Source organism: Chiroxiphia lanceolata, chromosome 1, assembly GCF_009829145.1.
Source record: "Chiroxiphia lanceolata isolate bChiLan1 chromosome 1, bChiLan1.pri, whole genome shotgun sequence".
Taxonomy (NCBI): domain Eukaryota; kingdom Metazoa; phylum Chordata; class Aves; order Passeriformes; family Pipridae; genus Chiroxiphia; species Chiroxiphia lanceolata.
Genome location: NC_045637.1, coordinates 4268625 through 4412330, shown reverse-complemented (window position 1 = coordinate 4412330; position 143706 = coordinate 4268625). Strand labels below are relative to the sequence as shown.

At 47.3% G+C, this 143706-nt stretch overlaps 1 protein-coding gene across 2 annotated transcripts; it reads right to left on the bottom strand.

Annotated features, from left to right (window-relative positions):
• Window positions 1–39877: 39877 nt before the first annotated feature.
• On the bottom strand, window positions 39878–82560 carry PTP4A3 (protein tyrosine phosphatase 4A3). 2 transcript variants are annotated; one of them, XM_032696162.1, is made up of 6 exons: window positions 82415–82560; window positions 49833–50660; window positions 48387–48479; window positions 45381–45511; window positions 44997–45071; window positions 39878–44516 (listed from the first exon to the last, which is right to left on the bottom strand). In XM_032696162.1, the coding sequence occupies exons 2-6, from the start codon at window positions 49935–49937 to the stop codon at window positions 44399–44401; spliced, it is 522 nt and encodes a 173-aa protein (XP_032552053.1). In that variant the 5' UTR covers window positions 49938–50660; window positions 82415–82560; the 3' UTR covers window positions 39878–44398. The 2 variants fall into 2 exon arrangements, with proteins under 2 accessions (XP_032552053.1, XP_032552045.1); XM_032696154.1 differs by lacking the exon at window positions 82415–82560 and adding an exon at window positions 81427–81572.
• Window positions 82561–143706: the final 61146 nt, after the last annotated feature.

Genomic DNA, 143706 nt, shown 5'->3' with positions numbered 1-143706 from the left:
CCTGGCTAAACATCCCCTCTCCTTCCAGGAACATGACTGCGCAACCAGGGCCCTGGGGACTCCTGCAGCATCTTCTATCCCTCTGCAGTCCCTTGGAGAACTGGACAAGTTGGCTTTGTATGGAAAGGGAAGAAGGGTTATCCTACTGCAAAGCAGCTGCAATGAGCACAGGTCAAAGCTACCCTGAGATGTGGCACTGGAAAACACTGGAGGAGGAAATTGCAAAAAGCTCATTCTCCCCTTTGGATCAGGAACCAGCAGGATCCATTTTTCCTCTTACTCAGACCTTTGCAATGGACCTGGAGGGACTGTCACCATGGGTGTTGTGCCTGCCACCAGCTGGAAGGGAAGGAATGAGGGGCAACTGTTCAATGATCCCTCATCCTGCTGGGCCTGGGTACCCAGTTGCTGGATGCTCTTCTCCTGTCCAGCATGTTTGGAAAAGGCAGTATTTCCTTTTCCAGAATTTCTGACTAACTCATTCCTATGCTACACTTGTTTGTCCCTTCATGTTCCTTTGTTTTATTTTTATATTCTGGAGAATCGGGTGTTTGGAGTGCCTGAAGCACTGCATCCTCTTGTCTCCCTCCACAGGCTTTTCTGTCCCAGGAAAGTTTTTATTTCCATCCTTTTCTCACCAGCCAGAAGATTTTTTTCCGGAAATTACCCTCCTGAATCTGCCAATCCCTTTATGTCACATCTTCCGTATCACAGTTTCCCTGGCTGCAAAGGAGCATTTCAAGCTGGCTACCGTGGTTAGGGCTAACATACCCTTGTCTGGAAATCATTGGACAAGAAAGGGCTGCTGAGAAGGCAGATTTTCAGTACAGATCAAAGTCTTCCCAGCATGGACATAGGCAGTAAAAAATGTGTGGTTTAATGGCTCTGAGGGTTAACTACTATACTCCTGTCTGTGCTTTTATTTTGTTTTATTGCACTGTATTTTATTACATTTTATTTTATTATTTGGTTTTATTACATTTTCCCCCCTAAATAAATCCTCAACCTTTTTTTTTTTTTTTCCCAAACAAGGAGAGCCTCACTTCCCAACATAAAAGACAAAATTCTGATTTTGCTGCAATTAGACAGTAATGAACATCTTAGTCAGAATTAAACAGCCACAGGGGATGGCTGGTCCATAGGGGCAGAGTGGGAGAAAAGAAGGAAGATGGGGAGAGGCAAATTTTCTGACTCAAAACGGGGTGAGGTGAGAGTCAGGTTCCTTGGACACCACTCCCAAGGCAGGGTGTAGCTGAGAGAAGGATTTTTGGAAAGAGCAGGAATGGCATTCCTGAGGATGTGGCCCCTGTTGAAGACATGAGTTTCAGAGGGTTGAAGAACACTTTCAGGTTTTGTCCATCTTACCCTCTATATGACTGCTTGGTCCACCTCATGTTCAGGAGCACAAGGAAATTTGGGTATTTATGGTGCCGAGGAGAGACCAGAGAATCAAGCAGATGGCATTCACTGTAGGAAAGCATCTCCCAGGGAAATAGATGGAAATAAAATCTTATCCATGGAGTCAAGAGGCTAAACAGCTCCTGAAAAGGGAAGGATCACTGTTGGGAAGAGAGGGGTGATCCTGTGGTGTGCCCCTGACATGAAGGAGAAGGATGGTGGGGTCAAACACAATGTGCTTGGGGAGGAGCTGGAGGGGGCTAAAAATATTGTCTGTCGCAAATGCTTTCGTAGAAGTGGTCCCACCTCGGCACAAAGGGATGGCCTGGGCGGCTTCTCAAGGCTTGATCTTGCCTTATTTTTAGCTTGGTTTTGTAAGGAAATGGGCGCCTGTCCATCTTTCTCCCTGTGGTTTTCCCAGCTCTAAATTTTCAGGCTTTTGGCCACTTGGAACCAAACATGACAACAGGTTGGGGACCTCAAAGATAAAATGTGCTGCTGAGTTTTTCAGCTCTCAAGAGAGCTGCCCATGTTGAGAGAGGTTGCTGCACCACAGATACTTCCCAGGCCTTGGTCAGCAGGGGTGTGTTCCCTGGACAATCTGCTCTGCTACACGTGCACCATCATCTGGGGGCATGGCAATGGCCAGGGTTTGCTCCATGGGGAAGGGACACATTTTTGTAGATGTGAGTGGCATCTGTGATGACTCAGGGGTAGGGGATGGTGTGGAACAGGGGCACCCCAAAGAACTGTTGTGTGGGGAGCACCATGGGGCATGTTGGGTTTGTGCCCAACATGGGCAGGGGACCAGGGGAACAAATGGGGCTGGTGGCAGAATGTATAAAAAGGCACTTTTTGGTGTTGGTTTTCCTATTGCAGGAAATGTGGTGAAATTCAGAGTTCCCCTATGGCAAGAGAGGAGCCATGAATCTTGGCATTGCAGTGAGCTGGGGAAGGAATGCAGGGCACCCTTTATGGAGACATTGAGCTGGGAGGAGCCACAACCATCCTGGAGCAGCACGAGATGCCTTTGGCATCCTACAACCTTGGATAGGCCACAAAGAAAAGGGGACTGAGGGGATGGGAAGAGCGAAGTCCCTTGAACCCCCATAGGTGGGATCATAGGCCTGCCTTCTCCTGGGGAGAGATGAAGGAAGGCTGCTGTGCTGCGTCCATCTTCAGCAAACATGGACTTGTGCTGCCTCCTTTGTGAGTGCTTTGAACAGAGCCTGTGGGGGGACCTGACCCCAACCGAGCTGAGATGAGTGATGAATAGGTTGCAATGCCAAGGAGACAGGTTGTCCAGTCTCCATTGCAGGAGAAGAGTCTGGATTCAGAAGCTGAGATTTATGGGCTAGGTCCATCCCAGGCAGCATGCTGTGGTATGTCCATCACCATGGCATGGTATGTTCTGGGTTGCTGCTGGGCCAGGAGGAAGTTGCCATGTTGGACAGCATTAGTAATGGATACAACTTGTCTTCAAACCTCTTATTTCCACCCTCTCCTTTACACTTGCTTGACTTTGAGATTCCAGCTTGGCCAGCCCTGACCTTCAGTGGCCTGTGTTTACTGTAGGGTCCCCACAACCACCACTGTGGCAAACGACTGGTTTTCCTTCTGTGCTGGCCAGAGATTGCCTCTCTCCAAATCCATTTGGAACAGGATCTCCAGGGCAGTGATCACAGCATCAAGCCTGCCAGAGTTCAAGAAGTGTTTGGCTGACACTCTCAGGCACATGGTGGGATTGTTGGGGTTGTCCTGCGTAGGGTCAGGATCTGGGCTGGATGATCCTTGTGAGTTCCTTCCAACTCAGGATATTTGATGATTCTATGACTCTGTGGTTTGATGTGTCTCTTCCTATCAAGGCTAAAACCACACTGCAAATCTTCAGAGTCACTGGCAGACCTCTCCCTGACTTCAGCAGCCTTGGGATTTTGCATCATTCCTCAATAAATTGCCCAAAACAATTTTCTGAGGAAGTATTAAGAAAAAGGATTCTGTAGATGACCAGTAGTCAGCCATCACATGTGAATCTCTGGATGCTTTTATTCTCCATCTGAATTGACTCCAGATGTGCACAGATTGAACAATATGTTTGAAGAGCATCTACTGGCCTGACAAATTGAAGTAATTTCTCCCAAATTTCCTTTCTTGAATGATTTGTTCCTATCTTTCTGGACATAGGTCCTTTTTCACAGAACCTGTGGGATTGTAATTGGAGGGGAGGAGAGGGACATTGGGCAGCTTGGTGGACCAGTGTATATTGGCATTTTTTCTGTTCCAGTGTTCAGCTGACTGGGAAAATGACTCATCACTTGGAGGGGAGGAACTCATGAGAGAGCAGTGACTCCTGGCAGTCCCCACTGAGTGAAATGGAAGCTGTGACAGAGCTGTGCAATGGGGAAAAGGCATGGCAGGGTGAACCATGACCCACAGAGTGCCTAAACCCAGCTCTGAGTGTGAGACTGCCCCCCCAAACCCAGCCTTGGGACCGTGCAAGGTCTGTGCCACCATCAGCTCTGTGCAGAGCATGTTTGGAGCCCAGTGGTTTCATAGAATCATAAAATCATAAAGGTTGGGAATGACCTCTAAGATCATCAAGTCTGACATTAACCCAGCATTGCCAAGACCACCACTAAACCATGTCCCCAAGTGCCACCTGCACATGTTTTTTTTAAAGGCTCCAGGGATGGCTCAGCTGCTGGTTCAGGTTGGGACACAGCTTTGAAGGACAGGATGAATGCCTTTTTGGGAGTGTGGATTGTGTCTGGCCTTTGGATCTTACCTGGTCATGTCTGGTTTTCCTCTTAGCTGGTATTAGGATGGCTCCACACTGGCTGCAAACCCATCTTTCCTGCTTGGTGTGAACCCCAAATCTTCCATGGTTTGTAATGAAGGGTGTTTCAGAGAGCATCTCACTTGCTGTAAATGATGTTTGTCTAGAAAAGCCTTTCGTTTTGATTTGAGGGATCAAGAACTGGCAAATCCACCTCTTCCAATTACTGACTTGTTTTAGTGGTTTATCCCTCCTATTGTTAAAACATGTACTTAATTTTTCTTTTGGATTTGTTTGGTTTCCTAAATACGGGTTTGAGCCATGCTGTCAGACATTAAATCTCTGCTTCAGACACTCCAAAGGTCTGTGCTGACCTTATCTCACTCTCCCTTTGCCTGTAGACAGCCGACCACTGGGGCGGAACAGCTGATTTATCCTGATGTAAATCAAAGCACAAACACAGCCTAAACCTATTTTTATTTGGCCAAGGGAGATTATTCAGTACAACTGTGATTACGTGGATGCAAGGGGTGACCTGTGAAATCTGGGCTGCTAACAGGCACAGATAATCCTGTGTGATTCTGTTATGACTGTCACAATCACAGCATGGCCTGCAGGGTGGACACAAAGCCTGTGCAGGTACCAGTGTGCAAACACACACAAGCACAGAGAGCCCTGCTATTCCCAGCTTCCTGTGCTGAATCCAGAAAAGGTCTGGATGGGAAAATGTGGCCCCTGCCCACATTGCCATGTTTCTGCCTCTGCCTTTGGACTTGTATCCCTGTGCATTGCACTCTCCCTGGGTTCATGTGCTGAGTCTTGCTCTCCAACACGCTGCATTATGTTCCTCGGCCTCCTCCTTACCAACTGAGGAGCCAGGGAGCATCCTGAATAAAAGCTAAGAGCAGGACACCTGCCAGAGAACTGCAACTTTTGCCTCAAGTAGGTGGGTATGAGCCAGATTTGCCCTGTGTTAAAGCATGACCTTTCATCATACGTTCACCACCCTCAGCTAAACCCTTTTATTTTTATTTTTTTTTTAAATTTTATTTATTGATGTTTTGAAAACCTGAGAACACCCATGGCTCTGCTGTTGTTTTCTCCAGCAGCACCTGCCACAGAGGGAGCTGGCTGCCAAGAAGAACAAAAATACTAATCCCAAAGCCTCCAACTGTGCTGGCTTTCAATCCTTGCCCTGCTGCAGCAAATGTCTACCCCATGGCAGTGCAGGAGAGGTAGTTACAGATATCTCTGGCTCCTAGTTCCTGAGTAGCTCGTGTAGAAAGCTTACTCTGCACCCACTCTTATCTAAACACTCCTAAGCCCCAGCATGAGCCTTCAACTCCTCTGGCTTTACACTTCAAACTGTTTTGAAAGCGAATTTGTAAAGCCATTAACGTTATTTAAACAGTTTAGCCACAGAATTACCCGGTGGTGGAATCCAGCTGCCAGAAACGGAGACGTGGAGGCTCCTTTGCACTGCAGATCAAATGAAACTTGGCCAAAGCACGTGGGCCCTGGAGGATGCCAAACCCAGGGGTGATGGAAGGGAGGGAGAGCTTGCTGGCTTTCCGCTCGTCGGGAAATGTCATCGAGTGTTAGGTTGTAATTTTTTTTTTTTTTATGAGCTGGTTTGTGTCCAAATCAGGACAAAACCAGATTTTTCTCCCCCTGAGGTTTCTGGAGGATTGGAGGGCATCATGCCCCTGGTTCTTCTGATGCAGTTGGCTTCCCAGGGAGCCCGTTTCAGCTGGTGGGTCCAGGGCTCAGGTTCAGGACATGTGGGGAGATCTGAGTTTGCAGATAAAGCTTCCTATACCCTGGATCTCATGGCAGACCTCATTTCTTCTTAAGCAACATTCCCCCCAGCTCCTGGTTTCCCCCATGCTGAGGCCAAGTCTTTTTACAGTACTGGAAAGGGTCAGGGGAGAGGTTCCCAAGAATTTGGGGGAAGACTCTGGAAACTGAACTTTTCCAGGCAGTTGTAGATGAGTAATTCCTCCAACTGAACATGGGATGAGGATGATGGGAGTGGTGAGGCCCTGGCACAGGTTCCCCAGAGAAGCTGTGGATGCCTCATCCCTGAAAGTGCTCAATGCCAGGTTGGATGGGGCTTGGAGCAACCTGGTCTAGTGGAAGGTGTCCCTTCCCATGGCAGGGGGTTGGAATGAGATGATCTTTAAGCTCCTTTTCAACCCAAACCATTCTGTGATTCTGTGATTCTAGGACATGATCCTTGTCCTGATGCAACTATAATAAAGATAGACAGAGCATAAATGTGTGGAGAAACTGAGGCACAGATACCTCAGATGTCTCTTAGGATTAAAGGGGATTTCCAACAGAAGTTAAGCTTTCCTCCTGCAGATCCCAGTGGTACATTATATTCAAGGCAGGATCTCTCATATTGTAATACACATGAGAGCAACTGGCTAAAAATATGCCAAGGTCGAGTTGTCAACATTGTCGAGGAGTCTGAATCAGGATTCTTTTCTCTTGCTTCTCTCATTCTCTTGGCTGCTGTCTTAGGACAAGTCCTGAAATCTGCCTTTGTTCAGAATAAAACATTTTCTTATGTACCAGTATTCTTCCTTTGGAGTGCATTGCCTTACTTGGATATGTGATTTCATTCCTCTGAAGCTTTCAGCCGTGCAGCTGGGAGAAACAATGGGTATTGTTTTATATTTAGACTGAGCATTAAAAGCTGCAACATGCAGAGACATCAGCTACTGGAAGGGCTCAGACCATCAGCTCCCTCTGCTGACCTGCTCTGGTGAGAAGCAGTGCTGCCAGATTTTAGGACTTTGGGAAAAGTGAGGACTGCTGGGACTTATGACAATATTACTCCAGCAGCCCAAAGGTGGGGACCAGAGGATGACTTTTCCCAGCCCTTGTCAATGCAAGAACTAGAGGACACTAACACAAGTTACTGAGATCCAAGCTCAAGAAAAGAAGAAGTGGTTGTTCACACAGTGTGTTATAAAAACTGCAGAGTGCTTTGCCGCAGAAGGTTCTGGGTTTGGAAAGTTTGCATGTGCTCAGAAAGAGACTGGGAAAGTCTGGAAGGAAAGTTCACTGAAGACTATGAAACGCAGAGATCCTATTCTTACCTGGGAAATTCCCAACCCACAAGCTGCTGAATGCTGGGAAGTGTTTTAAGGAAATATTGTTATATATTTGTTCTAAGCCCATGTTCTTTCTCGGGCGTCCACTGTTGGAGGCAGGATGCTGACTCACACATCTTGTTCTCCCTTAGTCCCCGGGGATGGAGGAAAGGTCCAGGAGAGGTGATGTACGTACAGCTTGGTGCACTGGAGCCAGGGAATGAAAACAATTCGGATGAAGTCAAAGAAATCTTTATTTTAGTAGGAGAATGGATGCTTTTAGGTTTTATTGCTGCTTCAGCCTCCATGCTGAAGGAACTGACAGTGTGGAGACATCTACACCAAGTGGAGATGTTGCAATAGCACTGAGCAGATACTGACCTTGGGTTCAGACACAGAGAGGAAGACACAGTGCCTCTAGTGACTCAGTTTTTTTCTGAATTCTTATTTTTTGAGCTGGAGTGGTCATAGGCTGACATGACTGACATTCAAATGTAGCCTCCTAGGACGAAGAAACTCATATCAAACAGGATAATTTGGATGGTGGTTCCACCACCACTAGCGAACCCACTGCAGAAACTAGGTGGGAAATGGTGCAAAAATAGTGGGACACCCAATATATAATGAATGTTTCTGAAAATCAAGGGGTGGTGTTAATTCAGCATGACACTGAGCTGGAGAATGGGGATTCTTTTGAGATGTCTCCTCAGAGTGTTCAGGAGAAATGCTGGTCTGGCACTCTTGTGAGCTGAAGGTATGGGTTTCTGTGCTATCAGAAATGACAGCACAGTTGCCTAACACTATTTCCAAATTTTCTGGAATCATTTAGGCAAGCATAGTATTTAGGTTTCCTGAGGATGGATCTGGGTACCTGATTTGTCAATGTCATTGACCCACAAGAGGTCATTGTGGGTGGAATTTAATTGCTGAAACAGTCCTCATTTGAAATGGATCCCGTGTCTTATCTCAGCAGCCTCGTGTGGATGACTTAGATACCTTTGGACACCTCAGATGTTTCTAGGTGTTTCCTTTCAGGCAAATAAATCCACCTCAAGTTGGGTATCTAGTGTGGGTCAGGCTGGATTGAGCTGTACGGTTGCTGACTAACTCCAGTGCCTGTAGTGTAGGCACCAAATTCAGCACCTAAACTTGGGTGTCCTCATCTGGAGGGAGTCTCAACCTGTGCTGCCTCCGAGGTGCAAGTCATGTAAACCATTTCACTATATTTTAATTCTTTTCAGACAAATTTAGGAGGAGAGAACAAATGTTTGTTACTCAGAATAACACCCCCATCTTCCACATGTAAACCCTTGGCCACACCACAAAGATTTCTTTTGTACCCTGTGTTTTGCAAAGTGAGGGATGACAAGGAAGGACTGGCCTGGAGTACAATTTTCTTGGGGCTTTTCTGTCCCATTGAGGGAAATGGTGGCACTCCTGATAATATGGGTCAGCAATTAGGTCTCTGTGGCCTTTTCAGGCTCTGTTCCTTTCCAAAGACCCTTCTGGACAGCTGGGCAAGAACTTGCTTTGCTCTCAGAGCATCCAAGGTAACTGCTCAAGGAAGAATTTGACATTTTTGTCTTGGTTGACCCCAACATTCCTTTATTTATTTATGGTGACATCAACTGTGACGATGACTTAAAGAAAGTTGTCCAGCTCTGGAACTACATTTCTTTTTCCTTTGAAGAGCTCTCAAGAAAAAAAATGTTACATTCCCTGGGACATAAAGCCTTCACTTGATGGATAAGAGTTTTGTTTATACAGGAGCTGGAGATGAATGCCTGAGAATCCCATGCCCTAATCCTTCTCCTGACAGCCACAGCTCAGTGAGATGAGAGCTCATGTTGCACCTTCCTTATAAAATATTTCTTCCTCCTCCCCTGTAAAGGTTGTCAACACTTCTCTTTCTGGAAAAAAAAAAAGGGAAAGAAAAAGAAACTGGCATATGTCCAAGAGAATAGTTGTGTTTCCAAGTCTATCATGTTCTAATTTTCTCTGTGGGATTTTCATGAGTGAGGTTTTTTAAACAGATGACATGAGAAGCTATTTCTACCCCACCAGACTAACTGCCCAAGTGATGATCTGACAAATAAAGAATAATTACCCTCATGATGAGTAGTATAGTTCAGCCCCTTCCATTCCTTGAAATATTGCATGGCACTGACATGCCAACAGGCCCAGTTGGGTCCATAAAGCTCCAAACAAAATAGACTGTAGAGCACATCTGCCTGGTTCCTGCTATGTTTCTCTCCTGCTTCATGTGGAGACTGCTGGGCAGACTGGGCTTTCTCTGGACCTCCAGGATGTTTCACAGGTGAAATGCCCAGAGCTAGAGTTTTCGGGATCCTTCCCTGGCAAGCTGCCTTGGAGCCTGGGCTCTGTTCCTTTCCCTGGAAAATAAAGAACCCTGAAGAAAGCTGCATTTAGAAACAACACCCAGATGCCTCTTTCCTGGTACTATCACCTTCATCTGCATGGTGTCAGCAGCATGGGATGATGTCGACATACACGGCCTCTGAAATCCAGAGGGAATGAGCAACCGTTGAATCACAATGCTGTGTGGCAGTGCTGGGAAGCTCCCAGCCCCACGCCTGATTTCCCTCATCTGTCTCCTGGGTCTGGCATGACGGACTGGCAAGATTTGCTTGTCTCCTGAGCACTACCTAATATGGGAGATCTCAGCCCATGGGACCTCCCCTCAGAGCAGGTCAGAGAAGAGTTCTGATGCTCAGCAGCTCGTTGATCTACATCCACCTTGCTGTGAACCTGCCCTGACCATCCACAGGCAGGCTGAGGGCTGCTGGTGATGGACGAGGTCAGCTCACACAAGGCCTTTGCAGATAGAAAGCTGAAATCAGGCACATTTATGGCAACAATGAATTTGCTGCCTTTCTTTCACCTTTTTTTTCCCCAAGGCTGTTTTCTGCCACTGAAGTCACTGGGTGTTTTGCTGTTGACTGAGAGAGAAACATGATCTTCCTTTGAAGAGGAATAGCCTCCATTCATGGACGAGGTACAGACGCAGGAATCTACCAGGCACAGAGCAGTGCTAATTTCTTCTACCCTGGCTGTCTATGTTCTTCTCAGGGCTCAGATAAACAGGTATGAATTTTTCCCTTTTGGAATCTGTCACCTTGGGAAGGGCATGGCTTTGCATGGACTGGACAGATGTGGACAGGAAATACATGCCTTGGCTTGGGCAGACTGGGATAGCTTTCTCAGGACTGTGCTGAGAAATCTGTGCTGGTAGGAACTTTCTATGCCCAGATCCTTTGGAGAGGTACAGAGATCACAGCACTGTCATCTCCATCACTGACAGTAGGTCCAGTCCTCCCTTCTACCAGGAAGGACTCAGCAGCATCCAGATACAGGCCTTGGGTAGAGGGGCAGGGATGATGAGTATAACCACACCATGGCATGGAGGAGGTTCTCTTTGTTGCCTTGTCTTCAGGTGCATGATGTGGTTCTGTCCAAGATGGACACAGATCTATTTGTATCAAAAAGTGTAGAGAGAGCCAGGAATGCCATAGAATCACACACACAAAATCACAGAATGGTTTGGGCTGGAAGGGACCTGAAAGACCATCTGGTTCCAATGCTCCTGCCTGTTCCCAGGTCCTTACCATCTGTCAAGGTACCATGTCTAAATTTTCTTCATTCAACTTGGACATCTTCACCTTTGATCCTCTTGTTGCTCAGTGGCCTTTCTGGGCAGCCATCCCTCACCTCCACCATGAACAGTGGTCCTGTGAAAACTGGACAGGACTTGGCAAACGGAAACCAAGGAATGGATCAGAAGGTGAAAATCACCCAGTTGTACACCAAAAGACCCCTTTATATCTTGTTCTGAGGTGTCAAGGAGAGGTATTCTGATCTGAAGTTGGGCTCAATAGAAGTTTTCTTTATTGACTCATGGAGGATTGTTATGGAATAGATGTAGTAAGCTCTATCCAGTAAGTTCTGTCTATGTTGGCAAGAAAAGGCCTGGAAAAACTCTGTACCCACTTTTGCTGCAGGAATTACAATATACATGTGTACTGTTGAATTGTAGCTCTTGTAACTTGGAGGCTCTTGTCTTTGCCAGATGCCATTTTCCTTTTCCAGCATTTTTTCCACAGTTGTTTCCTGGGCATCTGACCCACTGGGTCACAGAGGGGAAGGAAACCAGCACACTGTGGTGTGACGACAAATTCTTGGAGCTGCCAGTCACAGGACACAGTAGGATGGCATTAACACTGCTGCTGATCTTGTCAGCAGTGCCAGCACATGGGGAAGAATTTTTGATGTGTTAGAAGGCCGCCTTCTGCCCCCGGATGTGCATGTGAAAAAGGTTGTTTTCTGTAAACATCATGTGGTTTTTAGCGTATTTAAAATTCCAATTTTTCCGTGTTTGAAAGCCGAGTGAAAATAATTTTCAAATTCTCAGTAACTCACTCTGGAACAGAGAGGTTGGACCAGATGACCCCACCAGCAATCTCTTCCAACATCAACCATTCTCTGTTCTGTGACTTAATTTCTAATCCATTAGATGTTGACTGAGATGTCTGTCCCAGGGCAATTTTGCTGGCTAAAATTATTACATGAAAAATGGAAACTTCTTGTGTGAACTCCCAGTTTGACAGAAAGTGGTGGATTTGATACAAATAAGTAGTTTCCCACCAAAAATTTTTGAACAGTTCTAAGAGGTTGTCAAATGTTTTCCCCATATTGGAAGGCACATATGAAAAAACTGAAATGAAGGTTGAGAACTTAATTCAGTTAAATAGCACATACCAGGAATTTAGCCTTCTTTTCTGTTTTTAATTTATCCCCTAGGGGATGAAGGTTTTCTTGATTGTACACATTATGGGATATTATTCTTCATCTAGTGGTAGTAAATATTTCTCAGTCAGTGACAGTTTCATGTCTGGTTAGCTTTTTGCAGGGTACACAGATTAAACAGCAATGTTTTTGATCTTTGGTGAGATTAATGACATTTAGGATGAGGCTGCGCCATGAAAATTAACCCTCCTGAAGTATTTTTGAATGTTGGTTTAATGTGTGCTTTATACACCAAATTTCACTGCCAGAAAACTCATCCGTTGGCATTCCCACTATAAACTCAGCAAAGGGGAGACACACAAGAGGCAGATTCATTTTTAACTTTGCACAAATATTTGCAAAATGAGGGTGTGGGGATTTTTTTTTTTTTTTGACATCTTTGCCCATCTCTTTAGCACTGGCACCCTTGATTTCACCAAGTCAGCCCACATTTCTTAGTCAGACAGCTGGGAAAAACATAGAAGTGAATGCAATCCACATATTGCTGGAAAAATCACATCGTTAAATGCCAAGAGGTTCTGACTGAAAGGACTGAGAAAGAGGCAAATGCCAGTAATTGGCCCCAACACAAACTTATTAATAGCAAAGCCTAAGTAGGGTGAAGTGTGGTCCTCTGGGTTCACCTCTCAGGATCAGGCCCTGGGTCTCCTGGGATTTAATTTCTCAGAGAACCACAGGGATGGCAGATGGGAAAGACTTGTTAGGTCATCCTGTCCACATGCCCCGGCAGGAGCAGGACGGGATTGTCTCTTTGTTTCGTTCTCAAGTGCCTCATCCAGATTTAAACAACTCCAGCAAGAAGGCTGTTATTGCAAGAAAATTCCACTGCCTACATGGACTTCTGCAAAACTGCTTTTTTTAAAGCTCTTGACGTCCATGTGTTAATTTTGTCTGAATTGCATCACAAGAGAGAAAAATGAAAGTATCAAACGTGACCTTGGGCATCTCGATCTATATGATGACTTAAAAACAGAATTAGAGCACATATCAGAGTGCAATGGGGTTTTGCATGAGCTTGCTACAGTTAGTATTTTTCACTATCTTAACTTTGCATTTCTTTACATTAAACTGGTTGGATTTCTTTAAATTTAAAGTGGTTTCCCAGCATTTCTAATGCTTTGTTTTGGCACCTGCATCCTCTAACTTGCTTACCTGAAAATTGCTGATAGGATTTCAACCTTGACTTCATCTGGGTTTAAGTTATTTTTAATCTGCGGTTTTATCTCCTGTTTCCAGGCTGTCTGAAATAACCACTTTTATTGGCTATGTGGTTATGTTATGTATGCTTGGGCAGGAGAGGTTGCACAGATGTCCGTGTAAAATCAAGGGCAGGCACATAAAAGACCTACTGTAGCAACTGGAATTATTGATTTTATTTTTTCGTTGCCGAAGAGTCATGGGAAAATACCAGTTCAGCAAACACAAAATTCTTCGTTTGAAAAAAACCCCTGGGTTTAAAGTGATTTTACTGAGTCCAAGGTTAGGCTTCAGTGGAACCTGGCCAGGATTGCAGGCCAGGAACTCTTGAACCTGCCAGTTTTGGAGCCCTGGGTGAGTCCACAGAGTGGCGAACCCCAGGAGCAGGGGAATGTGGGTGCTGCCTCTGGCACTGCAGCACAGTTGGTATCAATCTCTGCTTTGCTGGCTGTGGAACTGATAAAATGCCAATTCTGGTGGGTGTGCACTATGCTTGGAAAGCTTCCAGTTTCTAGGAAACGAAAAATGAGGCATCTACTGATTTGAATCCAATTTGGACAGGAAATTTTTTTTTCCTGTCAGCTTGGGAACTGTGCTCTCCTGCCAATTGTAGTCACAATTGTGTCATTTTGTCTGTGAAACTCTCAGTCTCATTAATGCAAATGAAAAACCTGTGCAGCTTTAGTATCTTTATTTAGTTTGTAATATAAATGAAATTCATATCCCTAGAGACAAGCTGCTGCATTATCCAGGTGTTTATGAGCTGCTGCACCACATTGCCTTCTATGCTTGTGAAGAAACCCTGAGAAATTATTTTTTCAGCATCATTTTCAAAAGAAAATTATTAGACTCTAAATCAAGTTTTTCTTTCCCTGCAAGGAGCTGAATTCTATGCCAAATCCAGCCCTCATTTACTGTAACCCTTGTTATATGGCAGATATGCAAACACTTAAAGGAGAATATTCCATCTTTATAGGAAGGTATTTTTATCAGAAATAATTAACATCTGAAAACATTCAGCTACAATACACATGGGACAGTCCATTCAGACACTAATAAGATAAAAAATTTAAATGATGAGCTCATATTTAATGTCTGACTGTTGGACACCTGCAGTAAAGTGAAATGAATTTTGCTTTCTCTCTCATTAGAGCAGCAGTACCTGCTTGTTTTTCAACACTGGCTTTCATTCTGCCAGACAATGGCAATCTACTGGAAGAGAAGGGCATGCAGCAACAGGACAAAAGGTAATCTGAAGGAAGGCAGGTTTAGATGAGATATTAGCAAGAAAATCTTTACTGTGAAGTTGGTGAGGCCCTGGCACAGGTTCCCCAGAGAAGTTGTGGCTGCCCCATCCCTGGAATTGTCCAAGGCCAGGTTGGATGGGGTTTTGAGCAACCTGGTCTGGTGGAAGGTGCCCCTGCCCATGGCAGGGGGTTGGAACAAGATGATTAAGTTCCTTTCCAACCCAAACCATCCTAGGATTCTATGGAACTTTGGGAAGCACTGCTCAAATGAATCCCCACTAACCCTTGTGTGCTGCCATGTGAAACACAGTCAACCCTTCCTTGGAAAGGAAAGGGAAAGAGAAAAAGCTAAAACTGCAGCCCAAAGGTTTCTGCTGTGGAGAAGAAAAATGACTGATTGTGCCCTCTCTTTTCTATCTGAGAACCAGCCAAGGAAGATCTGTTGTGCAAAGGTTAAATCTTTTGGAGAATACAAAGAGCAAGACAAACAGAAGTGGAGGCAGAGAAAGGCTCAGGATGGGAGGTGTTTTGGAGTTCCTAATACCAGGTCTGGGTGTTGGTGGGTGGGAAGCCAAGAGAACGGCTTTGGAGGAGGGCAAATAGGGAGATGGAGCTTTCCTGGAGACAGAGACCAGCAGAGAGCAGGTCTGCTGGTCACAGCAGCTGGGAACTGCTGTGAAGGATGAGTTACAGTCGCTGTTTTTGTAAGCAAGCATGAACACAAGCAAAATCCCTGGCTGTCACACTGATTCCTGGTCCCGTAAGGAGTAGTCCTACAAAGCTCTACAGCTTGAGTAATGTTCAGGCCAGAAGGGCAGCAGATGTGGTGCCAGCTCATCTTCATGGGCCACTGATGTCTGCAACAGTAAATTTGCCAGCATCAGGGAATTCTCTACTACCCTGAGCTCAGTGGGAATGACCTGGGCACATCTGCGAGGTGGCTGTATGCAAGTTACCTGGTGGGAAAGCCTGGCACTAACTCCTGATTTTTGTCTTGGGGAATCATTTAGAATAGTCATAACTGTGCCTGTGGTTTACCAGTATAGAAAACAACATTCCAGCATGATCCCAGAAGTGTTTCCCTGCAGAACTACAGTTGCTGACATAGAAATAATGATTGTTGGGCTTGGGATAAGAGAAATAGGATCAGCTCTACTTGGCTGAACTCTTGTGGGTTTTATGAAGACCCCTCTCTAGTTTTAGTTACTCTGAGGTGGCAGAAAAACAGCATTAACTGCTCCAAATCTGTAATTAGGGATTATTCTGATTTGTTAGCTGCAAAGCTGACAGGGTGCAGCAAGGATTGACTGAGACAAGGAGAACCAGCTGGCTTTCCTGGTCCTGGAGCTTTTCCCATTCCTAATGAAACACTGCTGGTATGGGGCTGTGAGACAAGATGCTGGGTCTGTGAATGGGTGAGTTTTCCTCTGGAATTAACTTCATGGCATGATGCTTTTACATCAGTCAGTATGGATTGCCTGGGAGAGGGGCGGGTGGGTCCCATGGTTGGGTGGGAGCAGGACAGAGCACAGCTCTGATGGGAACAGGGTCTCTATGGAAAATTACAGCAGCACCTGTGTGCTTCCAGCTCACCTGGGGTGGACAGTGAGAGGCTGTCTAATGAACACCTGGTCACTCTTTGGTCAGAAGAAGAAGACGACCTCAGAGAAGGTCAACATTTCAATTAAATAGTGAGTTATAATGCACCATGCACTTCACTCAGCATATTATTATTAACAACTGCTTCTCCTGACAGGATATTCAGTGTAATTTTACTCTTGTTCTCTGCAGGTTTCCCCTGGAGCAGAGACCAGCACAAGAAACCTGGCTATTCTTGTTATTTTTATCCAGGAGCAGCTGACAGTAAAAGTGACAAAAGAATTGATGGGGGAAGTGGTCCAGAGCGTGAAAAATCCGGTCATAAAAACCAGAGTGTTTGCAATAAAATATCTATATGTAAAGGGAGGGGAGGGAGGGGGAATTAGAAGCAGGGCTGAACAGAAAGCAGAGCAATGAGCTGTGAAAAGTGATGTCTGGACTAGAGGAACGAAGTGTAAATCCAGATGTCAGTGCTGTAATATCCACTGGCACCTTGGTCTCCTTTTCCTTGGAGGAGCTCACGTCCACATCAGTGTCTAACATGGGACAGTGGTTGGATCCAGAGAGAGGATAAGGTGCCATAGGATGAAAGGATGGACTTGAAGCCTCCCAGGATCACGGGCAGAGCCAAAAACCTCTCTGCTGCTGCACATCTGCTACAAAGGGACTTTCCTCTTTGATGAAGAACAAGATTACTGCAGGGATTTGGGTTTGGGAAGATGGTTTGGGCTGCAAGGGCAGGGCAGCAAACTGCATCCCAGGGTCAGCAAAAGTAGTCCAGGAAGAAAAAGCTGAGTCAGTTAAATGGATAAAACAGCATATGATTAAACTGCCCCAGGTTTTTGGGGTTACTCTGAGCCCTTTGCTGTGTGCAAGGTTCAGGAGAAACTACTTTTTCTTCTGGTTCTCTCTGGGGACAAGGAAGGGATCAAGAGCTGGGAACAGGAGACAGAGGATGCACCACCCCAAAGGGAGATGAAGTGCTTTTATATATACATCAAAGAACAAACTGTATGGTAATAGAGAACAACCTCCTGGGGAGGTTTCTTTTGATGCAAGGAAGGAAAGTGATGCTGAAAAGAAAACTGAGTGTCAGGACACTTGAGATTTCTCTCTAGTCTTGACTCAGTGCACTCTTCTATTTTAGAGATGTGTGAGGGCTCCAAAGTATGCCTAGGAAAGGAGGTGCTCTCAGAGGGTGCAGTGACATTGTCTTGATATCCATAATCACACAGCACTGGACATTAGAACTGGCACTGGGGAAAAAGGATAGTGATTCCTGGCATCAGGCATTGGGTTTTCAGAGTTCCAAAACCTTGTGTCCCTGGCCTGTGCCGGATCAGAGATGCATCCATCCAGTGAGGACAGGGGAGAGAAGACTAATGAACAGCAACAAGACCTTGAGGTGTATCCAGCTGTTAAATGCTGGAAAAATGTAAAGCAAGGAAGGAAACTAATTTTTTTTTTCCTTTGGCAGCCCCTTCTGAACTGCAGGATGTTTAACTCTGAAATATGTCTCTGTTGCACTCGATTTCATGGAACAGCCTTGTCTGGCTGCTGGGTGATGGGAGCATATGGGGGGCAGGAGTAGTCTGTGGCACTGCTGTCTGTATCTGGTGCAAGTGGTTGTGAGGGTCTCCCTAGTCTGGAGGCAGAAGGAAAGCTGAAATGCAGTACAGCATGGATCATGCCTCTGAGGCTGATGTTTGCTGCTTTTGCCTTGTGTGGCTGTGGTGCTTTAGGGCCTCTTCCTGTGGTGTGGATGGGCCATCTCTGGATTAGCCTCTCCCATGCACCCAGAGGGATGCCCAGCTTCATCTCCAGGGAGACAAGACACACAGAAAACCTCCCTAATTGTCAGGCCCCCGATAGAAGTGAGTGTGATGAACGCTGGGTGTGCACCGGGCCTTGGTCTATATTTGAGCCTGGTCACCCCTGTGCAGCAGAGACACAGGTCTGCCACCTGCATCTGCTTTAGGGTGAGGTGTCCATGCCGGAACCCCACTGAACCCCACGCTGGCAGAGCCACTGGTTCAGAGGTGGATGATGCCATTTTAGGACCCACATTTATTCAATCAAATAAATAAGTGGGAATGTAACATTTTAATTCTCTGTTTACTATCTTCCAGTAAGCTACTCATCACAGGTCTCTTAATGTTCTCTCAGCCTTTAGCAGAAATACCATATTTTGGTCTCAGAGGACAATAAATCCCAAGTCTATCATCCCAATGATAGATGGTAGATGATCTCAGTTCTGCAGGGGATCTGTGCTAATCAAACCATCAGGGAAAGGTCTGAAATCACCTGTTTTCCAGGGGCTGCCACCATCCCAGGCTGAGTCTGTGTCAACCAGCAGGAACCCCAAAACTTGCCAGCCAAATTATCCTTGTTTGGAGACAACATTTCTCCCTGGTTGCCTACAGAATCTGAGTCAGCTGGCATAAATCCTTCAGAGCAGGAGCAGATCCCCTCTCTACATATTATTTCTAGTTGCTGAGCTGCTGTCTGGGAATTGCTCCTGTGAAATAGGGTATCACAAGGGATGGGAAGCAGGGAAGGCAAAGCTCTGGAGTGTTATGTCAGTATCTGATACCACTCTGTGATGGAGCCATCTGCCTGTGGAGCAGCTGGGATCAGTTCACATTATGGATATTATAAAAGTTTATTCAGGGAATTACAGGGAAAGAAACCTTAAAATATTATGGGATGGTGGTAAATCCTGTAGGAACAGATAAAGGTGTCTTGTACTTAGTATGCACAGTATCCTTCTGCTGGCAAGAGAGGGTTTCTGCCTTTATTTTTGAGGATTGGCTTATCATGGTTAGTTTACCAGGCTTGATTTATACCTTTCTTCAGCCACTCAAAGCCCAAGTGACTGGTGGAGCCCAAGAGGTGTGTGTTGCTGTTCTTGGGGCACTTCTCCTAAGAAATTCCCCACCTCCCTGCTGAACACAGTTCTGAAAGGAGAGAAAAAGGCTCAAGGTCAGGGGAGAAGAGAGGAAAATGCACAGCTTCTGACCTTTTTGACCTTCATTGACCCTGCAACTGGATGGTGGAGTGTGTGAACATCTGCCTCACAAAATCTGCATGGCCTGTGTGAGCACAGAGCTGCAGTCAGGGTCTCAGGAAGGTCCAGAGAGTGAAGAGATGTGTGGAAACCTCCAGCAAATTTCAAGAGCTTTGCTGGGACCCTTTGCAATCCAAGGGGAGCTTCTGAGGGCATGCTGGAAATTGATGTCCTGGCAGCTTGGAAAAGACAAAGAGGGACAGGTCTTGGGAGGGGAAAATCTCCAGAGTTTCCTGGAAAACTGGGAACACAAACTGATTTACAGCAGTTGAAAATCTGTTCTCCAAATCCTGTTAAATACAGAATTATGTCCTTAATCCCCAATCTTTCCTTGCCACCCTGGTCAGTAAGTAACTGCTAAACTCTGTCAGCGCATCTCAGTCTGCTGCCCCTTCAGTGGGTTTAAAGAAAGAAATGCTGATGCCCAGAGCAAGACACTTGGCAGACTCTGCCTTTGCTTGTCAGTATTTTAGGGATTTCCTGATGCAGAAGTTGCCCCCAGGTCACTGTGCTACATTGTCCCAATGAAATCCTTCACAATTTTGAAGAAATCCTCCACAATTTTGAATAAATCTTTTGTGATCTCATGCATATTGTTGGCCTCCACGACATCCTGTGGCAAAGAGTCACACAAATTAATTATGTGTATTGTGTAGAAGGAAAGTCCTTTCCTTCTGTTGGTATCAAATCCTTTGCCTGACCATCTTTTTGCATATTTGTTGGGTTCTAGCAGGATCTTTTTTGCCATGATTTGTCCTAACTGCTCCCTAATTTAAGGAACTCCAGCTCAGAAAACACAAAGGGCACGGTGCTTTATTTCCAAAAAATCTGCAGCCTTTATTAGTGATAAAGACTGGCTTTGTCTGCCATCTGAGTTCATTTAGTCTGAACTGGAGAAACTGAGAAATAGTGTCCTAAGAATCAAGGAATTTATGTGGAGCGTTTGCAGGAGAAATGATGTTTTAATCACTGAAGTTTTTAAGTCTTTACCAGTAATTTCTGTTTATTTTAGACTATCTTTATCCAAGGAATAAATAACACTGGGAGGAAGGAAGTCTTTATTAAGGATTCAGCCTCCTTTCCCTGTTCAATTGAAGAATGTAGAGATTGCAATAATTATGCCTTTGAATCCAGAAAAGGTTTTTCAGCAAAACTAAGAAGGGCCAACACTAACACTCCTATTCAAGTAAAGACATATTAAAGTCATTGATCCAAAACCTTCCATGCCTTGTTTCTACATCAGAAAGAAGATTGCTGAGGCTGACCTGAAAGCCCAGAGCTTTCCCAAACACCCTGATAGTGAAAAAAAAATCTGCCATGAGAGTCTCTTTTGAGGTAGATATCACTAAACTTATCTAAAATTGACTGGAATGCTTTCTGATGATTTTTTTTATTCCAATGAAAAATGCTGATTTAATTGAAACTGAAAGTTTCCATGGGAACATACTCATTCCAATGAAACCTCGGTTGAGAAAAGTTTCTCAGGTCCCAGATTGAATTTGGGGTCAAAACCAGAGAGGAAGGAAGCCTGTGTGCTGTTTTATCTGAGCCTGGAGGATGTGAAAATCCCACAGCACAGGGATCACAGTGGTTCAAATCCCTGCTCCTGTGAATACCAGCTTTTAAAAAGTAGAGTAACAGAGATGTGACAGCAACATGTTTTTGCAGTGATGAAGACTGACCATGTACTGGGCTCTATTACTTTGACTGTAAAGGCTCTGAGCCCAGCTTTGGGAAGGGCTGGTAGCCTTCCAGCCTGTAGGATTCTGGAATAAAAGGGTAAATATGGATTCACTTGTGGCAGTGGTTGGAAGATGGGTAGTTGAGTTGGATGAGGATGGAACAGAGATGGGAACTATGGCAAGAGACCTGTCTGTGGACAGTCCAAGAAAAAGGAACTGCATCTGTCCCATTCTCTCTGATTTTCTGGGGAAAAAATTGACGATTTAACTTTTTTTTTCTCAGTTAGAAGTTCTGAGAGAAAGGAAATCATTGTATTACCCACCCCATTGAATAGAGGGGGAGAGACAACCCTGGGCAGGTACCCAACTCCAAGCTGCTGCATCCTGCCCTCTGTGCCTTCCCTGAGCTCTTCCCGTGGTCAGAAGGTGCTTATCCTGTTCATCCTGTCATACAGGGGGTCAACACCACCTGCAAACACATCTGCCTGACTGCCTGGAGCAATCAGCCTGGTCATTAGACACGCCATGGCTAAATTCCTTGAGGACTTCCAGAAGAGAAAGGTGGATGGATTCCCAGTGTATTCTGTAACCGATTTATGTAGCTTGGATCCATGACTGCTAAACAATGAGTGATCAGGGTTTGTTTGACAGCCTGGTCTAAACCTTTGCACATGTTAATGTTAGGACATATTTTCATTCTGATGCAGAATTCCCCTGGGATCAGGCTGTGCTTGCAGGGGAGAAATGGAGAATGGAAATTTTTGCTGGCTGTGACCAGGATTTTCAAACCACCACACCACAGAGAAGGTGGTTATTACTGCAGCAGGCAATGGTAAATACCATGTCCCAGTAAGGCCAGACTGGTTTCCTCAACCCAGCCACCTTCTCCCTGCCTCCTTCCAGAGCCACCCTGCATGTCTGCATAGGAGGGAGGCCAGGCTCCTCTCTGAACTGGTAAATCACATTCACAACCTTGTTCAGGTAGAAATAGTAACCAAAAATGCTGGACAGAGAAGAACCAGGCTGGGAAGTTTCATTTTTTAACCAACACTTTCAGTCTGTGCATCTGGCTGCATAGATAATGTGGCCAGCCCAGCCCACTGGCTGCTGCTTTTCAGACCAGCATGTCAGAGGCTCGTGCAGAAAAAGATTAGTTTTCTCACCTGATGTCTTGACAGGCCTGTTTTCTGTCCAGCTCTGCTCCTCACACTGCTTGTATCCACGCAGGAAGTGTTTCCATACACAGTCCACAGCCCTGCTCCTGCTGCATCCCAGTCCAAGCCAATGTATGGGCAGGAGATGAGTTATGAAGCTCATGACATGGGTTCTACCTCCCACCCACCACAGCAGGACAAGCTCTTTGGGTTGCAGAGCTGTGATCCCACCTGGCCAGAGGTAAAGCTGGAATGTGCAGGACCTGTCCTGTCCCCCTGCCAGCACTTCCTCTCCAGGAATAAGCTTTATAAATCCAATTCCTCTTTACTGAGCGGCTTCCTGACAGGTTCTGGGAGCACTGGGAACATACATCAGGGTGATGGAAATGCTTGTGGCCAGGCAGACTGAGGTGGCTGCAGCTTGTTTCCCTGAGCGGGGCCCCACTCAGGGAAACTGGTGGAGGGGAGCCCCAAAAAACTCAGAGACAACAAAACCTGTTTAACATCACTGTAAAATTGGTGTCACAGCATGTGGGGGCTGAGATCAGTGAGCAGGGACACGTACATTTACCAGGGTTCTGTGCAAGCTGCTTCTAACCCACTGAGGTGGGAATATCTACGTATCTATATGGGGTGAGGGTGGTCATGGCCCTAAGCCTGCCAGAGCTCAAGGAGCATTTGGACAATTCTCTCAGGCACATAGTGGAATTCTTGGAGTGTCCTGAGCAGAAGTTGGACTCAATGATCCTTGTGGGTCTCTTACAGCTCAGGATATCCTGTGACTCTATTGGGCCAAAGGGCAGAACTGTTTCTTCGTTGCTCTTGCTGCTCAGCCCTGACCTCGCTCTCGGCACCTTCCATCCCCACTCTGCTCTGAGCCCTTATATCCAAATACGATTCCATCTCTGTAAATGCTAACTGAACACAGTGCTGGCTGTTTGCTCTCCTGTCTCTCTGTTCCTCACAGGATATTGGCAGGATACAGCAGTGAGTCCTTAAGGGAGCACACCTTGACATGGACCATCGCAGTGGGACTCCTGCAGGTATCGGCCCTTAGCACACAAAATACCCCTAAACCCGAACAATTCGGGGATGTCTGAGAACTTGCCTTTCCTGTTTAAGAGATGAACCTGGAGATGGGCCGGTAACGCCATCTGGTGCAATTTTCCAGAATTAACCGGCTGTGAGCAGCTCCAGCGTGGAAATGCTTGCCTGGGATTGTGGAGCTGGTCAGAACAATCCTAGTTGGTCCCAGCCCGGCTCAAGAAGAGATGACCCTCATTCTCAGCATTTTCAGCCTGATTCTCCCCTCGGAAATATTTGGGGCATCAAACAGCAAGTTGATGAGTACAGGAATGGAGGAAAGCAAGCAAAGTACTGGGCAGAGGAAGCTGGACCCCTGTTCTTCACAGGGAGCATCTGAGTCCATGGGGTTGCTAAAATTTGGCTAACTTCTGTCTTTAAGACAGACGACCTTTTAATTTTTTATTATGCAAGATGGAGAGACGAGTGTCACCCTAAAAAAACAGGTTTGTTTCCTATCCAGAGGGTAAAACAACTATAGCAGTTCCTATGTAAGACTCAATAGACAAATTTTTATTTTCCTCAGTCTCAGTGCTTTCATCTGCTTCTTGTCTGGCTAAGGAAAAAGGGAAAATTGGTCACAGACATCACCTGAAAGAAGGAGTTTTCTGGGGCTCTGTATGTGTCATGGCACAAAGTTAAAAGCAAATGTCTGGCACCAACCTTATTCAAATGATGACATTTGACTTGAGTTTTCCGGGAAGAAAAACAAACAGAAAAATGGAATTACTTGAGCAAAACCACAGCTTTTTCTCACAGCGAGGCTTGATTTTGCAAGACTTGCCTTTCCAGCTGAGCAATTGTTCCAGCAGACAATTCCTGCAGCCTTTTCAGAAAGGCAGGGGATCTGCCCAGCTGGCATCTTCTGGGCTGTATGTAGTCAATTCATTAAAACCAATTAGGCAATTATTGGGTGTTACTAAACTGGAATTAATTTCAATAAGTTGGAAACAGCTGAGGCATTCGGTACCAAAAAGCAAATCCAAAGGATTTCCTAAACCAGGTACTTCTCTCTCTGCATTCCCTCTCAGAAAACTTACCTGTGATGTTGGCCTTGGCCTTGAGATGATGGAAGAACACCATCACCTTCCCAAGCAGTGGCACACAGGGGCACCTGACCTCATCACAAAATGAGGACAAAAAGCCTGTCCTAACACCTCTCTGGAAGAGTGAATCCAGTTGTCCAAATTGCTCCAGCAGAAATGAAAAAACAGCCAAATTTTTTGGCAAGTGAGCTGGGATCCCAATGATGGGCACCCATCTGAACATTGCTCTAAGAACATTTTCCCTCTAAAGTTCCCTCCCCTCATGTGACATCCTTTCCAAACAGGAGCTGGAGCAATAAAAGCTAGGAATGAGACTTGGAAATGGGACTCTCCCCAGCTTTGCTGTGCAAGGTACTAAATGGGACAAGTTTTTTTCAAGTTTTGGGGAACCTACAGAGAATGATGACGTTGCCCAAACAGCTGGTACTCTTCAAGATACCTCAGGATACCCAAGAGATTCATATGGAAGGCCACACAGACCCTTAGGACGTCCATATGCTGCAGCTGGAGATCAGTGGTAATACCCCATCTAACAGCAGTGTTAGGACAATAGATTGCACCCTTAGAATAAACTAAAGGACATGTAGACAGTTCCATAGCCAATCATAGAATATCCTGAGTGGGAAGGGACTCACAAGGATCAAGTCCAACTCCTGACCCTGCACAGGAAAATTCCAACAATCACACCACGATTCCCAGACTCAAATCCTCTTCTACTCTGCAGTCCTGGACATGTCATGTTGTACTGGACTAGGTCTGCACCCTGGCTCTGGGAAGATACAGAGCTGTTCTGCTGGGACTGGAGAAGAAAGCACCCAAAAAGAAGTTCTTCTGTGCTTGTGCCACTGCAAGGAGTAACCTGAAACGCAGAGAGGTTGAGCTGGCTGCCACCAACATGTTGAGTGTTTCCCATCACTGACTTTGTCCATGGTCTGAACATGAAGAACTGGTTGACAGAAAATGAGGTATTTCTGTGTCTGAGCTGGACTAGACCCTTAAATTTCCTCCAGCTGCTCTATGAACTTTGGGCTCAGCTCTTGAAGGGAAGGAGCCAGGTTTTACCTTGAGCCTTGCTCTCACCTGCCTTGCTTCTGTGCCTTGCCTTGGTTCCCAGAGTTCCACATTCCAGAGTCAGCAGAGCCAACCCCTTCTGTCCCTTCCACAAATCACCTATATTTTTTTTATTCAAATTGTAGGGTCTTCAACTGGCCATGTGAACAAATCCCACAAGATCCCAAACATCCTCATCTTCCTCCTGAACAGCTGAGCACTAATTGTTCAGATTTATTTGAACTGAAGTTCACAGTGGTAGAAGTTGGTGACCGTCTACACTGAATAACCTGTTTCAAGAAAGAAACCAACCTGGTTGACTTGAGCAAACCTAGTCTTGAACAGTGTCCTTTGCCATTCCCTAACATTCTGGGCAGCACAATGTCTTGTGGAATGCAATGGAAACGATTTGAACTCTTCTGAAGAGGGACTTTTGACGAGGGTTTGGAGTGCCAGGACAAGGGGGAACGAATGGCTTCAAACTGAAAGAAGGCAGACTTAGATCAGGTATTAGGAAGAAATTTTTTACAGGGAGGGTGGTGAGGCCCTGGCACAGGTTCCCCAGAGAAACTGTGGATGCCCCATCCCTGGAAGTGTTCAAGGCCAGGTTGGACAGTGCTTGGAGCAACCTGGACTAGTGAAAGGTGACCCTGACCATGGCAGGGGGAGTTGGAACGAGATGATCTTTAACATCTTTTCCAACCCAAAATACTCTGTGATTCTACAGATTTGAGCTGGTCAACATGTGACTGAAGGCAGGAACTTATGTCTGGTCCCAATGTATTAATTTTCAAGGGGGAGTCATCAGGGAAAAAGCCAGGAGGCTTTGGAGGATAACAGACCACTAAATATATTCCAGGAGAAAGCTGACAACAGCTAGAGCCACATATGATATGCCTCTGGAATCCTAGCAGGGTTGATTTATCTTGGTGTTAGGCCTAATATACTTAAAAGCCCTTTATAAATAACCCAGGACCTTTTGCACTTGCTGTTCTACAGGCTTGCTTTGTTTATTTGACTGGTTGAGCTGGGCCTGTCATTTTTAATGAAAATAAACTCCTTGTCAGGGACCTTTTTCTTTTGGGACTTTCAGAAGGACACATAGAGCAACTCTGTGCTTCTCCCCTGCTTCCCAGCAGCCCTCTTAGTTCTTATCTTTTTGGCTTAGGAAAGGCAAGACTGTCTGGGGAAAGGTTAACTGAGGGTTGTGTTTCTTCGGGCCTCCAAAGCTGAATCATAAAAATCATAGAATCACAGAACGGTTTGGGTCAGAAGGGACCTTAAAGATCATCTAGTCCAACTGCCCTGCCATGGGCAAGGACACCTTCCACTAGACTAGGTTGCTCAAGGCTACATCCAACCTGGCTTTGAACACTGTCAGGGTTGGGGCATCCACAGCTTCTCTGGACAATGAGTCTTCTAATTTTGAGTTTGTTTTTTTTTGAGGGGTAGCATGCTGGTAGAGCTAAAAATCACCCCAAAGGACCAAGAGGCATCCACAGAGGAGGGCGGGTGAGAGGCAGACAGGTGTCCTTGGTCATGGTTTGGAGAGGGTGAAGGAAGGCAAATTCCATCTGTACCCCTCATCCTGGGTATTTTGGGTTGCACAGAGTCACCTCTCTGTCACTGCAAGGCTGGGGGAGAAAAAGGGAGCAGTGGACAGCTTTGTTCTGTGAAGAGAGAGGTGGAGGAGTGGAAAACTGCCTCCTGCCCTGACCTTACAAACATGGTCACCTCATCTCACACTGGGGCACGATGCCAAGAAAAGGGTCATGGAATCATAGAATCATGGAATATCCTGAATTGGAAAGGGCCCACAAGGATCATCAAGTCCAACTCCTGGTCCTGCACAAGACAGTCCAAGAATCCCAGGTCCTATCACTGGTCACGAGACAAAATAAATCAGGGACTGTATTTGCCACATCTGCATTTATCACTGTGGCTGTTTCCCTTCAGCCCTCTGAATTTCAGGTCATCTTCATCTGGGATGAATTGGTTCATTTTCTTGCTGTACAGCTGTTTTCTCCCTGCACTTTGCTTGGCTCTGGCACCAGCATTTCTCGTCTAACAGATCATTGGGATCAGCAGAGGGAGTCCAAGAGCAAGGAAAAGAGAAATGCACACACAATATAAGGGAGTTTGATCTCCTGAGGTGCTCCGTGAGCCTCGTTTAGAGATGAATGAGAAGCAACCATTCTGGCCACCTGCTGAGTGAGTCCTTCTGCATTTTCATGCACAAAAGGGACATCAGACGTTCTCAGCAAACTTTCTTCTCCTGGTGGATACGAGAAAAATCTCCTGATTGTATTACAGCAGCACCAGCACCATAAAAAAGCAAATCAAAAAAGCACAAATTTAAAACCCAGGTTAAAAGATTTTCATACAGGCAATTTAGAAACCAACACATTGCCACAAAACAAAAAAAAAAAAAGGAGAGTAAAACCAAGTTAAAATCACCTAGTCAGCTACTATTTCACCATTTAAGGGGGAACAAAAGGGATGAAGGGCTTTGTGCTAGCCAGCAATGTGACTTGGTGACCTTTAGTTTGGCAATGACAAATGTTGTCTTTGTTATCCAAAAAATCCAAGGTCCTCACATCTAGCACGTTTCACAAGGTTGTATTTAAGCACCACTGAGGCCAAGGAGATTTAAGCACACAGCTGAGTCCTTAAATCACAGAGCCCCAGCCTCTAAATGTTTGTTAACTTAGTCCAAGAACAGAGGGAATGCAATTCTTATGGATCCACCAGTCAAGGCATTCAACCCTTTTTGTTGCTTAACTAAGAAAAAAAAAGGATTTAACTATTCAAATATCTGCCCTTCATTAACCTTTCCCCAGTAACTATTAGCCCAATAAGCAAGCACATCATATGGCCACCCATAAGCACAAGGCATCATTCCCTTTCCATTTGCAATGGAAAAAAGCATAGAAATCCCCTAAGAGCATTCAAATTTTGTAATTAAGATAAAGGCTCAAAAAATCTAAGGCCTTTACTCATATCTATCCGCCTCACCACATGGTGGGACCATTTTTTCTGTGTCAGGTCCCCAGATGGTGGCATAAGTAATGAATACAAATGACTTAGAGAAGAAGATCTGAGTCAGTATTTTCAAGGTATCTCGTGGGTTTCAGTTCCCATTGATGCAGGCACCCATGAACATCCAGCCCCACCAGCTGGCTGAAAGGATACTTAGATATTTTGCTCAACTTGGGGTGCACCCAGCCTGTGCTGTGTCTGATCCCAGGCAGGGGAAGACACCTTCTGTACATTGCTACTAATAAATGCCCATCAGGAGACAGCTCCTAACTCCCCAGCCTTTGCACCCTGCAAGGAATACTTTGACTGAGGCACACTGAAAGTCCAAGGTGAGGTGCGTGGCTTCAGTACAGTGTGATGTGGGGTTCCTCTTGGAAAACCTCTGGAAGAGCAGCCTCTCTGCTGCACCCTCCTAGGACCACTGCTCTGGGCTTCTTAAAAGCCAGGATACAGGAGTAAATGCTTGGGCTGGTCCTGGCAGACTTCATTCAAGAAGGGTTGGGTCCAGTTGCTCCAAAGGCAGCAGCAGTGAAGTTATTTCAAGAACAATCTCCTGTGACAGCATATCCCTGGCTATGTGCAGGGTCCATCCACCATCCCTGGTGAATCTCTTCCAGGATACAAGAGCCTGGGGAGCAGTAGACCTATGCCTGCAGCAGCTTCCTACCCTCATGCATGGCACTGTCTGGAACAATGACATCCTGGGGCTGTTTTTCTTACACCAGTAGGTTTTCTAGCACCAGTTTGCTGTAAGTGGCTGCAGTTCTTCCAGAGCCTGGACTAGCAGGTGAGAAACACTGAAAAATATTCATGGCAAACCCACTGTGGATGCCGGGCTTCCTCTGAGCCTGCAGCAGAAAGCTGAGAGCCCTGGGTTGTCAAGGGCTGGGAAACACCTTGTCCATCCAGGTGGGAGCATGTGGAGGCCTTTAGCTTCATGTTGATGTGTGTCTTCCCATCGTTGTGTCCCAGAGCCATGGTGCGGCGAGGTTTGGGGACCCACACTGGTGGTATCCACAGAAGCCAGGAAGGCAGGAGATATATCATAGGGCAGCCTCATGACATTCCAGCATCTAGGTGACCAGCCACAGCCCATCCCTGACATCTTCAAGCCATGAGAGTGTTGGGTGCATCTTGAACTCAACAAACAGAAGTCAGGGAATCTAAAATCCTGTGGGAAACAGGCTGCAGTGTCTGGGCAGCCTGGGGTGAACTCCCCAGCTTTAACACGGGATGAGCTGCCCTACACTCACAGCCATCCCCAAACTGCCCCAGCCTGAAGTCCCAACCACATGCCAGAGCAAACACCTCTTGCCTACTCCCAGGAGGTGACATTCCAGCACCTGGCCAAAGAAAGATGCTCCACATGAGTCCTCCAGCCAGCCCTTCTCCTGCCCAAACCACCACAGGCTTGTTTCTGTCAGTGGGCTGTGGCAAGGGGTGCACATCCAACAGCACTGATCCCAGAAGACACCACACTGACTGCTGGTGGCACACCTGCACAAGTGTGGGCTGCAGAAGTGCTTGTTAGGTCTAATATACTTAAAAGCCATTTATAAATAACCCAGAACCTTTTGCACTTGCTCTTCTATAGACTTGCTTTTTTTATTTGACTGGTCCCTCTGGTCCCTCTCATACCAACAGAAGAAACTTCTGCAGCGTGTGTTTTGCTCTTGCAGAAGGCCTGGGCTGGGGCTGTGGTGCTGGATCAGGGCAAATCTCACTTTGTTGTTACTCCCACTCTGAGGGACAGACCTGTTTTACCACTCTCACATTTCCTGACAGCACGGGGTGATGGAGGTTATCAACAACGATTGTTTGATGTGTTTAATTGGCCTGCAGTTAATTATATAATTTTCTTTTTAAAAGAAACTAATGAAAGAGAGCTGCCAGCATGGCTGATGTATTTACCATGCATGAGGCCTGCCTGGGGGATGGTCAGGTTGGCCTTGCCCAGCTGTTACAGTGTTGGCCCAGGGACAAGTCCACTCCAACTGGAGTTTCAAAGCCCTGCTCCTAGGTGCTCTCTTTTATTCTAGACTCTTTTATTCTCTTTAGCCTTTTATTTTTCCCCACTGTTTGCTGCAGGGAGGTGTAGGGGGGGGGGGAAGCAGAAGCGAGTTTGCCTTGCCATGAATTGCATCCCTTCTGTTTCCCTCTCTTGACTCAGTCCAGAGAGTTTTGCCTTAGGACCGTGCCCTGATTGTCTCATGTGGGGAAGTCCATGGTGTGATGGTGCTGCTGGGTTCCTGAAGAGGTCATTGATGCTCCGTGTACAGCTGGGGCAGAGCTTGGCTGGGATAAGGACAGCTGGACCTGCAGTTCTCCCATCCCAGCCATGTGCCCCAGCCATTCCTATTGTACCAGCCACTGTTCACAACAACCAAGTGAAAATTGTGCCCCCAAAAAGGATCTAGGCTGCTCTGAAAGATGAGAATCGATTTAGCAGTAGATCAGTGGCTGATTCAAGGCTACACCCCAAGCCTCCTTTGCTGTCTCTGCATCCATGTGCTCCCCTGCTGCCTCCTCCTCCAGCTCACAGTGATGTTTGCCTCCCCAGGCTGCTGGCAGGTTCTGAGATGCCTCCATAAGCCTCCAACTCTGAACGAGGTGTTCCCAAATGTATCCGAGCATCGGTATGAAGCCACATCCCGCAGCTCCTCCTTCCTTCCCCAGTCCAGCATGTCTCCAGCCCTGGCCTAAGCCCAAACCTGAGGCTTGTATCTTCCTACATCCCCTCTCACTTTTTATTATAGAAGAAGCCTGGTGTGATGGAAAATGCACCATAAACCAGAGCACAACTGTACTAGACTGTGCAGAAATCCCCTCAATGAGGTCCACGCTTTCCTTTTAGGGGCCAGAGCTGAGAAACAGTCATGAGCCCTTTTTTTCCTCAGAATGGGATGAATCCACAGCTTGTCCACCCTGGACAGCAGCAGAGCTGGGCTCAGAGCAATTTGTGTAGGTCTGCAGAGAAGACATTGTTCTCCATCACCTCCAGGGCTGGTGGTCCCCAAAAATGTGCCAGTCTAGTGGTGGTTTATGATCTCCCTGAAGTGCCAATGACAGGAAAGGGTTGCAAGACGCCAGGGAAGGCTTTGAAAACCCAGCAGGGGTGCTCTTGGCACAGCAAGCTACTTTGACACCACACCCCAGCTTTTTTCCCTTGTTTTCCTAAAGAAGCAAGATTTATGTGAGTGATCCAGGCAGTTTCAATCCAAACGATGCCGAGCAGAAGAGCCCTCAGGGAGATTTTGTTCCCTCCAGATTTGCAGGGGAAAAGCAAACCCTGCCCTTGGGACTGACTGTGACACTGAGGGGGCCCTCCCTGTGCTTGGCAGTTTGGAGAGCAGAGCCTCACTGGTGAAAAAATGGGCTGAGCTGTGCCTCTCCATCCTGAAGGATGTGCCTGAGGGAGGTGGTGCCATCCAGAGGGACCTGGACAAGCTCGAGAAGTAGGCCCTTATAGCACCTTCCAGTACCCAAAAGGGGCTGATAAGAAAGGTGGAGACAAACTTTTTAGTAGGGCCTGTAGTGATGGAATAAGGGGCAATAGTTTTAAACTGAAAAAGAGCCAATTTAGATTTGATACAAGAAAGAAGTTTTTACAATGAGGGTGGTAAAGCACTGCCCAGAGAAGTGGTGGATGCCCCATCCCTGGAAACATTCAAGGCCAGGTTGGACAGGGCTCTGAGCAATGTGATGTGGTTGAAGATGTCCCTGCTTGTTGCCGGGTGTTTGGACTAGCTGACCTTTAAAGGTCCCTTCCAACCCCAATCGTTCTATGAGTCTATGATCCATGGGAACCCCTGTAACCTGCTGCTGCCCCTGCTCAGCCATCTCAGCAGCCCCAGACATCAAAGGCATTGCCTACAGCCTGTCCCAAATCATCAGCTCTCCCAGATGGAAATGTGCAGATGTGGTCAGCCAAGCCCTGCCCTGGCTGGGGAAAGTGGGGGTTGGTGGCAGGGGCAAGGATGTACAGGAGGAAACACTGGCGTGGGCTGGGAGGGGTGGTAAGGTGGGACAACAGCTTTTGGGCTTGAGGTTGCATCATTCTTGACGATGCATCATTCTGCAGGCATGGACTATTCCCTCATGCTATGGAGGAAAGGGTTGGCAGAAACTCCATACAACTCTTTATTTTGCCATTATCCTGCTCACAACCTGCTTGGCCTTGCCCTCCTCCTTGACATCCCTGGCCCCTTTCCAGGCTCCAGGGTGTCACAGTAGTGCCAGGGCTCATACTGACCCCCCCCCCCCCAGCCCTCAGTGCTGGGGTCTCCATGCAGCCTCATCCATGGCACACTGGCTTTTAAAGCACCTCCCATTCTCCTGTGACGGGCTGGATCAAGGCTTGTGGAAGGAATGCTGGATGGCTGGGCACCCCCACTCTTGGCTGTCCATAGAAAAACACTCATTTCTGTGAATCCCCTTTGCAACAGCCCTGTTTGCAGGAGGGGACGCTGACAGTGAAGTAAACCATGAGACCAGGTGGTTTTTCACCCATCCTGTCTACCAAACCACGGTGGTGTCTGGTCCTAGTCCAGCAGTCACTGCAAGTCCATGCTGGACAATGTGGCTGAACCCCTCCATGGTCTAACAGCAGAGACCTCACGGCATCTCTTTCCACCTCCAGCAGGACGGGGAGGCCAGGACAACCTCTGCTTCCTAACAGAAGCAAAAAGCACAGAGCAGATGCTCCAGTCATTGGGGTTCATTCCCCATCCAAGAGGGATGGCTTCTTGATGGGATGGGATGGGACTGGGCAAGCCCGGCTGCGTGTGATGGGAGGAAGGGAACCGAAAGAGAAGGACACTTGGATCCATCCTGCTGGGTTGTCATCTCCCCTCTGGATTTATCACCCACTGTAAATGAGAGGCAGCCGGCTCTGTGTGATGCGGACAAGCTCTGGCTGTGTGCTCGCAGGCAGGGAGGGCACAGCTCCCCATGTCCCAGCAAAGGGCCCTCGGATGCTCCAGCTTCTCTCGTGTCCTCAGGAGTTCGAACTGAGCCGGAGGCTGCTGGGGAAATGTGAGGGGCAGCAAAAGCCGGGCAGGCTCTGCTGAGGCAAGCAGAGCCCCGAGCCGAGCTTTCCTTCTGGCAGCCGGCACCAGGCACTGGCAGGGGGATTATCTTTTCTTTTTTTTTTTTTTTTTTTTTTTTTTTCTCCTGAAGTGTCTTGTGCGGGCCCCGAAGGGGAGAAAATTATTTGAACCTGATGTGTCCCCTTCGGTCCTTCTAATGCTGCCAAGCCCACCAGGCTGCAGATGCTTTTCCACCTTCGCTCCCTCCTCCATCTGCCAGGAACTGCGGATCCCACCCTGCGCTGAGCCAATCCCCAGGACCTCCTTGGACGGAGGCAGAGGAAGCCGCCCACATCACCCCGAGGATCCCCCTATTGTCTTCCTCACTCCTGGGAAGCACCGATGACACAGCCAGGGCTGGGACTGCGTGAGCTAGAGGGAGGGGAGGAACCTCAGACGGGATACAGGGAGCGGGAAGGACCCGCAGCGCCGTTTGGTTTGGCAGCCCCGCACAGACAATAAAAGGTCAGGCTGCAGAGAAGCTTGTTTTGTTTTTTTACTTCCCTGGCTTTTGTTCAAGGCTGTGTCCTTAAGGACGGGGATTCTCTACGCCGGTGGCAGGCTGAGAGCACGGGTGGGCGGCTGATTCTTTGACTGGCGGGGTTTTTTTAGTGTGGAAATTATTTTGCTTGAGCACTGGCTGCGAGAAGAGAAGGCTGGGGGGGGTATGAGTTCAGGGAGAGGGAGTGGTGGAACTGGGCACCAGGATCTGGCGTGGTCCAAAATCTGAAGCATCTTTCCTGAGGCATCTTCTTTTTCACACTTAAGTTTTAGGGGTTTCCAGGGGACCCAGAAGATCAGGAATTGAAGCACCCATTATAGAGGAAACTGCACTAGTGGAATAAAATGAGGACAAACAGCCCCAAGCAGAGGCTGTGATGAGGCAACAGGAGGGTCCACATGGAAATAGGCACATGGGTTTGATGGTGTGGTTCAGTGGCCTCAACAGAACAGCTGCTTCACCGTTGATTTTGGGTAGATTTTGATGTTTTAGAAATAGCGCTGTGGTTTCCTAATCTTTTCACGGGAGGAACAGCTTCCTAAAGTTGTGCACCCTAAAGCTGTGCTCCCTTCACTGAAAGGGTGGTCAAACATTGGAATAGACTGCCCAGGGAAGTGGTGGAGTCAACATCCCTGGAAGTGTTCAAAAGACATGTAAATGTGGTACCTGGGGACGTGGTTTAGTGGTGGACACTGTGGTACTGAGTTAATGGTTGGACTTGATGATCTTAGAGGTCTTTTCCAACCTTAATGATTCTGTGATTCTATAATCACACCCTGCCTGATCCCTACTGTCCCACAGCCCGAGGGTCAAGGACCACAGCGCACTGCTGTCCCACAGGAAGGGTTTTTCAGGGTTACTGTGCCTGTGCCTCTCCAACAGCTCGTCAAGGTGAGTTCAGGTCTCACCTGGTGTATCCTGCCAGGCTCCACACAACCATCTTCTCTGCTTGGCCACTGTGCACAGAGACACAGTGAGCCCTCCTGAGTTTAGATGCTGCCATTATATCTGTCTTCTACTTGAATTTCCTAAAAACAAAATAAGAAAATCGGTTCTTGGATGTAGAGCAGCTGCTTCAGGCTCAACCCAAGCAAGACTAGAGCTCAGTTCCTTGGGAAGTGCAAAGGCCCTGATGCATGGGCCTTTCTTCTCCTGCTCTCTGGGCCTTTCTTCTCCTGCTCTCTGGTACCCCTGCTAACATGGTGCTAAGCCTCAGGAGCCTGCTGAGCAGCTCAACTGCCTTTGTGGGCCAGACACGTCTAGGAGTGATGTCAGGCTATTAATAACAGGCTGATTGTTAATAAAAACAACCTGATCTAAAATCTGATTCGGGATCATAAGCATAAGAACAGAAACATAAAGAACAGAAATGTAAAAAATGCAAGTCCATGTGGTTTTATGGAAAAGGATCTTGTTGTACCAACTTGACTTCTTTCCTTTAGATCCCAAAGTTGGTCCATAAACATAAGTGCATATGCAACATCCTTGTAAATATTAGAGTTGTACAGCGTGGCATTCCAGTGAGGGGAAACAAGCACCACACATCAGTAGAGCATGTGTTAAATGAGCTAAGAGTTGGCTGTCTGACAGATCTCAGAGAGTGGTGATCAGTGGGGAATCGCTGGGGCCTGGATCTGCTTCTACAGTGGAAAATCCTTGGCCCAAAGCCGTGCAGCCTTCTTCACCAGTGAGCTGGAAATAAAGGTGGAATTGCTCCCAAGGAAGCTGGGAGGGGACAAAAATTATGTGGGAAAAGATAGACACCCACAAGGACCAGTCAGTCTCTCTTACTACAAAGACATTAAATAAAATCATAGAATCATAGAATCATTAAGGCTGGAAAAGATCTCTAAGATCACCGAGTCCAACCATCCAGCATCAGCATATTCACCACTAAACCATGTCTCCAAATGCCACATCTACCTGTCTTTTAAATACCTCCACTGATGGTGACTCCACCATTTTCCTGGGCAGCCTGTTTCAGTGCTTGACTGCTCTTCCCCGTGATTCTATGAAACTGGGTACAATATATAGTTCTGGTGTCCACACTTGGGAGAGGATGCTGAATTGTCTATGTGGGGAGCAGGCAGTCTGGACATAATTCCCTCTTGGTAGCCATGGACACCATAACTGTGACAGAAGGAGCTGGAGGAAACACGTGCAGTGTCTGGAGAAGGTACATGCCCTGAGGGAAGTATCTCTCTGGAGTCTCAGTCAGTGACCCAGTTTTGCACTCTATGAGCTATAAGGTGCCCTTTTCTTCTCTGGGATTGTCATAGGACTACAGGATAATTCAGGCTGGAAGGGACATCAGGAGGTCTCCTGCCCAAAACAGGGCAGCTGTGGGGGTCAGCCCAGCTGCTCACAGCTTTATCCTGAAATATTCCCAGGATGGAGACTGGAGATAGAACAAACTGGGGAGCTGCAACGAGAAAGACTAGACTTTGCTTCCCAGATGTGTCATTTGGCTACAGCTGGGGGAGTTACAGATGTGTCTCTCTGCATTACCCAGCTGTGTTGTCTCCTTCAACCTGGCAGATTTGCAACCCAGATAGAGCCCCAAAATGTTCAGCCCTGGGATTTGGCAGCGTCAGGTGAGTTTTCACGACAGCCCTTTATCACAGCTCTTGTTCTGAGTGCTGAGCATCCATCCACTAAAAACTTGAGCCTTGAACGGGGCCCCCCAAAACCAGCTTGGCCATTCTTCCCTGTCACCCACGGCTGCCTGAGCGCTGCAAAACAAGCTGGCGTTGTTTGCTTTAAAGATCAAAGCTCATTTAAATGCATTGCTTCTCCCTGTCTCCACCTGATATCCAGACGAGATGCCCCGGCTTAGGTGAGTCAGTGCCTGGCTGAAGTCAGCCGCAGTTATCTCTGCGAGGCGGGGGCAGCTCTTGCGTCGTGCTTCTCCCAGCGCCGAGCCGTCAGGTCTCTAATCATCTCCCGCCCCCGGCCCTTGGACCGAGCCCCGGCTTGGCCGTGACACGTCCCTGGAGGCTGCCCGGCTGCTGTGGGAGAGCGGCGCAGCCTCCTCTGCTCTGCGAGCCCCAAGGCAGATGTTGCAACAGAAACCGGCACCTGCAGCCAGGGAAGGGCATTTTCCACAGCCACTGCTTCTGCGGGGAGCTCCCCGGCTGCGTGCGGCACATGCAGCTCTCCAGTGGGATGCGGGAGAAGCTGTCAGTTGAGTCTTTTTTTTTTTTTTTTTTTTATTTTTTTTTTTTTTAAATTTTTTTTAGGGATGAGCTGACGAAGCTCCAGGTGGCTGTTTGGCAGTCACGCTTTCTCCTCAGTTGCTGACGCCGACAGCGAGTGACTCAGCCCTTTCCAGGCTCCCTGAAAGCTTCTTCCCCTCCTGCCGCTCAAATGTTTGCTCTCCCCAGCCTAAACAGATTCTGCCTGGAGGTGCTGCCCGGCCAGCGGCTCAGGCAGGGAAGCACTGCTCCTTGCTGTGGTCATGGCACAGAGCAGGGAATCTGCAGGACGCCCTTTCTGAACCGTGGAGATGGTCCCGTGAATCAGGGCAGAGTCCTTCCCCTCCTTGTTCTGTTCCCAGGGAAAGCTCCCAGGGCAAACCCCAACCCCCGGCGATCGGCGCTCCTGTGCCTTTGCCGAGCAGTGCCTGATGCCCCGCTTTTCAGCTATATTTGTTGCAAACATTTTAATTTTCCTCCCAACCCAAGTGCATGGGAGTTTCCAGATACCTCATCAAGAAGAAGGGCAGAACCTCCCACCTCCCTGTGCCTCGTGCCCAGACCCACAGAGTCCCCCAGATCCTGGGGGGAGATGAGACCTTCACCCCTGCACAGGTGATGGTGCAAGACTCCCTGGGCACAGAGGGAAGCTGGAGGACCCTTCAGGCAGCAGGATGTCCTCAGGTGGAGGTGTTGCCAGAGGGCTGATCCCAAGCAGGTTGATGGGAGCAGCGATGAGAGTTGCGCTGTGCCCAAGGAGAGCCAGAGCTAGCTATGACAGCCAGCAGCAGTCCAAAACAAGCAGGAAAAGGTTTCACCATGGTTCAGCATGTAGCAAACAAGGAGCAAAGTGGCCCTCAGAAAGCATTTTTTTATCCAGTCTCACGAGCCTGGACTATGGCTGGCAGAGACTTTATTGAGACCCTGCAACCTCTGCTTCCATGGGCCTGTGGAGAGCTGGAATGCTGAGGTGGGTTAGTAACATGGACAGAGTGGGCTGTGAGCCATGGGTCATCTCCCAAGGCTTTGGATGTGTCCAGTGTGCATGTCTCTGTGTGAGCTAAGAGGTTGGGGTCCCTCTGTCGTTGTGGAGCTCCGGAAGAAGTCTCCATGCCAGGATGAGATCAGTCCCTCCTGAATCGATTCTCAGGAGTGTTGTCTCTTGATCTCTGATGACTGGAAAGGGAGTCAGGGATGAGACCACACTGGGGACACCCACCTAGAGCTGGAGGGATCTCACTGATGTTAGTGTTTGCAGGACTGAAGGCATTGCAATACGGGGCTGTGATGGGGCTTGCAGGTACCAACATTGTCTACTGAGAATGGGTTAAGGCACCATGGCACCAGTTGGGAAGAGATCATAGAATAGAATCATAGAATGGTTTGGGATGGAAGGGACCTTAAAGATCATCTTGTTCCAATCCCCAGCCATTGGCAGGGACACCTTCCACTAGACCAGGTTGCTCAAAACTCTGTCCAACCGGGCCTTGAACACTTCCAGGGGTGGGGCATCCACAGCTTCTCTGGGCAGGTCCCTGAGTGGCCAACTTAGACCTTTCCATAAACCCCTTACTTTATGGACTTTCTTCGGGAGGGCAGGAATCTGTGCATGCAGTGGCAGCAGCCTAACATGGAGACCTGGGATTTGGCCTGCACAGGGGTGCACGTTGTTCGGTGACGGAGAGCAAGGAGGAATGCAGGAGGTAGGAGACAGCGTGTACAGGCAGGAGCGTGGGTGGGTGTTTCTCCAGAGCACACGTAGTGTTCAGCAGTCCCCCTGGCCCTCCTGGTGGAGAGGTGAGGCAGCAATTAGGCTGATTGAAGGCCCAGTTGCTTCTTGCACAACGGCAGAGGCAGTGCCCCTTGCAGCTGTGTGGTTCAAAGCCTGTGAGGAGATAAAGATCTGCCTTGCTGAACACTTGGGAATTGCTGGGGGAATCCAAGGACAGCTCTGGCCACACCACCCAGCTTCAAGTCTACCCTCTTCCAAGCTGGCATCTGGCTTAAAAGCCTTCCTGAGCCTTCAGCAGCACATGGGGAGTTTCCTCCCCCTTCTCTCACCCGACTCTGTGTAATGACTTGGGAAATCACAAAATTTGTGTCAGCTTTCCTTGCTTACCAGCCTGTTCATGTAAGATCCGTCTCCTCAGCCACCACGGAGACTCTGGTCTTCACCTTCCTTAGTCATGGGGGGCAGAGTTAAAAACCCAATTGATTTTATGAGCAAAGCCTGTTTTCATGTCTGACAGGTGGTCTGTGCCAGTGGTGAAGCACTTACCAGATGGGGTAGAGTGTGAGTAGTCTCCTCTGGGTGTACTCCCAGGTCCAAACAAGGTTGGGCCATGCTCTACAGGATATAGAATCACAGAATGGTTTGGGTTGGAAGCAACCTTCAAGATCGTCTTGTTCCAACCCCCCTGCCATGGGCAGGGACATCTTCCACTAGATGGGGTTGCTCCAAGTCCTGTCTTGAATGCTTGGCATTACAACTGGCCTTGAACACTTCCAGGGATGGGGCATCCACAGCTGCTCTGGGGAACCACACCACCCTCACAGGATATTTCTTCCTAATATCTAATCATCTAAACCTACTCTCTGTCAGTTTGAAGCCATTCTCCCTTGTCCTGTCACTTCAGGCCCTTGCAAAAGTCTTTCTCCAGCTCTCTTGTAGCCTCTTTAGTTACTGGAAGGTGCTCTAAGGTCTTCCTGGAGCCTTCACTTCTCCAGCCTGAACAATCCCCCCATGCACTTTCACCTTTGGCCAGAGTCTCGCTCTGCCTTTGCCTCCAACCTCCTGACAACTCCCATCAGCAGCACCAGGCACACAGGGATGTACAAAACAGTGAACGCTTTTTATTTTGCTGCTGGAGTGTAACCACTGTAATTTCATAAAACTCAAAAAACAGCAACAACAAAAAAGTGATTACTGAAGGCATACATTGTTTTTTCTCCTTTTTACACAAGACATTAAGTAAACAGACAGGTTTCTTTTTAAAAAGGTTATAAAGTGTCAAGATCCTATACCTCATCTGCATATTCAAAGTGATGCTGTCTGATACAAAAAGCATTGGGTATAATAATTTAGCTATGGCTCAGACCAAAAAAAAAACCAACAAAACCAACAAAAAAAAAAGTCATCTGGGCTTAATCTACATACTACTATGATTGCCCAGGGGGTTAAAAAGGAAAATATGCAGCTCTTTGTTGCACAGAAAGGAACAGCAGGGAAGGGGAGAGTTCATTGGGAGATCATCGTCTGAAGAGAAGCCGAGCTCAGTGGAACCCCCCCTTCCCAGGAATGTCTGCTAGAGCCTGTAAGCAGGACCACAGCCAGCCCAGGATCCCCCCACTGCTAAGAAACCAGCCACATTTTTCTCCCACCAGACAGTATCCCATCCAAACCCACCCGTCAAACTGCACCTACCCAGCGCGCTGGAAGCAACTAAGATGCAAGACCTTGGAAACTGCATGGAAGTCACGAATCTCCCTGTGTGCTTTCCCACTGGGACTAATAAAAACCAAACAAATCCAATGAAAAAAAAAAAATAAAAAAACCACTCGTTCTATTGTGGATAGAGGAAGACTCTGCTTTCTCGGGAAATCTGTTCCTCATAAACCTCCTCCTCTGAAGCTCCCAGCCCAAGCACCACAGTGTCAGCCTGACTGCAAGACTCATACCATGAATTTACAAATGCAAAGTCTTCAAATACGTGTCAACAGAACTTTCTCAAATACAGAGCTGGACATTTGTGATGGCCACATTGACTGTCTTACCACCACCACCTCCTCCATGTGCTCCATTGCTATTGGAAAATGAAGAACAGAAGGGATATGTAAGAGCATACGTGTGAGAGGACACAACTAGGAATCCCTGCTCAGATTTATTTCCCCACACAAGGTTCAGCCATGACTGATTGCTGGGTAAAGTCCTAAATCTCTTGTTTTGATGGTTGGGCCATCTCTGCTTTGCCATCCCTTGGGTCTCCATACTCTAGCTACCAGTCTGGAGCCCTGTTCCTGTAAATTATGGAAGGACAGGCGCTTTCCACAGAGGGGTTGAGGGAGTGGATAGGTGTAAGGAAGTATAAAACCCAGTATGAGCCTTTGCTTCTGCAGAGAAGGGCAGGATGAGGTGGCTGGTTTGTAGCCAAAGCCGTGGGGTGTCTGTTCCCTGTGACATCTGCCAGGACACAATGGAAACAAGCAGCAATAAGAGAGTTGGCAAACACATCAGATTTTTAACGCTCTCCTTTCAACATCCTTGGCATCCAAGGTGAAACAAGGATTAACATACAAGGAGAGACCCTAAGACCAAGCCATGAGCCCTTGGCTACTTAGCCACACTGTTGTTGTGTCTACTGAGCTTCAACCTTCCCTCTTGCCCAACTGTCTCAAGACTTTTGTCTTAGGTTCTTCTTTGAGATTTCTAACCCAAATCCCCCTTGGAAGACCACCTAATTTTCCCTTTTGTAACTCACTCTAGGCCGAAACATCGAGGAGCTGGTACCTCAGAGGAAGGAGCCCAAGTCCATATTAAAAAAATCCCCAATATTTCGCAGTCCAACCCAGAGAAACCTTGGATTCAGCCCTCCAGGCAAGGACAGCAGCTCCTGGGCTGCCAAGGTGTCCTGTTCATGGAGCAGCACACGAGGAGGTGACAGTGCATTGAAGGATGGGAGGGGAAAGATACCCATGAAAAAAAAAGAAAAAAAGAAAAAAGTGAGGACAATTAAAGCAGCATGATTTGGGTTTTTTTTTGCCGTGACTCATAGACTGAGGAGTATCAAGATGCCACTCTGCCAGCCAGAGGCGCTCAGGGTTTGGCCACATGGATTGCACTAGGGCAAGGACTGCTTGAAGCTCCCTATTTTTAAGGTGATTGGGTTGATGCTACATAAAGCAAAGCCTGTCCTCCTTGTGTTTGCCCCAAACCAGCCCACCAAGCTGAGGTCTGAGTGAACTCTTGCTCAGGAGTGGCCAAAGGAGGCTGAATTCAAGCCCTTCCATCCCCAGCCTGACTCCACTTAAAGGCATCGTGGCTGGACCACTTGGCAATGTTCCATGTGATGCTCCCACAGGCATGGGTGAGGAAAATTGCATCTCCAAGCCTAGAAAGCAATGGTTCCCACAAGGAAGGACATGGGATTGCAAGGTTTCCTGGCTAGGAGAGATAGGGGCTGTCCCTGTTGTAATGCCAAGCTACCTCCTACGTATGTCCCTGGGGATGAAGCAGCACCTATTTTAGCAGCAGGACAGACTCAGGCAGGAAGGGAATGGTGGCCCGCCCAGGAGGGTGCTCTAACACAGGGTCAGGCCTTTTCATCAGCCCAACTTCTCACTTTTCCCAACAAACACACACCCTTCAACCATTGCTGCCTTTTCCATGAGTCATGGGAACCAACAGCCTGGTACAAGGTAGGAGAAAACTCAAGGGACTGAGGGCTGTCCCACAATGTGGAGGCTTGGACAGGCTCAAGGTGTGTGACATGACAACTCCAGAGCCACGTGTGGAGGGTCCCCATCTCACTTGGCACCACAGCCTATCCCATGGGATGGCCATCCCTGATGTGCAGGGGGGCTGGCTCCCATCAGGACAGAAGTGGTGCTGGAAACTGCTACAAACACCTTCTCTGCCCACCCACATCATGGTACAAAGCTATCCCCTGCCCTTCTGCAGGTACTGAAGGTGTCTCCCCAGCCTTCCTCACCACCTATCCCAAGGGATGAACCCTCTGAAGCAAATGTCTCTGGATATCTACATTTCGGAAGGCACACAAACCTTTGGAGACACCCAACACAGGGCACTGAAGGCATTACAAGCTGGGCAGCCTAAAACCACACAAGGTGGATGACCAGCCCTCCTTGCCTCAATGACTGGGACCCTTTGCAGCTGAGGGTGAGCAGCAGCAAGTCCAAAGGATACCTGGAGCTTCCACTGGGGCACACATGTGCCCTGGTGACAGTGGATGGCAGCCAGCTGGGACCTGGTGGTGGGGATCAGTCTGGGGAACCATGGGTCACCTCTTGGGCTCCACTGGGCAGCGATGGGAGAAAGAAGGGCCAGAGGACGTGCGGAAGACAAACATGGTATTTTTTAGAGTTCTTTTTTTTCCTTTAATTAGCAAATTTCTTTTCATCCTTGTTAAAACGAAAAAAAAACCCCACCCCCTGTGTGCTCACTGCTCCAGCTGCTGCAAGCGTTCAAAGGCAGAAAGCTGAGAGATGTTGAATGTCCCAGCTAAGGGGCAGCTCTGAGTCCACGCCACCAGGGCACACACCGGGGGGTTTTGGGGTGTCAGGTGCCTTGTTACAGATATGGAAAAGGCAGGTGCAAAATTTGGTGATGTGCTCTTGCCAGGCACACCCAAAATCCCCTAGGAAGGATGCAGCCCAGCCCCCTGGCCAGCAAACGCAGTGGTGGAGGACATGGATGTGCCCTGAGATGCACATTGTGTCCCCAGGGCATTGCTCCCAGAACTGGCATTTGTGCTGTGACTCAGGGATGGGGACGTGACAGCAGAGAACCCACTGCCCTGTGCATTGAATTTGGAAGCTATAAGTAGGAGCATCCAACACTTTGGGGGATTCAGTGCTGACTCTATGTTGATCCTGGCAAAGCTGGTGCTTCAAAGCCCTGACACGTCCCCAAGGTCCCCAGTGGCTCTGCCTTCACTGCAGCAAACCCCCAGAGAGCCCCATCTGCAGCATCCCAGCTGGCATTGAGGCAACAGGGGGATGGTGAAGTGGCAGAGGAGCCAGGAGAAAGGGAACAGTGCTGGGGGTCTTAGTTCAGCCCTTCCCATGACCACAAGGCCAGCACTGAGCTAAGAGCCCCTGTCACCCCTTACTGCCATCCCCACCTTCCCCTGAGGCCACTGCACCATCCCCACCTCCCTCCCCGCTGCTGCAGCCCTTATTTATAGGAAAGAGTTGGGAAACAGTTTTTCCAGGGGAGCTCTGGCCCTCCTGCTCCCCCATCCCTTCTAAGCTGGCACAGCTCTGCCTGCATCACCCCAAACCAAGCACCCTTCACCTGCCCCTCTCAGTCCAATGGGGAGGGGAGAGGGAGGAGGAGGAAGGTGATGAAGAACTGTTGCACGAGCTCATTGCCTACTAATGCCAAGAGTCAATGGGCAGCGCTGCCTTCCTTCCTTGGGGTTGCAGCTGGAGAGAACAGCCTTTTCTGGGGCTGTGCTGTGGGTGCTGGAACACACTGATGATGCTCCCTGTCCCCCACCCCAGCCCTGGCGGTGGTGGGGGGAGCGCAGGGCTGGGCAAGGGGGTGACGGGGTGGGATGTGTGCGAGTGCCCGGGTGTCTGTGTGCACGGGTTTTGGCAAGAGGTCATTGAGGTTACATGATGCAGCATTTGTTCTTGTGGTTGTGAGGGTCCTTAAATCGGAGTCTCTGCTTTGGTCGGTATTTTTCCAAGTATGTCAGCTGCTTGCTGTTGATGGCTCCTCTGCGCTTCCTGTGGGGACAGAGAAGGGGCAGCATGGTCAGTGGGGTGGCAGGAGACCTCCCCATCCCAAACCATCCCTGTCAGGTTGCTGAACTCCCCCTGCCTGGAGCAGGAAGGGATTTTGGAGGATGAGGACACATGCATCCTTCAAGGATGGAGAACAGGCACTCCCCCAGTAGCTTTTCTCTCTCATCCGCTCTGGAAGTCTCAGAACAATGGAGATACTCTCATGGAGAGCTGGGGAGGAAACACGTGGGGCAGAAGTGGTGACTGCCAAAAGCCCCCCAGGGAGGCTCCCAGCTGCTGTCACAGCCTCCTGCAGCCCTGATCCAAAGGTGCACAGTGCTGATTGCAAACATCTCCCTTTTCTTCCCCCGAAAGGAGAGAAAAACAAAAACCCAAAAAAACCCCCTGGGACACATCAGATCTCTCTGTTCCCTCACAGAGGGGCTGTTTTCTCCTCCAGCAATGAAACACCACCCGACTTACTGTCGGATGAACTGGATGGCATCTTCATACTTCATCCCGCTCTCGATCAAGGCCAGTGCAACAAGGACAGGAGCACTGAAAGGCAAAGGCAGTGGTGGTCACTCCTCAGCCATGCTGACATCACATCATTTAAAGTCCAAGGAGAAGCTCAGGCAGCTCAGAACCCGCCCTGTATTCCAACACCTATTCCCATTCAGATTTCACAAAACCCTGCTCAGAGGGGGACTGGGGAAGGGAAGGAGCAGCGCAGGCATGGTTTTAATAAGGTTTCACAAAACTCTGCTCAAAGGGGGACTGGGGAAGGGAAGGAGGAGGGCAGGCATGGTTTTCCCTCTCCTCTCTGCACGGGTGGGGTGGCAGGAGGGATGTTCAGCTCGGACTCACCGCCCTAGCCCAGCCACACAGTGCACAGCCACGCAGCACCCGGGGTCCTCGCAGAACTTGGTCTTCAGCAAGTTGAGCCAGTCTTCCACTATCTTGCTGGGAGGAGGTGCTCCATCATCAAAGGGCCAATCCTGCAAGGTCGGGGAAGAGAGAAACACTGTCAAGACTCTCAGGGGTTGTTTTTTACTCAGGGTGATGGTGTTTGGGCTCTTGGATGAGCGTGTCAGGAACTGGGCTCACAGCGCAGCTCTGTGGGGCTCTGAGGCACCACCTGGCACACAGGAACTCCCTGGCTGCATTAGCTCAGTGTTTGAAGCCATGCAAGTCCAGGTCTGGGGTCTTCCCATCTCCTATGGACACGTTCAGTTTTTGGGAGCACCCACAGGATCTACAACACAGTCCCCATGACCCCCCTGCCTCTGCAGACCAGGATGGCCACACCCTGCACCCTCCCTATTAAGGTGACCTCACTGAGCTTTGGGGCCACGTGCCCTCCCCCCCCCCCCAGGCTTCAGGGTATTGTAATGCTTGAGCCAACCCACCCTGCACAGCCTGTGCCTGTCCTGCAAGGCCACCTCCTCCCCACAGTGCCAGCAAAGCACCACTTCAGCCACGAGTGCAGGTCACCAAGCTTGCATTGGGGAGGACACACCACACCATGGAATGGCTTGGGTTGGAAGGGACCTCCAAATATCACCTAGTCCAACTTCCTGCCATCGGCAGGGACACCTTCCACTTAGACCAGGTTGCTCAAAGTCCCATTTAACCTGGTCTTGAACGCTTCCAGGAATGGAGCATCCATCACTTCTCTGGGCAGCCTGTGCCAGTGCCTCATCAATCTCACGACAAAAACTTTCTTCCTTATGTCTATCTAAACCTGCCCTCTGTCAGTTTAAAGCTGTTCTCCCTCGTCCTATCACTCAGTCTCCATGTCAAAAGTCCCTCTCCAGCTCTCTTGCAGCCCCTTTAGGCACTGGAACGTGCTCTAAGGTTTCCCTGGAGCCTTCTCACCTCCAGGCTGAACACTCCCAGCTCTCTCAGCCTGTCTCCATAGCAGAGGTGCTCCTGCTCTCTGGTCATTTTTGTGGCCTCCTCTGGACCTGCTCCATCATTCCAGCATGACTTGGTGACTGCCACCAGCTTTAGAAGCTGCTTGGGATTCCCTGTGGCACATGGAGGAGCTATAGGCACAGGAAGCATCCAACCACTCAGTGAGTGTGCCTGGGACAGGATCCCTGTACATGTAGGGTGACTATGGCTGTGAGTGCTGGCACACAGGCATGCTACAGCAGTCAGGCCTCAGCTGGCTTGTGCTCTATTCCCTGAAGAAAGGGATGGGATATATAGGCATAGTCTAAATATAGAATCACAGATTCATTAAGGTTGGAAAAGCCCTCTGAGATCATCAGTTCCAACCATTAATCCAGTACTGCCAAGTCCACCCCTAAACCATGTCCCTAAGTGCCACATCTACGTCTCTTAAATCCCTCCAGGGATAGTGATTCCACCAATTGCCTGGGCAGCCTGTTCCAATGGTTGACAAGCCCTTCAGTGAAGAAATTTTTCATAATATCCAATTTAAACCTCCCCTGGTGCAACTGAAGGCCATTTCCTCTTCTCCTATTGCTTGTTGCCTGGGAGAAGAGACAGGACCCCACTCAGCAACAATGTCCTTTCAGGGTGTTGTAGAGAGTGAGAAGGTCTCCCCGAGCCTCCTTTTCTCCAGGCTAAACACCCTCTGCTCCCTCAACTGTCCTCATAATTCTTGTGTTCCAATATATATAGATATAGATGTGTCAAATACATATACCAAGATACATATATATAAAAAAATTATATATAGATACACCAAAAATGTATATGCCAAGATATACATATCTCAAATATGTATACAGATATATGTGATATAGTTAAATATAGAGATATATATGTAGCTACATAGATACATCTGGCTATAGATGGCTGGGATATAGATATCTCTCTATATGATTTGCCTTATATGGTTTCTATATGGTTATAGAAACTTTGATATACAAGCTATTTAGTTTCTATACAGTGTCTTATATAGTTTCTCTAACTCCCTGTATAAAAAATATCCTAGATACAAATATATCTCTGTGTAAGAGATGTATAGAGGTACATATATCCTAGATATAGAAACTCAGATTGGAGGACTCCAGTTAGAAATGGGGTAAAAGGCAGAAAATTTGGCGTGTGAGCAGATATGATCTCCACCATATGAATTCTGTAAGTAGGATACAGCTATCTTTATAAGATATCTTCTATAGAGATAGTGCATCTATACCTAGAGACATCTGTATCTGCAGAATCTGTATCTACAGAGATACAGGGTAATCCACCTATATCCCTGAGAATCTAGGATATAGTTTGCTCTCTCTCTAGGATATAGATTATGCAGAGAGAGCTATATAAAGAGGACCTACACAGAGCGGACCACCCCAGGAGACATGAGGCACTTCCAAACCCTTCCCTAAATAATGAGCAGAGCCTCACTTTCCAGCTGGAGCTGAACTCCCTGGCAGGGCAATCACGCCTGACATCATCTCCAATTACTTATCAGCCATGATGCAGCCCAGGCAGCTGCCTGCTCTGCCTTTCCCAGCCTGCTGCCTGCTCCCTTTCATCCCCGCAGCTGCACCAGCCTGCTGCTGGGAGAGCACAGAACCCTCCCACCACCCCCCCAGGATAAGATAATGCCAGGGGTAATGGGAACCACGCGCATCTTCCACGTGGGATCAGGCACTCTCATCCCTGGATGCTTTAGAGCCTGAGCAACAGGCAGGGAAGGCAGCTGCCGACTCAGCCGGATGAGTCACAGTTTCGGGTGCGTGGGCAGCACTTCTTTTTTTAAAGCACCAGCCTCATCTCAGCTCAGCTGGCCTTCAAACTCTGCTCCTGGGCGAGCGTGATGCTGCTTTGGTCTCTCAGGGTGCTCAGAAATCTCGAGAGATGAGATATTTAAGCACCATCCTGCTGCCCACCCACCATGACGGTGATGCCATCCTTCTCCAGGGGGGTCTTGTCATAGGTCACTTCACACACTCGCACAACCGTGGTGGCACCGTATTTCTTCAGGTCCTGGGGAAGGAAGGAGAAGGAGAGGTCTGAATAAACCCTGCCAGTTGCACCCCAGTTAACCCCAACATATCCCAGCCCTGCTATGACCACACAGACAACTATGGACCTTAAAGTTATACCATGCCCCATCTCTGAACCCTAGAGTAAGCCCCCTATGGTTCATCCAGCCTGGGAGGTACAAGGAAACATGAAATCTCAGGACACCAAACTCAAGTGGCCACAGTAGGATTTTCAATCAGCACCTTCATGACTCCTTGGAGTCACAAGTGCCAGTGGGGAAATTTATTTTTAAGCCCTGACAGCCACACCAGCAGAGACATCACACCCCAGGCAAAGAAACATCCCCAACACGGGTGCAAGTTCCCTGAAGGAGGAATTATTTGTGCCTGTTGATGTCACGCTCCTGCTGCAGAAATGGCAGAAATGCAGGTGGGAGGTGGCTGGGGGGGTCATAGGACACCCTGCCGATCACACTCAGCATCTCACAGATGGCTCAGGGCCTCCTTCCCAGCCTCGCTGCTGTATCCCATCATCGCTCCAACACACTGCAGGCTCAGGCGTGGGATTTGGGCTGTTTCCAGCATGGCTTGTTGCCCGGCACAAGGATTGCCCCCAGATTACGTGCCGGTGTACCGACCTCGCACCATGAGATCATCCCTGTCCATGATCCACCCCCTTTGTTCCCCGTGTGAGCTCACCAGACCGTGCTGAACCCCCCGCACGCTCGGCAGCTCAGCCAAAAATCCAAGCAGCCGGAGGAAAGGGGAATTTTTCTCCCTTCCCACTGGTGTGGGACCCACAGTGTGCAGGGTATGGGGTAGCTGTCCCCAGACCACAACCACCTTCCCATGGCTCTCTGAGCCAGTGGCACTCACACAGATGCTGAGCTCCCAGGCAGGACACCATCGCTGGTTCATGCAACACCAAACCCTCCAGCACCACCCAACACACTCTGGGCATTGGAAATACGCTGGGATATTTCAGATGAAAAGTCATTACTGAGGTGTTGGGAGATGCTGGGGATTGTGTGTGTGCATCTACATGCATTGCTGCAAAGCCCCATGACATGATGTCCCAGTGGACTTGGCAGGGGATGCAACAGGAATGGGGAAACTTTCTCCATCTCTACAGTGCCCAAACATCATGCTTCAGGTCCTCCAAAACATCCCACCTCAAAAAGCTGGCAGTGATTATACCCACTGCCTCAGGATGCCACCAGGGGCCGTGGTACCAAAGGGGAAGTGCTGCTGCCTCATTTACACAGGATTGATCCTGGTTGCATCTCAGCATCAGCTTTTAGCCCCAAAAGGTGCAGCTGGACCCCCGTCCCCTGTTCCAGCCTCCCCTCCTTACCTCCAAGAAGGTGTTGAGTGTGGCATTGGTGGGGTTGTGGGTGATGAGGAACCTCATGTTTTTGTAGCAGACCTCCACCGGCGCAGGGCGGTTCATCCGGGCCATGGTGGGACAGGGGGAGGGTGAGGTGCTGCTGACAGCGGTGGGGTAAAAGCCCCAGAAAAGTGTGGCTTGGAGGGGCAAAAAAACCGAAAACAACCCCCTCTCCTCCAGCAACCCCTTAGCGCTTCAAAAATAAAAATAAAACAGGATCGAGAACTCAATATACAGACGTTGTGCAAATAATCCCAGCTCGTGGGAGTGCGCCGGCTTCCTGACACACCGCAAGCCCCCTCCCCAGGGAGGGGGAAAAGCCAGGCAGGAAAAAAAATAATATTAATGATAATAATAATAATAATAATAATTAAAAAAAAAAAAAAAGAAATCCCTTTGCTGTAGTGTCGGTGTCCTCGGCGTGTGTGTGCGACGGTGAGCGGCCACCGCCTCCAGCGCCGCGCGCTCCCGGGCGCTCTAGAAAGGCCTCTGCATATGGGGGGTGGTGGTGGCGGGAGGGTGGCCCCCGTCACGTTACCCCATCGGGGTATGTGGAGTACTTGGGGGCGGCACGGGGGGCCGGGAGCCTACGGGGCGGCGTCGGCGGCGTCCGGCAGCGGTGCCTCGCTGGGGCGATCCATGCACGGGAGCCGTGAATGGTTGAGTCGGAGGGTCGGGATGCCGGGTGGGACGAGGTGAGGGTGGCCGGGTGCTGCTTCACGGGGCGTGCTGCCGGGGGCTGCGGGGATCACAGCTGCTCCTCAGCACCTCCATAAATCCCAGCGGGGAGTGAGGCTGCAGGGGAGGGAAAGGGAAACACTGTGGTGAGAGTGTGCTCCTCAAGGAAGCCCCTGCTTGGTGTGGGTACCTCTGAAGGCACCATCACCCACCACAGCCCATACCAGCATCCCTGATTGCAGAATCACAGAATCAACTAGGTTGGAAAAGATCTCCGAGATCATCAAGTCCAATCTTCAACCCAACACCACCTTGTCAACTAGACCATGGCACTAAGTGCCACATCCAGTCTTTTCTTAAACACCTTCAGGGATAGTGAATCCACCACCTCCCTGGGCAACCCATTCCGATGTCTGATCACTCTCTCCGTAAAGAATTTCTTCCCTATATCCAACCTAAACCTCCCCTGGCAGAGCTTAAGACTGTGCCCTCTTGTCCTACTGTTGGTCACCTGGGAGAAGAGATGGACCCCCCACCTGGCTATAACCTCCTTTCAGGGAGTTGTAGAGAGTGATAAGGTCTCCCCTGAGCCTCCTCTTCCCCAGGCTAAACAACCCCAGCTCCTTCAGCCGCTCCTCACAGGGCTTGTGCTCCAGTCCCTTCACCAGCCTTGTTCATCCTCATCTTCACAGAAGATCACAGATTAGAAAGCGAGGTGGTATTTAAAAATAAAACTGAAATATCATCTGAAGAGCTGAAATAGCACTGGAAAGCCAGAGGAGGTAACCCACAGTTAGACAGAAGGGAAAAGCACATGGCAGGGAAGGGCTTGTTCTCTCTCCTGTGCCACCTAACATCTACACCCACTGGAGGATTTAAGCACCCAAACCACACAAGCCGACCCTGACACCCACCCTGTCCCCCCAGACCTCACCTTTGCGTCCCTGGAAAGCACAGAGAGTATTTCCACCCCAAATGCCTGCTGTGCCCGAAACCAGCTGCCACTGCCCCTAATCGGCCACATGCTCCCGGCGCTGCTCGAGTGGCTCATGTCTACCAAATGCACCTCTAATGCTCTTAGGAGAACTAAGCCGCCTGCAAATGAGCTTTCTTGGGGAGGGGGGGCAGAGGAGGGAGTCACATGTGTATGATTTCACTAGCTTTAGTGGTGGATGTGTCTCCCTGCTTGCTCATCTGCATCCCCATACCGTCGGCACATCGCTCCCTATAAAGTACTCCAGCTCTGTACCTGTGGCATCTTTGCCTTCAAGGATGGCAACAGGAAGAAATAAAAAAAAAAAAAAAATAAATCAATTCCCACTGTGGAAACGCCAAAATTCAAGAGATGATGGGCCCTGGGTGGAGGTGAGGGCTCTGCCAGCCCCACTAAGAGCGGAGGGAAACCTGGTGCCTCCCCAGGTCATTACCCACCGGACTCTTGTTTTGAAGCTGGTCCTTCCCCTGGTCAGAGGCTGCTTAGAGTCTCGTGGCCAGAGCCTCAAAATAGAACATAAGCGCATAAGTAACGCGAGCCAGGCCAGCAGGCACCCCCTCACCTCTCCTCATGATGCCCCAGCAGACAGAAACTTTCCCCTCTGGATTGTTTTACTCTGATGTAATGAGACAGGTGGGATCAGGGAGCTGAGCTGAGCACTGACCAGCTCATCACAGCACCTGGGTGCTGACAATGGGATCCTCCATGCCTGAGCAGCATTTACAACCTCCTCGCTAGCTCCTGCTTCTCCAGTGGCACCCAGGAATGAAAATGTCAAATAACAAAGGGGGAAAAAAAGCCAGGTGAGGATTCAGGGGAAGCACAGCTGCTCTGCTGAATGTGCCCAGTCTGGCTGCTAAAATCATGGACTTTTCCCATCAACCATGTTCCATCACTCCTGACTCATTTTTTTTGCCCAGAAAAAATGGGGTAATGCTACTCCAGAGCCCTGCAGGGATATTCTTGCAAAGTTCAAACCCTACTTAGGCTGCAGGGGATGAGTGGGACATTCTGGGGGCAAGTTTCCAGTTCCCATTGAGGAAATCAGATTTTAGCAGCTGATGGAGGCAGAAAGCTTGGCTGAAGGACGGGAGCAAGGCAGGACCTGCCTTCCAGCAGCACTTTAGGTGTGATTCAGAGCAGACAATGCCGAAACTCCCAAGGTGGCTGACCCTCCCCACCTGGACAACAGCAGCTGGAATCTTTGCTCAAACTTTGCAACAATCCTGCACGATGGGCTGGGAAACCTGCTCTTCCCCTGGTGTTCGTCACGCTTTTCCAGTGATGATCCCACCCATCGCTTTTGTTTGTGGGGTCTGTTTCCCCCTGAGATGATCTCACCGTGGCTGGATAAGACTCCATATGGTATTTCTGGAGGGTAATTTTGGGCTAGTTTTGGCTATGTGGCTCCTACAGGTCCAGCTGCTGAGCTGCGGGCCAGCACAACCACAAAAAGAATCAGCCGCCCAGCTAGTGGATGTTTCCCAAAGAAAACCTGATGGCAAACCCCTCAGCAAGGTTCATCTTTTTCACTTAAAGGAAAACAGAGGTTAAAACCCTCCAGAGGGATGGGAGGCGGGAGGGATGGGCAGCCACAGGTGCCTGCTCAAAGGGAAGAGCTGATGCAAAGCAGGTATAGCCCCAGATCATCCCCTTGCAAACCCAGTTTCTCCAAAACAAAGGACTCGAGGATCTTTTGCTTTTCCTTTTAAAGCCTTTGGCTCTTGGCTCTTCCAGCTTCCACTTTGCTTAATGATATCTTGCCTTCTGCCCCTTCAGATCTGACACACTACACCAGAGGTGCTCAAGGAACAACAGCAAATTCTCCTTCCAAACAACCTCATACCTTGTTTTAAGCGGCTGCAGAGACACGTTAATATGAACTGTGCCCATGTTTAACTGTGTCCTGGATTAATCCCACCCGCTGAGTAACCCTGTGGGACTGGGAGCCGCTGTGAGCACCAGTGTCCACCAGGAGCAGTGGCTCACTCCCTGCCACCCATCCAACACACAGTTCATGCTCCATGCACTCCGGATCCCACACAGTTTTTTACTGGCTTGGGTGTGCTCACTGCCAGTAACGGAGGTTCAGTGGGAACCGCCTGTGTACGGGAACAGCCAGTGCTCCTTTCCCACAAGGTCTCTTCTCTCCAGTGGAAGCGTTTCAAGTATTTTGGCACTTGCACGTCCCAGCAATTCAGCCCCAAAGCCCATAAATCCCTAATGGATATTCAATCGCAAATCATCCCCGGCGCTACAGGCTGAGGCGCTGATCTCCATATTAAGCACGGCAGAACAATGTGGAAAAGGGAATTTCAACTAATATTAATAACCTGCCAAGCGTACATAAATCCTTCTTATTTGAGTGCTATGGGGAATCCAGAGGAAGCATGTGAGGACACAGTGAGCAAGACCTGGATGACGATGCTCGGCAGTGCAGCGCTGGCCTGTCAGGCTCACACCCATCAGGGGGAAGCCTGAGGAAAGGAGGTTGTAGCCAGGTGGAGGTCAGTCTCTTCTCCCAAGTAACAAAGCGACAGGGCAAGAAGAAGTAGCCACAAATTGTGCCAGGGAAGGTTTAGATTGGATATTAGGAAAAATTTCTTCCCTGAAAGGGTGGTAAGGCACTTGAACAGGCTGCCTAGGGAAGTGGTGGAATCACCATACCTGGAATGATCAAAAGGCACATGGATGTGGCAATTAGTGGTGGACCTGGCAGTGCTGGGTTCGTGGTTGGATTCAATGATCTCAGGTCTTCAACCTTAGTGATTCTATAATTCTTTTTGCACCAGGACTGTGGAAGCTTCTGCTTCTTCCACAAGAACCTGAGCAGCCAAGAGCCCTGTGAGGATTCAGTGAACACACTTTGGTGTGACAAGGGAGCAATCAAGGATGCTGCTCTGGAGATGGGGACCACTGAGCCATCATCTCCTTGTCTTACACCCCAAATCAGAGGGGATCACAGGGGTCTCCAAAATACTCCTTCACAGTGTGGCAGCTCCATTACACACATGTCTTGGCCTTGTCCCAGCTGTCCAGGGACAGATCCTGCAACAGCAAGGATGAGGCTGCTCTTCCTCATGGCAACTGGATGCAAAATGAAGGTCAGGTCTTCTTCACACAGTTAATGGAAGAGCTTGGCTGGAGCAGCGAGCAGGTGCCAGACCTGAAGGCTGTGCTGCGGGTACATGGGGTAGCGGGATGCAGCTGCTGGAGTCAGGTTTTTCTAAACACAGCAACTCCCCAAGCAAAGGAAAAGGAAACTTTGCAGAGCCAAACTGTTGCTCCATGTGGGCTTTAGCAGCGGGACTTGGAACAAAGGCTCTTGCTCAACCAAAGAATATGTATCTCACCCGTATATAAATATAGCTGTCTCTGAGGGAGCACATCCCCCATTCAAAGTTCACCTTCAGAGAAATACAACAAAACACCCATCTGTGTTGCATTTCCTTGACCTCTCTCCTGGTTCCAGCCCCTGTAGCAAGACATCAACCAGCCTTTTCCCCTTAAGACTGATCAAGTCCTGCTCTCCCTGCTCCCAATCCCACCTCTGCAATAAGCACTTCCACCACCCTGAAAACTGAATGCACGTTTCTGAGCAGTGGCTGCACACCAGGAGATCAGCATCAGCACCACCACCAGCACCACCACTACTGTCCACCAGCACCACTACTGTCACCACTGCCACCAGCATGAGCAGCACTACCACTGCCACAAGTGCCACCAGCACGAGCAGCACCACTGACACCATTGCCATCAGTATCAGCAGTACCACCACTGTCACCAGCACCAGCACCACTGCCACCAGTACCAGCACCACTGCCACCACTACCAGCAGTACCAACACTGCCATCACCGCCACTACTGCCACCAGCAACACCACTGCCACTACTGCCACCAGTGTGACTGCTGCCACCAGCGTCACCGCTGCCATCACCATGAGCAGCACCAGTAGCACCACCAGTCACCATTGCCACCACCAGCACCAGCACGACTGCCACCACAGTGACCACTGCCACCAACTGCTACTACCGCCACCACTGATGCCAGTGTCACCAAACTCCCACCAGTGTCACCACCACCACCAGCACCACCATTTATGCCATTGCCACCAGTGTCACCACTGCCACCATTGCCATCACTGCCAGGGAGGACAGGTCCCAGGACGCAGAGAGCCACAGTGCTGTCCCCAGCCTGTGACCGCAGCTGGGACACAGCCAGAGGAAAGCCAAGTCGCTGAGATTTCCTCTGGTCGCATCTGCACGGAAGGAAACAGGAAAGGTCCGGGAGGAGAGCGACGGAAACAAAACCCCCGGCAGGAGCCGCATCTGGGGGCAGAGGCGTCAGAGGCCACCGGCACGTCCTGCTCCAGGTGCAGAGCTGGACAGAGCACAGGAGGATGCCCCAGAAAAGCTGTGCTGGGTACTGTGGTGGATGTGGGGTATCTGCTACCAGGAGCAGAGCAGTGCCCGGCACCATCTGCCAGGGAACCATGGTGGGGTTTTCCCTCCAAGGGGTCGTTGTTTTTTCTTGTTTCTTTTGCTGCAGGTGATGTTTTCTGAGCAAAGCAGCAAGGAGGATTAAAACTGCAGAGGGAGAGGCAGCCCACCAAAACACACCTGCAAGATAAACTAGGTCACGCATCTTCCTCCTTTTTGGTGGTAAATGCTGGCTGACATGTGATTTTGCAGAAGAGAGCTGTACAGCTCCTGATTTTATAGCTCCAGTTGGATTTGAATAGTTTGGTAGTATTCAGGCAGCAGGAAAGGTGCCAGCATGATGCTGGTATGGAGATTTGCAAGTAGCAGGCACTCTGGAGACCAGGAAAGAGGGAGGAATAGGGAAGCTGAGGCAGCGAGCCAGCCAGACTGATAAAAAGAAGAGCACAGTCTTCCCAGCACTGTGCAAGCTGGGAATGCACCAGAGGCCCTGGTAACATGATCTACCCTTTCTTATCTTTTATTTGCACCTCTTTTCTTTGAAGAGAGGCTGAGGCACAGCGTGGAAAGTGCCTGTAAAGGTTGTTTGTGAGTTGTTTTTGCCTCTCACCCACTTTGGTGCTGGTACACAACCCCAATGGGACATGGACTCTGTGCTGACATGAGGATTCCTGTGATGCCACTGGTGTTGGGGCTGCATCTCCTGTCCAGAGCTCGTGAGGCAATTCCCCAGAGGAAACATAAGGTGCTCCAGGCATCCCTTCAACATCTCCCAGCTCCTCAGCTGGAATTTCAGCTTTTCCCCTCACATGCAGACCCCAAGCATCTCCAATTTGCAGTCTCCATGGATGGCTTTTTCTAACCTAACTCCTCCTTGCACTGCGAGAGATCCAGCTACCAGAAGAAGATCATAAAAACCTCAGAGAGGCACCAAACCTTCAGCACTGAGGGGGAAAAGGAACTCCCCCAGCTGAACACAGCCCTCCCACCCTGTCCCTGGTAGCAGATGACTCATGGGCAACAGGCAGTGGCATTGCTTGCAGAGAGATCCTGGTTTTATGACTCAAGATATCCCCTCCACCACCTTCCTCAGCAGCCATGAGGAGCTTGGTGCCGACTCAGAGGCTTTTCCTGGCTTGGATTTGAAGGGAAAATAAAGAAAAAAAAAATTAAAAAAAAAAGGGAGGCGGAAGAGAGGCCAACTCCACAGGGAAAAGTAATAACAGGCTTGAGGCTGGCTGCTTCCCAAATCTGCAGAGGGTGTGCCTTGGAGGGTTTTTTGGTGGGGGGGTGAAAAGCTTGGTCATTTGGGGATGGACAGTCCCCATGCTCCAGTGCCTGATGCACAGGGAAGTCAGGCACCCCAAATACTGGGGCCAGCTCCCCCCCATCCTTCAGGGATTTCTTCCAGCTAGAGGAATCAGGGGGAAAAAAGCAATTCTGCATCTTACTGGGCATTTCCAGGATTCCTGCCTTGCCCAAGAGCATCCTTGGAAAGAAATGAATCCCAAAGCAGCATCCTTGTCCCGAAACATGCATGGGGGGGGCAAGCTGACTCCAGTGGTCCCTTACAACAACTGTCACTGCCACTTGTCTCTCCCACTCCGAATATCTGATGTGGCTGAACACCTGCTCATCTTTTCTTGTGGTTTCTCACAGCATTTTGTGTGAATTTAGTACTTGTGGCACATGTTTGAATGGCAAAATTTGGGGGTGGGGCAGAACAATGCCTCTTTCAGGGTAAACAGGCAGCAGCACCCTGCTGGGGAGGGCATGGAGGAGCTGTCATGACCTCCCCTCAGAAGTACAACTTGAGCCTGTGCTGGGGTGGTTGTTTTTGGGAGAAGTTCAGCCTGCATTTAGTGTTTTCCACTGCTTATCCCAGGACCACTATTTTGTTCCCTGGTCTTCAAACCCTCTGTGTTCCACCAGACTTGGACTTTGCTCTTTGGCGTGTTCCCACTCAGTGGTCACGTTCTGATGGGAAGATGTCCCCACACCACCTGGTCCTACCTCCTCCTCAGGTCAGCAGCAGCCCTGACCAAAGGCCATCGTGGCTCTGTCTGCGTCATCAATGTCCCTTGCACAACCCCCAATGCTGCCGGGCTGCGGTGGCTTTGATGGACATCTGCTGATGAAGAATAGGGGCTCTAGGGGACTCAGTCTACCCAACAGGTGGATTTTGACCTGCAGACAGTGTTGAAATAGTGCTCCATGACATGCTGGGGATGCAATGTGGGACAGAACATTCTCTCCCTGTGATAAACCCCATGGACGCATCATCTCTGGTGGCATCCAGCTATGGCCAGCATTGTCCAGAAAAGCCATGCTCTGGAGAAAAGCCTGTCTTCCAAGCCAATGCCAACAGGTTTTAGATGGAGTTTGTGGGTCATTGAGCTTCCTCCACCATCCAGACCTTGTGCTCTAAAGGGCTGTCTACACATTTGGTCTACACATTTCACCTGATGGAGACAGGGTCACACATATCTTGACAGGATGCTGGGGGATGGCAATGCAACTAGCCCTCTCCCTTATTGTGGTGGACACCGAAGTACTTCTGAAGGCAGCCACCATCCTGCATGGAAAACCCTGGGTTGGCTCCTCCTCATCCTCACCAGCCCTGACCTTAACAGCAGAAACCACCGCTGGAAAGGACAGCCTTTCCAGGGATGTCCTTTTTCCAGCAGGATGGGACAGAGATGCTGTATGCAAATGTCCCCTCAGGGATACTAATAATATGGAGAGACACCGTGTGGGGGGAAACATGATGGGTGTCAGCCAGGACAACTAAAAGCCATGGAGCAAGCAGAGGGAGATGGGAAAACAGCCTGCTCCTGGGTGGGATGCAGCGAGATCTGGCAGGGGCCAGGCTTGCTGCAGACCCTGAGCACACTGTGCTCCTGGCTCATCCCACTGAGCCCAGGTTCTGCAGAGATGATTTGCCCAGAAACCTTCTTCCAGGAAACTCCTTAGCTCCAGCAAAAAGCCATAGCAGAGCTCCCTAGTTGCCACAGGACAAACGCTCTGCAAAAGCAACACGTCAGCAAAGCTCTAGGGACAAAGGTGGGTACCTCTGAGCTGCCAGTTTTGGATGTATGACTGTGGCATGGCCTGATCCCGTGCCCTCTCCCACCCTCCTGCACCTGGCCACCCCCAGCAACAGGGACAAAATCCTTTGGTCCTGCCACCCTTGCGCAAAAACCCAGAGCCAAGGGATGCTGTGCCAAGAGCTGACCCCCACCCGTGGGAGCTTGCAGAGCAAATAAAGGTGGTTTTTCTTTCAAATAAAAGATCAAAAGGGATGAAATGCTGAAAATTGCAGCTGTTCTTGCTGGTGGGACATCAATGTCTCCACTCGATCTGCAGAGCCTGCCTGGTGTGTAAAGCACTGCCCCATGTCCTCAGCCCAATTCACACCTTGTCCACAGGGCAGATGGGGAACCAAACCGGAAGGCGAAGAAGGGAGATCGAGCATTACTTCAGAGGAAGGAGATTAAGGCAGTGCAGAGCTCAGACTGCTCAGCATCTGCAAATTGTGGAATCATTCAGGTTAGAAAAGATTTCTAAGATCATCAAGTCCAACCTTTGACCAAATACCACCATGTCCACCAAACCGCATCACAGAGTGACATGTCTACTTGTTTTTTGAACACTTCCAGAGATGGTGCTGTTCCAATGCTTAACCATTCTTTCAGTGAAGAAATTTTTCCCAATATCCAACTTGAACCTCCCCTGCCGCAACTTGAGGCCATTTTTCGGCTATGGAGCTCCTGAAATTCAAAGGCCCTGGAAATGCACCTTGCAGCTGGGCTCATAGGGGCTTAAAAAATTAAGGATGCAGCTGTGGCTCTTTCTCCAGCTCAGGAATTGGTGGCCAGGGAGATCTTATTGTGGCCTTTCAATACAGTAAAGGGAGCTTATAAGGAAGATGGAGAAGAACTGTTTACTATGGCCTGTCATAGTACAAGAACCAACAGTTTTGAATTGAAAAAGGGCAAGTTCATATTGAACATAAGGAGAAATTCGCTGTGGGAGTGGTGAGACACTGGAACAGGTTGCCCGAAGAAACTGGATGCTGCATCCCTGAAAGTGTTCAAAGTCAGGCTGGATGGGGCTTGGAGGCAGCAACCTGATCTAATGGAAGGTGTCCCTGCCCATGGCATAGGGTCTGGAACAACACCATCTTTAAAGGTTCTCTCCATCTCAAACCACTCCCTGATTCTCTGAGTGACTGACAGTCAGGGTGGCCAGGTGGCACCGTGACCCCTCCCCAGGGTTCTCCACATCAGCTTCCACCCAGTTCCCAGCTTGCCTCTTCATCGAGTGGAATCCAAACTGGATTCAAGTTTAATCAAAGTATTAAAAAACCTCACTGGAACAGGACTCTCTGAAAATCGGAAAGAAGGGCCGAAAAATCTTTAAGACCAGAGTCCTACAATGCTGTAGCTTGGGACGTGGTGTCAGACTGCCAGAATGGGCTCCCCAATTACTACCAAGCCAGTTCCCTTCTGGTCTGAACACCAGAAGCAGAAAGCAGCTGCCGGTGCTCCAGACAATCATGTTTTAAATCACATCCTCACTTGTCAGGCAGTGATGCTCTGGCATGCCAAGGCTGCTCCCAGCCGCTGTTTGAGGCGAAAGCAGCTAAAAAAAGGACAGCAAACTATACAGATCCTGATGCTTCTTGCACTTGAATGAACTGTCTTTCAATACAGAAGATGAAAAGTCATCCAATCCTATTTCTGTCATTTGCAGGAAGGATTTCCAGCAGCGGCTTTGTAAGAGCCAGCAAACGCCCTGGCTTCTCAGGAAGGGAAATTGCAATGATCTGCATGAGCAAAAATCTCATGTCAAAGCTGCCGTGGGATGATGATCCTTTCTCCTCTTTCTATTCTGGTAGGGAAAGCAAGGAGAAGCTTGTGCAGCACAGCCCAGCTGGCTGCATGGACTGTGCCTGGGTGATTTTGGAGAAAGACCACATTCTCAAGGGAATTGCAGGACAAGGAGGAAATCTATCCTGTCCACAGTGCTACTGTGGAACATCACCCGAACAACACAACAAGTGGGGATGTCACACCCCATGGAAAGCAAAGCAATTCCAACAACAGGGACGTTTCAACCCCAAAACATCGTTTCAGACTCTTGGGTCAATATGGAAGTGATCATCACACAGCAGTATTTTGGGGCCAGAGGAGCAGTTGGCACCGCCATGCTGCTTCTCCTCAAAATGCCCAAAGGTCAGAAAGAGAGCGTCTGACTGCTCCAGAAGTGCCCAGGAACGCTTACTCATGAGCGCGCTTTGGCTTTGACTCTCTTTCATCTGGATATTTGCATAAATCCGGTTGCTGCCCTTAGGGAGATGCAAATTCCCTGTAGAAAGGGAAGCGTTTGAACGTGCTGGCTGCTCAGACAGCGCCAGGCAGGGAAGCGAAGCTTTTATCACCTGAACATTAAATAAAGGCTGAGATGTGAAGCCTCCCCACCCTGCTAAGCAGGAAAACTGCCTCGGCTCTTATGGCCGGATCCAGCAGGGATGGGACAGGCAGGATGCAGTGTTTCATCCAAGCTCTGCACATCCTCCCCAGCCCCAGGGGTGAGCTTTAATGGCCTGGAGACACGCAAGCTGTTCCAGCTCCGCTTGGCTCCCTGGCTCTGGCTCCTGGATGGTTTCAAGAGGCATTTTGACACCCCAGCGTGGGTGGCATTTCCCAGCCACCATTGCTGCATTGGAGCAGGCTCTAATCAAGCTGAAAGTAAATGAGCTTCCCTGGGTAAATTAAGCTGTAAGCCCAAATTCATCATTTATGATGAAGCCAACTGGTGATAGTAAGTGTTTTTGGAGATGCACACGCACACGCTCTGCCTCTCGGCGGGGAAAAAGGCAAAGGAGGTGAATGAAAAAGCAACGCCAGTAACAAGCATAAAGCTGCTCATCCATCTGGGTTAAATATTGGCTTTGAGATCTGGCCAGAATGGTCCCTACCCTCTGTTCCTGGGGGCACATGAGGGTTTCAGCCTGGGCAAGGAGGCAAACACCCATCCTCAATCTTGCCTGTCATGGGTGCATCCCAGGAATCTCTTTCTCATGTTGTTTCCTAAAGAGCCAGAACGCAGCGAGCAGAAAATGCAACACCAAGAAACACCTATGGAGGCCCTGCAGAACACCAAGTGCTGACTTAAGGCTCAATTACAAGCTCCTGTGGTACAGAGAGGAAGCTAAATGAGAGCGTGTACCTGGCTCCCCGCCGAAATCTGTACTATTGCAACTATCTTGGCAGAAAAACCCTATAGGTACAGATGTGCACACAGTACTCCCAGCAGCCAGCACAAAGGGTATTTTGCTGTTTCACAAATAATTTAAATTTGGCATTGCACATGACAACTAACAGCAAAACCAGCCCAGGGACAGGTTGGATTGCAGTGGGACATCCCAAAGGATACTCAAGATGTCCCCTCCAGCCACAGGACATTGGGCTCATGTGCTCCAGTGCAAAGCCAGCAGGTATCCGGTTAGACTCGGTCCTGCCAGCAGAAGGTCATAGTGACATCAATGGCCATCTTGGCAGAGGCACCACGGAGTCAATCTTGCCTTGGGGGAATTAAAAAATAAATAAAAAAAAGTTTATTTTCAGCTTAATCCGTTCCCAGCTCATCTCCCTGCAAACAGGTAGTGGTGGCATGGCACTGTGGGCAGCACTGGGACAGGCAGCCAAGGGTTGCTAAATGAGCCCTGTAATTCAATGCCGAGGCACGGGGCGAAACTCCGCTGCGTGTTCCCATGTGGGAATTTCCCTGGCATTCTCTTTCATCAGCTGGTCGATAAAATATCCCCACCCATCCAGATCTACTGTAAGTGTCGATCATCAAACAGATGGAGCACATACTCTGCTGCCATTAGAAGTCCTGGGCTGGCATTTACTGGAAACACAGCAGAAGGACTTCCTTCAAGCTCTACTGGATGGTGGCACCTGAAGGTCTCTGAGGACGTCAGCAAGGGGCTTCCCTGCACGGTCTGCAGATGTCAACTGACCTCTCCCATGAAGCTGTACCTGCAGCCTCCCTGGAGGCTGGCACACTGTAGGAACAGGAGATTTTAAACACTAAGGATCAACTCTGAGCTCACCCACTTCACTGGCACAACCACGAGGAGGGGCTGGGCAGGACCACCATCACAGTGTCCCTGCCTCCAAACTGGTGATGCATCACCAGCTCCTCACTGGGAGCACATCCCAGCCACCCTTCCAGCTTGCAGCCACAGCACCAAGGATGAGGATAATTCCCAGCATCCAGGACTGCTGCTGCATCCCTTTGATGCCAGGGTGCTGACAAAGCCCTGGTCCTTGACCTGTCCACTTCAATAAAACAAACAACAGCTCCATGAATTCCCAGCTAACTTTAGCAGATGCCAATTTTAGCACCTCGTGGGAGGGAACTGCTGCCCAGCTGCCTGCATGACGCCTATGCTGCGTTTTTATCCCCAGCTTCAGGCAGATATTCTGGGTTCTGTAAAGCCTGAAGGCAGTTTTGGGGAAAATACAGCCATTTTTAAAGCAACGGCAAAAACAAATCAGTATTTTAAAGGGAAACAGAGTGGGAAAAAAAGCCTTGCTGTGGAACAGCATCGGCAAAAAACCCTGCAGTAGTAAGATCTGCTGACAAAAACTGCACCAACATGTGGTCCATTCCTATTGCAACCCCCACTCCAAAGCTGTGCCCCGAAATCACAAAGATGGACCATGGGCTGCCCCATTTGCCCACAGTTCACTGACAGCCTGGGTTTGTTATCTTGGGAGGAATAGAATAAGATTACATGGCTGTCCTGTGCAAAAGCTTTTTGCACATTTGTCATCATTCAAATGGGTTTAAAATCTGATTATTTTTTTCAACTTCCATTTTTGGAAGTGATTTATCATGCCCCTACATTTCAGTAAAGAGCAGTAAATGGATGGAGGATGCTCAAGAGCAGCTCTGAGACACACAGAAGATATCTTCATGTCACATTAACCCAGCTTTGTAAAATCCGAGAATTTGTGACAAACTTTTTCTGCAAATCACGCCTTTTTCAATGAGTTCATTTTCAGGAATCTGTCCCATCCACTCGCCTCAAAAAATATTTATCTCTGGCTCACGTCCATGAAACCAGATAATTGGGAGTTTATAAGTTCATAACTTGAACTGAAGTCAGAAAGTTTCGTCTTTCGTTTTCCAGAGCTGATTCACGGCCAGCCTGGACTGAAATGTGGGCTTGCTACTAATTTGCTGTCATTTCAGGGGTCACTTGCAGTTTAAGTGATTCTCTGCTGCTGCCTGATGTCTCCTCTGCTGTCATCCCAGCTCAGTGCCAGCACAGCTCATATCTGCACTCCCCAAAGCCTGTCTGGGCCCACTTTTTGACCTCGATCAAGTGAAATGCCCCTGGATTTGCTTCTTTGCTAGAACTTCAGAGGGATGTCAAGCAAGGATTTTGTTCCTGGGGCTGCCCAAGTGATCATCCCCAATGCTGAGCACAGTCAGAGAGCACCACCTTGGACTTGTATTTTTATCTCCAAAGAGACATTTGAGCTTTTCAAAATTGAGCTTTTTTTTTTTCCCTCTCTGCTACACCAACACAAGAATTGGAGCTTCATTATTTCACTGAACCCAGCTGTATTTCTGGTCCTGCAAAGTCAACAAAGAGGAGCAGCCAGTTTTTTTGGCTCCCTTGGAAACTCTGCAGTCCAAGAAAATCAGACGAAACATTTGAATACACTCAAGCTTGTTCGTCAACAGTCTGATTTCTGAGGGACCTGACCCTGCGTTCAGGCTGACCAACGCTGCACTCACAGCAATATTTTTGGGTCCTGTGTGAAATACTCCTGCAATGGTCCTGCTGCCAAGTCTTGCAGAAGTTCCCAGGCTGAGGGGCTGCTGCTGCTGGATGTGAGGAAGGAGCCTCCCTTGCAGGGTTCGTGTGAGTTGCTGAAACATTTCAGGTCACCAGGGAAGGGTCAGGAGTGGGGAAGGACGTGCACAGTGTTAAGTACAACTTTGAGAAAAGTACCGAAGTAAAAACAGGCAAGTGTCTGACGTCTCACATCAACTGTCACAGAAGGGTTGAGGTTGGAAGGGATCACCTTCAACCTCCCCAATGGATGAAGCATCACTATGAACCATCATTGCTTTCATTGGCATCCTGCAGATAAGATGGTCTGCAGTCACACATCACCACTATGCCTTGATGGATGGATGAGATTCCTTGTGTTGGCTACTTGGATTGTGCTCCTCTGAGAAATTTAGCATTTAATGAGGTCTAGGGTTAAAGGACATAATTTCTGCCCTTTGCCCCGCCCAAGGTCACTGAAGGACATGGACCTGCATGGAGAGCATCCTAACCCATTTCTGAGACACAGATCTCCCCTCACAGATGCCCCCTCTCAGCTCCAAGCAGCACCAAACTCTTCCCTTAGGGTCCTTCAGAGATGGAAAAGCACTCCTGAGCCCCAAAATGCGGCCATCACCCTGAACCCTCCAAGGAGGCTTGTCCACAAAGCCCATCTGAGGCCTGGTGCCTGGCCATGGCCCGGGGATGAGGCATCTGGCGGAGCCCACAAGGTGGAAAGTTCAAGTGGCTGCTGTTTATTTGGCTTTGCAGAGAGCAGTCGCCCAGCCTGAATGTGGGCCAAGCACCTTCCCATCGCAGGAAGCGCTGCCGGAGTCTTTAAATAACCACCAGTGGTCAGGGCTTTGGTTTACAGCTTTGCTGGATGGAAAACCACCCCTCAGAGCACGCCTGCTTCAGCCCTCTTCTGGGTGTAATGGCATCTGCTCACCTCTCCACCTCCTAGGTCTTCATGTCCCAGTCCCACGAGCTTCATGGAAGCTTGACAGAGTCAGAAAAAGATCTCCCAGCATAGGCATAAAAACACGTACAGGTTTCTTGTCCCTCGTGAGAGATGAACTTCGTGTCCTACGGTCAAGCTTTCGCTTTGCTTTCTTGTAAATTAGTTGTTCCTTGGGGCTCTCCTCTCCCTCCCCATCCTGCTGTTGAGGTCTATACACATCTCACCATACTCCAACATCGACCTGCACCACCATAAAGTGCTCCTCACCTTCCTGCTGTTGGACTGGTGTGTTACCAGTTCATATGGTTCAAACCGAAAATAAAATCCTTCCTCCAGGGCAAGCAGAAAATGCCAAGATCCCCCCACAAAGGCTTTCTCAAGAATTTCCCTGGGGGACCTGAAATCAGAAACCTTGCCAAGAACCTGGACCGAGCGGGTCACCCAACAAATCCTGCTTTACTGATGGAAAGTTCCCAAAAGCTGTTTCACTGGGAAGCCTGGCTAGTTTGGGATTTTGGCAATGCAGGCTTGCCAGGACTCTGGGGAATATAAATGATTTTTTTTTACCTATAGCTGTCATTAACATATTAACCTAAAATGATTGGAGAGAGGAAGCTCCATAAACAAGCAAAATAGCATTTTACAGTTGGAAAATAAGACCTTGCCCTGACCTCCTCTTGGGCAGATCCACTGGTGCACAGCAAATCAGTATTTTATTTTAAACCACGCTTGTAAAAAGTAAAAAAAAGCTGCTTCCTTGACACTTAAGTCAGGTAAGGACACAGCAGGCCAATCTGCCTTATAAATAAGTCTGCTCTCGTATACACATGTTTTAAAATAGGCTTATGAAATGTAAACACATGGGCTTTAACAAAAAATAATTCAGCCTCACTGAAACCATTTAAGCAGGGCTGAGCCAGGCTTTCTGAGCCAGGCCTCAAAGATCTGCCTGAAGACCCAACAGATCCTTAGAGACATTCTCATAAACACAGAAAAAGGAGCAAAATTCAGTATGTTTTTTAAGGATCATCCCTGGAGCTGCATCTCTGCCTTGGTTTTGAAGCATGAGGTTATAGGAAGAGATTAGGGTGGGAAGGGTTTCTTCCAAACTGTCTCTAACGTGGGCATGTTCCATGCTGCCCACCTTCTCTGTACCATTTAGACAGATAATTTTTCTATTTGTCCCCAACCTCTCTACCCCAGGAGAGGAGCTAACCACCAGGAAACCTAGGCTTCAAAAATAAAACGCAATCTTGGCTTCAGAGTGGCAGGTGCAAGGAGAAAAGCTATTTTTAACCCTCATTCTGCAAGAGGGGAATGTTGGGACCCCTCTGAGCAGGGTTTGTCTGAGTTTAGGAGATTTATTTGGAGGTAGTGAAGGGGTCTGACTGGTGGTTAATCCTGGGGCTGGGCGCTGGGAAGAGGACATCAAAGCATTCCTGCATCTGCTGGGGAAATGGGAGAGGCAACAGACAGAGGCTCTGCCTCCTCCCTGGGCGGCTGCTGGGGCGACAGGCGGCACAGACCTGGTGCTTGTCGCTCTCCATGACCCAGAAAAGCTGTGGAGATGTCTGAGCAAAGTCCTGAGGATGGATCTTCCCACTTGATTTGTTGGGTTTCCACCCTGCTGCAAGCACAAGCCAAGTAAACGGCAAGGAGAGGTGTTCCAGCCCTCTGATCATTTCTGTGGCTTCCTCTGGACCTGCTTTAACAGATTCATGGGATGTGCTTAAAGACCCCAGACCTGGACACAGTACTCCAGGTGGGCTCTCATGAGGGCAGATTCTGTGATTCCATGAACATGAGCTCCCAGTAAGCTCAAGAGACCACTGGCTGGTGTCCCTGTGTCTATCCCTCCTGGGATCCACGGTGGAAGCTTTTCCTACCACAGATAAGAGGATGGTTCAAACCTCTCGTGAGCTGGTGTGGCAGCAACCCAAGAGTTAACATCCGCAGATGAAGAGCATGTTAAGGATTTAGCAGGACCTGACATCTCACAAAGGGTGGCTAAGGTAACTTTGTCAAAGGCTGGCATTCAGGACTTCTCCACCCAAGGAGCCAAACAGCCTCAGGCAGACTGCCTCGGGGGACTTCTGGGTACACTGCATAAATCTCCAACCTTATTAAAGCTCCGAAGACCAGAATCCAGCCCCTGACCTTCTCTGGAGCAGAAAACGACAAAACGTTTCCTGTTATTTATAGCAGCTGGAGAGCCTGATGGGAAAACCCCACTTGTGAAACGTGGGCTGCCTGCCACGGCTGCTCTGCAGAGAACGGTCAGGCTGCTCTGAACTCCAGCCTCGATGGACCCTCCACCCCTGCAGCCACTTCACCCCAGGCAAGAACATGTCCAGAGGCAGCCCAGCAGAAAGAGGCATATGGATCTCGCTCCCCCTGGCTCTTCCAACTTGAAACAGGCAAGGCTGAGCATCCCAGGAGAGGAGGCAGGTCCCTGTGGGCCACAGGGACCTGGCAGCCCTTGAGGTGCAGAGTTCACCCATACAAGGTTCCACCTAAACGTGGCTGACCTTACTGGGAGGTGACTGTCAGCTTTCAGGGAAACTGAGGAGAGGGCACAGCCCTTTTGCCCACCTCCACCAGATGCTACCCCCCTCCTCAAAGCACATCAGGACACGCACCGGCATGTTTTTTGCACTGACAGCTGAATTTCTACCACCCTGGCACGCACCGAGGGTGCTTTCTGGCACACTCAGTCACACAGGTGCAGGAAACCTCACAGTCCAAGGCGAGCTCTTCCTGCACCAGTATGGGCTTTACCTCCGAGAGAGCCTCCCAGCTCCGGCCCGGCTCGAGAGGATCGTTTGCTGTCACGCTGTCGAGGAGGATTCCCACAGCTTCTGCGCTGGGCCCGCGCCAGCGCGGGTGTTCTGCTCGCTCCCAGGCCGAGGGAAGCAAGCTGCTCGACACGCACTGCCGTGAGAGGCTGTGAAGGAACTTGCCAGCCGTGACAGGAGCAGCCGGCTCTGGAGCTGCCACGGCGGCGGCTCCTCTCCGGTTTGAAATGCTGCGATGGCACCCAGGGACATGTACAGACCACGGTCCTGCCACAGTCTAAAATAAGCCACCAGGGTGACAGGGAGTGTCATGGATGTCAACGCAGCAGTGAACAGCTGCTGGGGTTTAGGACCATGCTGGGAGCAGCACAGGTCACACTCCTGAACTTCACCTTCACCATGAAGCTGTTGCTCCTGCCCAGGCAATGATGCTGTGGGTAGGACTCAGCTTGAGAGCAGAAACCTCAATTTAGGGACCCAGAAGCCTTGTTAGAGTCATAAAAATCACAGAATGGTTTAGGTTGGAAAGGACCTTTAAATGTCATCTAGTCTGCCCTCCCTGCAATGAGCAGGGACACCTTCCACTAGATCAACAGAGGCCCTTTAGTCTTGCTCTAAATGAGTCACCTGATGTCACCTGGTGGCCTCCTCCTTCTCTGTTGCAGCTCTGCTGCCAGTGAATCCCTACAGTCCCATGGCCACTGTGGGAGACTGATACACCTTATCCTCAGCAACAAAACCCCACATCAGAGCCATGGCCAAGCCCGAGGCGCATCTCCGAAGAGCCCAGTCAGATATTCTCCCAGGGAGATTTTGGCCCTCGTGATGGAAAAGTTCCTTCTAAATATCCCCAGGCAGTTTGCCTGCAACTCCAATTAATAACACTGTATTTTGTCAACAAAGTCGGGTCAGCGGCAATTCATAGACTTCACGCTGGTTAACCTTTTTCCACCAAACAAGCCCAGGGATATTTTGACTCTCTGCCCTTGAGAAGTTTATTTGTGTGGGATCTGTCCACTTACCAGCTTCCGGCAATGAAAAGACACACAAAAAGTGCAACTGCTTTCTAAAAGTCAGGGAAAGACTTGATGGTTGTGGCCAGGGCTCCCCAGCACCGGAGCCAGAGAAGCAGAGAGTTGCCAAAGCCACCTAAGAGAGGCCAAGAGGCTTGTAATTAGCCTGGGAGAGAAACCAGAGTGAGTGCAACAGCCTGACCATCATCCCCATATGCAACAAGATCTTCTGCAGAGAACTTGTAGGTGTTCTACTTGCTGGAGGCAAAACACATGGAGTAGGATTGTGGAGCCCCAGAAGAAGACTCAACAGGGAAGGCACATCGGAGAAAGCCATCCCCACTTTCAGTCTTGTCCACGTCCCATCACCCAGGAAATGACTCAACATCAAACCAGTTCAAGCTTCCCCAGCACTTTCCACTGCCCCCCAGTACTTTCCACTGCCTAGGACCACACCTCATCATCTGATGCTCACAGCATTTTGTAGCAACAGCAGATGCAAAGAGTAGGATCAGGGAAATGGAATACCTTAGCCTTGGCCTGGCGAGGATTTCATGCCTTTCAGAAGCAGAAGAACCAAGGAGAAAGATTTCTCCACCTTCCTCCTGAGACGTGTGGGATGCATCTCTCACCCTGGGACCACAGGCTGTTGCAGCCCACAGATGTTTGTGCTCTGGGTAGCATAGAAACCTTCACCGTGATTAGAAAGGATTGGCCAAAAGAGATTCAGCTTGAGACTCCTACACTGCCTGGGCTCTCCTGGCAAATGATTTACAGATGCTGCAACTGGCTGGTGTGCTCTTCACCCAGACAGAACAGCATCTGGCAGGCCCATTACTGCCTTGTGTGGAGGGTGTGCCCTGGAGAGCCTGGAGATTTATTGTCCAGATATAAAGTGACTGAGCTCTGTCCCAGGAGCAGCTCCAGGGAAAAGCAAAGAGCTTCTTCATAAAAGAGTCTGCTTATCACAGTTGCAATTATTTGCACATAAAGGGGAGGCCAGGAGGGCAAACGAACCCCAGGGTGATATGGAGAGGTGACACTATGCTGGCTCCAGCGGGTGCTGCCAGCTGGAGGAGGGTGTCTGGTGTGGTGGAGGAATGGTTGACCCAGAGAGGGGCAGGGAAAGCCGTGCCTTTTAACAGCAGTTGGGATATTTTCTCCAGCACATTCCTCTCCCTCCAATAATCTTGCGGGAGCCTGGAATTGTGAAACGCAATTCCTCCCTGCAGGCTGCTCTGTGGGGATGCCAGAAGCCAGAGCAGCCTTGCATGGGGGCAGGACCAGTGTCCATCACATTGCAGACACGAGACACCAATAATTACACTGTGAGGTGAGGAGGAAGCCTTTCTCACCACATACCTCCTCCCTGGCCTGGTTTGTCCTTGCAGCAGGGCAGAGCATCTCAGACTGGGGCAAAGGATACAGCATGCTCAGTGTGACGCAATATTTACCTCTTCTTGAGATCTGAGTGAGGTCATGCATTTGGATCACTTTGGGTTGTATTTGCTCAGGGATAGAAAGTTAAACTCTTCAGATTTCAGTGTAAATCCCAGTAGGGAGCAGTAGCTGGGAGAAAAGCGTGGTGGGATGCACTGGCTCCTGGGTGGCTCCTCCAGGCCACATGGGACCTTGGGTGGTGCCTGATATCTCCATCTATCCCATGGATGGCAGGACACTGGCTTGCATCTGGCAGTCGTTTGTGAGGCCCCTGGTCACAGCCACGTGCTGGGCTGAGCCGTGCAAGCCGTGGTGCACGTCTGTGGGACGTGCCTTCACCCACCTCTGCTTTCAATTAAAGCCACTAATGATTTTAGCAAGGAAAACCCTGAACCAAGCACACCCCGTGGCGGGCTCGCTAACACTGTCCAGATGTGCTGCTCCTGGCAGGTGCCCCGGTGGCCACAAGCGTGCAGGTGGCAGAAGGAAAATAAGAAAAACCAAATTATGGGTCACTGCCATCAAACCAACTCTTCTGGGCTCAGGAAAACTGAACGGAGCCGGTCCTGGATGCTTTGTGGTCTGGACTTGGGCGAGGCCCCAAGGCTGCAATGGTTTTATTTAGGGCATGCAATAACCTTTGGCTCCTATTGTACTTGTGTTTGCCAGAAAGGCAGTTGGTCTGGCTGGATTAAAGCTGGCAGTAATTACATGCCAATGCCTCCTCTGTAGTGAGGAGGGGCAAAACCTAAAAAGAAAACCACGTGGGCATCCCCCTACTCGCCACTTTGCATGGAGATGGCCCCTCACCCTCCCGCAAGCAGAAATCCAGCCCATGCCCAGAGTTAACACTTTGGAAAGTTATTGACAATGCAGTCCAAAAGGGAGAAGAGATGTGGAAATTGCTCCTAGTGTCAAATGTGTTTTGTAAGCCACCAGCTGTATCCCCTGAAGGACACTCTGCCTCGCCCAGCCACCAACCCAGCGAGCAGCCTTCCAGCCTTCCCTGCTTCCCCAAGCACCAAACACAAACCAGATGCTCCAAAATGCCTGGTTGAAGACATTCCCTTTCATCTGGTAATTGCTGCTCCCGAGGGAGAAGATCTTAAACAGTCCTCAAACCCTCTTGAATGACCCAGTCGCCTATTTTTGTCCTTTTTGGGCTTCAGAGTGTCTTTGGCTTTGGCATCTGAGCCACCCTGCTGCTCCTCATCCTCTCTTCCTGGCAGTTGATGGCCGGTCTCAGCCTCCTTGACACGATTTGGACCCTTGGGACTGGTTTATGGCCACCCACTTGCCACCAGCCACGTGTAATCCCACTGCAAGAGGTGCCATGATGTCACTAAAATGGGCACCTCTGCTCCCCCAGTGTCAGACAGGCACGGTGCAGAAAAGTCAGCCTGGGGGGCCCAAAACTGAGGTGCAAAAGGCAAAAAACTAAGATGCTTTTTGCAGTAATGTCAGTGATAACAGCTCCATCTAAAACTGGAGCAGGAGGAAATCCACAGCCCCCAAAATTTGACCTACATGAGCCTAAACTTAAATGAGGTACATCTGCAGCGAGGATTTCCTCTTGCCCTCTTCAGTCACTTTCTAGTTTTGACTAATAAAACAGTCAGTCCTCAAACCTCGAGCTCTTTATTGCTTGTGGTTCCTTCCCCTTCGTTTCTAAGAAATGAATAACAGGAGCAGAAGGTTGCAAAACACACACTGGACTCTCCTAGCTTTAAATACAGTGAGAAACCAAATAAACAGGGAGAGAGGAACAAGGAAAATCAATTCCAGAGAGAAAACGCCCAGCTGCACCCACTCTAAGTGTTAGAGGCTGTGGATGCTGGTTTAGACAGTGAGAAAACACGACGCAAAAAGCAACAGCAGCGATACCACCGGCAAGCGCAGGATGCTGCAGCTGCAAAGGAGCCCACGGGCTGCTCAGAAAAGATTCAGGATGGAAAGTTAATGCCCAGTGTGATTTACTAAACAACCATGGCCTGGAGAAGAGGAGCTTGGGGTCAAAAAATCACTTAACATGGAAAGATATGATGGGGTCTGCTGGTTTCCTGCTTGTATCTGCTGCTGATGCTCGGTGCTGCATCAGCATCGCCCTCCCCGAAAGCCCAGATGAGCATTAGGGGGAATTTTGTTACAACAGCCCAGCAGTTTTGCTGGAAACTGGGAAAGATAAGAATAATCCTGCTAATAACTGCAGAGCCCAGCTCCTCCTCGATGATGCCAATTTATGTGTGGTTTAATGAGGGCATGGAATGATGGAAGGACACTGCAGGGGGATATAAAATCCCGCCTCAAATGGACACACGCTGATACAGTTTAGATTAGGCGGGATGAAAAAAAAAGTAAACAAAAATAAATTTGTAACTAGAGGAAAACTTGGAGGAAATAAGGAGCTGGTGAATGATGGCACCCGGAGCATCATTCCTTCCATCAAAGGAACTAGCTGAGTTCTGCCTGCCAAAGACAAGGAATGGGTCTAACTCAAGATGGATAAAACCAGCACCTCAGCATCACTGGGAATAAGCACAGAGCTTCAAAAGAAAGCACATAAAAGGCATGGACCTGCAAAGAAAACCCATGGCCAAGATGCAGCTGCAAAAAGTATGGGGGAAATGAGTCCCCAAAGTGGGAAATTACCATCCTGAGGGGAGAGCAAACACCTCACAGCTCTTCCCATACCATCCTGGATGGTCCAGCACTCCCAAAAGGGGACCAGTAGTAAGGAGCCATGTGTGTATTTTGCACTGATGAACTTTAATGTTGTAAATCCACTTCAGCCTCTGAGCAAAGTGCCTGGAAATCTCTGCTCCACAAGACCAGGGCTGAGATTAGCACAAGATTAGCACAGGCAGGACTGTGAGCCCCAGTGCTACCCAAAACAAGAGGGAAGGGTGTTGTTGAAAGCTGCATCAGGATCTGATGCAGCTGATCTTATGCCCAGACAGCTTTTGCTCCACAAAAGGGAAGTGTGCTACTGAAATTAGATGACGGGTTCAAATCTGAGAGCCTTTGTTAGTAGTGCAGGTCCTTCTGCAGGTTGGGACCATCCCTGGTGAAGATGTCCAGAGGCAGCACGGTGGATTTTCCCCTGTCAGTGAGAGGGTGGGCTCCAGATGGAGTTGCTGGGGCTGCCTCCACTGCTGGAATGAGGAAGCCTAGATGCCCTTACATCCCCTCCATCCACCCTCAACCAGGAGCTCTGGGGTTATTTAGGTTGGCAGACCCAGGGCTCTTGGCACAGCCTGCCAGAGGATAAACACCAGAGCAGGGAAAAGAGCCATCTGAGCTAAAAGCCAGTGCGGGTACAAGAAGAACAAGGCCAAATGGGTACGAGTCATCCACAAATAAATTTCAGCTGGAAACAAGAGCAGTTTGTATCCGTGTGAGCAGCAAGGCTCTGGCAACAGCTTTCCCGGAGGACTTGCCAGGGTCAAACGGCTCATTAGTTTTAAGAAGGAAACTGGCAGGGGGTTTGTGTCGAGGCTGCTTGTAACGGTGGGGGGTGACCAGCCAAAAATTGGTGGTGGTCTTGGGGCTGGATTCAGCAGGACATGGGTCTTCTGCCACGGCCATGCCATGTGGCAGCTGTACCTGTGCTGGTGAGATACAGAGGGGTGCAAACCACATCTACTTGCTCTTGGAGAGAGCTGCACGGGGAGGAAAATAAAAAGGCACCGTTCTTCCAGCTGACAGGAGCTTAAACACCGGCTGGGAATTGGGCTCGGGGCCCTATGTGAAATTAAACTTGGCTTGTCTTAAGACAGCGGCTCTACTCCCCGAGCACCCTACGAGCATTCGGGTAATAGCAGGGGGAATCAGACCTACTTGTCAAGCGTGTTGCTATTTGTGCAAACGCTGCGTACGGGAGGGAAGCTTGAAGAACAAGTCCCCTTTTTATAGCGCGTTGGATGCTGGCAGTGAGCCTGCAAATTAGAAGGAATTCAGAGAGGAGCAACAACAACAACAACAAAAAAAAAGCCTAAGGGGCTGGAGGGATTAGTTTTGGAGGAAAGGAAGAAAAAAGGGAGCTAAGCGTGTGGTCCAGTGGACGCGACTTTGGGCTGGGTCTGCACCCGGTGTTGTCCCATCCACAGCAAACATCCTTGTACCATGTGCAGGTTTCCCAACCCGACCTTAAGAAGCAAGATGTATTTTCTGCCACCTCAGGAGACAGCTCTGTCATGTCCACAACAGAAAAGAGAAATATTTTAAAATCACATACATGATAGAAAGTTCATTAAGAAGCTGCCAGAGCAAAGGACAGCACACAAACAAAATGGGTTTGAGCTGCGAACAGCTTAGCCATGGCAATGAAGGGTGTGTGGGGACAAACTCCCCACTGCAATGGGTTTTCTAGGGCGGTTTTACACTAAACTACTCAGTTCATTCCTAAGCTCCTTGAATGAGCTCATAGAGGTGTAATATCCCTGCCTGGATGCAGTCCTGCTATCAGCATTCCTATCGTTTGGGGCACTGAGAGGGGCAGGAGTGACCTGGATCATGGGTTTAATTACCAGCCTTCAGCTTGGCTGCTCTTGCACTGGTGCCAGGGCCCAGTGGAGAGGGGACTTGGGCAGGAGCCCAGCACTGTCCCTGCAGGGAAAAGCTTGGTTGTCCTCTGCTCGGGGTACCCAGCCTCATGGGGACATCCCCGTGACCAGCGTTGCACCAGACATGCAGCACCCTGGGGAGCACCAGCACAAGCACATCCAGGGCCTTTCAGGGATGGGACTAATTTTCCTGTTTGTTGACCAAACCTCCCCACTTTTAGTGCCTGTCACACAAGCACAGATGAAGCTGTAATTTGCCATGACGGGATGTAGGAGAGGAGGGGACACAGAGGTTGAGACAAGCCTTCCCTTAAATGCCCCCTAACGCCACCTTAAAAAATAATGAACCGGGGGCAGAGGAGGTTGCTGGTTTGGTATGAGAATTTTCATAAGCATGAGAAAAAAAAAAGACCACATTGCTCCAAAGTTGGGTGGTTTTGTTTTTTTGGTTTTTTTTTTTTTTTTAAGCAAGCTTCAGGGGCTCTGGGAGAGCAAATCTTACTGCAAAGTTTGTTTTCTGTTGTGCCCACGTTACCAAGCAAAGCTGGATGAGGAATGTGCGGTGAGGGGCACTCGGCCGGGCTGCACCCCTGAGTAAGCACTGGTGGTCAGGTATGATGGCACAGTGAGGGTCCCTGGGCATTGCCTCCAGCCCAGGACACTGCTTAGCCACCCACCTTCCCAATTTAAAGCAAACTTTGCTTCCAGCAGCGCCCCATTTCCAACCATTGTGTTGCACACGCAGCTAATAAACAAACATCATATAGACATTAAAAAAGTGTTTTCTAGATGTTGGGATAATGAGGGCAATTTCCCTGGCGCCTTTCCCCGGCATGCCAGGGTGCAGCGTGGTAGCCGGCAGCTCCCAAACCCTTCTCCGGAAGAGTTCAAACCCTCAAATACTTGGAATTGCTCTTTGAGGGAATTTATTTTAAAGCCGCTTTAACGGCAGCTGGGAATTACCAGGGAGGCACTTTGCTCTGCAATTTCCCAGCTGCTGACCCCGTTCACATGAAGGGGGCCCTGGGCAGCCACCCAGCTCGGGGACATGTGCCGAGCCAGCACAGCCTGGAGTTGCACCCGAAATTCCCCTTGTCCCAGGTTGCAGCAAAAGCACAGAGAGGGGCTGTTCTGCATGGCAAGAGCAAGAAAAATTAACTCCCACATCCAGCAGTGTGAGGGCGTGAGCTGGGATGTGGTAGGGTTATTTTTTAAGACCCTGTTCCCACGAGGGATGAAAATTGCATCCAACCATGTTGCTTCTTCCCTGGAGCAAAAGCTGAGCTGAGAGGCTGTGAACCTCCCAAAAACCAAGGCAACATCCCAATGTGCTGGTGGTATGTTGTTTTTTAAGAAGCATTTTGGTCTTAAAAAGAAAAGAGTTATTGAGCAAAATCACTGACAGTAAGTCAGCACTTAAGTGTTGGCAGGACTGCGAGTCACAGGTGCTGCTGGAAGGTTGGAAAATGCCACCACCAGAGCTGTAGTTGCTCTACCTGCAAACCCTCTATGTCCCCATTGCCCTGAGAAGCGTTATGGAGCCCTTCTCCTTTCCACACCTCCATGGGGACATCTTGGTCACCGTGCCTGGGCTACCTGACTCAAACCCCGGAGATGAAGTGGTAGCCCTGGAAGAGATGCAGTCAGGTGGGATGGGTCTGGTGGCAGACAGAGGCAGCTCCAAGCCCAACTGCTGCCAGATGTGAACCCACGTGCAGCTGCCAAGTCACCCAAAACGAAGGGGCCCCCAAAGCCACAGGCAAGGGTTGGGCTGACAGGCATCAGCCCCCCATGGCGTGGCACCCGTGCCCTGTGTCGGCTTTCTTCTCCCTGCTGTCATGCTCAAAAGACATTTGTGGAAAAACACAGCAGAAATGAGAGGGTTTGAGTGGCAGTTTGGAGAAGGAGATGGGGGAAGAAAACAACTTGGCAAGGAAGGAGGGGCTGAAGGACACAAGTGTTCCCATTTTGGTTTACAACTCCCAAGGGTGCTGCTCGGAGCATTTATTGACCAACTCGCCCGCTCTCGATGAGCTGGCCTGGTAAACTGTGGCAGCAGGGAGGCTATTCCTGGTCAAGGCGTGTCCAACAGCAATGCTTTCTTAACTTAAAATCAACTAGTGACATGAATGGGATTCAAAACGCACAGTCAAGGACTTTCCTGGAGAGGCTCTGGCTCTGCAGCCACTGCACCTGTAGCATCATCTCAATGTCACCACAAAAAAGTCATCAAGTGCCCTCATGAAACGTTTCAGGGGTCCCCCCAAAAAGGGGGAAAACAAGAGCCAAAGCCCAGCCAGGCAGACACAATCTGCTCAATAAAATCAAGGTGGACCCTTAACTCCAACAATGCAGCAGACAGAGAGGACTGATTTGCCTCTCTCAGTATTAGAAGGGAAATAATAATCATTGTCATAATAAAAAAGAGTGAGATGCAGCCAGGTCAGGTTCATTAAGGGTGAAAGGCAGCGGTTTGACTCCAAACCCAGCTGTTCTCCACAGCATCGATATGATCTTCCCCAGCACAAGTCTGTGCGGGAACTCGTCATCCCCAGTGTTCCTTGCAACACGATAACACGCCACATCGCCCCCAGCTCCCAAGTTAAACATCTTATTAACTGCAGTGACGTAAAAGAGGAAATCTCTGAGAACTATCGCAGAGATGAGAGGGAACACATTTACCATCAGTAGGCAATGGTACCTCTGCAGAGAGATCTGCATGTAAACCAGCATCCAGCCCCTCCTTCCCCTCCCTCCTCTAATCACTCCATGTCATGGGAAACTAAACCTGACATCCAAACAGCCCCGATGCGAGACACTTGCTGTAAAAATATTTTTAAGACTGAAAAACAACAACAACAACAATCAAAAAACTTGCCTTCCAGGAACCCATTTGGATACAAACCCTGTGCAGCTGCAGCCACCCTCCGCGTTCATCCCTCCTGCTTCGGTTTGGAAATCAGGCAGGGTGGGGAAGCGGAAAGGAAATACAAAGACCAAAAAAAAAAAGAAAAAAAAAAAAAAGGGAGGATGGTGGTGGTGGGAAAAGCAGCGATATCGCAGGCGATGAGCCGCGAGAGGCTGTTGGCAGAGCGGTCCAGCAATCCCCTGAAATTCAGACGGTCACGTGCGCTGCCTGTCTGCAGCTCCCGCGCAGCCCGGGCTCAGCACTTCGCCCAACTGCACACGCAGCACTTCGCCACGGAGAGCTCTCCCGCCCCACCCCCGCACGCCTCCCAGCCCATGCCCCATCCCAACCGTACCCAGCAGGTTTTGGCACTGCAAGGTGACCTAGGGCTCCACGCCGAAGCTGCTCTGGCTACAAAGGTTGAAAAGCATCGCTACGCTGCAAAACCACCCTCCCTGGCAGCTTCTCCACCTAAATCCCAGCCCTGCAGGTAGTGCTGTCCTCTCCACCAGGATGTGCACAGTGGCCACCTCCCCACGGCATCCATCTGGGTCTGGTGGGGGTTCCCACTGGCGTGGAGGAGCGCCAAGAACATTCTGTACCCAGCCTGTCCCTGGGCAACCCTGGGCATGTCCAAAAACAGCCCCCGAGCTCCCTGGGCAGTTGAGGTTGCATCAGAGAACAGTGGGTGAGCCCAGACACCTCTGGGGCAAGGTGGCAGCCAGCTTCTTTCTTTATTTATTTTTTTTCCCTTTAATTTTCATCTGGGACATGCTTTGCACCAAAGGGATGCTTTAGACTCCATCCTACACTGCCCCGCAGCAGCTTCTGGGGACTCACTGCAACCAAGCAATCACCAAAGGTCCCTCTGCAAAGGCCATGAGAATGCACAGACCCAACCTCACCATCCCAACTCCAAAAACCTCCAAGACAACTAAACCGAATTTTTTTTCTCTGCTTGCACTCATTCCTCATGTAAATTAGCAAGAGGAATTAGGAGACTGAATGTTCCATGCTGCCTCGACTTCACCACCCGGCCAGAGATGCACCGCATGGCACTAAAGTCAGGCAGATACAGTGGGACTAAAAAAAGAGTGTGGTTGCTTTTTTTTTCTTGTAAAGCTGGACTGCCTTTCACGGCGACTGTATTTATAGGTAGAGCTGTTGAAATTTTAAGGGCTCCTTGCCACAGGAATCCGGCCGCGTCTCGTGTTCGCAAAGTGGCGTAACTTGGCAAAAATGAACATACAACAGGCCGATGGGTGCTGCTTCCCTTCCTCAATTTTGGGTTAAATCAGAAGGGAAAAAGAGAAGATGCAAAAATGAGCCATGCACGCCACTGCCATGTGCCACAGTATGTATTTTCCAGATTCAGAGCGTAACGAACACGGGACTTCACGCCCGCCCCTGCACCGGCACTTTCCTTTTCTGTCAACGAAAAAAAAAAAAAACCCAGCTTTCGCGGGTGTTTATTTTTGCTTTCGGTTTGGCTACCCATGGCACACGCAAAGCCTCCTCTGCACTTCATTTTAGGGCTGAAAAACTCTGGCAGGGTTCAGCCCCAGAGCGGTAAAACTCGCTCTCCCCGTCCAAAGCCGCCCGGGAACACCATCCACCAACACACCACGGCACATGATGCCCAGAAACCACGCGGTCTCAGCCCAAAAGTTGGCAATTTTCTTACACAACAGCACTGCTACATAGCTAAAACCCTTTTTAATTTTAATTTATGCTATAAAAGTACACTACGCCCTGTCCAAAGACGCTACCACCCCGCTGAGCACGTCTGGATGCTAAACTTTGATCCCCTATGGCAACATGTGTCTATTTAAGACAAACCCCAAACCATAATTAAAGTTATTGATAGGAGCCCATGTTTACTGTTTGCTATTTTAATATCAAGTGCTGTTGGCTTTCAAGCCACTCATTTCCATGGCTTGCAGGGGAGGATGAAGCTGGAAACATGCCTAAACGTCGGGGTTTTTGACGTTTCCATGGGCACTTCTGCTGTCAAATCAAAGAAATGCACTTAACAGGCCGATTCCAGCGGATGCTTCTCATCCAGGATTGCCTTGACTGGAAGCCGGCAAGTGATTTTTGAGCTATCAAGGCACATACAAAAATAAAACAGCTGTAACAAAAGCTTTTTGCTTCTGCAAGCAGCCCTCTCCATAAGCAGAGCCAACAGGGCGACAGCTCGTGGCATGCTGGTGACACGACTATTTCCAGCCTTGTGGAAATTAATGTTCCCAAAAGGAACACATTTCAGACTGCAGCACTTACCAAAGGTTAAAGTCTCTTGCTTCCCTTGCCCAAGTGTCAAATTTGGTCTTTGCTACTAGCACCTGACATCCCCAAAAAGCAGCTGTGGGGGATTGTACCCCTACTAGCCAGCACCTGGAAGGTTAATTCTGAAGCCTAGTGACAACACAGTGTATATACATCCTGGATGTATATAAATATTGGTGCAGAATATTGGTGGGTCCACAAAGCTCTGAGCTTCAAATCCACCTGCAACATTTTAAACATACACTATGACAAAAAAATTAGTCATTTTTGTAACAGTGGGATTTAAATCCAGCTCATAACAGGGGAGATTCATGATATTTCATATTCAAACAAGTCACCAGCCCCGTTTATCCCCACTACTCTTTTTCCATTGCTGTGGAATAAATACACGACTTCATGAAGGCTCAGTTTTCTTGCTGATCCTCCTTGAGCCAGAAGGATGCACATAAACCCAACCCAGCAGCTCCAGATGCGAGATCACCTCGTTTATGTTTCAGCTCCTTTCCACAGAAAGATGAAGCTGTAACTGAATTAACTGGAAATTGGCAGCGGCACAAACTTGCCAGATTCCAGCTAATTGTTTGGATTAGTAATCCCCGTTGTATGCAAAAATGCACCTTACCTACGGCAGAGAAAGGCACGGCATGGGGTGTCCTCCTGATAGGTGACCTGCCTGCTCTGGGAATGGGAACTACTGGCATTCGCAAGCCCCCACCAGCGAAAGGCTCGTCAGCCTAACGAGACATGCTCAAATATCGAATCACTGAATCATTAAGGGCGGAAAAGACCTCCCAGATCACCAAGTCCAACCCTCAGCGCAGCAGCACCACCACGTTCACCACTGAACCATGTCCCCAAGTGCCACATCCACACGCTTTCCGAACACTCCCAGGGATAGTGAATCCACCACTTCCCTTGGAAGCCTGTCCCGAACATGCCCCGGGAGAGGCCGTCCCTGCCGCAGCTGATGCAGCCAGCGCAGCCCCATCCGTCTGACGCGGAGAGGTGGGAAACATCCATGGGGATAGCGAGTCCAGACAGCCTGGATGGAGCATGGAACTTCCCCCCTGGGGCCCCTGGTGACACCGAGTGCTGCGTCCGGCGCCGGGAGGGGTGGAGAGGCCCCGCGGAGCCCCGTCAGTGTCCGCGCCGCATCCCACCCACGGGGTTGGGATGGGGGTCTGTGGGATGCTCCGAATGGTACCACAAGGCGGGGGACTGCGGCATCGCCCGTGGCCTCCCCACGGGGGTATGCCGGGCGGGCAGCAGCGTGCGTGACCCCCCTCCCCCCCGAGCTGTAGCTTCCCTCCTTTAATTTTGAGTTAAATCAGACGGGAAATAGGAACGGTGGGGGTCACGGTGCGGGGAGGGGGGTCACGGTGCAGGGAGAGGGGTCACGCACGCTGTTGTCCCGCCGCCATAGCCACGAGATGGCTGCACCGGGGCCACCGCCGCCCAGCCTGCCCAGCCCCGCTGTGGTGGCCCCGCGGCCGGCAGCGCTCGGACCCCTCCCGCCCGCATTGTTGCGCGGGCGGACCCACGTGCCGCCACCGCCGGCGCTTCCCCCTCTCCCGCAGCCCCGTCCCCAGCCTCCTCCGCCGCACACTGACCTGCCCGCCGCCTGGGCTCGGCTCGGCTGTGCTGCACTGTGCTGGGCTCAGCTCTGCTGGGCTGTGCTGCGCTGGCCCCCGCCCGGCTCCGCTCGCCCCCCACCCGCACGTGCGGCCGCTCCCGCTCCCGCCGCCGCCCCGCGCGCGCCCCCGCGGCCCCCGGCCCCGCCCCTGCGCGCCCCCGCGCCCTCACGTGCCCCCCCGCGCAGCCAATGGGGACGGAGGGAGCGGAGCAAGGAGGGGGCGGGGCCGGGAAAGGGGCGGAGCCAAGGGGGAGGGGGCGGGGAATGGGGGCGAGGGGTGTGAGGGGAGGGGGAGAGGGAAGAGAAAAGGAAAAGGAAAAGAAAAAGGAAAGGAAAAAAGGAAAGGAAAAAAGAAAAAGAAAAACAAAGAGAAAAGAAAAAGAAAAAGAAAAAGAAAAAGAAAAAGAAAAAGAAAAAGAAAAAGAAAAAGAAAAAGAAAAAGAAAAAGAAAAAGAAAAAGAAAAAAGAAAAAAGAAAAAGAAAAAGGAAAAACAGCAAAAGAAAAAGGAAAATGAAAGAAAGAAATGAAATGGAAAAAGGAAGAAAAAATGAAAAAAGAAAAAGAAAAGGAAAAAATAAAAAGAAAGAAAAATATAAAGAAAAAGAAGAAGAAAAAGAAAAAGAAAAAGAAATGTAATAAGAAAAAGGAAAAGGAAAAGGAAAGGAAAAAAGGAAAGGAAAAAAGAAAAGGAAAAAAGGAAAATAAAAAGGAAAAGAAAAAGAAATGAAAAAAGAAAAAGAAAAGGAAAAAAGAAAGAAAAATATAAAGAAAAAGAAGAGAAAAGAAAAGAAAAAAGAAAAAGTAATAAGAAAAAGGAAAAGGAAAAGAAAAAGGAAATGAGAAATGGAAGACAGAACAAGAAGGGCTGGAGCCCCTCTGCTATGAAGACAGGCTGGTAGAGTTGGGGTTGTTCAGTCTGGAGAGAAGGCTCAGGGAAGACCTTAGAGCCCCTTCTAGTGCCCAAAAGTGTTCCCAGAGAGCTGGAGAGGGACTTTAGACAAGGGCAGGGAGTGACAGGAGAGGGGAAAATGGCCTTAAGCTGAAGGAGGGTAGATATTATGAAGAAATTCTTCCCTGTGAGGATGGTGAGGCCCTGGCACAGGTTGCCCAGAGAAGCTGTGGCTGCCCCATCCCTGGTAGTGTCCAAGGCCAGGTTGGACAGAGCTTGGAGCAACCTGGTCTAGTGGAAGGTGTCTCTGCCCATGGCAGGGGCTTGGAACGAGATGATCTTTAAGGTCCCTTCCAACCCAAACCATTCTGTGATTCTAAGAAGAAGAAAATGAAGATGATAAGAAGGAAGAGGAGGAGGAAGAAGAAAGGAGAAGAATGTGATAATGACAAAGAGGAAGAGGAGGAGGAAAAGGGGGAAATAAGAAGAAGGAATGACAAAGAGAAAGATGAGGAAGGCAAAGAGGAGGCCTTGAGGAGGGACAGGGGCAGCAAAACAGGCCGGACTCGGGGCAGCGTTGACCCTGAGCAGATATCCATGATTTTCCAAAGGCCGGGCTGGATGTAGGGAGGAGGCTGCCCATTCCAGGAGCTATAAAGGATATATTTAACACATCTCATTACTGGTGCTGGGTACACTACAGCAGTGGTGTGAGGCATAGTGGGGTCACCCAGTGGCTCACTCCCTTGGGGTCTGGAATGATTCAGGAGCTGCTGCTTTACAGCCAAGGGTCTCACCTTGGCTTGGTGACCTTTCTGTCTATAAACTCCTGTCTAGATCTGTGGTGTAAAGAACTACCATAAATTCAAAGGAGTAGAAACAGAACACCTGACGTCATCACAGGTTACCTTTTTCATTTATTTCTGATTTATTATGGAGTTTCTTAGCAGAAATCACCACAGAGACAGCCAAGGGCTTCACAGACATTAAAAGAATCAAAGAGGTTTTCGGGTGACAGGCACAGAGGGATGAGGTGATTCCTCAGGAGACACACACAAATACGTAGAGATGAAGATCAGGAGGTCCTCAGATGTGCTTGCATTTCAAGGATATTTTTTCCTCTTCCCTGAAAGGCACTAAACCAGTGCCCTCTAAGCAAGAACAGTCTGACAGTGCTTCATGTTTCTGAGAACATTGTTAAAAGTATGCACAGCTCTTCTTTGGTTAAGGAGCAACTTGGAATCATAGAATCACTGAACACCCTGAGCTGGAAGAGACCCACGAAAATCAACAAAGCTCAGCTCCTGGCCCTGCACAGCACAGCCCCAAGAGTCCCACCAAGTACTTGAGAGTGTTGTCCAAACACTTCCTGAACTGTCCCAATGCCTGTTCCAAATCTTGGTACTGTGACCACTTCCCTGAGGAAGTTCTTGTTTGGGTGACCAGCCACCCTCTGTGTGAAGAACCTTTCCCTAATATCCAACCTAAACCTCCCCTGTTTAGGGGGAGTTATGGCATGTTATGTCATTACATGACACAGCTGTGACCTGTCACACGACCTGTCATGACCTACAGAAAGTCCTCCAGCAGAACTTGAGAAAGGCTGGTTTGGTATATCATGGTTTCCAACAGAAAAAAAAGAAGGGAAAAGAAAAAAGGAAAGGAATGGTTTGGAATTTCTTAATACAATAAAAAAAGAAAAACCAAACACCACAAACAACAACAACAACAACAAAACCCACCAAAAACCACACCCAAAACAACAACAAAAAAAGTTAATTTTACCGGTGTTTCTTAATGCGATGAATGTTATGGAACTACAGTGTATGCGCGTAAATATATAAAATGGATCTTTGGATAAAACTTTGGAATGTGTTGATTGATTCCAAAGGATATTCAAGACATTTGGTGTCTGCAAGTTTCAAACCCAGAACTGGATGAAAGGTATTTTCATTCTCTCCTTCCCCTTCCCCTCTCCAGGCAGAGTCAAAGCATAAGCTTAACCTTGGTTAGACATCAGCAAATTCACACCTCGAAAAGACGTCTGCTGAGAACAGAAATAAAACCTGCGACTTCCCTTGTTGCTGACATTTAGGCTCTGCTGTCTGAGTCCCTGCTACTTTTTCAAAGGGAGAAAATTATCTGTTATTCACATCAAAGATTTTAATGAAATACTCAGTGTGGCTTTTGGTGGTTTTAGAATCAGTCTGGCAAAGCCTAGGGAAAGCTCTGGAGGGCAGAAGTCTTCCTGCTAAAGCTGGTGATGGTAGGACAAACGGAGAAGCCCGCCTGAGACTGCTTTCTTTAAAAGCCAAAATATTGAAAACTGAAACAAACAAACAAAAAGAACCAAAGAAAAACAACTTTGCAGCTGCTGTGCTTGGTTGGGTATTTTTGGTCAAATCTTTTCTTGTTAAAACAGCATGACCCCTTTCCCTTCCATGGGGATTCCCAGGCATGATGGGGAACTGCGTTTGGCTCCTAGGGAATACGTTTGTTTTTCTGTATCCTTTACTGTTTGTAAAAATGACAGGCCCGCCTCTCCTTCAGACACAGCAAATGCCAGCAATCTGGTTTTATTTAGCAGAGAACCTGAGAGCAGTGGTTGGCAGAGCTGTTCTTTACTTCCCATCTGAAATGTCACATGGCAAAAATTGCAGCACTCAAGCACAATCTCAGCTTGACAGGTCTGGCAGAAGAAAAAGGGGCAACAGCATGAGGTTCCACCACATTCCCTCAGAAATACTGTCAAACCCCAGCTTAATCCCCCTTGCATGGGTGAGGCTGAAGGGTTGCTGTGCCTGAGAGCATGGCTTCTTGGCCAGGGGTGTAAAATTCATACCAGTTTTACTGCTGCTCTTTGGGTACCACAGAATCAGAGAATATCCTGAGCAGGGGAACTTCTGTCCATTGTAAGCTGGAGCGGGGGATGGAGGCATTAAAAATTGATAGGCAATGCTATTGAGGAACACCTTCAGGTCTCCTGGCAAGACTTAATCCATCTTCACCCTACTTCACTTCTCTGTATTTTAGAGAAAAAGCAGAGAGAAATGTTTCCACAATCAGGTCACTGCCTTAAGAGGATCAAGTAGGCTTCACGTTAGCTGTAATTTCTGAATTTGAATGGATTTTCAGCACAAATATCGACAATCTCCTGTGCATGTGAGCATCCTTGAGCATGTTTTTCAGCCTAATGCACTGAAAAGCAATGTGAAAGGATTGTAACCTCTGCAAAGATGCTAATCCCACCAGGCTGTGTTAGTGGAAAGCCTGACTATGTTTTAATGTGTGCTTGTCAAAGTGCTTGTATTACAGCTGGGACACTTTCCTGGATGAAGCCCTCCATGTTTGCAGAAAGGATGGAAATGCAATCGATACACCTTCTTTGTCTGAGTTTCTGTAATCTTTTTTTTCCCATGGTCCTTCCCTGCCCCTTCTGTCATTTCCATTTCAGCCAAATTCAACTTTCTTCAAGCCAAGACACTGAGGGAAAAAATGATTCTGCTTTTGCCACCTGCAGACAACACCTCTCATGGCTGCTGTGTTAGAGGAAGAAGCAGCAGAAAAGTGATAATTCTCGTCTGGAAAGGTTGCAGGAGGAACTCACTCCTCCAGGGTAGGAAGTGAAACATGAATTCTTGAGATGTAAGTGTTAATGTTCCACATTGATGCCTCCTACTCGTCCACTAGCTGTTCAGATTGAACAAGTCCTTCGCTGAATTTCTCAGCCACTGGAGCTTGTGTATTGACTCTCTACACCAGGTACTTCTGCTCCTTTGGTGAAGTTAATCACATCATGTTCCTCTGGGATTGCAACATCTGAATGAGATTTCCTGACACAGACATCACATTCATGGCATGAAAAGCAAACTAGATTTCTCCAGCTTGCAGAAGTCCCAGAAGCTGCTATGTATTGACTAGTGGATGCTGTTTCTTTCTGGGAGAGAAAAAAAGGCTTTAAAAAGCCCTCAAGCCCCAAAAACAACATACACAAAAAAACCCCAACACCCCCCCAACCCAAACCCTATGATTCAAATTTTATTTTATTTTTTGAATTTAGCTTTTCCTCCAGGACAGACTCAAAATGAAGCACTCAGCTCCATTAGAAGAGTCATTTAATAGCTGGACCAGCACTTGGAATTCACTTGAAGGCACTGACTAATTCAGCACATGAGCGAAACTGAAGTTCACTCATACATGGTAACGCCTTTCTTTTTCCCACACTCATCAAAACCTTGTTTGCCTACTTCACAGGTTCCCCAGGTATTAATAGCCAGCGAAGGCTTCAGAACAGAAAGAGCTGGGTCCAGAGACTCAGAGGTTGCATTTGCATGTCAAAGAGACGGGGGAGGCTGTGAAGGGAACTCTACCGCTGCTGCAGATATCCTGGCTTCTTGCAGCTGCCCTCCTACACAGCTGAAGCTCAGTCCTGCTTTCTCAGGCACACGGCACAGTCCAGGGCTTTCCTCTGGGCTGAGAAAGTGGTTAAATCCCTGCAACGTGGAATGGCATTTTAACCACATCAGGGAAGGCAGGATTTGTCTCCCAGGGCAGGGCTCCTTCACATGCGGGCCCTGCGCTACTGGTGGTCCCTGGTGTGCCTGAAGGTGGTCTGCAGAATGATTGCAATCAAGAAAATGAAACCATACATGCTGCATTCCCACGCATGCAAGCCAGCTATTAGAAAGGAGATGAAGTAACCTTAAGAGAAAAACCTTTTGAGTTTTAGGTCCTGGTGATGGTCCTTTCAGTGATGTGGTCCTCAAATTTTGTGCTTTTTTTGTAAGAGGTGAGTTGATAATTCGGTTTAAGGAGGTTGGTGTGGGGCAGCTGGTTGCCCCACTTCATCTGGTACTGGAAACCTGGGCTGGTACATGCTGCAAGAACTCTGCTGGCTGCCAGGACTTACCTGCAGCCAACCCCACATACCTATTCAAAGCGCCTTCAGTTTTCCTCATTAAAGGACATTCTTGCATAATCTTCCTTGTATGATAAGGAACAGTGCCTACTTTCTATCTCACACCCAGGCCTCCAGACTTAGCCAGGCCTAAGGAAAGGACTATTCTGCGTAACCAACTCCACCTGGGAGTGTAGACACATCCTAAGGACATGATACTATCAGAGTGGGGGGAGAGGGTGTTGCCCCGGGCGTCCAGCAAAGACTGAACACTGGGGCTGACAAACTGGTGTGGAGACAGCAGTTGGAAAAGGGTGAGAAACACACCACTCAGAAATTTCTCTGTGCCTCAGAGGAATTTCATCTCTTGGTCCCATGAGAAAAACCCCCACAGTGCTTAATTTCTTTTGTTTGGGGTGACTTTGCCGTTTACTCTGGGAGGATTTTCAAATTTTGCTGCTAAAAATTGACTGAGGGAAGGGAGCTTGCCCACCTTCATCTTAACCTCAATAATGAAGTGTCTGGATTACCAGGTGAACCTCAAATAACATGACCTGACATCATTCAAACTGGTAGAGTCCTGAGACTGTACGTGGAGTAGATCCCTGGCCCCAGCTCTGATTCGCTCCCCTATGAGATCCATGGGATCTCACTTGGCTGGTTATGCATTCATCCCTGTGTGGATATTCTTAGTATAGATAAAAGCATCTTTGATGGGGTTTAACTTAGACTACTTTGGTGAAACCCAGAACTTTGGTAAATAAACAGCACCTGAAGAAGGCTCTGCCCCTTCCAAGGAGGTTTGTTTGCATTCAGTGACGAATGTGAAGGAAACTCATGTTTCCCAGAATGGTCAAGGCAGGGGATGAATGAATCAGTTTGCAGATGGGAGCATGGGGGGTAACAGGGCTGTTTTCCCCTTGCAGAAGTGCTTCTGGTGGTCCACCACAGGTCTGCACTGTTCCAGGGGACAATAGCGACTGGTCGTTAAGCTAAACTGGAAAGAATCATACTTTCAGTCCTCACGGGCCATGATTTAACACTGGTGGTGGCAGCAGAGTGACCGAGCCTTCTGCTGATTTCCTCTCCATTTCACGGAAAGTGGAGGCAGGCAGAGGTTAAGTGACTTTCTCAAGGTCATGTAGGAAATCAGTAGGGCAGGAGCCTGGTCATTAGGACATCCTTTCTCCAGAATATAACAAGAAGTGGACCAGAGGTTCAGAGAAAGAACGGGACTTGCCCGAGGTTGTGGGATCATCCATTCTCCTGAGGCACTTGCCCTGGTAGCAAGATTATCACATACTTCCCGTATTTCCACAGCAAGAAGTCAATGGGAAGGGGTGTGGGGGGGAAACAAGCCGGTTGCTATTAATTCAGTTTAGCTTGACTGGACATGCACAAGCAATCTGGAGAAGGAAATAGCTCTAGTTCTGTCTGGTTCAGCAGAAACTCCGCCCACAGAAGCTTTCCGGCAGGAAATCAAGTTACAAACATTAAATGATCTGAGCAAATTCTCATACACTGATCCTGCCCTGGGGACAGGACACTTTTGTGAGCTGCTTATTGAGGCTGTAGTTTGAAATACCTTAACCCTTTCTGGAGAGGCACTTTGAGGCCATCACGGCTTCCCGTGCTGGCCAGGCTGGAGAGATCACAAGCTGGGAAAAAAAAAATAGGATTTACAACTGTTGGGGTCATTCTTCATCAATAAAGAAGCCCTGAAAGCTTTATGTGGAGGAAAGATGGGGAGGGCTGGGGAGTCATTCTTCTACTTGCTTTTCCTACTGAAAAATTGAGATCTGTCGACAATATGTTTCCTGGAACACCCTAAAGATGACCAAAAAATGTGTGGTTTCTGGCACTAGACTGACAGTACAAGTGAAACCTCTCAATGGAGAGAGGAACCAAATTGTCCTTGTGCTGTTTCAGATCCTTTGTTTTTCGTTAGCAGAAATGCCTGCAAAACAATAAGTTGTCATCATAAAAACTCACCTACCGCTTCAGCTAAGGGTTAAGATAAATTGTAATCTGCATTTAAATGATATAATGAACCTTAAGGAAATAAACCTTGACGCTTGCTAATGGCCCCGGGATTTAAAATGAAAAAGCATAGAGGGGAGGGGAGTTTTTCTTTTCACAGAATAGGAAGCAAAAAAAGCACAGCTCATATTTTTCTCTTTATCCAATTACCGTAATACAGATGAATGTCTGACACTGAGAAAAGGGGGGAGGTGGAAACTGCCTGCAGAGACAACAAGGCTGTTTTTCACATGCTGTCTGGTTTTGGGGGCTTGCAGCCCCTCAGCACATTTCTGGAGAGTGAGAAGGTGGGGATGGCCCCTGCTAACAGTGCTTCCCTCCCGAGCTGTGCCTCAGGTTTCCTTTTTCTTGCTCTAAGAAGCATCTCCTGATGAAGGTCACGGCTTTGATCTCCACGGCTGGCTCTCGTGTTTATGGATGGCCATTATTAGTAACACAGGGTAGTGCATGCACTGCTCTGTGCCTGCCCTTGTCTGGCTGCAAGGGAGCAGGGGCAGGATAACAAAAGGAAGTATAAATAGAGCCTTTTAAAAAGCCTGTTAAATGGGAATAGACTTTTAGGGAGGAGTGAGAAAGAATGAGGCGTGTTACCATGGGAACTGCCAATAGTTTATTTAAGAAGGGCAAAGAAACAAACACCACAAAAAGGCGAAGCCAAGAGGAGTTGGAGATTGCTGCAGGAATCTGTCAGGAGACAGACATAGAAGGGCCAGGTAAGAGCAGTGAGTTTCTACTAAAGCTGCGCTGAAAAAATGCATCCCACTTTACCTCTTGCAAAGTGGTCTGGGAAATGTTACAATGATATGTGTGTTTCCAGTTAAGGAAAATGCATTTCCAGGTTTTTTGGGGGTGGAGGCTGGGGAAAGACAGGAGAACAAATGTCACATTGGTGAAATCATCAGGAGCAAAGGGCCACATTACCTCTGTCCAACCTGAACCCACTTAGTGCAAATCCAACTTTGGGTCATCTTGATGTTCGAGGAATAACAGAGGACATTCCCTTATGTGGACATTGGAAGATTATTATTATTATTATTATTATTATGATTATGATTATTATTATTATTATTATTATTATTATTATTATTATTATTATGTGAATGCCCCATCCCTGAAAGTATTCAAGGCCAGGTTAGATGAGACCCTGAGCAACCTGGTCTAGGGCAAGGTGTCCCTGCCCATGGCAGGGGGTTGGAACTAGATGATCTTTAAAGTCCCTTCCAACCCAAATCATCCTATAATTCAATGATTCTGTGAGCCCGGAACCAAATTCAGCCTTGACATAGGTACACCTGAGGAGCAGGCACTGCTGCGATGTTGATCCTGCTCCTCCATATGGATCAAGTGTTTTGAAGACTTTGCTTCTTGAAGTAGCTCTTGCATTTCTGTCTGCAAAGTCGGCTCATTGCAGCAGGCACAACTGTTCAGGCTTCTTCATGTCTTTCTCCAAGCTCAAACTCCATAAAAAAAAAAAAAAAAGCTTTAATTGTAGGATCAGGGACATTCTGGGCTGGAAGAGATCATCTGCAGCAGAAACAAGTGGCAAAGCCATGTAGTTTGCAAGGCAACTTTGCAGGATTCCTGGGACTGACTAAAGATCAATTGGTCAAGCAGATCAGGGCTCGTGTGGTCCCTGTGTATTGTAAGTGCAGGATGAGGGACTGGGCTGCAAATCCCAGCTCAGAGGGACCTGATCTGGCAGAGGCCAAGAGCAGACATGTCTGAGGGCTGGGTGGGGGAGACCTGACTAGTTTTGGTGGTTGGATGTGATGCTGTGCAAGAATGGGGGAGTAGGAGCTGCTCTCAATCCTGGCCCAGCTTGCCTGTGTATGAGTCAGCCACATGACTGGGAAGCTCTGGCTCCATTTCCAACCTTTCCATAGCGTAGTGCTATGGAACCTTGGGTAACTTCACTCCACTGGATCTGCTTTTTCCACTAGAAGAGGCAGGGGCCATGTTTCCATTTTTCTGTTCTGCCTCAGAGGTGTGTGGGCTATAAACTGTCTGGGAGTGGGAATATCTTCCTGATTGTTGGTATAGTGCTAATCAAAGTGAGAACCTGATCGAGAGAGGGCTTTCAGGAGCTCACATAATGTCAGCTATCAAAAATTGGATCTGGATGCCCTTCTCTGTGTGCATCAGCAACGTGGGAATCATCATGGAAAGGCTGAGAGCATTGGGGTTGTTCAGCTGAGAGAAGAGAAGGCTCCGGAGTGATGTTATTGCAGCCTTTTGGTACCTACAGGAGGCCTAAAAGAAAGCCAATGAAGGTTTTTTGTTTTTTTTTCTAGAGCATGTAATGACAGGACAAGAGGGAATTGCTTTAAACTGACAGAGGGCAGGGTTAAATTAGATGTTGGGAAGAAAGTCTCCCCTGCCCAGAGAAGCTGTGGATGCCCCATTCCTGGAAGTGCTCAAGATCAGGTTGGATGTAGCTTTGAGTAACCTTGTCTAGTAGTAGGTGTTCTGCCATGGCAATGGGTTGGGATGAGATCGTCTTTCAAGGTCCCTTCCAATCCAAGCCATTCTATGAGTCTATGATTCTGTGTTCTTTATTGTTCCTTTTCCCTCACTGGAAAGCTCTCATTGAGTCAGAAGCAAATACCAAAGACTGAGAATGCTGGCAGCTGTTATGGACAAGAGATGATGTCTACCTTCTATCCCATCTGCTGTCTTGATTTCACCTCAAGTGTTTTTGCTGAGGTTATGTATTTTGTAGGTAAAACGGCTGATTGTAACAATTCACATTAATTTTTCCTGTGCCTGGAAGAGGCATCCTGCCTGAAGACCACCTTGTCCTAAATACTGCACATTCATAGGACAGAGAGATCCTTTCTGCCCTGAAGAGCACTCAACACCAGAAAAGAAATGGTAGATAGAAGAGCAGGTGTGATGATTCTTGGAAACGCTGCAACGGGACTGTCCCGCTCTTGACCTTAAAAGCTCCATGACCAGAAGCAACTCAAAAGTCCCTGCGGTTCGAGTGTCTTTTGCTGTTTTGTTTTTAATCTTTTAGTTTCTAAATCAGTGTAAGGACTTCTCACTTCTCGAGTCATACTTCTGAAAGCTTCGGGGATGGTACTGCTGGAAGAGTTCAAACGATGGAGAAGCCACAAAGAGAGAGCAAGTGTCCCTGTGAGGAGAGCTAAGAATTGCAAAATTTATTATTTCTTCTAAAGACTGCACCAACAACTTTACCAGGGAAAGATAAGCAGTTGCAAAAGTCTCCTGCCTCTCTGCGGTGGAGGGAAGACACTGGACTTTCCCATCCTCTTTGGCTTCATGTTACTACATAAAGCAATACCATGTATTCACAGGACAGAGCAGGAGACTTAATTTTGGGTTTCTATCAGGAGGCTTCTTCTTCTCACTGAGAAGGAGGCATATCTTTTTAAAGCTCTGGAGTGTGAGCTGAAAGTCCTATTTCTTCTTAGAGTAATCATAGAACCCTAGAATGGTTTGAGCTGGATGACCTTAAAGATCATCTGCCAGGAGCAGGGACACCTTCCACTAGGCCAAGTTGCTCAAAGCTCCATCCAGCCTGTCCTGGAGCCCTTCCAGATCCAAAAGTTTGTCCTTGATTTCCTTTTCCAACACCCTGCTCACTGAGGGCATTGCAGCAGCACCACCACATTACTGATCCCCTGGATGAAATCTGATGCACAGTTTGAAAGGCTGATGTGTCAGCCACTAACACAGACATGTTTACCAGGGGATGGAAACGGTTTAATCCAAAAAAGGCCCTAGGTTACCTAACCCAGGCCAACTTTTGCACAAAACCAGACCTATGGGTGGCATATTTATTTTTAGGGTTTGAGCTAAATTCTCTCCGTTTTCTCCCCCAGAGCAAGAGGCAAATCAGAACCTGACTGCTCCACTTTCTACATTTCCCTGACCCTACAGAGAATTATCCCATATGCCCACCCATGCATGAGAAATTCAGGGTGAACATTTTCGGAAGGTTTCACACAGCCTTTGATGTCTCCTAGCCTGGGAAATTGGTCCTCCTCCTGCTTCCCAGCTTGGAAGGTCTCACTGTGGTATCTGGAAGAGATAACGCTCCCTTTCGCTGTCTGCACTGTGTGTCAGTCTGACTGTGCCGCTCTGCTGCAGGGCTGCAAAAGGGATATTTCCCTCCAGATATTGCAAAAGGGCCCTTTTGGAAAGGCTGGGCTGCCTGCAGAGCTGGGCAGTCCACGCCACTCCTCTCTTCTCACAGAGATTGAGTTATGCCAGGCTTTGACCTAAGTGAAACTGCTGACGGTCACAGGGATTTGACTAATCTCCTTAGGTCGCTGTGAAATTTGTGATTCCTTTTAGGGAATAGAATTTTTTTTTTATGAATTTTTTTTCCCTTCAGTCTAACTTGCAATGTAAAAATAAACTGAAGCCCACGGTGGGAGATTAATTTCCTCCCAAACTCAGGAAGGGCAGTCAGTCAACACAAGATCCTCCTGGCCCATCCCAGGAGGATCCTGCTTCTGGATTCATTCCTGGAGACAGCTGCTGTCCGACCTTGCCGTAGGACTTCCTTCCCCAGCGCTCTCCTCCTGGCCCTGCTGTAGCCCCATGGGGTCTGAGTGCAGCCTGTGGGCACAGCCCAAGACATTTCCTTCCCTCCTGGCTCTGCTCTGCCTCAGAGCCCTCTGCTAGCAATAATTCTGGGGGTGGGGAGCTGAAATGAGAAAACCCTAATTTCTAGTCGTATTTGACCTATCTCCTGGTGAAGAGAGAACCCCCATCTCCCCAGGTATCCAGACTTCAGGGGCTTATTAGTAATTTTATCTCCATTTTCATGGCTCAGAGAGCCTCCTTGCAGCCTCCTCCCAGGGTAATTTTGTCCTTTCTGTGCAGAAAACCCCATTCCTGTGGCTTTCCCATCAGTCCTGCTTCCAGCATGCGCTTGCCCTTTCCAGAACATTGGAGGGTTTGCTCCATGCCTGTGATACATCTCCTACTTTGATCAGCATTAGCCCACTTTTCCTGGCTTTCTGATCCTTCCTGACCCAACTTATATTTTAGGGTAGTTTCATTATAAATTCCTCAAACACCCTGAAAAGAGTTGCATTTTGGCATTGTGCTCTTGCACCCAAAACACTACAGAAACATCAGACCCACCTTCCATGTGGAGATTTGTCCACGGGTCCCCGTGGCAACGAAACCTCCGCAGACCCCTCTATGCACATGGTTGCTGTACAATGCCAGTATTAGTCAAATAATTAAGAACTGGTTGCTCACACAAATGTCAGAGCTTGGCTCACTTTTTGCTGTGCTCCAGGGGTTCCTGTTTCTAGACATTCCCATGAATTAAGCTGAGCAAGCTGGTAGGAGAGAAACAGTCTCTGAATGTTGGCATGAAAAGCCCCACCACAAATTCAGCTGTCATTGTCCTTCTGCTTTGAAAGTTTTAAGCCCTTCAATTAGGGAGAAATGACAATACCCAGAGTGGGATTCCTTTGCTCTTATTTTGGCATGTAGGATTGAGATGTCTGGCTTCAGATGAACCAGTCATCATCGGCTCCCTTTGTTGCGGATGCAGAGAAATAGGAAGAACCAGAGAGTGATTCAATCTACAATAGTGTCTGAGAGAGGTCAAATGAATCACAGACTGCAAAAGAAGCTGAAGCTGCGTGGCCAGACATAAGATTCTACGTTTTAGAGGTCTAAATTTGAGTGAAATGAATTCCACCTCTGTGACTCAGGTGGTCAGTTACACTGCAGTGACAAACTGACCATGCTGAGTAATGCAGCTCTGATTTCGTGGCTTACCTTCACTCACCCCTGCCTCTTCTTTTTTGCCTGTGTAAAGGTGCAGAACTGTCCTGTTGATTCATTTCTTAGCCCTCAGTAGCAGGACTGTGCTATGTAGCATCCAACTGGCCATGGATCATGTGCTTGTCTTCTGGGAGTGCAACCATGTGGCCTTACCTTGTGCTTCCAAGATGCTTTATTTTTTCTCCTCTTAGACAAAACATCTTTGAATTAATAAAAGTGCTAATGGGTGAAGTCACAGGCAAAGTCTAAAGAGCTCAAGACTGCAATGCTGAGGTCAAGAACAGGCTGAGGGCTCACGATGGCCTGGGAAGCTGGGGAAGAGGGCCTGGGATAAGGGCAAGGAGGGGAATGTGGTGGGGATGGACATGTGAACATGAGTAATTTCAAAAATTAAAAGCACAAGCTAACATGAGAAAATTCTGGAATCATGAAGTGGGGCTGAAAGGTGGACTCAGAGCCACCATGTAATCTACCCCAACAAAGGGGGTCATATTTGGGTTCCTAATGCCAAGCAATGAAAGAGGGGACTTTTCTAGAGATTTTCTTGCTTGTTTACTGATCCTTGGATCCGTGTCCAGTGGTTCACATGGTTTATTCTCTAAGGAGCAGCATTGCCTCCCGGTGAGCTGCAGTGCTGGGGATTTTATTCTCACAGTGCATTGCTAGAAGTTCTTTTAAAGTTTTCCCTAGAACTCCCTGGCTAGGTTATCCCTAGAAATCACCAGCTGGGAAGCAGGATTAACAAGCAGTTGTGTCCTCTTTCTCTGAACCTCAGGGGCATGTCACTGACGCCACACTGCTCCAGGGCCCTGCTTCCCCAGTGGGAATCTGTTTCTTGTTCCCTGTGATATGTGGCAATCCCCCGCGTTTGAAATAGATGTGCCAGACTGTGACAGGGAAAAGTGCCTTGGGCAGGGCAGATTGGAGAGAGCTGGCAGGGACCAGAGTCACAGGGTGTCTCTTGGGTGCATTTCTACCTCTCCTGCTTTTTCTGACAGGGAGAGTAGGTCATGGCTCAGGGCTGTGCTTCTCTCTGAGATAAGGACATGGAGAAGCTGTGCCTGTGCCTCTGGGGATGCAGTTCCAGCTGTGCAGTTAATGTTGGTGTACAGAGCAGGCACATAATGGTGCTCAGTGTAGAGAAGAGGACAGCAGAACCTGGCTAGGTGATGGTAGCAGGTAGCACTGTCCCAGAGGGGAAGATGGCTTTGCAACAGGTATTAATGGGCCCAAATTTGGATGTAACCTGATCAGTGAGGAGCCTCTGGCAGGATGGAGATCCCTTGGTGCTGAGCAGTATGCAGATGCAACCAGGTTTTCAGATGGAATTGGAAAACATAACATCATAGAATCATAGGTTTGGGGTGGAAGGGACCATTAAAGATCATCTTGTTCAACCCCCCTGCCATGGGCAAGGAACCTTCCACTAGACCAGGTTGCTCAAAGCCCTGTCCAACCTGGCCTTGAACACTTCCAGGGATGGGGCATCCACAGCTTCTCTGGATAATCTGTTCCAGTGCCTCACCACCCTCATAGTAAAGAATTTCTTCCTAGTATCTAATCTAAATGGATTCTCTTTCTGTTAAAAGCCATTTAAATGGCCTCTCTAGTCACTGAGTCCTCTCCTGGTTAATGCCAGCGCTGTCTGCTTGTCCTTGCAGTGCACCTGAACTTCTTCACCCATGGTCTGGGCCAGGTCCTGTCTAGAATTTGTGTAGCCAAGTAAGTGCAGTTGTTTGCCTTAAGCTCTCAGAGACAGGGACAGCTGGGCTAGGAGGATGCTACACCATCTCCTATTTTGAGGTCCTTAAAAAAACCAGAAAGCTTGCTTCTTCCACAAAGCCTAAGAGACCCTGAATACTTTAATTCATGCCAGCTATTAGTACAGTGATAATTAAATAATGATGAATGCTCCAGAGGGATGTGCTCAGTAGCTGCATGACCTTGCTGCTAGAAATTGTCCCTTCCTTTCTGCTCATAATGCTGGTGTAGCTCCAATTAACCTTTGAACTGCTGAATAGATCCACATAATCCCAAAGAGACTTCCATGCCAGCGTGGTGGAGACTTATGGGAAAGAGCAATGCCTTGAATGGCAAGCTGGTTGGGCTGGGAAAAACTCCTTCGCATTTCCTCATTCTTTGTAGCTTTGAGATGCTGAATGTCTAAACATGTGTTGGGTGGTGCGTTAGCCTGTGGTGATGCTGGAATTTTATCCTGAAATATATGTGGTAAGAGGAGCATTATTCATTCCTCCATGCCATACCTGCTCCTATGGGCACACCTTGTTTTCTCAGTGGGTGCTGAAGGCGCGGAGCAGTGAAGAGATTTGGATCCTGGAGGAATGGTTCAGCCTTGCACTGAGTGCTGATGGTTTGTGGTACTCCACACCTGAAATGAACTCTGTTCTCAGGGTGCTGAGATTCTGAGTGCATCAAGAAGTCAAACACTTTTACCACAGCTCATGATAGGCAGAAAAAGGACCAAGGTTTGGAGGTTTGGGCTCTGTGTCCAAGTACTTGCTGTGGGCTGGGCGATGTGTCTTTAAAAGGCATCAAGATCCTGGTCTAAGTGTTCTTGTCTCACAGCCATAAGATTTGAGTGGTTATTACTGGGATTGCTTTACTGCCCGAGGGAGAGAAGGATCTGGCCCACAGGGAAGGTTGGGTTAACCACCTCCACCTGAAGGCATCAGCCCATGCAGAGCAGTTCAGCTGGCAGGAGAATCTCTGAGATGGAGGCAGAGAGTCGCACGTAGAAATTTGGAGCCGCTCAGCCCAAGCTCCCGTGTGTTTGTGTCTCCCCTCAGTTCCCACGCCTCTGCACTTCCTTGTTTAGCCCAGGCCCGGAAGCAAAACTGCTGAAATGCAAGGAGGAAAGTTATTCTCATGGTGTTTCCAGTCCAAACAGAACCAGGAGGGAGAGAGGAAATCTCGTGAGAAAGGTTGACAGATTTCCAGCCCAACCCCACTCAGGGCCTGGAACTTCTGGTGTTTCATCTGAGCCTTTGGGTCCAGAGCTCTCACCACATTTCCATGTGCCTGGAGGTCCCACAGCACCAGAGTGACCACAACGCCGGCGTTCAGGGCCTTCCTGCAATCCCATGGATCACAGCTTTACTCTGATCCAGCCTAAATTCAGTGAGGAGCAGTGTATTTACTGCTTGTTCCCACCATGGACGAGGATGGTGGGGCTGTGGGTGACTTCTGCAAGCTGGAGACTTTTCTGGTAGATATGAACCTCCTCGTTTTTCACCCTCAGGCAGGATATCCAGGAGATAACCAGAGACTTTGAGCTGGAAAACAAGTCCAGTGCTCTGCAATGGCACCAGACATCTGGGGGTCTTCCCTCCTCAGATGTCTTTGCATTTCCCCATGTGAGACATGTGGTCCATCAGGGAAAGAGTTGGGATGGGAGGGCTGTCCTGGAACAGCTCTGCTGAATTTAGAGTCTTAGAGGTTGGCACCAATGCAGTCTCCTGACTGCATGGGAGCAGAAGATATCAGGGGATAAGGTGGATGTTGCACCTAGGCACTGTCAAACATCATTCTAGAATGTGGGAAGAGCAAGAAGGACCTGTTTGTCCTTGGATGGTACCTGCTGATGCCAGGAGGATCAGCTCTGGGCGTTGCTGTCTCACACAGTGCCACCCTAATTTCCATTCTTGCTCACACCTTTTGGATACCTGGTCTCGTTATCCCTGATTCCCTTCCCAGCAGTGGTCTGTGCTGCTAATTGCAGATTGTGCTAAACCAAAAAGTGTTTCCTCATGTATTTGGCTTTAAATTTATCACTCCTTGCTGAGTGATGGTAGTAATTAGGAGTTTGCTGCATCCCCAGCTTTTTGTTCTGCAGTGCAGCCGATGCAGCAGCAATTAATCCCCCGGCAAACCCAGCGGAGGTGAATTCAGCAGTGCTGGGGACAGAGATAATCTTGGGATAATTTATAATTGCAAAGCCATGCTTGGAGCAGGAGAGACCTCTGGGACTTGCTTTGCTTTTCGTTTTGGAGGGAAAGCTGACTGACCGACATAGGGCTGGCACTGGCTGGTTGATTTGTCCTGTTGTTTGCATCATACCACTTCTATTTTCTGGCAAGGAGGGACTGGCTTTGGGGTCAATTTTGTCTCACACAGGAGAGATGAACAGTCTGAAGAAGGTCTCAGCTGTGCAGTGAGAGAAATACAAGCTCTGATTCCTCCTCGTTGTAACGATGAGCAACTTGCTCCAAAATAATAGAGAAAAACCCTTCCACTAACAGGGAGGCTGGAATTCATGCTTGGTATCTTGAAGATCTATAAAGAAGCCCCAGGAAGGAAGCACTGCTATTTCTTTGGTTGTATAAGGATCCCAGGGAGTGGCTTTTAATGTAGGTACTTCTGTCAAGTGTGTTTGAAAGTCCCCTGAGGCCACTTTAGCGCAAGTCTCGGTCGCATCACCAGATACAAAGCAGCTTCCACACATAAATCCTGTGGGCTGCTGCTGGAGGGGGAGACAATTCTTCATTGTATTTGGATTTTCTCCTTGCTCCTCAGCCCAGACTTTGTGGGAATGTTTGCCCTCCCAGTAGGACAGGGGTATGGGCTTGGCTGGGAAGCACTGAAAAATTCCTGGGTTCTCATTTCTCCAACAAGGTGAACACAAGTTGTTTCAAGTGTGGTTGGAACACTACAACCTATTCCCACTGCTTTTTCTCTCCTAGGGGATGACCTTGCAAGGAATGATGGAAGTTTTTTTGGGGTTAGGAAGGAGACTTCTGGCAGTGCTCATCCAACTTCCATTAACCACCTTGAGAACTGCATTTTGTACACCACAGCTCTGGGTTGGACAGATGTCAACCATTGGGACTGGGTGATCCTGGGAGAGCAGACAGTGTCCATTGTAATTCACTTTGGTTAAGCCTTGTTCCTGACTTGTAACTGTTGGGGAGGAGGTATTTCCAAGATAATATTAGCAAGGAATATTAGGAGGATGCTTCACTGCCAGCTGTCATGCTCCATCACATCTGAGCATCACAAACCTGCCCTGGCAGTCCTGGGTTGACCCACAGTCCTGAGCATGAGAGCAGGATTTGGCTCATGTGTTTTCCCTCTGAGACTTGGAAGCCCTTAGTCATGTGTGAATCCATTTCACAGGTGTTCCTTGGAACAGATAAGCATCACGAGCACTTTTTTAACCCACGGATGGAGACATTTAGTCTCGACAATGTTACAAGCTGGAGCCAAAGCTCTGGAGACCTTTAGTGAAACTTGTGCACTTAAAGTGTTATCTTTAAGGACTAGGGTTAGGAATGACACCCCAACTCGCACTGAAGGTAGTGTGAATATTTAGAAGATATGTTTTAGAGAGGATTTTTTTCCCCTAGTGACCTGTAACAGTGTTGTTTCATGCTAAGGATGAGAGATGATGAGACAGAGTCCCAGTAAGATTGGGTGTACAGTGTCTGTACAGTGAAATGGGAGAGTCAACAGGGTAGGAAACACACAGTTTGGCAAAAAACAAGCGAAGGACAGGTAATTAAAGTACCATTTTACAAACACCTGACAGGTATCAAGCTAATGAGTATCAGCCATTAGGGACTGGTCAAGAAGAAACATTTGGATCAATCAAATTTTCTTTGTGGGGTTTGTTCTGGAAAGGGAGATGTGTCTCTGCTCCAGCAAGGCTTTCTTCAGGAATCTTCTCCTAAAGCAGACAAAGACTTGGATGCTTGTTAATGGGACTCCTGAGGCAGGAAGGTGATGGTGAGGAGGGGTCTGCAGGGTGGAGAAGTGAATCCAGTGGAGAATTATTGGATCTGCAGGCCATGTGGAGTCAGGAAGGACTGAGAAAGGCATTGGAGGATGACACTGGGATGGAGGGTGACCTCATCTTGGTGGAGGAATGGCCTTCCAAAACAGGATGAGATTCAGCTGAGAGGCACATGGGGTGGAATAAGGCAGGAGTATCCAGATGCACAAATACAGAAAGGGGGACAACCGGTTTGGGCAATGGGTTACTGGGAAATGTGAGTCAGGAAATCCACACTCCTCTGGAGACAGCAAAGAACATACTGGGAGGTGTAACCAAGCATTTCACCTACCCTGAAACTCAAGGTTTACTACTCAGAAGTGGGGCAATGTATTTCTGAATCTAGGTCGAGAATAGGGTGATAGAATGATCTCAGAAATCTAACTTGGGAGGACAGGTTTAAAGAACTGAGGTCTTTAGCTGAAAAGGAGAAGTACAGTCTCCCTGGGTCATCATGATGGTTTCATGACGTTAAAAGGCTGTTGTAAACAAAAAAGAAATGTCAATACTCTCTGTTCAATTTCTATTAAAAATGTATGCTGAATTCTCCTGAGTTTAAATATAGCTCAGTTAATATAAAAGGACATTCTTCTGGGAACTGGAATTGTATACACTTAATTAATGATAATGAACACTGCTCAAAGATTTTGACTGCAAGGTATTCCAGCAACACTTAACTCCGTCTGGGCATCTGTGATTTGATAAAGTGGTTGCCAAACAGGGGTGGAGGGAAGTACTAATTATATAGACTACAATAACTTCTATTCCTGCCTATGTTCAATATGATATTCACTGTCAAGAGCTGAATATGATATTCCAAGAGCTGAAACCTCTTGGAAACTCTGGTCCTTTCTTTTATTGCATCTGTCTCTTTAGTGGCTATTAAACCAGAGTTATATTATTCATTCTGAAAATGAACTTGTGCTTTTCTTTAGGTCTTAAATGCAGTCTGTTAGGAATTAATTTGCAGTTTGGGATGGCTTGAGCAATATGAGGCAATGTTTTGGTAGGTAGTTTGTTTTTCTGCCTGCAAATGTTGATAGATAAATCAGGGTGTGGAGTGTCTGTCCTCACTGAACAAGTGAAATGGTGAGGACAAGGAGTAGCTATACTGAGTATTTTGGTGAATGGTGAGCAGTGCTTCTCTGTAGATACTTATCATAGATTCACAGAATAGTTTGAGTTGGAAGGGACCTTAAAGATCATCTTGTTCCAAACCCCTGCCATGGGCAGAGACACCTTCCCCTAGACAAGATTGCTTGGAGCCCCATCCAACCTAGCCTTGAACACTTCCAGGGATGGGGCAGCCACAGCTTCCCTGGACAGCCTGTGCCAGGGCCTCACCACCCTCACAGGGAAGAATTTCTTCCTAATATCTAAATTAAAGGTACTCTCTGACAGATTAAAGCCATTAAGCCATTGTGAGTACAAAGTCTTCACCGAGGATGCAACCAAGGTCACCCAGGGCCACAAGTGTGAGATCTTGTGATCTGACAAAGAAAACCTTCTTGACTGTTGTAAGGCTATTGTCCCTAATGAAATGAAGAGGAATGTGAATCATTTACTGCTGCATGGACCTGTTGCCCAAATCCTGCTCCGGTGGGGTCAGCAGAGGAGAGCCCCATGGTGCCCACTCTCAAGAGCTCTTTGCCATTCTAGGATGTGTTGTAGTGGTGTCCAACACCTTCTCATCAAAGGAGGAGCATCTTCAAGCTGTTGCCCAAACCTTTGACAGCCTCACTGGAGAAGTGGCATCTCGGGGCTGGGAGTGGTGGTGATGGCAGCAGACTCATAAAATCACAGAATCATACAAAGATATGGGTTGGAAGGGACCTTAAAGATCATCTAGTTCCAACTCCCCTGCCATGGACAGGGATGCTTTCCACTAGATTCCTTGGATGCTTGGGGTGCTCTGCTGCCAGCCCTTCAGACACCCAGGGGAACTGCACAAGATGACGTCCCTCGGATGGGTAAATAGGAGCACAACAAATTAATGGTGTTTAGAAATCAGAACAAATCAGTTTGAGACAACTGAGTATCAGCTTTATGCATGATGAGCACATTTGTAAGCGTCTGTTCTCAGTTGTCACAGCCAAAAGCTCTGGTGTCCACTGTGGTGTGCTTAACACTAGATGTGTGCAGAAAATAACTTATTTCCCAGGTCCTTTTCCCTCCCTTTGCCAGTGGACTTCACTTGCTGAGCTGCTCTGAGATAAAACAGCAAAGGGAGAACTCTCCAGCCTCTCCTGCATCCCACATGGCGCAGCATAACAGCGCTGCTGTGCTCTGGCTTTTGTTTGCCAGGGGCAGTGGAGAGGAGTTGACAGAGCCTTGGCCTCATCTGCCTCCTCCTCCTCTCATTATTCATCCCCAGGAGCTGGGACTTCCTGTGGTTTGGCAGCAGTTCTGTAAACATGTTCCCCAAAGTGCCTCCCCCTGCCTGCCACCGCCTCACACCCTTGCAAGAGAGGAAACACCGCAGCCCGGAATGTGGAAGGGGATTTCCATGGCTTTAATGAGGTCGGCCTCCTTCCCCCATCCGTGGAGCTGTGGGATGACGGGATTCCTGCTGCCAGACCCTGTCAGGCCTCATGGAGATCCTTCCCCACTTGGTGTAGGGCTGGGACAGTGCCCAAGGGGCACCAGGGGTGGTTCCGAGCGTGAGGCTGCTCAGTTGGCCCCATCCCAGCTTTCCAGCCTCGTGGCCACGCTCCAAGGGTTTTGGTTCCCCTCCTTCAGCAAGGGAACAGGAGGGCAAAGCAGTCCTTGGAGGAGAGGTCGTGTGAAGGAGACCTTCAGCCGGGGGAACAGGGTTGGGGGGTACAGAGCACCCTGGCTGCCTGACAAAGTGGGGCTGATCCAGGCACTCCTGTGCCATCTCTGTCTACAGAGAACCTATTCCCTGACCATGGGATGTGTGTGACACATGACATTTAAATTCCACACAACTGTACTCTCTTCTTGCTGTATTAGGGGTGCATCCCAGTGGGGACTTGTCTCCAAACCCTTCAGCCCCCCTCAAAGGGTGCCCAGGCATGAGCAGTGCTGACTGGGATGGGTTAGAGACTGTGCTCAGGGTTAAACATCTGCATCTTGGACCCTCTCATGAGTCCTGGCTCTACTGGGTTATTGCCAAATACCCACCTTGTCCTGCATGGATGTGGGGGTGTGGATTCCGTTCTCCAGTCCCATCTTCTCCAGATTGAGATATCGGATCCCCAGCTGCGGGCATTTCTCCTGGCACTGAGAGCATCTCAGGTGCCTGACCCGTGTGACCTCCTGAGATCCCCCTCCCCAGCTTGAATCAGCGGTCCTGGGATGAGGGGGGAAATGGGATGTGCGGGACTTTTCCCAAGTGAAGATCATGAGAGGGGGAACAGACACTAAATGCAGTGCGTGGGTGACATCTAATGTCCTATTCGGGTAACACAGGCTGGGTTTTCCAACTCAGTTCTACTAACTGTAGGGTCTTTGGAACGAGCAGCGTCTTTGGAGGGAGCAGAAAGATCAGGGCTATCTGGCTCTAAAGGGGCACCTTCTTTCCTGGGAGAAAGAAGGATCTTTTGCTTCCAGGTAGCAAGAGATGCCTCACAGCATTTCACTCCCAGCTTTATGCCACGGAGCTGTGATCCCATCATCCTGCCCTGCACACAGCCAAGCTGCTCTGCACTGCTGCTGTTCTGGTGGGACCTGCCCCAGATTCTCCTGCTGGGGGACTGTCACCCTTCCTCAGTGGTATTTGAACACCAGGCTCTCTTCCTTCCCACCTCTTCCACATCCCTGTCCGCATCAGTCCTTGCCCCACATTTGTAGCAGTAATTGACTCATAAGTGCTAATTTTTCACCAGCAGAAGGTGAGAGACCTCCCAGTCTATTTGTTAGGGGAGGGTGAGTTTGAACTCTCCCATCTTCAAAACATTTTGCAGAGATGAGAAGGGACTTCAAAGGCTTTACACTTAAAGTATTAATCTATAAATGCCTTTGTACTTGGAAAACTCAGGTTGTATTTTGAAATAAAGGTTTTTTAAAGTCTTGTAAGGGAAATTTCAAGATTGAAGGTATTTTGCTTGATTAGCTCCTATTTTCAGACACTAACATTTGAAATTTTGCCTTGTTTTGCTAGGGTATGTACATGAACATACATATATAAGTATTTAATTTAAGAAACTGTTGCAAGAGAGGAAAGAGCTGTGAAAGAGGACTCCTTTGCACTGTCTCTTCTCAGGACTGTGGGAATAGCTCCTCGTTTTTACTGTTACCACCTTGGAAGATGTCCAGGCCAAAGACTATTCCCATCTCCCTGCTTCGTTAGGTCTTCACAAATAGACACTAATCAGCAAGACTGTTTTCTTTCAGTTGTCTAATTGGGGAGTGCAATTAAATTTGAGCTGTGGTTCCCAGCCTGCACTTAAGCCTGAGCTTGGCTATTTTCTTTTCAACCCTGAAGACAGTCTTTTCTCGATCTGCAGGCCCTGGTGGTGCCATGGTGAGGAAAGATGCCCATCTCTGGAGCACTGTCTGGGAAAGGTCCTGCAGAGGATGGACCTCTGCAGACTGCAAATAACAGCATGTTCTTGTACCCCACTGTAATTTCATAGGATCATAGAATAGTTTGGGTTGGAAGGGACCTTAAAGATCATCTAGTTACAACCCCCCCGCCATGGGATCAACCTTTCTGGTTGAACTTGCACAGACCTGTTGAGCCGGCAGCCTCTCCTGATGTGAAAGCTGAGGGTGACAGAGAAGCTGTTGTTCTCCCAGGCAGATAAATGTTTATTTGGGCACATCAGAGCTTGGATCCTCTATTTTGTAACACCTCTGTGTTCACAAAAGGCCTGTCTGCCATCAGAAGTCCCTATTCCACAGATGAATTTAGTAATGTCCCTATCTCTGATCCTTCCCTAAACCATTCCTAGTTTTTGTCCAGGACCTGATTTTTGGCCAGATGGTACAGGGCAAGCCTTGACTCTTTTTCCTTAGGCTGTGTTCTTCCTTCTCTTTCCCTCCTTTGAAAAACAGGTGGTTTCCCCCATTCTTCCTGCACAAGCCTGGACCAGTGATGAATCCATTCTCAGTTCCCTGCTTCCAGGGTGTGGCTCCAGGTGCTGCACCAGAGCCACCATGATGCTCATGTGACAACATTAAGCTTGCAGGGCAAATCAAAGGGTGGATGGGCATGTGCAGCTCAGCCCGGGCACTTTGTCAGCCTGGAATAATGGGAATAACTTTTTCTTTCCTTTCCCCCAGCAACATGAGGGGAAGGCTGGAGCCTTTCCCGGAGGCTGTTGGAGAGCTAAATTAATTTGTTAATGTTTATATTTTCAGAACCTGCTGCAGTGGCTTGGGGAGTCACAGCCCAATCAATGGCTCATTGACGCCGTGGCTTATCGAGTCCAGGAAAACAAGCACCATTAGGACCAAAGCAAACCTGACTGCTCCTCTCCTGCATAATGATAGTAATTAGTGCTTGCTGACACTTTGCAAGCATGAGTTAATTACTCCTCAGGGAGGAGAGTTGCTATTTTTAGGGTGTTTTACACTGAAGGAAACTGAGGCGGCAGATTGGAGGTTGCTGAGGAATGGAGGGAGATGGGGACAGAGGCCAGAGCTGTGACTGCAGCTCCTGAACATGCCCAACGGTGCTCCCTTTGCCCTAAGTCTGCTGAGACACGTTGGACTTGCACAATCAAATCACATAATTCCTAATGCCAGAAGGTTTGTTTGGGTTGGCGACAGCATTTTGTATTTCAAAATGGGGCATTTGCCTTAACCCACTAAATAAAACAATTTTTTGTTTTTTCCTCCAAACTGGCCATTTTTGGAAAATGAAAATCAAGGATATTTTTGTCTTTCCTGTTGATGATCTTTTATTCCGCCTTGTCAAGGCAAAACTGAATAAATTGAGAAAAGGATACAACTAAAAATGTCCAAATGCGCAACACATAAAAAGGGGGTTAAAAATGCTTCATGTGCAGAAGGTCATTGGGATGCAAACCCCTGTTGTCCCAGAACCTGCAGACTGAAATCAGCTATGAAGTTGCTTAATTCTTCTCCAATGGTTTTTAAGCAGCTCCAGTATTTTGCAAGGCAAGTTTGTTTTTTTTCTTTTTCTTCTTTTTTCTTTTTTCTTTTTTTTTTTCAAGCCAGTCATTTATTGCTCCTTATCTGGCTTTATTCATCAGGGGTTTACTGTTCCATAAATTCTCTTAGTTGCTTGGGAGGACAGATGCTTGCTAGATTTGTGTAGGTAAATGGAGAAAATACAATCATTTCTTCTTTGTAAAGATGCCAGGCACAACGCTGTTGTGTTACTGTTAGTTTTGCAATATATAATTTTTTTTCTGATACATCCATCTCCTAGGACCCTCTAACCCATTATATTCTCAGACTTCATGATCAAAAATAAGCTCTAGCTGAGAAATACAAGCTGGCAATACAGCAGAAAGCCAAGGGTAAGATGCCAAGGTTGTTGCTGCTGCTGTTTGTGTTATTATTATTCATAAATGTCAAATTCTCTTGTGGGTTTTCAAGAAGTGCATGTGGGTTTTAAGGCCTGACTCAGGATTTTTCAGTGTCTGGAGCTGACTGTATTGCCTCTGAGTGCCAGTCACCACGATGGGAACAGTCAGCCCAACCAAGCACAAGTTCTAGCTTTCATCAGTTCATTTCTTTCTTGGCCTATAGGTTGATAAATATGACATTGCTGATCATTAATAAAACATATAAATCCTAGGGTTCATATAAATGTGAAAAATTTCCACTGAACTGGGCTTGTTTACCAACAGGCAGCCTTAAATTGGGCTGCTACTTACTTCCAAAAGTGTGAAAAATTTTCTATAAAATTAGGTTTTCACTTAATTAATAGGCTATGGCATTTTGCTGGAATCATTTATTATACATTCTACACCCTCCTCAGACAGATATACTTAGGATTCAGCGTGGATATCTGTCTATCTGCTCTTTCCTTTCTGTGGTCTTCTTATCTCTGGTGCACAAGTCTCTGCCAAAATCCTGGAATCAAACATCTGCCTCCTTGAGAAAACACAAGGCCAAGCAGGGAACCAGTTGTTTTATTTTCCTTACAAATGACCCATCTCTCTTCAGGGTGCTGCAAAAATCCCTCAGACCTAAGCATCTTCACGGTACATCCCCAAATCATGATCTGAGTCTTAAAATCCTCTGAGTTGGCCTCATGAGGGGTTTGGAGGGTCTTTTTAGTGCTGATAAAACCCTGAGGGAAAACAAGGAAGATGCAGAGCCATCCCACTGGAGAGCAGGTATGCCCCTGGCTTCTCAAGAGATGGTGCTTCTCCTGCCTTGAAAACGTCCTGTTTTGCTCCCTTCCCCTCCCTCCCCACTGAAGTTTCTGGCTGGAGTTGAGGCTATTTTCCCCAGTTTGTCCCAGATACTTTGGTATTTGCCCATGCAGAGCTCAGCTGGGAAGAGGTCACAGCTCATGCCTGTGATGTGACAGCTCCTGTCTGCCTTCATCCTTGGTCAACACCGCTACTGTACCTCTCTGGAGTGCCAGAAGTCCTTCCTGCACACTCCTCACTCTCTGCATTCCCAAGTTTCCAAGAATTATTGCAGAGCAGATGTCAGGTATCTTTTCTCCCAGACCTGAGCCATAGGGCTGATGTGGAGAAAATATCACTTTCCTGCCTGAAATGTTTTCTTTTTTTTGTTCATGAACAGCAGGTTCAGGCTGGGGAAAGGTTTTAAACTGTAAGAAGAGAGATTTAGATTAGATGTTAGGAACAAATTCTTTACTGTGAGGGTGATGAGGCACTGGAACTGGTTGCCCAGAGAAATTGTGGATGTCCCATCCCTGGAAATATTCAAGGCCAGGTGAGATGGGCCTTGGAGCAACCTGGTCCAAGGGAAGGTGTCCCTGCCTCTGGCAGGGGGTTGGAACAAGATGGGCTTTAAGGTCCCTTCCAACACAAATGATTCTATGATTGTCTGACTTTCAATAAGATGTTTAGCCATTTGAGGGCTGCTGTAAAAGCTAGACATAGTTCAGACCTTTTACACTGTGATAGTCTTTACCTCTGTCCACTAAAGCTAAGAAACCTTCAGACTGGACCGGACCTGTGTTGGAGGAAGGAATGAATTGACACAATGCACTTATCAGTTTATCATGTTTCTTTAAACTAATTTCCTTCCAGTCCATAAGTAGAGTGAGGCTAAATCACTACATGAAATGTTATTCTGCAATTCAGTATTTGTTTATTTTTCTCCTTCACTGTCCCAGAGACAGAAGCCTGGTCTAGTGGAAGGTGTCCCTGCCCATGGCAAGGGGGTTGGAATGAGATGACCTTTAAAGTCCCTTCCAACCCAAACCATTCTTTGATTCCATTAGTAAGAACTACAGTAATGGTTCTTCTTACTGCAAAAGGAGACTGTCTCTATCCCTTTTCAGATGGAACGGCTTTTATTGCTTTTATTTATTTTTTACACATCTATTTGGCTGGAGAGATAATCCTCAGACACAGTCTGTCCAATTCTTCCTTGAATACTTCTTAGTTTTTATCAATAGGTTTCTCACCAGCTGCTGAATGTAAATCAGAACTCCCCAGGGCAATTTTTTTTTATTATCTCCAAGAAATAAGAATCAGTCTCTTAATATGGAAATCCAGGTATCTTGTTAAAGATAAGGACACCTCTCAAAGGAATAATTTCCTTGTTTATTTTAGGCAGAAAATAAGACTAATAGAAGGAAAAAAAGGGAAAAAACCAACTGTGTAGTACAGAGAGGGTTTGGTCTATGAACTGAGGATGCTATGCTTAATTCATTTAGTGAATCTGCAAGGTGTTTTTTGTCTCCACATCCCTGTTTTGGATGTGGAGTGGGGGTTTCCAGGCTGCTGCTGGAAAACTGTGCACCAGGCAAACCGAGGCTGTGCTCGCACGTAGGTGAACCACAGCCCAGGGTTATTCTCAGAGCAGGTTCAGGGATTCAGCAACTCCAGCTGATGTGTTTTGGAAGGGGGACAAACTTTCACAGGCAAGGCCTGGATCTGTGCCCAGAAACGGGGCTGGGTGGACGTCAGCAGTTTTGGTTCAGGGAGGAAGGTCGTGTGAAACTGCCTCTGGGCTCTGCCCACCCTGTGGCTGAACCCAAGGACCTGGAGCGAGGGGCAGAGTTCTGCCCATGTAGTGCCTGGGGTTTACATCCTCCTCTGGGATCCTACTCCATGCAGGGAGACGTGCAGATTGATGGGGTGTAGGAGCACTTACACCCCAGAGTACAGGCTAACCTGTTCTTAGGGGACATCCTTTGGTGTGCACCTCCCTGTACCTCCCTGGGGCATGAGGGCTCTCAGGGTGATCCTGCACAGCCCCATCCTTCCCCAGGAAGAGCTTTCCCCCTCCATTTTCACAACACTGGCTGTGTGTATCAGTGCCTCACAGATTGAATCCCATTTTCACCTGTTTCCCAGAGCCCATTTTCTCAGACGGGAGTTTCAGTGCTAACCCAGCAGCCACAGGCTCCTTTTGCTCCTTTGCCAGGTGTTGTTGGTCATGGCTCAGAGCACTTAAGGGATGAAGAAATGCAGAGCGGCAACAGGGTGGATTTGATGAGTAGTAAACAGGTTTGCAGTGGTTGCAAGGCTTTTTGGACAGGTTCAAGAGGAGCAATGTGGGAAGTGTGCAGCCATCCACCATTGCTGGGTGAGTTCTGATTACTCAGCAGAGGGTGCAGAACCCTGCCTTTCTCTGAGATGAAGCTGAAAAGCTGGAAAAACCCTCTCTTTCCACCATGATAGCTATGTTTCTGTTTTATTAACTCACTACCCCTGGTTTATTGCTCAGTAAAAGGGAGTGTGCTTTTCTTTCCTTCCTTTAATTAGCCAAATTAACTTTATTTGCCAAATAAACCTCTGCAATGAAAACACAAATAATCTTTGATATAGATTTTTACCCCCAGAAGTTGATCTACAGTTAAATAAAAATGTACAAATGTTTAATCAGCATGGAAGAGAAAGGCATATTATTTTTCTTTGGGTAACTCATAGTGGAATTTCTCCATTATGCCTCTCCTAATGTACTAGTGATGTCTGTTCAGGCAGTGTATAGGAGAGAGTACATGAAGAAGGCATCCAAGCCTACCAGAGTTCAAGAAGTGTTTGGACAATTCTCTTGGGCATGTGGTGTGGTCCATGGGGCTGTCCTGAGCGGGGTCAGGAGTTCAGTGTGATGATCCTTGTGGGTTTCTTCCAACTCAGGGTATTCTGTGATTCCATGATTTTTATTTTTGCCATGTAAGGGAAGGAGTTTGGCATGTTGTCTTGGAGCTGAAAAGCGGGAGACTTCCAGATCAACCCCTCAAATTATGAACTGACTCTATAATGGGGGCACCTCCATCTCTTCCCAGGCTGTTATCTTGACATTGCTGTGAACAGAGCTGGGGCAAATCTGAGCATTGGGCTGGAAGGATGGAGATATCAAAGCTGGACCTCAGATCTCTGAAATGGGCTGTCCTCCCAGTGCAGAGCAGTGGGGAGTCAGCTCCAGAGGGGCTGAAGACTGACCCCCACTCCATGCCTGACATCAGTGAGCCACAGCCCCATAGACTTCCCAGGCTTCTCTTCCCAGAGCAGGGAATTTGAGTGGGTGAAGGCTGTTGTGCCTTTTTATATTTTTTTATCTTCCCGGCTCTCTTCTCAGCCTGAACATCTTTCAAATGGGCCACCATTGTAGGAGATGGTAGAGAGGACATCACTTATATCCATGTTTTGGGAACCCTGTGGTTTCTAGTGTGGTTCCATACTTCCACAGACACTGTGTGGTGCATTAACATTGCAGAGGATGGACTGCAGAAATTGTATGGCGATAAGCTGCTTTTCCCAGACTGCTCCAGTAAAAGATCAATTTTAGGGGTTCCTCTGCCTTTTGTGGTCTCCTGGTCCTGGGGAAGGTGTTGTCTCAAAACTCTTTCAAACACAACAGAGCTACTTTAGAGGCTCCTCTGTGAGGGCACACAAGCAAAGCAATTACAGCTGTGCTATAATGGGGCAGGGAAGGACTAAGACCATGTAGGATGACGCTGCTCAGAGATCCTGTGCTGGCCATGTGTCCAGTCCAACCACGGCTGGGATGGGGTAAGTAGAAAGAAGGGAGACCCTGGTGGGCAGCATGGCACATTTTGCTCAGGATTAGTGGAGAAACTAAAAATGCCATTTTGAAGCAGATTAATGTGAAAAAGTGCTGGAGTTGTGGGAGTCACCTCTGAAGGTTGCGCTTTTGTAGATGGCATTTTTAGTTTTTCAGATTTGAAAGCTCAGATATCTGGGCTCTCGTTGAGCCATTTTGATAAAAGACTTTAACTGCCTTTCTTTTTTTTTTGCTCAAAAATTTTGTATATACCACCAGATTCTGGGCCACAAAAGATGCACAGGCACTCAAAAAAGTGGCCAGCCACAAACCCCTGAGCTTCAGGTCCTGCCCCTCTGAGCTCCCAGCAGTTCCTTTCCTTGCCACAATTTCCCTCTGTGTATGATCGAGATAAGAATTGTTTTCTGATAATTTTTTAACCTGTCATTAAAGTGGATTTTGGCATCATTCCAGCCATGGAATTGATAATTTTTCACTTATAAGACAAAATTATTTCCAGAGGAAGGGGTTAATTCCCACACCAGCACATCAGAAAAACTTCTTCCTGCTGGGAATTGTTTTTTCCTGGAACAGAGAAATTCAACAACACCAGACCTCCAATTTCAAGCTGGTTTTTTCATGTCCATCAGCCAACACTCCCTCAAGTTCACCTTAACCTCCAGCATAACACGCAGATGGGTTGACAACGACCTGGTTTTCACGTCAGCGATGCCCATTTGATGCTGACTGTGCAAATCATGTGTTCTTATTTTCTGGCTTTTCTGCTCTGACTTCTCTCCTGCTGTGTTGGGAGGCCATGTTGGGCCTTGCTCTGTGGAGCAAGGAAATGAGAGCAATTACTTCAGCCACATGCTGGAGACCTGTTCAACCTTCTGAATCAATATGAGTAATATTTAATGTATTTAAAATATTTTTTCAACCTACTTGACCCTAAACTCTGCATAGGATCACAGTACAGAGGTTAAAAACCCTGAAGGAAATAGCATAGGAAATAGGAAGGAAGTGACCACGAGGAGGTGAGTGAGACTGGGAAATGACATTTTAAACGATCTAGAATCCTTTGTACCACAAGTCTTTCCTTCACACTTCAGGGCAGGAGATGGATCTAAAAGGAATAATGCAAAAGACACTTTCAAAATCTGTATTTGACACTCAAATTGCTTTAGACAGTGTGAACAACGGCGAATCCATGGATGAAGATTCCACCTCGCTTAGGACAGGAGGCAGAAGCTATCTGAGATACTGTGGCAATTAAGGAAGGTCTTTGTTCTACAACAGTGGAATAAAATCTGACATCATGGTTTCCTATACCTGTAGGCCAGTGATGCAAGTCTATCTTCAAATAAATGTATTCTTTCCTGTTTTAACCTTATCAAGTGATCAAGCTGGTTTGTATTTTATGCCATATCTAAAGGTCTGGCAATCCGTTGGACAGGGCTGTTGGTGCATTATTGATTCTCTGATAAGTGAGAGAGATACCACATTGATTTATGGTGTGCAAAGGGTACCAACACGTGTATCCACATGAGCTCTGTAGCAGGGTTTGATATGTCATGTCAGAGAAAGAAATGTCTTTTGATAATTTGCAATAATTAAGCAAACTCCACTTATCCATTAAGTGGAGAGTCTCATGTCTAACTGTCAATGTCACCACCTTGGCAAAAGTTTACAGGGTTGTCGGTATCACTCTCTATTTCAGATGTTCAGAACGAGACATGATCTGCACTATAGCACATCCCAACAAATATTGAGTTGGGCTTGATAATACTTCTGGGTCCCTTCCAACTCAGGCACTCCTGAAGTGTTCAAGGTCAGGTTGGATAAGGCTTGGAGCAGCCTGGTCTAGTGGAAGGTGTCCCTGCCCATGGCAGGGGGTTGGAACTAGATGATATTTAAGGTTGTTTCCAACTCAAACCATTATATAATTCTATATTCTAAGATTCTGAGATCAGTGTCATTGGCATCCCTTCGATCCTTTGTGGGGAAGCAGCTCGTTGCCATGATGACCTCTTGGAATGCCTCAGGGAATACTCCCCATGCTTCTGCTCCAGAAACACAGATCCTCTATCCACCTTGTGTTTTCATGCAGCTACATGATATCTTTGAGGCACATCCAAGGGATCCCATTTCTGTCTTGGAAAGGGCAGTGGTGCTTGTCTCTGTTGTTCGATTATGCACCTACAACATTATTCAGAATATGTGGCACCCTTCAAAACACAATATTAGAGCCCTGCTTTATCATTTCATGAAGATTCATTTTTGGAGGGTTATACAAACGCTATTTAAATTAGAAATCACATCCACTTTTCATGCCCGAGGGTTCATAATAAGAACAACGAGAGCTCCCAGGCACAAATAAAGACATGAGTGAATTTCTCATCCTGAAATTACCGCTGACGTTCTTATTGACTGGCTTTTGTTTTTTTCCCCGACCATTAATGTGGTTCTGCTTCCCTGGATGGCTTATTGGCAAGGAGCACAGCGAGCATCCCATGCAGCAAACACATGAGAGAGGCAATATAAATGTAAAATTAGTTAAGTGAGATGCTGCTGTTTAATGAAGACTTGCAGGCTTAAAATGTCGGGTAGGAATGTCGCTCAGAGAAAAGAAAGAAAAACTGACTCACAAGGCTGGATTTGTTTGCCAGCTGCATTATATGTCATGAGATCATTTACATTGACACTGGGTATGATTTCTTTTTGGAAGCATTTTACGTTGTTTTTCACTAGTACACAAAGGTGGGATTCATTTGCCAAATGAAGGTGCCCAGTGCTATCTGACATGCCCCATGGCATCCAAAAATCTCTATGGGTCAGACAGAAATAGCACAGGACTTATGAGTGACTGACTTCTCTCTAGATCAATAGCTCACAGGCATCTGTGTTAGAGTGAATGATTCTCCAGGCTCAGCTGACACTGCTCACCACGGAAAGGACTTGATTTTTTTGCCTTTTAGAGCAATTTGACATAGCCCGTGGTACCCAAACTGTGGTAGAGAGAACAGACGCCATGCAGGAGAGCTGTACCTGGCTGAAGCTTTAATTACAGTCAGATAGGATTGCCCAGGGTGTTTAAAATGACACTGGAGATGTATGTCTAAGCACCTGAGTGCTGCCCATAGTCTGCACTGATTTTAATGGGAGCTTAAACACTATCCCACAGGTACAGGTCAACACCTACATGTGGATATCCCAAATCTGAGTGCTACCTGTGATGTCAGGTGATTGGGAAGGTTCTAAGTTGTCTTTTATTCCAGCCTAGATTTGATAGATCCTCATCCAAAACCATAAGCAGTCGTCAAAGGTGTGCTCCTGTGGCTAATTCAACATGTGTGTGGGTCCAACCCCAAACAGCTTTTGCATTGCACACATGAATGCTGGGATAAAGATGACATGGGTTGAGGAGTGTGTGAAGGAAAAGTACAGTCTGTGGGAAGGTGTTTGATCTTGGCTTTCTGTAATCTTTGCCAGTTTTGAGTCTGGGCTACAGCTGGTCTGGCAACCTCCAGTGTAGGCTTTGCCAGATCAGGTTGTCACAGAAGGAGTGATGGACTTCACTTGTAACAGAGAAGAAGCAACATGTTTATTGATATAAATCAGTGATTTAACAAAGTTTGGTGATCAATGTGACAGTGGTTTAACAAGATTCGATATCAAGGTACACTTGATTAATTACTGCACAGAGGACAATGGCAGACTAAACTGTCAGGGACACCCTCCCACTGGGTCATGAGGTTTAGAAAGGACACCCTTGCACTTTAAACTCCTTCTCAGAAGGGAGCTTAGGTGCATCTGGAATCAGACTCAGTTTCAGACTTAGTCAGTGCTTTATACCTAAAGGATTATATGTGTACTATCAATCCTTTATATCACTTAACTAAGATGTCAATGTTTCAGTGCGCTTATTCTGAATTCATTCATCAAGTGTCTGACACAATAAGGATTCTCTCAAGCTCAAGGAGTAACCTTAAAAGGTGTCCCTGCTCAAGGGGAGATCCTGATGTGCAGTGTGCCGATGTACAGGAGAGCTCGATGGGCTCCGGGCTCTTCACTATTTTGGCTGAAAACAGGCTTAAACCCCTCCCAATTCCACTACTGGGTAAATCTGCAGCAAAATTGGAGTTTTTAAATTGGACTGGATGGGAGGCTGAAGGGAGAAAAGTTTTTTTCACGAGACAAATAGGTGAAACTTACAGGCTTTAGCTTGCCACTAGTTTAAGTATTAGGTGATAACAGTAGCTAAAAGGCATCACCATTAAGGAAGGTCTCATTAATCCTTTGTCCTACCAGTGCTAAGCACAAATGCTGTCTGTCCATACTCAGGAGATTGGTGTTGCACCATTCACAGTAATTTAAGGAAGAGAAACCCGTAGTTATCTCAGTGTCAACGAGATGTAAATTAGAGGAATTCTCCTCTTTCACCCCACTCACAGACACTTGAGTGTTTTCCCCCAACTACCTGCAAACAGCAGCTTATTCAATTAAGCAGCAGAACATAATCCCCTTCTCTCCTTAAGCTCTCTCTTGGTTCCTTCTGTGTGGTACCAGAGATAAGTGAAGACCTTTCTCCTTATAACAGCCCTCTGGGTCAGCAGGGTTAGCCTGATTTCACAGAGGCAGATGTGAAGGACACAGAGAGATCAAACAGCCTTCTCAGAGCCTCAGAGGGAATGGGAGGTGGCAGGAGGACCTGAACCTGCTCCTTACAGGGCTGGCACTGCTTGTCAAATCAGCAGTAGGGTTTTTACTTCCTTCATGATTCGCAAAGCTATGATAACAGGCTTCTCTGCATGGATGATTGGAAATTCCTGGAGGTGGCAGTGCTAGAAACAGTTTCCCCCTGTTTTTCCTTGATTGAAAGGAAAATCAATGTCAGTGGTACAGGCTCCATAGTGATGTGGTGCTAAGCTGTTCCACTGCTATCCTGCCCACTTAGTACATCTATGATGGGCAGAGTTTCACTGCTCATTGAGCCTGCAATAGCCAGGAATGCAGTGCAAATGACAGCAGCCTGCTTGTCTAGCCCTGTCCAACCCTGTCTGACTAAACCTAAATAAATCCACATCGTGATTTCTTTGATGTGCCAGTGCTTTGTAAACCCTTGAGCTACTTGCTGTGTGCCCTGTGGTTGAAAGAAGTTCAAACCCCAGCACAGAGCATGCTGCCCTTTGCTGCTGCTTAGTGGGTGTCAAAATCTCCTGAGTATATCCCAACTTTTCCTGAAAAAAGGAGCTGGAATGAGACTCCAAACATCAGGTACGCACTGTGAGTCCAACGTAGAAACCTCTCTGCTCCTACCTGGAGCATGCCAGGGTTTCCTTACAGCTGAGAATTGAAAAATGTGGATATTTCACACATATCTGGAGATTTGGAAGTGCTCCAAGAGTAGTGCACAGGCAGGACAGGACACAGCAAGGTGACATTGAAATGGACGCAGCCCCAAGCCTGCCAGAGTTCAAGAGAGGTTTGGACAACACTCTCAGGCACACGGTGGGATTGCTGGGGTTGTCCTACGCAGGGCCAGGAGCTGGACTCAGATGAACCTTGTGAGTCCCTTCCAACTCAGGATGTTCTATGACTTGATGACATCAGGGTGGCATTGGCTGGGCTGCACAACACAGTCCCAGCAGCCATCAGAGAGTTTGACTTGTCCATCCTCTGCTTTTCTCCCACAGTGACCGAGGGGTCAGATAACCAGGCAGGTCCTGGCAGATTGGCACTGCTGCAGGTCCAGGGATGAGGTTCAGGTCCATGAGAGCTTTTCTGGACTGTGTGTGGAACAAATGAAGCCTGGCAGCTGTGGGCTGGCCATGCCTCTCCTAACAATGCCTGTACAAAGCTATTGTCTGTAGTGGCACATACCATCAAATCCCTTTTTCTAGTTGCAGCTCCCTGGGTTCATGCCATGTGTTGGGAAGTCATTTTCCCAGAGTAGGTTAACAGATGCATAAAACCAAATGCCCAAATGCTTGCAGAATGGGAGGAAAAGCCTAATAGCTTCTCCTTCCCTCTTCCTCGATATTCAGTGAAAGAACAGATGTGGATGGAGTGTATAATTCTGCAGGAATGCAGCTGTAATTTCATGTGAACTAATACCCACTCATTAAACCAGCTACTGGAGAGCAGAAAGGATCCTTGGAGTTGCTTTTAGCAGACACCTGGCTCTCTGTTCTCACTTGTTTTCCTGCTTGCAAGATCCCTCACCACTTCTGGGGGTGCAATTAAAGATGAAAAGAGCATCCAGCATTTCTTGGTGTGAGCTGGGTGGATGGATGCAGAAGAGCTATTGGCAAGGCGGATGTTCTTGGAGCTGGAGTTTTTCTTGGATGTCAGCCCAGAATTTTTTGGCACAGGGGCCAGTATTGCTGAAAGGTTCACGAACTCTCGAGGGCTGGGCCCAGATTTCCTCTGTCAAAGCTCCACGCAGCCCTACTGGGACAGACTGGAGCATACCATGGCTGTAACCATTCCAGGAGAAATTTTGGCCCTGCAGAGTTCAGCTTTGCTGTGTTTGGCCATCATTTCTGCAGGTGAGATGGGGGGTCAGCACACTGGGAAAAGGGACTGCAGTGCTGAGTTGTAACTGGGTGCTTTACAGTGGGAAACACTGTTGAGTAGGAATAATGTGATCAACATAGAGAACTTACGAGGCCTGGGGTTTTCATCACATTATCTCCTGTGTTTTCTCAGTCATTCTTTCATCCCTTTCCCTATTCCCCTCATTGGTTATGCACACTATTCCTCCACAGTGATCAGGACTTGCCTCCTCCAGAGTAGACCTACTGCTTTCACACTACACTGGGCTCTGTGCTATGGAGATGCAAAATCAGCTGGGACCCTGTTTGAAACACTGTAAGATAAGGAGAGCTGAATCTCATGAAATCTTGTGCACGTTGCTCACTGAGCAAGAGTTTTAGGGTAAAACCTCTCCATGACAAAGTGGGGGTTGTTTTCTACAAGACTGATTCACTGCAAAATAGCCTGGGATTGAACTCATGTTTACGTGTCAGAGGATAATCAGAAGCTAGGGCCCTGCAGGTAACTGGGAAACCCAGTTATATGATGACAAGGAAACCACCATATAACCTGTGAAACTTGAGTCCAGAGGTCTCTGATTAGCACTCTTCACAGTCACAAGGCTGCTCCACCACTAACTTAAAAAGATAAAGGGTGACATTACACCTGCTAAATCTCTTTTCTTCACTTCTTCTTGAATATCCTCCCTTCTCTTTGAATATCCCCCCTACTATATTGTCCTCCCCACATTTCCAGTTCTAGTTGCAGTTCCCAGTGTACAGCTACATTTCCTGCACCCTTAAGGTTTAACCTGAAAGCTGGAATAGAATCACAGACTCACAGAACCCTTTAGGTTGGAAAAGACCTCCAGGATCATCGAGTCCAGCCTTTGACTGATCACCACCATGTCAACTAAACCACAGCACTACGTGCCATGTCCAGTTGTTTCTTGAACACCTCCAGGGATGGTGACTCCACCATCAACCTGGGCAGCCACTTCCAATGCTTAACCACCCCTTCAGTGAAGAAATTCTTCCTGATGTCAAACCTGAGTTTCCCTTGCTGTGGCTTGAGGTTACGTCTTCTTGTCCTGTCGCTGGTTGCCTGCGAGAAGAGGCTGATCCCCACCTTGATAAAATCTCCTTTTAGGTTAGACATACCTTGCACAGGTTAGACACACCTTGCACAGGTTTGACACACCTTACACAGAGACACTCAAGCCCTGGATGGGTTGCATTTAGCTGGGGAAGAAGCAAGGATCATCCCAGGCATCCTACCATGAGCTGTTGTTCCATTACCAATATTCTTTGAGGTCCTCATGGAGATGTCCCTGGCGGCCAGAGATAGAGGAATTACAGGCAAGATCAGGTAATTGCCTTTTGCAATAGCCCATAGCACACACCTCGAGAAGCTGCAGGTATTCCTGCTGCCATGGGACAAAGTGCCAGCAAGGAGGTGTTGTTGTTCCTCCTGACCTCTATTAGCTGAAGGTTGTCACATGCCCTGGAGCGTGCACGTTCCTCAGCCTTGACAAAGCCCTAGAGATTCTGCTTTAAATCATAAATAATAGAAGTCAGGATTCTCAAGTTTCTCATGTAGAATAGGTTTCCAAAAAGGCCTGAGGCACTCTGGTTTATTGGCAGGTCTGTAGTGTGTTCGATTGCAGGTGAATCAGTAGTGGATGTAGTTGTACAAGCTTTGTGGGGTTTGGACATCATAGCCAAGAGTCTTGTACCAATCAGGCTAGTGCTGCTACTTCTCTGGATATATTTATTCTTGGATTTCTGAAGTATTTTTCCCATGCTCTGTTAATTGTCAAATGGAGGAAATTCAGTTACACAGTTCTGGGGAATAACAACCTCACTGCTTGATTTCCATCATGTGTAATATACTTCATAATTTGGGCACATGCTGAAGTTCTTTGCCAAATTATAGCTTTTCTGAGCAAAAAAAGTGCAGTTTGCTGCAGTTTTGTTGTAATATACTTCCTTGCTGGTAATACTGCTTTGACAAACGCACCTTTCTGCTTTCACTGAGTTGATTGATTTTGCACACAACTTCTAACTGTGTTGGAAGAAATTACTCATTCTGGTAGTAATTTTGATAAACTTATCAAGGAATTTTCTTCCAACAGAGTTACATTTTTAGGCATTTCTGGATGATATATGGTCCTGAGTTCCCTGGACCCCCACCTCACTGGAGGGCAGTGGAATTTTAATAATTATACCATGAGTGGATACAGTTGCTGTAGATCTGGCAGTATATATTACTCTTTCTATCCCATCTTTCTTTTCCTTCTTAGGAATAAAGAAATTTTTCTTAAGTACATTATACCTTTCCCATGTTAACTTTTTGTTAATCATGTAAGGCATTATATTTTGAACACATGACTCAATGCCTTGTGTCTACATGAAAGAGCCGTTTATCAAAAAACGTGCCTTTGGGAGAGATAACTGTTTCACTGAGATGAAGATTATCTTATTCTTTGACAGATCCCATTAATATCATCCACTGAACCCAATCAAAGACCTTCAAAACAATGTGAAATGGTAATAATAAGGCAAGATTCTGTTTTTCTGACTCAGCCAAGGGGATATAATTAAGTGAACATCAAAACTAATTTTAAAAGTGCTGTCTAATAATGTGGCCTATTTTGTTTTTACAGGCTCAGTTGATTCCATTCTCCTGTGGCTCAACATTTTAGTGCAAATGTTAGTATCTGAATTTAAAATAAAACTGGTTTTGGAGTCGTTTTCCCAGCCATTTCCCAGCTCTTTTTTTCCCCTCTTATATTTCCTTTTTATTTTCCTTATTTTTCTTTTTTTCCTTTTATCTTTTTTTTTTTTTTGGTCCCCATGGAGTTCCTTAGCTCCAGATGTTGACATCATTATAAGGGACTTACAATGTTCTTGGGAAAGATTTGGGGTAGCTTGGTTGTTCATCCCATCCTTGTCTTGGATATATCTCTCTTCCTGTTTTATATTCCTCCACTTATGCTTGCATAACTCTTACAATGTGTTTATTTTTAGTCTTTATTGGCTGATGTCATTTTATCTGGCTCAATAAATTCTTCTATCAAAAGCCAATAAATATTGTGTTAGTTGACTTTTCAAGGTCTATTTTCTTTCAGATTCTTTTTCCTCTGTGACTTTTTTTATCGTCACATTTATGCCCATGTCGTTTGTGCAGGATCTGTAGCACCACCCTGGCCTTAGTCTCTCCTCTCTGCTTGTGTGGAACAAGCATCACCTGCTGTCTGTGTTAGTCAGGTAGGAATTACGCTCAGAGTATCGTGGAATCATAGAATACTTGGGGTTGGAAAGGACCTCAAAAATCATCTAGTTTCAACCTCACTACCATGGGGAGGGACATCCTCAACTAGACCAGGTTATTCAGAGCCCCATTAAGCCTCATCCTGTAGACCTCCAGGGATGGAGCACCCACAGCAGCCTGTGCCAGTGTCTCATCACCCTCACAGTAAAGAATTTTTTCCTGATATCTAATCTAAACCTACTCTCCTTGAGCTTAAGGACATTAGCCCTTGTGTCACTGTAAAACCTTGTGAAAATTCCCTCTCCAGCCTTCTTGTAATTAATTTCTATCTTTTGCTGTCAATGGTACCTTTCTTGGCATTTTGACCGTGGGTTCGGAGAGAAAAAAATTACAAAGGATACAAAAAAGTAGCAAATGTAAAACATGTTGCAGTGTGTAAACTTTTGCCAATCTGTTTTAAGGTGGGGAAAACAGCTCGACGTCTAAAGCAAGCCATGGATTCAATAACGTTTTACAGCTGTCAATTGAGAGCAGCAAAGGAAGAGGAGAAGTGGTGGCTGCCCCATCCCTGGGAACTTTTGAGGTCAGGTTGGGCAGGGCTCTGAGCAACTTGATCTAGTTGAAGACGTTCCTGATCATGGCAGGAGGGTTGGACTGGGTGATCTTTAAAGGTCCCTTCTAACCCAAAGTATTCTATGATTCAGTTATTCTGTGACTTAGTTGACTCCATTACCATGGGATGTCTCAGCATCTGATCACAAGGCGTGAGCTTGAGGAATTGTTTGCATTCCCTTCAGGGATAAAGTGAATGAAAACACTAAAATCAGCCCCAGTCTCCTCTTACCACTGATAGTTTTAACGGGAGAAAGTAGCTCCATTCCTGATGCCTGAGCAGCAATGTAGCAGCTCATGCCCTCTGTGATGGGTTTCTGTTTCAGCCCCAAGAGGGTTTTTGTTCTGCGGCACAGCAAGGTCATTAATCAACAGATCAGTAAAAGAACCATGAAATCACTCCAGTGATGCCTGAAATGGGGAATAAGTCCCATTTTTGTAGGCAATAACATTGCCGAGGCAGATATATTGGCAGCGAGGTGCTTCCCTGGCTGCATGAAGGGGGTGGGATCACTGCCCTTTGCTGTTTTAGGTGGTCACAGTCACCGACCTTGCTGCTGCTGCTGCTGTTACTGAGGGAGTGGAGCACAACGGGGGGGACAGTTGGGAGCCCCAGAGTGTGACCTCAGAGGCTCCACTGCAGCGGTGTCTGCAATGCTGGCACTTCTCTGTCCTCCTCCCACCACCACACCCTGAGCTGCTGAGAATTAAGGAAAAAGGGCAAGATGGACTAAAAGGGGAGAGAATCATTTTCATTACACCAAGGGCAAGATGAGCATTGGAAAATCCCCCCTTTAGTGCTTGGGTCAAGCTGCAGAAGCATTACATTACTGCTCCTTCTGCAGAGCATTCACTCCACGGCTGGGTGTTTTCCCAGAACTTGGAAAGCGTTAATCCTGGTCTCCACTAATGCTCTGTACCTACCTGCTCCCTCTACCACTTTGCTCCCATCAGGGATGCTCTGCTCTGATGAGACCTGTCATAGGTACGAGGGAGCCTATAATTTCCAGGGGGGCTCTGCGGTCCCGGTTTGAGAGATTTGAGAGGTTTCCTGGCTGAGCAGGAGAGGGCAGCAAAACACAGAGATTGAGAGAGAGAGCGAAGGAGATCCCCTTGCCGAGCGTGCTGGAGCTCATTTAACAATTTCAGGAAGGGTGCACTGGCGTGGAGTGGGATTTGGGGTTGCTCAGTGCTGCCCATGGGGATGTTACTGCACGACAGAGTTACTGGGTGGGCAGTTTGCTGTGTCTCAAGCCCAGGGCAGTCCTGTGGAGAGCACCAGGATGAAGAGGGAGAATCTTTGCTCCTTGGATGGTCAGGGAGGTGGAAACCTTGATGACATGCAGGGAATGATGTGTGAGAGCCAACTGCCTCAGAAAACAGCAATCTATTCAGTGAGAACTGTGAACACAGGGCCTTGGAGGAGGAGGTGCCTCTCTTCTTTCTTGCCCCAAGATGTGCAGCCAAAAGCTTCCAAACCACTGACAAAGGGGAGAAGATAAGGGCGAAATTTCAATACAAAAAAATAAAGGACCAAGACCTCGGCAAGGATGGAAACAACACAGTCCATATAACAATTGGTGTGGAACAAATAAGGAGTGTTGAGGAATGCAGTTACTGTGGCAACCTGGTAATAATAGATAACAGCAGTACAGAGGTGGAAATAGAAGTGAGAACGAGGAAAGCATCGAGAAATACAAATATGTTAGTCAAAATCTGGAGCAATAAAAACCTTGTCAGAGAATTAAAACTGAAGCTGTGCAACAGCATCGTTATACTGCTGGTATTTAATTTGGCAGAAGTATGGCCAGAGACAACAGCCCCTGAATAAAACATCAGAGTTTTCATGCATGGTGGGTATGAAGAATATTGAGAGTTAAGTGGGGGGTAATGGCTATAAATCTGAAAGGAAACATCGGATAGATATCAGAGCAGCCTGAAATCATACCCTGAAACATTAGAAAACACCAGTTGGGCTATGCAGTATAGGAGGGGGTTTATTGCACTGGGATAGTGGTAGGGGGGGTCCCAGGGCTGTGTTCACATGGGATATAACATGGCATAGTGTTGTACACAGACCTGGCTTTGAGCTTAGTATTTCAGTTATTAGACTTCCAGGTGGACACTTGGACTGCCTCTCCTGACTTCCAGAAATCAGATAGCAAGGGCAAATCTTCAGCAAAAATCCCGTTCCTAGCCCATAGACTGCACAGATCTTCCCTAGCTCTAATTGCTGGGATTTGTTTGGATCAAAAGCTGACGTGAGATGACACTCTAGGGGTAAGAGGGATGGAGATACACTGCCACCATCCATTAACCCCACCAGGATGCTGTTCAGAACCAAGATGCTCAAGTCTCTGGAGATATTCCTAGATTTCCTGCATACCCTCACAAGGATTAGTGTGAAAATTAACCTGATTGCTGCCACGGTTTTCCATTGCATTGAACCAGGAGTCACAAGCTGCCCTTCGTGGACACTGTGGAGAATCATGGAGTCACTGAGACATTTGGGTTGGAAGGGACCTTAAAGATCATCTCATTCCAACCCCCTTCCATGGGCAGGGACACCTTCCACTAGAGCATTGTACCTGAAATAGTATCTTATTTCCCCAGTGAGGAGGCCAGATAACTTATTCCAGTGCAAGGGGAAGGTTGTGCAAAGAGGGCCTGTAAATCAGCAGGAAAAAGGGCAGCCGTGGCCAGGCAGTGGGCAAGTTAACTGTCCTGGCAGCTGAATGTGATTTTACACTGTTAGTGAGCACATTAGTTTTGATGGTAAATAAATGTTCCTCTCTGTGGGAAAAGCTGCCATTTTGAAAATTGCTTTTGTGGCAAAATGGGACTTTAGTGAAATAAGAAAAAAAAAAGCCATCCCAAACATCAGTGACTGTACAAACATTATGTGGTGAAGTAATCAATACTACTCATAGAAGAGATGAAATATACTCATTTTCTTTCATCTCAGTGTATTTTCAGATGGCTGAAGGAACTGTTTTTGTAACAGGCAAATATATAAACACAGTATTGGAAGGATTGTAATATAAAATTAGGGGGAAATAAAATGGAGTAAGAAAGTCAAAACAAACCGTCTCTGTTTTTACCAAAACAAAGCATTTCAATGCCAGAGTGAAATGAGGAAGTCAAAACAATTCAAATTTCCTGTCAAATATTTCACCAAAATCAACATGTTTCAGCACAATGTCTCTGTCTCCATGAAATGTTGTTTACAGGTGGAATATTTCTGTGTAACAAATGTTCCTAACTTACTGTAGGGGTGGAAAACCTGAAGAGTGGCGCCTTTGTGGCCAACAGAGCTGGACAACTTTGGGAAGGGAGTCATTGCAGCTTTCCCAGCTAAGCTGCATATTCTGAGTCTTGGGATCAAGGACCTTCATGAACAGCCTTTCCATCAGTTATCAGCAAAGATGATGAGACTCCAAAGTTATTCTCTGATTTATCAGGCTTGGTAGAGTCTCACTTGCCTGACTTATGTCAGCTCAGTTCAGTTGAAACCTCAGTCTGAAGTTTCCCACATGTAGTATCTTCCTTAATTTTTTTTTTTTTTTGGTTTAGGAATCTGCACTACAAGAATTCACTCAAAGGAGGAACATGTTCAGAAAAACAGAGGGTTTCTGCTGTGGTTGATGTTGTTTTCCTGACATAATAATTTGAATTTCAGCTAACATACCCTTCTGCTGCATTTGCAAGCAGGGAGGGAAGGATTGGCATTTCAGCACCAGTAACATGTAAGTGCTACCATTATTAATAACAATCTGTATTTCGGTACTGCTTGGAGGCCCCAAATAAGATTAGTGGCTCATTATGTTAAGCTATATGTAAATACACAGGCACAGAGTGTTTTGTAAAGTAGCCTTTGTCCAGACCAACTAAAGTAAATAAGGGAGGGAGAGAGGATTTTTTATGACTTTGAATTTATAAAAGGGAAAATTTAGATTAGGTGTGATTCGGAATAAAACTGCTCAAAACAGACAATTAAATTTTGGCTCCTTCATGCCCAGGTGATCAGCTGTCTCATGAGAGATTGATGTTTTTTAGAGGATTTTAAGAATATTACCTTAGGAGAATGTTAACCCCTACCCCAGCCTTACCACTGAAAGAAACTAGAAAACAAGCTCTTCAGTGAGATGTGTTATTCATATGAAGTTCCCACTGAAATGGTTAGATGGAATCACAGGAATCTGCTTACTTTTACGGAATAGCAAAAGATAAATTGTTAAAACAGGCAACAAAGTGTTCAGTGTCTTTTTTTTTTTAAACCTACACAAGATTATTGAGAAGTACTTGTGTGCATCCTGCTCCAACCACAGCTGAATGAGCCCAAAACAGTCAGAACTGTTTGAAATTTCTGTCCCATCAGTTAAATTCTTGCAAGTTCAGCCTGTGGCATAGCCAGAGTCTCTGCATGGTTTGTGTGTGCAGCACAAAACACTTAAAAAAAAAAAAGAAAAAAAAAATCCAGAAAAGAAAACCAAACCCACCCTCACATCCCCACGTCTTCAGCTCCTGCGGTGACCCTGCACACATGGAGAGGTTCAATTTACACATTGATTTTTGGGGGCAAGATTTGTGTCCTTGGATGCCTGGGAACTTCCATATCACATCCTTTACTGCATTCCTGTTCCTACTCTTTTTTGTCTTTTCACATGGTATGAGGTCACCTAAAATGAAGCTCTTGGGAAGCAGGGGAATTTCACTCATCAGAGTGTCTCCTTACTGTGCAACTTCTTGGTAGTTGTGCAATTATGGTTGTGCTATTATGAGTTTTAGGAAATGTGAGCCGTTTTTCCTAGAAAAAGCAGTGAAATCCAACCTGCTGTGGTCCCAGAGGTTCCTGATAGTTTTCCCTGATTGCCTTCTGTTTTCTGTGTTCCAGCAAATATGGGCTTTATTCCATGTTGTTCCTTCAAACAGGGACTTGATCTGGAAAGGAGAACTGAGCCTCCTGTAAAGTGAAGGTAGGATAAATCCCTATTAAAATCCAGTTCACTCTGTGACAAGGACAAATCAGCCACGTTGCTCCAAAAAGCCATTAGATGAACAGGTGAAAGATGGAGAGCAAGAGAAACTCAGCAGCTGTTTGTCCTGGCATTCATTAGAGCTGCATTTCCTGCAAAAAATGATCTCTCTGCAGCTTTTCCTTCATTTAGGGAGAAATAGTCTGCCAGCATCTGCAAGGAGATAGATGTAGGACAGATTACTTTACAATTATTTTCTGCATTCATATTTGGAACGTTTTTTATTTTGACCAAAATAACAACATTGCCACCAGCCAATTCCCCTCCAGCCCCCTGCACCCCAACAGCAAAAAGTACAAACTGAAATGGCCAATTCTGGACTATTTTTCTGCTCTCTTAATGTTGATAAATCTCAGGTTTAAAGCTCGAGGCAAGGAGGGCCCCAGGAGATGCAGGAGACAGATGGAGGTGAGTAGCTGTTGGAAATGTGGTTTGCATGTGTCGAGGTGCTGCACAGATCCCCTGTCCCTTTGGCAGATTCCATTCTGCTGCTGAAGGCTGCAGACCTGCCTCCAGCTCCGGGAGTTCTCTCTGGCTGCACTTACTTGACTTACTGAGCCTTACAAGGTTCCCAGTGTTGGGCAACGTGGCAGGACTCATCATTACATTCCCTCTGTAGTCTTTCACGGCTGTGGGCAGCTGTTTATTAGTTTTGACAGTGCCTTAAAGTGTCTTTCTGCGCTGTTTATGGCATTAAAGATGACTCAAGGCTTCTTAGCAAGAGGCAGAACTGATCAGGGTAGGGACCTGAGCTGTTGCTACTGTGGGAGAAGAGGAGCAAGGAATGCATTGGGTGGCGGGATGAAGGTTTGTGAGGGAAACTTGTGTGGTGCTGGACTTGCTACCCACCAAAAGAGTGAGTGATTTGAATTTATCCTGAGGAACTGCCAGAGATCTGAACCCTCTATCACTGGTACCAGATACCCTTTTTTCCACAGTAAAAGAGGCAGCAGAGCTGTGGTGATGTCACAGGTGGTGTGTGGGGACATGTACCCTTCTTTGGGTGTGGTAAAGGAGAGGAGGTGTAGGAAGACACCTCTGTGTTTCCAGGGAAGGGGAATAGACCTGAGGAAGGGTCTGGAGCATGAGTCTGATGAGGAGCAGCTGGGGGAGCTGGGAGGGCTCAGCCTGGAGAAAAGCAGGCTCAGGAGGGACTTTATTGATCTCTACAACTCCCTGACAGTAGGGTGTAGCCAGGTGAGGGTTGATCTCTTCTCTCAAGTAACAAGTGACAGGGTGAGAGGAAATGGACTCAAGTTGTAGCAGGGGAGGTTTAGATTAGATATTAGGGAAAATTTCTTCACTGGAAGGCTGTTCCGTCAATTGAACAGACTGCCCAGGGAAGTGGTGGAATCACCATCCTTGGATGTGTCACCTGGGGACATGGTTTAGTGGTGGACCTGGCAGTGCTGGGTTAACAGTTGGACCGATGGTCTTGAGGCCTTTTTCAACCTCAATGATTCTGTGATTCTATAAGAAAAGCAGTGTCTTGGAAGGCAGAGGAGGAATAAAAAATTTCCATGTTTCAGCAAACGTTCCTGAACTGTTTGTAAACTGAGGTTTCTGGAACCCAAAATTCAGGGTGTAGGTAAATTAATTGTTGTCATTTTATTTTTACAAAAGCAAGAAAATATCTTGCTAAGACCCAGCAAAATCCAGTTTTCAGTTCTGATACTTTTCTCTAATAAATGAGTTACTTTGTTTTCTGCTGGGCTTGGGGAACAGCACAGAAAGCAAAGTTAACTTGACTAACAGGGACAAAATAACAAATTTATTCCTTAACAAACAAAACAAAATATTCAAGCTTATGGCTAGTAGCAATGGTTCAAGAGGGCTTGAATCCTGGTACAGTCTCTGGAGACAAAATTTTTCTGAAGAAACAAAAAATAGAAACAGGCAAGAATTTCCTCTCTACAGAGAAACAACACTCAATCAGTTTTAGTAGATAAAATGTTTTCTTAACTCCTGTGGCATTTCACAATTGATGAAGGTTTCCAAAATAGAGATAGTTAAAATATTATCTCTTTCCCACAAGTCTTTTTGGCTTATATTCTGATTTTGTTACTGTTATGACCCAGGTAGTTTAAATTTATAATCTCACCTCTCCACCATCCATGCTGAGATGACTAATTAATGTGGCTGCCATGTGTAATTGCAGTAACGAATATCTCGTACCTTCACATTGTGTTTTGAGTTATTTTGCTATCATTTTGAACCAGGGATCCAAAAGAAGACAAATATTGTTGTGTCAGTCAGTCCTGAAGAACAGGAATAAATGATCTCAGGGTCTCTTAGCTCTGTCTGTTAAAACCACAGGAATGATGCAGGATACTTTTCTGCCAGGTAGTCTGTTCAAAATTGTTTGTGATTATTAAATACCAGATAATGGCTCTACAATTAGGAAGAGGGTCAGAAAGTAGATCATCAGAAATTTGCTCCATTTTTCTTTTAGTTTGTCTCTAAGAAAATGGACACAAACACAGCACTTCCTCTCAATATTTCTCTGAAGTAATAACTCCAAAATTATCACCGAGAGAAAACTTACAAAATGCATTTTGATGTTAAAACTCAGGTACTAATTCCTGGAGAATCTGGTTTCCTTGGAGAAGCCGTTTTCAGCTATATCAAACATGGAGCTTTTCCTAAATCCACAGCACCCACAGACACCAAGCCCAGGACTCTTCATCAGCAACAAATTCTGTGCAAAAACCCTCTGGCACAGGGACTTCAGCTTGGATTCCCAGAAAGAGGCATTGTACCTTGCCCACCTTGTTCCATATATTACACTTCAGATTATTTCAAATTCTTTTGGAAGTGTTGAACTTCTGGTGAAAAAAAAAAGTCATAAAGATGCCCAGAAGAAAAAGGAATCCTCCATATCTAAATGGCAGAGACTTTTTTTCTCAGCTTGAAGAGAGGCAAGTTTGGCAGGGACCCCAAGCATCAGTTTGAATGTTGAGTTGCTGATGAGAAAAAACATGTAGACCAATGATGTGCAGTTACCTGGAGATAATCTGGCAGTCTAGAGGAATACTGCATATTTATAAAAAAATGGAAATTTATTTTAAAAAAAGGAAAACAATGAATCATTCAGCCAACTGAGTACTACAAAAGCATTTAATCTGACAGTCCTGGAAATGGCACATGTATTTTGAGTTTAATGTTCCACCACACCGTTTTGAGAATTTATCTCCTTGTTTTCCAGGGGGGATGCTGGATCTTTATTGAGTGTGGACTGTTTTTTCCCAGTGCTGAAGGTAAGACAGGCAGGTCAAGAGGTAAAAAGCATGTCTGGCTTTGTGAGGAAAGCAGACATCCTGGGGAAACAAGCTTTTGTGCTATGAAGCTATTAGGCAGCAGCAAGCTTGTGTCTGCTGCTATTACTCAGGGAGGAAGTCCTAAATGAGTAAACCCTGTTACTTTATACATATTTTTAATTTACCTTACTGTCATAGTGACCACCATCAGTGCTTCACCGGTGCTTTCAACACCTGGTCCTCGCCTGAACCCTGTCAGCTACTTCACTGTTACTGGAGACACTGTGCAGGATGCCTGCCTTACTTCTCCCTCAGTCTCCTCCTTTCTGTCCTTTCCATGCTGACCACAGCCTCTACAAGCTCGTGTTATCCATGGGACTTGATGATCCTTGTAAGTCCCTTCCCAGCTGAGATGTTCACAAGGGCATGTAGTGATAGGACAAGGGGAAAGCGCCTTAAGCTAAAGGAGGGTAGGTTGAGATTGGATATTAGGAAGAAATTCTTCCCTGGTGGTGGTGGAGTGGTGAGACCTTGGCACAGGTTGCCCAGAGAAGTTGTGGATGCCCCATCCCTGGAAGTGTTCAAGGCCAGGTTGGATGGGGCTTTAAGCAACCTGGTCTAGTGGAAGGTGTCCCTGCCCATGGCAGGGGGGTTGGAAACAGGTGAACTTTAAGGTCCCTTCCAACCCAAACCATTCTATGATTCTATGATTTCAGTTAAACATAAGAAAATACTTTTCTAACTTTTTTCTTTTTTTTTTCTTATTTTATTTTGAGAGTGGTCAAAACAGTGGAACAGTTTGTCCAGATATATTGTGTGCCTCCTTCTCTGGAGATATTCAAAACTCAGCTGAGCAAACAGCTTTGGCTGAGCCTGTTTTGATCAGAGGGTTATAGTAGATGTTTTCTGTGCTGAACTCCACAATTCTGTGATCTTCCTGCAAAAACATCCTAAATTGTTTCAAAGTAGTTTCTTCATACCTGAAGATTAAAGAAGGTAAATGAAGAGAGGGAGACTTAAATCTAAGGTTTCATCTGATACTCTTGAACTTCTAAAAACTTTTTTTTCTCCTTTTCCTGCTTAGTCAAATATTAAATGGGTTAGGACTACAGTAATATACTAACACTCTTGCTCTTCCCTTGGGTACAGTGAACACAAGGTACTTCATCTTCAGAGATAAATGATCCAAGGGCTTTTCCCTTTATAAATCTATGGCAGCTACAACCTCTCAGCCCCTGCAGCACTCTTCTCCCAGTCTAACAGCCCAGACTGATTTGGAGGAGACCTGAGAAATATATTGAAGTCTTTTCACAAATAAACAAACAAAAATTCCAACAGCTGGATCATATAGTTTTCTTCCTTGTCTGCAAGTCTGTATATGCATATTCTTATATTAGTGTCTCTACACATTCCTATGTAAGTGTCCAAAAAGGTAACACTTCTCTTTATTTGGAGGTAGTCATATTCTAGTAAGATTTAACTTAAAAATAAGTAAAATTTAAGAAGTGGATACAGGTTTTCTGCTTTTATACGTGTTTTTAATAATACTTTCCTTCATTGTTCCAGCATTGTGGGAACACAGGGAGGATGAAGGATTGTTGTTCACAGTCTGCTCCTCTTCCTTGGCCTCCTTTTGATCACCTGAATTAATTTATCTGTGGTAAAAGAATTTTTCCAGGATAAATTTGGAGTCTAAGTCTCTTGCCATCACTGATGGTAAATGCACTGCCATTCTAGACATGAATTGCATCATGCAGCTACTTTCAGGGAATTATTGAGTCTAATAACCATCCATCATCCTGGCAAAGTCTCAGCCCTTACATCTTTGTTAACCACAGATGTTGCAGCTCTGCAGTAGAAAAATGAGCTTGCTGAGGAAGTCCCTTTCATTTTTCTAAGGACTTTGAAGATGACGATGGGAGTCTAAAAAGAGAAGCAGTGTTTGTGATGCCAGGAATGAACACAAGACACTGGTAGGGGTTGGTCTTTTCAGTTGTTTTTTTTTTTTTTTCAATGAGTAGGTGGGATGTTACCAACCTAAATGGGCAAAAAAAGCCAAAAATCAGTGGTCTGACTTGGGCTTATTTTCTGACTATTCATAAAGTAGATCTAGTTGTCATGGAAAGTGATGAACTGACAGAATGAGAGATTGGTGATGTCTTTGCCCAGAGCAGAGAACAAGGAGGAGCAAAACACCTTTCCTTGTCCTTCCACTCATATCCACTACTTCCCATAGGACTGCTGTGCTGGTGACATCCATCCAGCACTTGGATTTTCTGCTATTAAACACAAGGGGCATGTCAACAGTGCCTTGGGTTCTGTCCTCAAGTGGGGAGGTCCCTAAAATCAGTGAAGTCACCAAACCAGACGATGGGAAGGTGTATCAGAGAAGAACTCTTTTCTCTAAGGCCTGTCCTTATACTCCTCTTTAACTCCCCTGTGCTTGCCATACCTGGGGATAGGACACCAGAAGCTCTGATCTTGGCCTGTACAGATGTCCTTGAGTCCTTCTAAGATTGTAAACAAGTGGCCAAAAAGTGCTGTTAACATGCAGGGTTTGTGCTGTGTGTGTTTGGCCCCTTGACCCCTCTTGCTCCCAAGAGGGACTTTATCTCCTCCAATATCACCTCTCCTCTGATGGGAATCCGTCTAAAAGTCCCCCCAAAACCAAAGCAGTTTTGTATCCCACAGTCTGTGGAGCAATGAACAGTTCATAAGAAGCCAGGTAGGATGGGGTCCTGACCAAGTTGGTGTAGTGGAACATGTCCCTGCCCGGGGAAGGAACAGATGATCTTCAAGATCCCTTCTGACCCAAACCATTCTGTGAAGCTGAAATCTCACTCATATGATATCCATCTGGTATCTAGTCTTTGAAGAGCTCGAAATATAGCATGATCTGTTCAACATTTTATTAAACAGTAACCATGCCTAACACAGATGTCAGCCATTGGCAGAAATCTTTTCTGAAGAAATGATTCCCCACTTTAAATTCCAACAGAAATGGAAAGATTTGGAGCCTGAGAGAGACATTTCCTTTTATGAAAATGCTGCTACTGGCAGTCCTTAAAGGTGGGATCAAGGGATTTAATAAATGTAATTTACTTTTTATTACTGCTCAGAACTGGAGCTACTTTGGAATGAAATGGGGATGTGCTGTGGGAAAGTGCTACTGTAAATCTCTCCCCATCAAACAGATCTGCCCCACCAAGGTATTTTAGGGCAGTGTTTTGAAATGGGAAGGGTAAATCTGCAGGAACCATCTGTGTCTGTGCCCCTTTGCTTCTTTAATCCAGTCAATCACATCTGATTCTCGTGAGTCAGAAACATTTGTCCAGCTGAATTGTCTGGGAACCATTCTCTCTGATATCTTCCTAAGGAAAGTTGATTAATTACCACATTTATTGAGTGTTGATCCTACGCTGCAATGGGTCTTTGCTGTGCAGAGGGAAGATAGGCCCTGTTCCAAGTCATTCCTTCAAAGCAGCATTTCTGAATTTTAACTGTTAGCTAAAGGCTGCAATTCTCAGGCAGTAAAGAGTAGCTTTCTCCTCATTCATTCTTCATTAGAAGATGATTTTTGCTGTTTGTAAAACATAAGATCATCCAGCAAATCACACAGTTACTAAACTGAACACCTGGGAACACACATCTCAAAGGAAATTTAGGTTAACCAAAACCAGCATCAGGAGTTTTCCTGCAGCACGGCAGGATACAGCTTGAAACTTCCCTCTATCTGTCAGGCAGCAATGAGTCTCTGGGAACAAAGAAATACAGCAGGAAATATTGGACTTGTAAGGAGAAGTGATGGAGAAAATGCTGAGAAAAACACACCTGCTACTGAGATTGCTGATCTGTGCCATTTGCAACATCCTGAGGAAGGTTTTAGTGTGTTTTTTTTCTTTCCATTCAGCAAACTGCTTGGAGTTTTCCTGCGAGCACTGTGCCAGCTGCATTCTGGATGGGCACTGCCTGCCAGGATCTCACAGCCTCTGGAGTCGTCCTCTCCAGTGCCAAAGGCTGAGCAATGTGTCAGCTAGAAAACCAGGTTTCCAACCTCCTCTAGGGAAGAAACACTGAGGTTTTATTATGAATTGCAACTGTTCCACATTTTGGAAAATCTGAGTCTGCCATGATATTGGTTTGGCCTTCTTAGACCTTCACTTAACACAGGTCAGTAGTGATTCACCAAAGCCACTGCATCCAGCAGCTGGTCCAGCCATGTAATGGAAAACTGGTGCAGAAATGGGATAAGAATCCTTTCTTATCTGGGCTAGATCCTTTCACTTGCAAACATTTTTCCAACATCCTCTCAGAAACTTAATACTTTTAATGCCAAAAACTAGGGAATGGTGAAATTTTTCAGGAAGAAAGCAGGAAAGATCAAGAACATTCACATTGCCTAAGGTCCTTGCCACAGCCTGGGCTGTAAACCCCTGTGTGATCCCAGGAGGTGAAGATTGATCCTATTTCCTTGAACATCGTATCTTGGATAAATGCATCTGAACAGGAAGAGAAATCCCATGAATGTCAGTGCAGTTTTACCCCAGTTTGTAAGGATGCTTTAGAAAATCCCCCTAAAGATTTCTTTGCTTTAAGAGGGACTTCTCTCTTTGTCTGTGCAGCAAACAGATTTTTAGGCTATTTCTCCCTGAGATGTTGAAATGAAGCACTGGTCTCTTGACAGTGAGAAAATCCAGAATGGGAAAAGACCTACAGAAGAATGGACTGGAGTGGATAATGTTTCACTGGCAGCATTTGTCCCTTTCTGTGCTGCAGCTTGGCTATATCCTGCTGATTTCTGGATTTTTTTCTTAAGGGAAAAATATACACCTGCCTGTAGAAGGCTTGTTAAGAGCCTTCACATTGGCAATGGCACTATATAAAGAAATTTGTTTTAAACTAAAGCTTGTGAGGATTCATTTATTTGCAAAGCTTGGACAGTGATGGATTAGTGCTTTGAATGTTGGATCCACCAAAAGAATAAATAGATACAAAGGCTCAGGGTGTGGAGAAAGATGTCTTGGGTGGATACTCCACATGATTTTATAATCTCACTCAGATTGCTGCTTAATAATTTATCGCAATTCTTTTTAGAAGGATGTCAAACTTTGATTAAAGGGGTCAAATAGTGGAGATTTTCCTTCATCCCATTGAAAAAAGCTCCAATAATTAATTGTGCTCTGTTAAAATAAACATCTAATTTTCATTTCAAACTTTGATGACTTTTGGATAGAAATTAATATCTAGATCTTTGTATGATTAAGAAAGTTCCTTTAGCAGAAAGCTTCTGGCAGGACAAAGGGTTGCAGCTCATCATAAAAGTTCTTTTTCTAAAATAAAGATGAAACTAAGTCTTGTCATGTCTCTTGCCTCAAGTACCTGCACTAATGAAAGGAGGGATTGAAAAAGGTATTAGTTTGCGTCTGGAAACTGAAAGTTAGCTGGGCAATGATGGAAAATGAGCAGGTTAATGCCAATTTAACTGAGGTGAGAACGTGGCCTTTGGGCTTGGTGTCACCAACATGCAGAAAAGTAGTTTGTGGGGATGACTTTCACCATTGTGTACTAAGTTTGGGAAATGAACAGCTTTCCTAATTTGAGAAGTTTTACTTGTACAGGCTCATAAACCAACACTGATGGCTCTCGACTTTTGTTACGGCATAAAAATAAGGCCCAGACACAAAGATGTTTAACAGTTTGCCTGAGGAAATAGGAATCCTGCTCTTTCTAAGAAGAGCTGGAGATAGAACTTTGTCCCGAACAAAAAAATTAATAATCAGCAAAGTCTTTCCTGCCCAAAACGCTGCTGCAATTCCACAGCTGAGCAAACGGAGAGCTCACAGGTTGTCAAAAAAAGAACATTCAGCAGTTTCACCGCCTTTGTGCCTCATACCTAATATATTCATTGCTGCCTTTAAGATAACGATGTGCTCTGATTACCCTTGTAGGCAGAGTACCTCGTGCAAGGAGAGGTGACTGGCACCACCTCGAAGCTGAACTGCCCGGCTGTGAATGAATCTGACTGTGTGAATCAACACTGGCTTCCCTCAGATGGCTCGGAATCAGCAGGAATGCAACTGAACGAGAGTAATAATGTACTTATTGATCCCTTCAAGGTCTCCGATTTTCTTGAAGGCAAGGGAAGTAATGAGCCTCGAGGAGTTATAATGTACCTGTAGTATAGAAATAATGGAGCTCCCAGCTCTGAAATGTTTTACTCCTGCTACCTCTGGAAATCTGCTCCTCTTTTGACATGGAATAACAGCAAGAGAGAAAAGCCTGGCTGCAGAGAATCAAAGATTAGTGCTTACACCCCCTGTGTCCAGGGGCACAGGAGTTCATGGTCTGTGACCATGGGAAGTCGGCAGAATGAACAGAGGGCAGAAAGATCATGAGATCAGGGTGAGACAGTTACAGTTGTGTGAAAAATCAGTGGCTACAGCACCCAGGCTGCAAAAACCATGTGCAGCTGATTGAACTGACTGATTGTCAAATGATGCTTGGAAATTTGGTGAAAAGTGAAGAAAGACAGTGGTCTTCCTGTATATGCAGATATGGTTACAGAAAAAGCTCATTTGCTTCTCAACCTTGTGCTTATGACTTCTCAAAGGGTTGTTTCTAGATTTGATTTCACGCCACAGATGGAGATGATAAATGAAGGGTTTCCTAAATACCAGAAAATGGACATGATGAAGTGAAAATGTCATTGCCTTGCTGACTCTTGGCTTTTAAAAAACAATGTCATCTAGCACATCATCATCTGCACATCTAATCCCTGTCACCTCAGCTGGGAAGTTCACTGTGTTAGGGATCATCTTTGTCTCCTGGGTTTCTTCAGTGTCCAAACTCCTACCTGTACTCAGAGCAATGAATTGCTGATAAGACAGGTAGTATCTTATATTCTGCTTCTACCCAGTGTGATACCATCTGAACATCCTCTGTATGAAATGAAAACAGCAGTCAATCCTTTTTCCTCCATGAATCTCTTCTGACACAGAGATATTCTTCTGGGATGAGACTGAGAATCACAGAATTGTTAAGGTTCGAAAAGACATCTAAGATCATCAAGCTAACCATTAACCCAGCACTGCCAGGTCCACCACTAAACCATGTCCCCAAGCACCACATCTACATGTTTGAACATTTCCAGGGATACTGATTCCACCACTTCCCAGAGCAGCCTGTTCCAATGCCTGACCACAATTTCAATGAAGAAATTTTTCCTAATATCTGATTTAAAGCTGCCCTGATGCAAGTTAAGGCTGTTTCTTCTTGTCCTGTGACTTGTTACCTGGGAAAAGAGACCAACACCCACTTGTCTACAACCTCCCTTCAGGTAATTTGAGAGAGGAATAAGGACTTGGATTACAGCAGGCAGGCTACAGGGCTGCTAAATTGGGATGATGTCTGATTCTGAGTTGATCCTGTGACTGATCAAGTCTTCAACAAGGATAGGAATGTCACCCAGCTGTTGTAAAGTGGTTGCTCAGCTACTGACACGAGATTGCTGGGTCGGTCATAGCCCACCCTCTGCACTCAGGGGACCCATCATCCAGCAAGGCTCTTTGCTCTTTAACCATTTAATCATGGCATTTATCCACTCCTGCACTGTAAGAATGGGAAAACGAGTGACAAACCAGAAGAGTCTTCTAAAGCATAACCTGCACTTCCTTCTGCCTTATGAGACCAACTAAACTACTTGAGGTCAGAACATTTTGAAGTGGATGTGCTTCCTCAGTTAAAAATAAGGATGCTTCAGGAAACTGAAAAAACACATAGTTTTCCCAACAGCGATTTTTTTTTTGGTTGTTGTTGGTTTTTTTTTTTCTCTTGCCTGATATTGACATTTCAATTTATGCTAATTTATCCCACTCGAAAAGCCCAAATAAATCACCCGGGCGGAAATGAAGAGAGGGTGAGCGTAAGGAAATTAAAATTATAAAGTTGATGTCTGTGCTATGATAGCTCTTGAGACACAAAGCATTTGCAATCACTGTAGCATGCATCCAGTCTGTATGATACTTAATTAGGTTTTCAACAAGTGGTTTGAATTCCTTTGAAAATTTGTGGACCTTTGTTTACTGCCAACCAGCCTCCTCATGTCCACACAATAAATAATCATAGAGCTGGGGCCATCTGCAAACCTGAAAACAAGATATTTTTTTCAAGTCTTGATAAAGAAAGATTTAAAAAAAAAAAAAAAGACAAGAAGGTAGCAAAACTTTCTCCCTTTTCCCCAGTTTTTCCAGATAGAAGGAATGTGGGAAGTGTCTTCAGATGGCTGGTTTGATCCACTGACTTTCTTTTCTATAGTACTGTCATGGTTTGAGATAGCCCAAAATCCAATTCCCTAACTCCATCCCCCTCCCACATCTCAACCCAATGTGAGATGGGTTTTTCCAGACAAAACACAACCAGACTCAAAGTGGGGGAAAGGGAATATATTACAATGACTATACAAATAAATACTACAATACATTATACACACGACTACAACTATCTCTACCATGACATAAGTATTTACAATGGACCAGGTCTCTTCTCCCCTCCAAATAAAAGTACAGGAGGGAAAGAAGGACAGATCCCTTCCAGTCCCTCAGAGTAGCAGCTTCTTCAGAGTAGCAGTCACTAAGCAGCAGCATCTTCTAAGGCAGCAGGCTCTCTCTCTCTCTTCTGTTTCTTGTAGCAGCTGATAGCTGGATCTCTGCCAGCACACACGAGGGGGGGTATCCCCCTCGACCACTTGTCTCTCCAAACGAGTGGTCTTCTGTGGGCTTCGTCACCCCAGACAAAGGTCGTATCACCACGTCATATCACGAAGCACAGGGGGTCTTCGTGACGGTCTGGTATCTTCAGGAGATTCAAGCTCCTTGCAGGGCCTCTGTGCCCTGTCTCAGGCTGTGAGCTTCTTTGTAGCTTGCAGCAAGGGAAGGCCTCAAGGCCAACCTCCCCCCCTCCGTCCTGGCTGAGCTCTCAGGACGACCGAGCTTCTCAGCTCCTCTCTCTCTCTCTCTGCTGCTGCTGCATGTACTTCAGGGCTCCTCTCAAAATAGGAGTCCATCTATTCCTCCTTCTCGGAGGTCTCAAAGGAGTTTGGGGGGTCTGGTATCAGTTCTTACCCCAAACTCTGTCTGTAGAGCTAGTTCTGCTCTCATCTGCTGCTGTTGGCTCTCTCTCTTGGCTCTCTGTCTCCTTCCAGGAGTTCTCTCAGTGTGCTGCATGCCGTTTGCTGTTTGGTTCAGTTCTTATCTCTTCTGGCTCTCTGCCACCGTTTCTCTGGTCAGTGCCAGCTGCTGCTTTCTCCGGCCACTGCCACGGCCACTGCCCACGATGGAGAAAACATCTCCCAGCATAACTATAGGCACCTAGCCCAGCATTATGCTGTTCCAGGTCCCCACAGGCCCCAGCTGGGGCTGGGGGCCAAAGCCCCCCTGTGGGGCTCAGAGCCCCTTCCTCGTGGCTCACAACATGGCCACCTTCTTCTCCCTCAAACTACAACTCTTCTCTTCCGTTTGGTTGTGGTATGTTTACATTTTCGCAGGAGCGCTCATTGGACAGAATTTCAAAGCTTCCAGGAGTTTCCACCCCTTGGGGTCTACCACTTTTCTTATCCTCTGGGGGAAAACAAAGTCCAAACCACTACAAGTACCAAGAAAAAGTTTACGTTGATGGACAGAAAGACTGAAGGAAGCGAATTCCAAAATGTTGCCTGTGAAGCCAAAGTAAATATTCTGAAACTGGACCTGAACAAGAAGTGACCATGGGCAATCAATTTGAAAGCAGTTACAGTCCCTGGAGCCAGAACTCTTGAGGAGAACTAGTTTGAGTTATTGATAATGAGACACAAGGAGCAGAGATACAATGGTATCAGGTCCAGACTGGCAGGTGCTCGTCCTAAATTTGTTCCACACTGTGGTAATCCAATGGTTAGAGAAGACTGGGATAAATTTCTATTACCAAAATTTCCTTGCTATCAATGCTAATTCAGGCACTGAAACAGGTTGCCCAGAAAGTCTGTAGAGCTCCCATCCTTGGAGATATTAATAAGATTTGTAGGACAAGAGTCCAGTAATCAGATCTAATCTCAAAGCCCTTTTTTACCAGGGGTTTGGATAAGAGGATTTCTTGAGGACCTTTCTGACTTTAATTTTGTTATTATTAATTCTGGCAACTGTGTGCACACTCCTTAAAGGAGGATGCACTGCAGGAGGTGCAGGGAAGGACAGCAAGGGCAACAAAATTATAGTTTCATAGAATAAAGCAGTTTTCGGTCATCCATGACCTATTCTTGCCCCAAGTTATTCAGAAATCACTGCTAAACACAAACCTCACATACCACAATGAGCAATACTCTTCTATTATGTGGTTGTTTGTATCCAGTGTGCTTGCATAGAAGCCTGCAGATATAAGGATGTATCAAACACAAGGATCAGCAGGAGATGCCCTTCACACTGGATGATGCACATGGTTGTGAAAGATGAAGGAGTTGCCCTTTCCTGATGCAAGTGCTGGAGATAACACATGCAGAGAAGTGTTTGCCTCTCCAGTTGCCTGTTTCAGTGAAGAGGGATAGCAAAACTGTCACCTTAATAGAAAACAAAGCTGGAGAGAAGAGCTAAATGTGTTCAAATGCCTGTAAGAGCCTGGCTCCAAGGACTGCAGCCTGGAAGGATGTATCCTCCACCATGAGGGACACAGAAGAAAAGAGTCTTTGTCAAGGTGAAGAATGGAAAACCCTACAGTAAATCAGCTGAATAAAGGGACAGAGAGAGAGATCTTGATGTTTGCACATTAAACAATATTTTTCTTTCATTTCTTCATGTAGTTTTTCTGTGAATATTTTTAATGTCTTGCCACAGGTGAGTGAGAATGCCAGAACTGGGTGGAATAAAAGGGCTGTGGCTAAATTAAAAGTGGAAAAAAAAATCCATCAAAAGCCATTAAATGTAAAGAACCCGACACTGCTAGAGGAAGGCCCTAATGACAGAAAATAGTCATTGTGTGCCAACCCTGAGCCAAATAACTGGTCTCAAATTGTACTAGGTTTTTCTCACCACTTTTGTTCCCATTAGTATTTATTACATGGTTTAATATACTCATCTAGAACTGAGCTGCTATAAAAGACATTACTCTTTTTAGGCCATTTCCTGGCAGTCAGATCACAGCAGCCCAACTCTGGAAACATCTCCCCGGAAAAGCCCAGAGATGAGAGGTGATGCCAGTGCTCTTGTTCCAGCACAAGGAATGAATCTGTGGCAGAAATTGCAGTAGCTATGCCCAGGATCCCAGGATCATTGAGTTCCAACCTCTTTGCCGTGGGCAGGGACACCTTCCACTAGACCAGTTTGCTCAAAGCCCTATTTAGCCTGGCCTTAAACACTTCCAGGGACGGAGCATCCACAGCTTCTCTGGGCCTTCCAGTGTCTCACTGCCCTCACAGTAAAGAATTTCTTCCTAATATCTAATCTCAGCTTACCCTCTTTCAGTATAAAGTCATTACTCTTTGTCCTGTCACTGCATGCCCTTGTAACAAGTCCCTCTCTAGATTTCTTGTAGGATCCCTTCAGGTGGTGGAAGGTGATCTAAGGTCTCCGCAGAGCCTTCTCTTTTTCAGCTGAACAATCCCAATTCTCCCAGACTTTCAAGGAGTCTGATTCCATGACCATAGTTGGCTCCCTTATACATCTATACATCTATGTATTGAGAACCCTGATGCCTTAGAGCAGCTGCATGTTGGAGCACTGGAGAAAGAACTGGAACTTTTAATCTTGAAGGAGCTGGAATGAAATCACCCCACTGGCCAAACTGGAGCTGACTATAGCAAGACTCCTTTCATATTGAGTCAGAAGAACCACTGTTTTGCCTTTGCACAATATTTCAGCACAAACCCTAACCCCTTTACACAGCTCTTAATCTCACATGCCAGACCTGAACATACTTGGGAGCCTTTTAGTAGAGATGATACAGCCACAGAGGCTGCTCTGAGGTCAAAGCCTCCTGCTGTGGAAATGAAATATTTTCACAACCTTGTCTTTCAGGAATATATGTGATGAGCAAATGCATTCAT

What these genes read in the sequence shown, in the direction of transcription:
- PTP4A3 (XM_032696162.1), bottom strand. Translation starts at nt 49,937, where the DNA reads ATGGCCCGGATGAACCGCCCTGCGCCGGTGGAGGTCTGCTACAAAAAC. An exon ending in AGGATGGCATCACCGTCATG is followed by an intron (nt 45,512 to 48,386) that starts GTGGGTGGGCAG and finishes CCGACCTTGCAG; the next exon opens with GATTGGCCCTTTGATGATGG. An exon ending in TGTGTGGCTGGGCTAGGGCG is followed by an intron (nt 45,072 to 45,380) that starts GTGAGTCCGAGC and finishes TTTGCCTTTCAG; the next exon opens with TGCTCCTGTCCTTGTTGCAC.